This window comes from Mustela erminea, chromosome 17 (genome assembly GCF_009829155.1).
Source record: "Mustela erminea isolate mMusErm1 chromosome 17, mMusErm1.Pri, whole genome shotgun sequence".
Taxonomy (NCBI): domain Eukaryota; kingdom Metazoa; phylum Chordata; class Mammalia; order Carnivora; family Mustelidae; genus Mustela; species Mustela erminea.
In genome coordinates this window covers 37,563,962-37,673,240 of record NC_045630.1, presented here as the reverse complement: position 1 = coordinate 37,673,240, position 109,279 = coordinate 37,563,962, and the positions used below count along the sequence as shown (strand labels likewise).

General features: G+C 39.8%; 5 protein-coding genes across 9 annotated transcripts; 3 read left to right on the top strand and 2 right to left on the bottom strand.

The window, feature by feature from the left end:
- Nucleotides 1–5,052: 5,052 nt before the first annotated feature.
- C4BPB (complement component 4 binding protein beta) lies at nucleotides 5,053–14,584 on the top strand. Its single transcript, XM_032319038.1, has 6 exons — nucleotides 5,053–5,364; nucleotides 6,304–6,474; nucleotides 7,871–8,047; nucleotides 12,441–12,534; nucleotides 13,702–13,828; nucleotides 14,364–14,584. The coding sequence occupies exons 1-6, from the start codon at nucleotides 5,307–5,309 to the stop codon at nucleotides 14,505–14,507; spliced, it is 771 nt and encodes a 256-aa protein (XP_032174929.1). The 5' UTR covers nucleotides 5,053–5,306; the 3' UTR covers nucleotides 14,508–14,584.
- Nucleotides 14,585–19,148: 4,564 nt separating this feature from the next.
- Nucleotides 19,149–75,137, top strand: C4BPA (complement component 4 binding protein alpha). Of its 5 annotated transcripts, none has more exons than XM_032319246.1 (13): nucleotides 19,149–19,361; nucleotides 21,288–21,484; nucleotides 27,490–27,656; nucleotides 28,612–28,794; nucleotides 29,624–29,723; nucleotides 35,288–35,373; nucleotides 35,542–35,736; nucleotides 37,255–37,437; nucleotides 38,120–38,320; nucleotides 69,470–69,655; nucleotides 72,914–73,087; nucleotides 73,999–74,174; nucleotides 74,721–75,137. In XM_032319246.1, the coding sequence occupies exons 3-13, from the start codon at nucleotides 27,497–27,499 to the stop codon at nucleotides 74,892–74,894; spliced, it is 1,818 nt and encodes a 605-aa protein (XP_032175137.1). In that variant the 5' UTR covers nucleotides 19,149–19,361; nucleotides 21,288–21,484; nucleotides 27,490–27,496; the 3' UTR covers nucleotides 74,895–75,137. The 5 variants fall into 5 exon arrangements, with proteins under 5 accessions (XP_032175137.1, XP_032175135.1, XP_032175136.1 ...); XM_032319244.1 differs by lacking the exons at nucleotides 69,470–69,655; nucleotides 72,914–73,087; nucleotides 73,999–74,174; nucleotides 74,721–75,137 and adding exons at nucleotides 43,291–43,476; nucleotides 46,696–46,875; nucleotides 47,781–47,956; nucleotides 48,503–48,909 and having other exon boundaries at nucleotides 21,288–21,462; XM_032319245.1 differs by lacking the exons at nucleotides 69,470–69,655; nucleotides 72,914–73,087; nucleotides 73,999–74,174; nucleotides 74,721–75,137 and adding exons at nucleotides 43,291–43,476; nucleotides 46,702–46,875; nucleotides 47,781–47,956; nucleotides 48,503–48,909.
- LOC116576750 (peptidyl-prolyl cis-trans isomerase-like 1) lies at nucleotides 58,989–60,311 on the bottom strand. The gene has a single exon (XM_032319250.1). It carries the CDS (start codon nucleotides 60,074–60,076, stop codon nucleotides 59,576–59,578), a length of 501 nt encoding a protein of 166 aa, XP_032175141.1. The 5' UTR covers nucleotides 60,077–60,311; the 3' UTR covers nucleotides 58,989–59,575.
- Nucleotides 75,138–78,195: 3,058 nt separating the features above from the next.
- Nucleotides 78,196–97,003, top strand: LOC116576749 (apolipoprotein R-like). The gene is made up of 5 exons (XM_032319249.1): nucleotides 78,196–78,236; nucleotides 88,285–88,422; nucleotides 92,362–92,532; nucleotides 95,593–95,768; nucleotides 96,540–97,003. Exons 2-5 carry the CDS (start codon nucleotides 88,320–88,322, stop codon nucleotides 96,726–96,728), a joined length of 639 nt encoding a protein of 212 aa, XP_032175140.1. The 5' UTR covers nucleotides 78,196–78,236; nucleotides 88,285–88,319; the 3' UTR covers nucleotides 96,729–97,003.
- Nucleotides 97,004–102,843: 5,840 nt separating this feature from the next.
- Nucleotides 102,844–104,233, bottom strand: LOC116575928 (26S proteasome regulatory subunit 4-like; the record flags this gene model as incomplete). Its single annotated transcript, XM_032317556.1, has 1 exon — nucleotides 102,844–104,233. A coding segment is annotated over exon 1 (1,356 nt), but the record flags the coding sequence as incomplete, so codon positions are not given.
- Nucleotides 104,234–109,279: the final 5,046 nt, after the last annotated feature.

Sequence of the window (109,279 nt, the reverse complement as noted above, 5' to 3'; positions counted from 1 at the left end):
TATTTTGTTCTAGTACTGCGGGTTTCTTTCTGCATCTAAACATGGTGTCTGTTGATGATCAGATAATGTTTTTACTTAATTATTTATTCATTCATGTGTGATATTTTTAAGTCCCATGTGAGTGTTTGCATGTGTTTGATCAGAATGTAAGATAATTGGTGTTGTCTGTTTTTTGGTAGAAATTGAGGTAGTTTGAGATTTTAAATGTGATGTCCATAGTATTACCTTAAATTAAATTTCTAAGGTTTAGGTGTCTGTCTTCTGTAAAAGGATGGCAACTATGTTAAGGCACGGCAGATTTCCTTTGAGTACTTTTTTTCCTCATTGATTTATAAGTATCAACCAAGAGATGCATTTCTCTGGAGAGAAGTTTATCTCCTGGATAAATAAAATCATGCTAAAATATGTCAGTAATCTGTATTTCTTTGTAATAAGAAATATAATAAAAGTTATTTTTAATTTAAAGATGTAATTAATTTTTGAAATCACCACAAAATGGGATAACATTTGGTACATTATACACATGCAAAATGTTAACAACATCATGCAAAATGTCTTTGAAACTAACTTCTTGACAATGATTCTCAAAATCTTAGATCATATGTATATTTGCAACTAGTGTTTGAATTGGTGACTCCTGCCTTTATCAAGTTACACTGGCATTTCAAAATGATATCAGTGGGATCATTATTGCCATATACTATTAATTAAATGAATTAACAATGAACTTGTTAATTCATTTAACAAATCTTTAATGATCATCAGTTGGTTGTTACGCGGTAAAACCCAGTCCCTGTTTCCTGTTCTTAGAAAAGATCTCCAAGCACTTTTGCAGGTGTTAGTCTTACCCAGCCATCAAGCCATCATTTGTAGAAGGATAAGCACGTCTGGGCTCATTCTTACTTCACAAATTCGTGAATGAACACCCTTATTAAGTGACTTACCTTGACACTGATGGGAGTTCTTGTCAAAGCCCATACCTCAGAACAAGATAAATGGTAAGAAGTGTAACAGTGAGGGTCCAACAAACATATAACATGCTTTTTTTAAATCTAGCTAGAAACTTCATAAAGATACCAGAATTAGAACGACTCCTTAGAGAGTGCTCCATTGTTGGGTGACGGTCACTATTTGGCTTATTTCTGTAGCCTTAATTATCCCCCCCCATGCCTTCAGCCTCTCCAGGATCTTTCCTGGGCACACTCTGTGAGGAGGCTGGCCTTGCTAGCTTGCCCTGGTCAGTGACAGGCCCCCTGGCACTTCCCGTGGCAGTCCAGCAATGGCCCATCATCATGCTTTACGGTCTTGAAGTACTTCCGCCATCCAACCTACATTCACTGTCTTGAACTCATCTGAGAATTTGACAAAAGCTGAGGCCCCTTTCCCTGACAAAAAGTAGATACGCATCACTTTCACATACAACCCGACCTCAAGGTAGCAAAGCAGGAGTTAGATGATAATGTACACACATATCCCATCTCCCTTTCTTTTGTTCGACATTAAAAAAAAAATCCATCCATTTGATACTAACTTCTTTAAGCAGAGGGGAAGAATTTGTGGGATTCTGAAATGCTTACTTTTTAAAAACCCGACATTGTAGAATACTTAGGAATTTGAGTGGATTGTAACAAGGATAGCTTCACTAACCTCTGGAGCATTAGGGGCAGGAGTGTAGGGAGTGATAATTTCTTTTTCTTAATCTCAAGGCACCTCAAGGCACCTGATGCATCTTTTGTGCTCATTAAGCCAGTGTCACACCATTCCCGTCACCATAGGCAGAGCACCTCACTTCTGAGCTCCCTTCTGAATTCCCAAGGACACCTAGATACCTTCTTGCTGGTATGCTGTACCTTCCCTGCGAAGACTTGGTCAGATTCCAGAGATCAGCTTCTCCTCACAATTAAAGGAAATAATTTCATAAGCACAGGATGCTCTGAGAAGCGGTGTTCCAGAGCTAATAGGGCCTTGCCTCAAAACAGGTATTACCTTCACTGAGCATCCAGGCTACTTTCAGAGAACAGCCTTTTTAGTCATTTGGATTTTCTTCCGTAGTGACCCTTTTACCTTATTTTACATTCAATTTTCATGCCAGAGTGTCTCCTCGTTTGTCCTTTGCCTTTTCAGAATTTGATGGAAAGAGAAATAGTATCTGGGCACAATTTAATAAAGTCTATTAACCATTCTTTTCCAAATTTAAATTCCTGAGTCATTTTACTCAAACCCTGTTAGAGCCTTCTTTTTTTTTTTTTTTTTTTTTTTTTTTTTTTTTTTTTTTTTTGTTTCATGAACAATTAGGGCTTTAAAAAATTTCTATGAGTTTTAGTGTCATAGAATCTGCATAAAGGCTAGTTTTCTGGCCCAAGTTTTTTTTTTTTTTTTTTTTTTGGTGAAGTATTCAGGAAACAACTAATACATTAAAAAAATAATTGGAAAAATATTTTAAACTTTTTCTGAATTGCCTTGACAAAGACCAAAGGGAATCTAATCATAACCTACTAGAGAATTTAAAGTCATCTTTTTCCAATTCTCTTAAAACCTTACACACACACACACACACACACACACACTCAAAGTTTAACTCCCTGTACCTCCTGCCAGCCTAAGCCCAGCAGCCTTCCCGGCTCACTTCCTGTGAGCAAGCAAACCAGTCAGTACAACTTCAGCACTTTCCCTGTTACCTCAGTTCTCCAGAAAATCTGGATTGATCAAATTGCCCTTAATGTCCAAAGGTCTAGAAGGATTTGTGAATTCTCATTTATTAATTTTGCTAAGCCTGGACACTTGTAATAAAATGTATAATCCTAAAATCCCTTATATGTAATTCCCCAATCCAAAAAGCTTGGAAAACAAAGTTTTCTTCCAATTTATTTGACAGGAAAATATGACCTAAACTTCATGAGGATATTTATAGTCTCCATATATCTCACTTAGTGTAAATATTTTTATATTTCATAGAGAAATAAGACAATATTATACATAATACAGTATCTTTCTAAAGCCCTCATCTGAATCTAAAATAAACCATTGAGAGGAAGGATTATTTGCAATTATTTCCTGTAGTAATGCTCTATTTTATTAGGAATTTAGGAATTCATCATTTAGGAATAAACAAATTCCTAATTTTAAGAGTAAGCAAAATTTTCTTTCACTATTTTTAAAATCATTTATTGTACAAACATATATATTAGCTGCTGGAGAATTTATATGCTTCAAGAAATAGACTATGTGGTATGTTAAATAAAATTACTCCAAACCTGACAAGAGAGACAAAAAAGAAATTGCTGAATAAATTTTTCCATGGTTAACAGTATTGTAGACCCTCTCTGGGGTTGTTGATTTCATGGGAGTGTATAATTTTGATTGACTTTCTATTAATTAGGGGTTTTTTTTACAACTCTATAAGACCTGTTCATTTGTAGAAAATGGATAGGAATGCAGATGATTCTTTTCTGAAAACAATGCAAATATTCCTGATAAGGCAAATGCATTTTGTCCTGTAGAGATTCAATAAATTTCTATCAGTTGGAAAAGCTCATTCCAAATATTATAGTTTGTTGCCATGTGTGATATTAAACAGTTTTACATCAGTTAGAGAAGTCACTTCAGAAGGCCTTTGACCTGAATATTTAAATCTGTTCCTCAAATTCTTCTTTGAATTAGTTGTAGCATCTAAATGTTTCTCTGACTAATGAGCTGAATAAAATCTTTGACACATTTTCATCGTATACTTATATGAGTGTCATGTTATTTACCCTTTCGAGAACCACACTTTAAAAGATGCCTGCAGAGGCGCCTGGGTGGCTGAGTTGGTTAAGCGTCTGCCTTCGGCTCAGGTTATGATCCCAGGGTCCTGGGATCGAGTCCCGCATTGAGCTCCTCACTCAGCAGAGAGTCTGTTTCTCCCTCTGCCTGCTGCTCCTCCTGCTTGTACTCTCTCTCTCTGACAAATAAATAAATAAAAATCTTAAAAAAATGAAAGACACTTGTACTATAAGAACTCACATATTTGTTGAGTGAGGTTAAGCTATGGAAAAACCATAAAGGCAGTATATAGTAAGTGATAAATTATTGGTATGGATTTGAGGAGCTCTACTAGAGCTTCTGTATGATTATGTTCTCTTTTATTTGTCCCGCATTGCTCTTATTTACCTAGCAGACAATTCTGCTTTGCATTATGGAGTGCCTGCAAAGGAAATACACATGGGACAGGACCCTCATGCTTGAGTTGTTAACAGTCTTGTGTGGGAAAAAGACATGAACAAATCCTCATAAAGTAATGATAATGGATGGAGAAGAGAAAAATGGTTAAGACCTTACTGGGTCCTTATGCTTTATGTGTATTATGATGCTTTATATTATTTTATTAAAACCTAAAAATTTGGAGGAAATTTACTCCCAATTTTATCACTGGAGCAGGGACAACCAGCTAATTGCTATAATAGTCAGGAAGAAGAAGGTGGGAGCCCCAAAGCAATTTCACATGTTTTAATTCCTGAGACTAAAGCTTTTCCCTCAACTCCCTCTTGGTTCATTTGGTTGACTCTATACTCAGGCTAAACCCTGGCCCCCAAAGATCCGCAGAATGGGAACCTGGGCGCAGACCTGCCAGATATGGACACGTGTTGCTACAGGACTTTGGAGTTTTTTCTCAGGTTTGGACATAATCAGGATCAGCTCCTTGCTGGGAAGCTGTAGATCTGGGAGGTCAGAGATAAGGTGAGGTTAGTTCACTTCCTTGAGCTTGCCAGTTTTCAGAGTTCGGTGCTGCCAGGACACCTGGTATGTGACAAATGAAGGGGAGATGGCCCTCAGAGCTGGGTTTCAGTTGGGAAAGCACTACAGATCGGTCCACCCGCCCCCGCCTGCAAAGCTGGAGGGCGTTGCAGAAGCTGGATTGTAAACACTAGCAAATATTGACAGAACTGAGGGTCATGGCTAAACCCTCTGGTCCAAGTCTGTGGTAGCAGGATAAGCGTGCAGCTCACAGGAACTGGTCAACTAGATTTGCATAACGGAACCCTGGCAATTTCTAAAACCGAGTTTTAAAACTGGCAGCTTGTCAGCCTCTCCCCCGCTTCATGTTTTTGCAGAATCCCTCCCAGCTCTAATTTCCTCATAGCTGTTCAGATTTCCTGCTGTAGCATTTTTTTTTTTTAATTCTTCCAAGGGAGAGAAATCAGGACAACCTCTTTTCTAGGAGGGAGGTGGTTGGTATCCTAAGCTGTGTGAGAAGATCTGCTTTGATCTAAACCAGGTGTTGTCTGGTTTGTGTTCATTCCAGCCTGGGCCAAGCAACTGATCACAAGATGGTTTTTTGGTTTGTGTGCTATCTTGTGGTTGTGTGGCTGATTTCTGCCTCAGACGGTGCGTATGCTTAAGTCTGGTTTATAAGGCACTTGATATCAGGTCTAAGGTTTTAATGAAAGTTTAATCAATGAAATGTATTTCCTTTATTGGAAAATCTCAAATGGCTTGGCCTAATGCAATGTACTCAGAGGGGCTTAGTAAAATATATATATTTTTTAATTTATTTATTTGACAAGGAGTAGGAGAGAGAGTGGTGGGGCATAGCAGAGGGAGAGGGAAAAGCAGGCTCCTCACTGAGCAGGGAGCCTGATGTGGGGCTCGATCCCAGGACCCCAGGATCATGATCTGAGCTGAAGGCAGGGGCTTAATCGGCTGAGCTACCCAGGTGCCACAAGGGCTTAGTAAATATTTAATGATGATTCTGCTTTATGACATGGGTGGTTAACAGTTAACTTTCCTTTTCTGTTCTGGGAGCAAAAAGTACCAGTTTCAAAATATTGAGAGGTCTTATCTGTTAAGACCCTTTGGAAAGAGGATTGTTTCTTTAGAGGTAGATAACTTATGGTTGAAATTATTTTTATTTAAAAGATTTTATTTATTTATGGCTGAGTTTTTTTAATTTAAAGATTTTATTCATTAATTTGAGAGAGAGTGAAAGCAAGAGAGATCACAGAGGGAGAAGGGGAAATAGACTCACCACTGAGAGGAGAGCCTGATGTGGGGATCCATCCCAGGATCCTGGGATCGTGACCTGAGGCGAAGGCAGTTGATTAACTAACTGAGCCACCCAGGCGCCTCACTTATAGCTGAATTTGAGTGAATCCAGTTACCCTTTTGAAAACAAAAAACTTTGGGAATTATTGGGAGGGGAGGGAAGTGGATAGACATAGACATGGAAGAGTAGCCACAATCCAGCAAAAAGGCACTTGGACGGTGGTCTAACAAGGTTTCCTCATGGCACATGACATGTCAAGTGAATCTTTTTCCTTCCAACAGAGAGCTGTCCAGAACTTCCCTTTGTGGAAAATGGCATAATTGTTATAAAGGAGGTAGAAGGACAAATTCTGGGGACTTGCCTTTGTATCAAGGGCTACCACCTGGTAGGAGAGAAAACCTTATTTTGCAATGCCTCTGTGGAGTGGAATGCTCCTGTTCCCACATGTCGCTGTAAGTTTGATTTTCCTGTTTCTTTGTATATCTTGTCATCCTACTGGATTCTTTCACATCCTACTTCCAGTTGGCCATGTTCAAACTGTATAAGAAAAGAATTCTCGGGGCACCTGCTGGGCGCAGTGGGTTAAAGCCTCTGCCTTCGGCTCAGGTCGTGATCCCAGGGTGCTGGTATCAAGCCCTACATCGGCTCTTTGCTCAGTCCCTCTCCCTCTGCAACTCCCTCTGCAACTCTGCCTGCCTGTGCTTGTGCATTCTCTCTCTCTCTCTCCCTCCCACTGTGTAAAATAAGTAAATAAAATCCTTAAAAAAAAAAAGAGAAAATTCTCAATTTCTATGAATCCATTTTTAATGCGCCTGGGTGGAACTTCTCTTAGAAGCTACAGGATCGGCTCTTGCTCAGTACTGATTCCATTAATTGATTAATTGATTGAATTAATAGACACAATCAACCCTGCAGGAAGAAAAGAATTTCTTCCGTATATTAAAACTACCTTTTTTGGGCTACAATTTGTTTAATACTATACTCCTTTAAAATTTTTATGTTATAAAAAAATCTAAACATATACAAAAGAGAGATTAAAATCAACTCATACATACTTACCACTTATCTTCCACAATTACCCACATATAATTAATCTTCTGTCTTCTACAGTTCTGCTTTGCATTATTATTATTTTGAAGTAAATATGTCATGTTGTATTTTATCCATTATATAACTTTTGAACTGGGAAAAATTTATGTTCTCAACGTACAAATGTGGTAACTGAGGTCCAAATGACTTGCTCCAGTTCACAACACTCATTTGTGGTGTCTGTAGAGACAGAGAATCACTAGTTAATATCCTCGTAATTACTACTATTTTTAGGACTAGCTCGGTTTGTTCTCCAGACCAGTATGTTTGTCCTTTATTTATATGACCAAAGTCATATCTCTCTGCATTTTCTCCGGGGTTTTTTGTTTGTTTGTTTCTGTTTTTGTTTTTTTAACCTGAGAAAAGCAAAATGAAACAAAGTAAAACATGACGAGTGATGTGTACCTTTGGCTGGATGGAAGGAAGGGAACCCTTGCCTCAAACATAGAGTGAAGAGTTTTCAGCAGGGCTTGACAGGAGGATAAACACACTATTGATCCTTTCCAGTTCTATGCTTAATTACTTCTCGTAAGTACAAGTGCCAACTCTCACCCTTGTGCATGACCAAGACCTTTCCTGCCACTCTCATGCCAGCCAGCTCTTTTCACATCGAGTGTCGGTAGGATTTGGTACTATGTACTAGTGCAGTTTGCAGTCCCTATTAAAAAGCTCTGCTTTAGTTCTGATTTCTCAGCAAAGCCTGAGAAATTCCTGCCTTTGCAGGTGTCCTTTCAGATCACTTCCCGTTTTCTTCTTCAGTGGGCCACTGTCCTGACCCTGTGCTGGTGAATGGCGAACCCAGTTCCCTGGGTCCTGTCAACGTGAATGACAAAATCACTTTTAAGTGCAATGAAGACTACATTCTTAAGGGCAGCAATTGGAGTCAGTGCCTGGACAACCACACCTGGATGCCCCCCTTGCCTGTCTGCAAAAGCAGTAAGTAGGAGAGAAATAAGTATAAATCCAAAGACACTGAGCAGATAACCTCATTTTCTGTGCCTGGGAAGCTTTGGGAGCTAGGAAGCAGCCAAGAAACAAGTGGGGCTCACAGAGCCAAGCCTCACCTTGAATGATGTGTTCCAGTGAAACAAACAACATCCAAACAATAAACCCTCCCCACCCCCACCTTTAAATTAGGATTCCTGTCCTACTAAGTCCAACATGGGATAGTTTGGGGCATCTGACATTTTAAAAAAAATTTTCATGATAATGACTTAAAGTTCTTATTTGAAGAATGCACAGAAACAGGGGGCAAGGACAGGAACTTATCCACTGCCAAATTACACAAAATAAGAATTGAAAGAAAGTACCTCCTTCTAACACAGTAATTCACGACTCTCAGAGAGACTTAGTTGGATATGTTTGTTGTATGACTTTTACATTTATGCAGACATTTTAAATAAACAAAAGCATACACACATATTGACACATGTATATACGTACAAAAAATGGGAATTTATGTATTTTTAATCGCTTATTTTTGGTGTAACATTACACATGGAAATCTAGTTCAGATCAGTATATGTGGCTCGATCTCCTGCTTTTATTTTTTTTCTATCTCCTGCTTTTAAATAATAATGTGGATGTGCCATAATTTATTCCACATCTCTGTGTTGATGAACATTTATTCTATTTCTGTATTTTTGCTATTATAATGCTTCAGTGAATATTATATAAATGTATACACATACATATATTTTTGGGCCTATGCTATTATTTCTTTAGTCTGGATTCCTAGAATGATTGGTGGGTCACAGGATATATTTATTTGTCAAATATACTTAGAAGATCCAAGAAATTCTACTAAAAATGTTATTCTTGGACACTAAATAATATTGAAAAATCAATAGTATTACTTTCTAATAATTATGAGATGAATACTGAAATGTAAAATAATTTCACTCATGAGACCTATATGAAAATTTACTGAAGGACCTAAAATAATACTTAAATAAAAGAAAAGATATGCCATGACCCTGGGTGGATGGACTGGAATTACAATGTAACTCTGAGCAGAATTTTAAATTTAAAAATATAAAACAAAAAATTAAGTTTATTTGGAAAGGTACATATCTAACATTAAAGATTTATCAACACCATTCGCCAGAGTAGTACCTTTTTTTTTTCCCCAAGGATGAACCAATATTGACATATCATGATCACCCCAAATCCACAGTTACCTAAGTATTCACTCTTGGTGTTGTACATTCAGTGGGTCTGGACATATGCTTAATGGCATATAGCTACCATTATAATATCATACAGAGTGTTTTTGCAGCCCTAAAAATTTTCTGTGTTCCATTTATTCATCTCTCTACCTTCCCTACCTCTCAACCACTGACCTTTTTAATTATAATAATGTTCAGTTAGCCAGCATTTGGTACATCATTAGTTTTTGATGTAGTGTTCAACGGTTCATTAGTTGTGTATGAGACCCAGTGCCCATCACCCAATGTGCCCTCCTTAATATCTGTCACCTGGTTAGTTCTGAAGGACATCTTGGCTGCTTCCAAAGTTTGGCAATTATGGATAAAGCTGCTATACATATCAGGTGCCGGTTTTTGTGGGGACATAAGTTTTCAACACCTTTGGATAAATCCCAAAGAGTGCAGTTGTTGGGTCTTAAGATATTTAGCTTTGTGAGAAACCGTCATACTGTCTTCCAGAGTGCTTATATCATCGTGTTTTCCCACCAGCAATGGAGGAGAGGTCTTGTTGCTCCACATCCTCATCAGCATTTGGTGTGATCAGTGTTCCAGATTTTGGCCATTCTCATAGTTGTGTAGTGGTATCTCATTGTTGTTTTAATTTATATTTCTTGATGATGTACACTCATTTTCCATCTGTATAGATCGTCTTTGGTGAGGTGTCTGTTAAGGTCTTTGGCCCGTTTTTTAATCAGGTGGTTTTCTTCTTGTTGAGTTTTAAGAGTTCTTTGTATACTTTGGATAACAGTCCTTTATAAGATTTGTCTTCAGCAAATATTTTCTCCCAGCCTATGGCTGGTCATCTCATTCTCTTCATATGTCCTTCATAGCACAGAAGTTTTAAATTTTAATGAATTCCAGTTGATTAACTGTTTCATGGATGGTGACTTTACAGCTGTATCTAAAATGTTGTCCCTCCCTATACCCAAGGTTGTCTAGGTTTTCTCCTACATTACCTTCTAGGTGTTTCATAGTTCTGTATTTTACATTCAACCCTATGATCCATTTTGAGTTAATTTTTGTGAAGGATATAGCAGATAGGCAGTTTAAAAACATGAACTATCATTAGCCTCTTTTAGGGAGTTTGTGGTTACTTTAAACATGCATATATAGGACACACAGTTAAATTACATGCACATACCATCAACATTAGCTTGAACAAGTTTAAAGTATTTATTTCCACCAGCCTTTTCTGTTTTACTCTTTAAATTCAATACTTCCTATCCTCACACGGAAATGCAGAGTCTCTGTCTTTTTGCGTCAGTTCATTGCCCAATTTTAGGGGATGCTCCTGAGGTCCCTGATTAAAGCAGATTTTTTTCTGTTTAGATGCAAGATCTATATCATCTTCTTCAGTTCAAAACAGCATGCTTAAAAGCCACCAGAAAAGCTGTATAAACTGGAGATCCTTAATCAATTCATTAAAATTCTTTTTCCTTTCCTCTATACAGCTTTTGAACTCAGTTTTTGATCTTTTTGTTAACTCAATTAATTAACATATATGTATTGTTTCAGGGGTACAGGTCTGTGATTCGTCAGTTTTATATAATACCCAGTGCTCATTACAACACATATCCTCCCCAATGTCCATCACCCATTTACCCCATTTACCCCCTCCCCCAAGCCCCCTCCCACCCAGGAACCCTCAATTTGTTTCCTATGATTAAGAGTCTCTTATGGTTTGTCTCCCTCTCTGGTTTGGTCTTGTTCTATTTTTTCTCTCTTCTCCTATGATCCTATTTTTTTTCTTAAATTCTACGTATCAGTGAGATCATATGAAAATTGTCTTTCTCTGATAGACTTATTTCACTTAGGGTAATACCCTCTAGTTCCATCCCTGTAGTTGCAAATGGCAAGATTTCATTTTCTTAGATGGCTGTGTAATATTCCATTGTATATATATATATTCACATCTTCATTATCCATTCATCTGTCAATGGACATCTAGGCTCTTTAAAAGTTATTAACTGGGTGGCTCAGTTGGTTAAGCAGCTGCCTTCAGCTCGGGTCATGATCCCAGCGTTCTGGGATCGAGTCCCATATTGGGCTCCTTGCTGAGCCCAGGGAGCCTGCTTCTCCCTCTGCCTCTGCCTGCCTCTCTGTCTACCTGTGCTCCCTCTTGCTCCTCTCTCTCTGACAAATAAAGAAATAAAATTTAAAAAAAGCTATCAAAAGTTATTAACTGCTTGAAGAAAACACCTGTGCTGTAGAAGAATACAAAGAAAACATTTAATTACCTAAAAATCTACTACTCAGATATAACAGAATACTTTGATATGTAATCTTCAGGTTTTTTCTTCTGTTCATATATGATTATGCATGAGTGTATTTTAAAAAATAGTATTATATGCTGCTATTATAATTACATTTCCATTAGTATGTATTATTATAATGCAAAGTATTATATACTATGTACTGTACTAATACATGTTCTTTTATGCTTGCTGGTTTTTGCTCAACTATTTGTTTTGAAGGTATTTATGTTTCCATAAGTATTCACCTACATAATCATTCTTAACTTACCCTTTACTCCTGATCCCTGTGTTTAGACTCAATGCTAGAGCTCATAGGGACTTTGGAGATAATATTATTTAAGCTGCTCATCTTATAGCTTAGAAGAAAGCCAAGAAGGATGAAATAATGGTTAGTGGAAGAGCCAGAACTGAAATTCACAACATCTACTACTTTGTTCAGCTCTCTTTATAGACTCCTCTTGTTTGCTCCCCACTGTGTTCTCTCTGTTTCTGAAGCTCTCATATTGCACAATTTTGTCCCATGAGAATGCCAGTGTCCTCTTGAACTCAGACCATTTATCTCCTGTCTCAGGGAGTTACTTCTCCTACGTCTACCTCTGGTTTAATTTTTTGATTCTTGTCCCCTGACAGTCTCTGCAACGTAAACTTCCTTTCCTCAAGCTCATGCCAATCAGAAAGCTCTCTCAAACTGTTAATAACTCAGAGGATAAGCAGGGGAAGGGGGTTTTTCCCATGGATAAATGCGATTTGACTAGAAGGAAATGAACAGAGAGAGTGTCCCCAGATCCCACATGGATGGTTATACTTAGAGGGTGCTGTTAATTGAGTACAACTCATGACTGTCACTCTTGTACTCTTGTTTCTCAGGATACTGTGGCCCTCCTGGGAATCTAGCTCATGGCTATTTTGAAGGAAGAGATTTCAACTCAGGATCTACCATTACTTATCACTGTGAAGACAAGTAAGTATATGCTGCAGCTGTTCAAATGCAAGAACTTGCGCATTGACCCATAGCATTGTTTTGGGGAATGACCCAGTCCATCTCACCTAATGCCCCTATGTTCTACTGCCTCAGCAATCTGAGCTCATTCTGATTTTTAGAGCTGCTTTAGCTCACTACCAGCTCTCCCCAAGCTCTAGAGGATAGACTGATCCCCTTATTTATCCTAGAAAAGATACTTAAAATGTAGGGTTTTCTAAAGAATCTTGGAATAAAAGCTCAAAGAAATATAGGCCATATGGAACTGCAGAAAGAGAATGATTTGTTATTCCAGCCTGCCCCCCAACAGATTTGTTTATATATATTTGAGTATATATATTCCTTTAAAAAAAATAAAAGGAGAATGATTTAATACATCCTAATTGAAGTCTAACCTTAATTTAGACTACCTAATCACCCACCTTACAGATCTACTCTTTCCTTGGCTTCATTCCGTCTTCCTACCTCAGTGTCATGTCTCCACATTAGCATTTCAGTCTCGTTATATACTTCTAGTGGGCTTTGCAGTCAGCTCTCGTGTTTTTCTGATTAAAAGCTGTAGCTCCTTTGTAAGATTTATTTGAGGGTTATCTCTAGCTTTCCACTCCTCTTTAGAGGGTGGATGGCAGATGCTTTTTTACATTATTGAATGATGACGTGCTTCCTCCTTCTCCCTCCCCACCCAACAACTGTGTGAAAACACATATTCAGAACTTCTCACTTCTCCATGTTTTATGGGTTGCATTGCCACTTGCGCCCTCTCTACCCCCAAGGAGAATGGTTTTAGTTGATTACTGTTTGGTATACTGAAATCACTTAGCATGCATTAAGGCTCAAGGAAGTGGATTCTATCACAGTAGGAAATACTGAAATACAACTACACAGAACCAGCGTTGGTTGCCCATTTTAGAAAGTGTTGTTGCCATTCTTTTTTTTATTTTATTTTATTTATTTATTTGACAGACAGAGATCATAAGTAGGCAGAGAGACAGGCAGAGAGAGAGGGGAAGCAGACTCCCTGTTGAGCAGAGAGCCTGATGTAGGGATCGATCCCAGGACCCTGGAATCATGACCTGAGCCGAAGGCAGAGGCCTGAACCCACTGAGGCACCCAGGTGCCCCTATTGTTGCCATTCTGACTTCTGTTCAGGTACCATTTAGTGGGCACGCGGGACCAACAGTGCGTTGACGGGGAGTGGAGCAGTGCACTTCCCATCTGTGAATTGATCCAGGAAGCTCCCAAGCCAATTCCACAGACTGCTTTTGAGAAGGCACTTGTAAGTAGCATGCTGTCATCTGTCTTGTTCACAGTGGTATCTCCAGGGCCTGGCATCACTCCTGGTGCATGCTCAGTCTATATCTGAAGGGTTGCTACAAGGAGGCTCATAAACTGTTGACTCACATTTTTACATACCTGAGTTCTCATTCACCACCATCATCAGCAACACCTCTACCACCTTGTTGGTAGAAGTTAAGGACTTGTGGACTTTATAGAGCAAGCTTTCTAAGCTCGTGTCTTAGACTTACACATATTGCTGTGAAAAGTCTCTGAAATTCTTCTAGATTCCACCATGGATCAGGTCATTTTCATTGAGATGCCTCTTTTCATTTATACTTATTGCTGAGATAATAATAAGTATATAAAAGCCAGATGATTTAAAGGATTTATCACGTTGAAGACCCAGATTTGTATTTAAGCTGGCCGGATTCTCAGCCCCCAGTCAGGGACCTAAGCACTACTCATTAGCTTCAGACTATACAGCTGGATCTCAGTTCTTAGGTTATAACTTACTTTTTTTTTCTTTTCTTCAGTTTGCCTTTCAGGAGAATAAAGAACTTTGCAAAGCCATAGAGAACTTTGTGCAAAGACTGAAGGAAAATGACTTAACAATGGAGGAACTGAAATGCTCTCTGGAAAACAAAAAAGCTGAGTTAGAGGCAAAAATGTTGTCCTGATGTCGTAACTGAGCAGACTGGGTAATCTGGGTAATAGAAATGCACCTAGGAATAAATTTTCTCTTGGTTCTAAAACTAGTTTTGGAGTTTTCTCTCATTAGACTGAAACTCAACTTCATAGAAATCAACTGTAGTTGCATAAACCACCGTGTGTGTGTGTGTGTGTGTGTGTGTGTGTGTGTGCGCGCTCGTGTGTATGTGTGTGTTTCTCAGAATGTGGAAATACCAAGTGTGGCCATTGTCTGTTTAAGACCAGAATTAGCACATCAATGGGGAATGGAGGGTCTAATTTCCTGTCTGTAAGGAGAATGGGAAGCTCAGATCTCAGCTAAGGGGATGCCTCATATTTTAATGAGAGATGAATGGTGAAGCAAAACATAACCTCAGATTAACCAAGACCTATGAAGCAAAAATTAACCTCTCATTTTGAGAAAATAGATTCACAACAGTTACATCCTTGAAATGACCTGTTGAGACAAAAATAGAATTAGGACTTAAACTCTCTTTGAGTTTCCCCTCTATCTTGTTTATGAAACCCAAATTTCTAAATCTTCCACAGTAATATTGCTTACCACCTCTGGATGAAAACTATTCTTGCCTGGTAAATTTGAGATGGTGAAATATAAGTGAATATATTTTCTTTTTGTCTTTTTAGAAGGCAGAAGAAGCCAGAATCCTGAGGTAGGATAGGTTTTCCTATCATGATGTCATACTGAGACGATATGACAAACTTCTGTCTCTCACTCTGATCCCTACCAAAAGACATAGGAAATCTGGATGAAATACAAACAAAATACAAAAGAGAGCTTGAAATAATGGAATGTACCTAGATGAAATTATGAAGGAGAATAGAAATAGGAATAAGAAACTCTCAAGTAACCCACATTCTATTAATAGACACAGGACAGGTATATGTACATCATTAATTGAGGGCAGTTAGAACGAAATAAACAACTTTCACAGAACAGTGAGCGGGGGGAGTTCAGCTTCAAGAAGGAGACCCTCTGTCTGGAAGAGGAGGAGGCAGGAAAATCATTAAGAAGAGTCACAGTTCTTGGGCTTTTAAAAGTGAGTAGGATTGAGAGACAAAGATTAGAGAAGATGTTGCAAGTGGAAAGATTTGAGAAATGTAGTAAGAGCATCATAAAGAGCCATAAGCTTTTGAACCAAGTAAATCCATTCCTTAGCTTCATCTAACTTGAGCAAAATGATTTCTAATTTGAAGATATTCATTCTATTATTGTATATATTGTCCATACTGGGAGACCTTGTGAACATTTGAAATGTCCAATTTTAGGAATGTTTTTAGTAAATTATGGCCCATCAAATGTAATGCAACCTCTTATTGTAATTACCAACAGAAAATTTAAAAAAAATCCTAAGTACAAGTAGAATACAGAATAATAAGAACTTATGATCGCATTTCTATAAAACCTTTCTTCTTGTAAAGGAGGACGAGGCAGTAACAGGCACAGAGAAAAACAGGTATCTTACGATGGTGAAACTCCAGGTGTTTATGGTCTTAAAGTTCTTTACATTTTTTTTTTAAGATTTTACTTATTTATTTGAGAGAGAGAGAGAAAAAGAGCATATGAGCAGGGGCAGAGGAGAGGGAGAAGTCAACTCCTCTGCTGATCAGGGAACCTGATGTGGGGCCCGACTGGGATCGTGACCTGAATGGAAGGCAGATGCTTAACCAACTGAGCCACCCAGTTTCCCCAAGTCCTTTAATGTTTTAAATTGAGTTTGTAATAGTAAGTTTTAAAAAACGTGTTGGGCAGAGAGGCAGGAAAGATGGAGCCCACTTAGGGAATGGCAGATGGCCGGGTTTGGCCCAGATAAAGCATGGGAAGTGATGAGAGACAAGTGTAGACAGATACATTAAAGCCAGTTGGTGGAGCCTTTTAAAGGGCATATTAGAGAATTTAAACTTTATTTGGTAAACAGTGAATGGAGATCAAGAAAAGAAGTGAAAATGACAGAATACAGATTTTGCTCACAACAGCATGTAGTATGGGTAGAAGTAGGAAAGAATAGAGAGAGAGAAACCATATAGGAGCTGTTGCAGTAGTCCATGTAGGAGACAGTGATGACTGAAATTGGATGATGGCAGCAGAAACAGAGAAAGAGAGAGAATATCAGACCCAAGAGACTTGGGAAAATCAAATAAAAACAATTTATCAACTCATTGAACATTGGAGGATGAGGGAGAAAAAGGGTTTAAAGATGAGTTTGAAATTCCATTCCTGGAAGCCTGGATTATTGTAGGGGTCAGAAGGGGAAGCTTCTGGGCAGAAAACGAGAAGTTCCCCTTTGGATGTGTGGCATGTAATATACTTGTAGGATGTCTGATGGGCAACAAAAAAACATTAAGTCCGCATTTCAGAGAGTAATCAGAGATAACAAGGTGGTTATGGAGTGGTTTTCTTATAAGGAATAGTTCAAGCCATGAGAGTGGTTACAATAATTTTAAGGATAATGGAGAGAAAAATTTTTGAAAAGAAGAATCTGGGACATATCTATAGGAAGGGATGAGAAAGAATAAGAAGACATAAGAACAACTAAGAAAGAGCATTTCATGAAAGAGGGGATTCAACGAAGTTCAGGGTAATGGAAGCCAAAAGAGAGGGGTTTCAGAAAGGAGATCATTAGCAGTGTTTGGGGCTGCCGAGAAATCACGTGATGAGTTCAAGAAATCTTGGATTTGGAGATAAGGACTGGCCTGAAAGAGGTGTGTCCCTAAGGGAGGAGGAAGCCAGACTGGAAGGCCATAATAGGAGCGGCTGGGAGAGTTTAATGAGAAAGAGTAGGCAGGAAACACAGGAAACCTAAGAAGTTAAACATCTTAGAACAGAAATGGAATTTGAGGTTTTGGAAAGGTTTGGGGAACACTTCAGGATGAAAGATGCATTGAAAATAAGAAAACAAACAGATCTCTTCTGAAGGGAAGAGTCGACTAAAAGAGACGGGTACCCCGGTGGTTCAATCAGTTACTGCCACTTACCGAGGGTGCAGGAGAGAAGAATGAGGCACCAAGTCCGCTGTAAGGCAGAGGGAGCGGAGCGGAGGTCGACAGTACAGAAGACTGTCACCCAAACAACTCCTTAGTCTCATATTTACTGGAAAGTAGCTAACAACCAACAAAGGAGCCAAACTAAGTTACACATTGACCACGAGTCTTGTAGATACATGAGAAGAAAGGCCAAATATGTCTGGTCACGTAGTATGTAACTTAGAGTTGAATGAGCCCATTCAAAGGGATGGTTTGATTAACTGCGGGTGATCTCTGGAGAAGGGGAGTTGACAGAGAAATGAAGCAAGCAGCGTTCTACCCTGAGACGGCTGGGCGTTCCCAGCTGCTCAGCTTTAAGGACCCATATCATCCTCTCCCCCAGAGTCCTGTTGTTAGTACATGTTTTTCTTAAGGCTATATTTAAGCATGCTTGGTGACCAGTATAATATCTCATGGGTTATATTTTAAGCAGTATGTTGTTCTGAGGGATGGTTACAAGTGAAGGGTCTGCCTTGGGCTCAGGTCATGATCCCAGGGTCCTGCTCAGCAGGGTTATCTACTTCTTCTCCCACTGCCCCTCCTCCCACTCATGCACGTGCTCTCTCTCTCTCTCTCAAACAAATAAAATCTTAAAAAAAAAAAAAGAGTGGTTAAGAGAGAAAATGTGAGGTGGATAGAAGCTGCTGTAGAATGATTATTTAGTGGGAGTAGGAGGCAAGGTCACTTGCTGAGAAGAAGCCCATTTGGTGACCTAGAGAGAAAAATTTGCAACAGTCCCTATGGAAAGTAAAGAAAAGCCCTCCAATAGATGGGGAAATGGTATTTTGAAGACAAAACTTTAAAGGTGGTGTTTCCTTCAACTTAGCTCTCAAGACTTGACACAATTCAGAATCCTCCTCTACATTCATTCTTGTCAAATTGGCAAATCAGTCTCACCTTTTGATTTGGCTCATGTTTTCTTTACCTCTTATAGCCTTCTCATTTTCATCTACTCATTTTTCCACTTTTCATTCAGAGGAAATGAAATCCTGATTCTCTGTCAAAGCCTCTGTGGTGTTCTACGCCACTCTTTTCTGAGACCTTTATGAGACTTTTGGTGTTTATGACAGAAAAAGTGAAATTTTCAGGAAAAACTGCCCTTTAATAGCTGTGTCCCATCAGTTAACATGTATCGAGTATGGATTATGTTCCAGGCAACTGGGCCCATAGCAGGAAGTCAGCAAACTTGTTAAATTCCCCACCACTGTACTGTCTTGGGGTGGAATGAAGACCAGTACAGGGAAAAGTCACCAGTCAGGGAGCTCCAGGAAGGCCTGCTGGACCTAACATCCTAGAAAGTGCGTCAAGGTGGGCTAATCTCAACCCTACGGTATCCAAGTTTTCTAGGCTAAGTGGGTTGCATCATATAGGTCTGTTCTGAATTTAGGAAAACAAAAAAAGAATTCTGGCATCAAATTCATACTACCATTCCACTTAGGGGAAACGGTTGGCAGAGAAGAGAAAAAACGATTGCAACATGTTATCAGGAAGCAGGGTTAGTGCCCAGGAAGGGGATTAGGTTAAAACCAGTGCTTTATTTCCATTGTTAATCATTCACTGGGCCAATAAAAAGTTTCTGCCTATCCTTTAGAACTTAGCCCATCTGTGACCAGCCAGCCACATGGCTGGAATTCAGGGACTTCTTGGTGGTGCAATGACTAGCTAGCTTCAGGGTACTCGGGAAACTCTCATCTGGGGAAGAACTGAAACTATTACAGATCCAGGCAATTTTTTTTCCCCCTTGAGAAACGACCACAGGGACCACGATTGAGTCTTCTATTTCTTCCTCAACTACCTGCCAGGTCAGTGGGTTATTTGGGGTGCCTTGGGGAAAAGGCTGGTAGTTTGGCCCTTTAAGGAGGGCAAGAAAGACAAACCCTGGGGGTATTTTCAGCAGAAATCTTTTCAGGAGTCCTGCATTAGGGTGTTGTATAATTTGAAAAGTATTTTTAGTCCTTCTAAGCCTCAATTTTTTGTTATAAATGGGCAAATAATTATGCATACAAATAAACTGAAGCAGAAAGGAAGTAGAAGGTCACTCTTGTTATTGTATCTTAAAGTCGGGTGTGTTGGTTCAATGATTCCTTACCATCTCTCCGCACAGGGGAGTTGAGGCAGGAGGTAAATCAGAATGTCCAAAGGGGTTTGCAGAGGACCCGGTTTTTATAGTCTGCATCCTAAAAATTGATACAGGGCCCTTTGGAGATTTTATTAACCCCTCCCCATCTTCTCCACCATCCACAGCAAAGATCTTTTTTTTTTTTTTTAAAGATTTTATTTATTTATTTGAGAGAGAGACAGTGAGAGAGAGCATGAGCAAGGAGAAGGTCAGAGGGAGAAGCAGACTCCCCGAGGAGGTGGGAGCCTGATGTGGGACTCGATCCCAGGACTCCGGGATCATGACCTGAGCCAAAGGCAGTTGTCCAACCAACTGAGCCACCCAGTTGTCCCAGCAAAGATCTTTTGATTTGATAATAAGAAGGATGTTGGTCAGCCTCCAGTTACTTTCTGAAGCTAGAAGCCTTGACTGTTCTCACCTCCTTTTTCTTCCCCACTTTTCTGAATCAGACAACACTGATTACCCTTCCTTCTGGAGATTTCCTTCTTCCTTGGTGGGGCAGGACACAGTACTATTGTTCTTATTTCAATTCCTCAGCCACTCTTAGCTGAGTCCTGTTCTATCCCTAAAATAGAGGAGTACAGAGAGAATGACAGAGCATCCAGAATGAGCAGAAGCATCAGGGAAAGTTTGAATTAAGTGTAGTGATACACTTGGATATAATATGAGTACACAAGGAAGACGCTGATAGATACAGAGATTTTAGGAAGGAGGTGCAAGTGTGGAAGCAAGTTCTTTCTGGAATCTGAAAGCGATGTGATTGAGTGTGTAGCTGCAAGAAAGGAGTTGAAACTGGAGAAGAATATCACCCTTTCAAGAGGCATGCAAGCAGAGCTCAGACAAAATAAATACATGGACTTAAAAAGTAATCTCTAATGGAAGGAGAAATTTGGGGGCTGAGAATTCTCCCAGCACCTCTCAAATTGTACTGCACTGTGCATGCCAACAGTATTTATGTTTAGAGACCCGTCACCAGTTCAAGACCATAGCTCTTGAATTGGTCTCACCTCTATAGGAATTTAAAAGGTGACGATGTCATTGAAATATGAGGGCATTTACTAGGGAAGTCTTAGTTTTTTAGTGGGCAGCTAATAGCATTCTAGATTTTATAGGAAAGATGATCTAAGTTTACTGTCATCATTTGAGAGAATGAGAACCTGAGGCCCAAGGAGCTCACATGGCTTCTTCAAGATCATAGGATTGGACTGTAGTGAAATGGGGCTCAAATTTGGGTCTTCTTAATCCACAGGTCCTAGCCTCCATCCCCATCCTCTGTAGTCTGCTGAATCCTGTGAAGGTTCTGCTGGAGGACCACAAGGAGTAGTGATGGTGAACTTCAGATGCTCCCCAGGTCTCACTGAGCCACCACATAGCCTGAGAACTAGGGAGGGAAGTGGGATCACTGCATCATTTATCTCGTCTACATTAATGAAGCACTTCATAGACATTATTCCATTTGGTCCTCAGGAAGGCAGTTAGTCATTCGCACTCTGAAGATAAAACTATATTGAGTTTTACTTATTTCACATTTAATGGGTAACTGTTACACACCAGTTATAGTATCAGGTCAGCACTAGAAAGTTGAATAAACATCTTCTTTGTCTTCAAGGGTCCACAGTCTGTTTTAGGAGGCAAACGTGAGCAGAAACAATACCATTACAATTAAGGCCTCAGCAAAATATTAGGGGAGCTTAGAAGAGGCTGATATTTCTCAGTGGAGTTGGACAATTCTTCATTAAGGAGGTGATATTTGATCTGGACAGTGAATCAAGAGAAGGTTGGAGGTAAAAGCTTCTGTCACAAGAGGTATTATATGCAAATTCTTGCAAGTGTTTTAAAAAAAAATCCAGAATGGGGTACCTGGATGGCTCAGTTAGTTGTGTCTGCTTTCAGCTCAGGTCATGATCCCTGGGTCTTGGGCTCACTGCTCTACAGGGAGTCTGCTTATCCCTCTTCCTCAGACTCTCCCCACCATTCTTGTGCATACTCTCACTTTCTCTCTCTCTCTCTGTCAAATAAATAAATCTTAAAAAAAAAATCCAGGATCTATTTTGAAAACCTCCATGAAGTTGAACTACAGTGTTTTAAGTGAGTAGAAGCAGAGGGAGGGTTGGGAGAGGTAAAGAAATCTAGCAAATTTGGAACCATTGGAATTTTTAAGTAAATTCCTTTTTAGGAATATGACAGTGCCATATTAGAAGCTGGCTTATGGATGTATAAAGGCGTTTTAGTACTCTAGGGTGGGTGAAGGGAATTATGAGAACATAAACCCAGACTATGGAAGTGAGGTGGAGGAGAGAGAGACAGATTCCAGTGTTGCTGTGGCAATGTGACAGGACTCAGAGACTAAATATGGGAGGGGGCAAGAGAGAGGAGGCTAGGATGAATGAAGTTTCTAGTCTGGAAGGCTGAATAGAGATGATTACCTGAGCTGAGACAAAAAACATAGAGGTCAAGGGTGCTGGAGCGAAGATAGTGGGTTTCATTTGGGATATGTTGGATTCAAGGTGCGTTGGAGATACAAAGGAAGCAGTTGGAAAACTGATCTGAACTTTGGGAACTATATCTTACACTTGAAAAAAAGAAAAAAAGGATTTTTGCTTAAATAAGAAATCTAACAATCAGTTGCCAGGGGCTTGAGGTTAGGGGAAATAGAGAGATCTTGGTCAAAGTATATAAAATTTTATCTGTAAGATGAAGAAGTTCCAAGGATCTAATGTAGAACATGGTGACTATATTGGTAACACCGTACTGTATAATTAAAATTTGCTAAGAGAGTAGATAAGTCTTCACACTAAGAAGAAAAGGATAAATATTTGAACTAATGATGTGTTCATCAACAAGATGGGTGGTGGGGGAGAGGGCAGTCCTTTCACAAATAGTACCTATGTAAATCACCATGATATACACTTTAAATATCTTGCAATTCAGTCACTTACACCTCGATAAGGCTGATATTAAAAAAAAGAAAAAGAGCGTGTCTGGGTGGCTCTGTTGGTTAAACGACTGCCTTCAGCTCAGGTCATGATCATGGGATCCTGGGATCGAGTTCTGCATCAGGCTCCCTGCTCCCTGCGCCCCTACCCCTATTTGTACTTGCCTTCTCACTTGTTCTCTGTCAGATAAATAAAAAAATAAAATCTTAAAAAGAAAAAAAAAAACGAAAAATAAATCTAACAGCATCCAACTCCTGATTTCTGCTCAGATCATGATCTCACTGTCATGGGATTGAGCCCTGAGTCGAATCTGCTTGAGTTTCTCTTTCTCCCTCTCCTTCTGCCCCATAAATAAATAAATAAACAATAAAGTATTTTTAAAAAGAGAGAGAAATCCAACAGAGTGAAAAGTTTGAGTTTCCTTTCAGGGTTAAAAATGAAAAGTATAAGAATTCATTTATGGATTTGCAAAGAAAACTCACAGGTATTTATCACACTCAATATTAGAAATGTACGTTTTGTGTTATCCTGGGCAAAAAATAATTTGTGAAGATAACCGATTACAATTATAGATGTTTCCAGAGTTAAAGGTTTTGTTCAAGTGGCAGAGCAATGATCTCTAAAGTCCAGAAATAACATTTGCAAGGTCACCTTTAAGATTCAGATTCCTGCCTTTGTGAAGCTATAGGGGAAGACAAAATAGTTTCTCCTTATTTTGCTGATATTTCTTTCCCTGACTTTTAGAAATATTCACAATTTTAAGGCTCAGCACTGGAATTCCACTTGTTAGTGACCAGAGCAAGGAGGTCGGCTTAACGACTCAAAATTTATGTATGGGACTGAATAGGGCAGACAAAGATTTTTATTAGGAACTGAGTTTATGAAATGTGTAAGTTTTTATACACTTTATAAGAAGACAGTTGGGCCCAAAGGTCTGTGAGTGATTAATGGGTAGAGGTCAAAGTCATGGGAGTAGGTAAGATCCTCTTTGGAAGACAGGGAAAAACTAGGGGAAGAAGAATGCCCAGGACAGGCCTTTGTGTGCATGAGAGTCTCTGTTCGGGGTGTGGGTCTCACCATCACCAAAGTCCACAGTGAAGACCTAACCAATGGTTCCTGGTCCAAGTCCAGTGGTTGTTCCTCTGCCCTGGGTTTTAATTGAAGTACCTTGGTGTTGCAGCCAAATATCATTGTAATTATAAATCACCATTTTAATTTTATTTTTATTTATGAGAGAAAAAGAGGGAAAGAAGGGGAAGGAGCAGAAGGAGAGGGATAAACAGACTCTGCACTAAGTACAGAGCCCATCTTGGGGCTTGATCCGAGGACCCTGAGATCTTGACCTGAGCCAAAAATCAAGAGTCAGACGTTTCTGTCCCCATCATTATTATGATGATGTTTTGACTCCAGGAATTCTGGTCTTGTCAAGGTCACAGCCAACTCCAATCCCATCCTTCTTTTCTCTGACATTTCTCTCGAATATTTTCTATGTGCCACTGTGCACCAAGTCCAGCTACCTCTCAGAAAGTCTGTGACACATGTATAGTTATCATTCCTTCTTTATAAAACAGGAAATTGAAGCTTAGAGGAGTGGAGTATCCTGCCCCGGGGACACACAGTTCCCATCTGAGGGAGACAGGATTCAATCCACATAGCCTGGATCTGACTTCAGAGCCCATGCTCCGGGGTCTGGCAGCATTCTGTCCTCCTGTGCTCCCTAGCACTGTGTCTGTGGCCCCAGAGTAAAGTTGAGTGATATGAATTCCTCAGCCCCGTGTAGGGTCTGTATATATGGTGACCTTTATCTCCTGTCCTAAACTATGAAAGGAGGAGACTAGTTTTTGTTCTTTCCTTCCCTCCTGACTGTCCTCTGTTGAATGGTTGAGCATATGATGACTTCAGCTTAAGGATAGGGAAGAGCCTAGAGTAAAATCACTAGGCTCTATTCTCCTTAAGAACTTTAAAATCAGTGAAAATCTGACCTCGACAAAACAAAAGCTCTAAGAGTAGATACGGATGTGGAGCAGTATTATTCCTCTTTAAAACATTTTATCACTAGATGCTTTTGAATGTAATGTCAACAAACATTTCTTGAGTGCTTTAACTGTGTGAGGTGCAGGGCCAGGTACCGGGTACCAGGTACCTGGTGGGGCAGAGGCAAGTAAGAACCCACCTCTGACTTTGAGGACCCTGAGGTCTAGTGTTGAAGACAGAGGTTAAATGTCAGTTTTAAGCCACAGCTGAATCAAAGTTAGAAACATCGAGCTGTAATTAGAATATGAAGACTGGCCTGGAGACAAGGAAGGAACGTCGGAGAAAGGACTGGCAGAACTAGTAGGAATCAAAGAGGGAAGAAGGATAAGAGGGCAAGTGATAATGGGCAGGGATGCATTATAGGAAAATGTTTGGGACCATCAGGGATCCAGATTGTTCGGGTCAGCCAAAGCATGGGGTCAACCAAGCACCAAATGACAGAAAAGCTCCTTGCTAGAAGCCAGTGAGGGAATGCCAATTCCTAAAGGATCAGTTTGCTGAAATCAATTTGCTAAGTTTGTCGAATGGTCAATTACTGAACAACATTTTGAATATTCATTTTGAATATACTCAATGATTGTAAATGTCTTCTTTTTGAACACAGCTAATGAATATGTTCTTTGTAGCAGTATTTTAAGTATTTCTACTCAATTTCTTAAAAAGTCAAGATTTAATCTTATGGCTCTGTTTTTATATATATATACTCGGGAATATTTTCTGGAGTATATCCAATATACATATTTTTATTATGAACATAATAACTGCAACAATTCATATGGGGAATTTCTTTATACTATACTATCACTTTATACTATACTATCAGTCTCCTGAGATTTTGTAGTCAAATTCTATTTTGCCAATATATTGGTATTTTTATTTTACTTTATTTTATTTTTTAAAAATTAAAAACAATTTCCGGCTTATTTTTAAAAATTTTTAAAATACATATTGATTTTTTAGCCTTTTTCTTCAATTTCACTGAAATTGATGAAAAAAACTGATGCTATGAACTCATCAAAAATTAAAGAAACTCATTTCCATAGTTTTTACAGGTCATAACAGTTTTCACTGGAACGGAGAAATTTATCGTATTTTGCAAATTTCATGGATGATTTAGTGGATTGGTTTTCACTATGTGGAACTAACTTACTCCCACTAGTGTCCTGTCTCATCCAGATTGTCTGGGCAAGAGAAGAGTCTAGAGATCTGGAGTGGAAGGAGGGGCAAGCAAAAAAGAAAGTGGGTATGTAAGGGCCCCAGTGCTGGTCTCCTTCACGCATCTTTAGACCACCTCAGTGTATTCAGTACAAATTCTGTAAACATACTTTAGTAAGCCAATGCATTTGGTAAGTGGATCATCTCGTTGAATTTATTTATTTATTTATTTATTTATTTATTTAGGCAGAATTGTCCTAGTGGCCCTGTCTGGAACTCAGGGGCCAAGCTATCTATCAGGTGGAATGGTCCACAACTGATGATGGGTGGAAGAATGGCTTCATCAGAACTGAGTTTTGGGAAGATAGGATCAAATGAGTCATTACTCAGTTAGGAAGTTAGGCCTCTCCATGTAGTGTGAAGGGTCATTATAAACTTGTCTCTTTCTGTAATGTGGGACAGAAACATCTTTGAGGTAAATATTGAGTGCACTACCAGATATGTGCATAGTACGAATTAAGAACACCTGGGGCATATAGAATCATCTGGATCTAACAGGTATCCGAATAAAAGATAAAACTCAGTATTTCTTTGGAGTTAACTTCATATATTCCTTTGAGGACAAGGACTATTTCTAATGTAAATTTAAGATTTAAGATATATTGTTTTCCCCAAAGCGAACAGTAGTGGTGGTGAAGAGAAAAGTGTTTTTCATTATTTTGCTTTAAAAAGTCTTCAAATAGTCTGATCAAATATGAAAGTATAATTTGTCACATACATTTTTCTTTTTCTTTATACAGCTATATGTATATCTATACATATAGATATACATATCTCTCCATAAACTATTCATTTAAAATTGCAAATTTCTTCATGCTTTATTGCCTCTGTTGACAATTGTCATAAGGAACTCTCAATACGACACAGATCTGACTCCTTTTCTCTATTTCATCATTTTCCTGCCTTTCAGTATAATTTTGTCTTACATTTGTTCCCTCTTCTCCAACTCCTTTGCCATTTCCGTGGTCAGACCATTTCTGTGGCTCACCTGGCCAACTGCAGTAGTCTTCTTCTTCAACCTTCCTGTTTCTTCTCTTTGTTTACTTCAGTCTCTCAGGTACACACCTGCCACAGTGATTTTTTTAAAAGCACAAGCACTAGGTGTTCAATGCAACTAATTAAATCCTTGAACACTACTTCAAAAACTAATGATGTACTACTATATGTTGGTTAACTGGACATCATCATCATCATCATCATCATATATAAATAAAAATTAAAGCACAATAATGAATCACTCCTTAGCTTTAAAGTAAGAAAGGGGGAAACAAAATCCAAAATGAAAAACAGTGGTTCTTTATTCCCCAAAGAGCAGCGTCTATCAATTCCTATTTTTAGTATATGTGCTGCCGAAGCGAGCACCAGCATCTATCAATTCCTAAACCTGACCCTTATATCCCATTTGGACACTTCTATAAGCTGTCCCTTCTTAACAACCCCTTCCCCATCTCTCCTTTGAATGGAGGCTAACACTCCCTGTGTCACGTTTTAACATTTGTGTGCATGTGCTTTCTTCTACTGTAGGTCATAATTTCCTTGAAGATGTGGACCGCATAGTACTTACTGTAGTGCTTTATGATGACTAGGAATTTAATGACTGCTTATTAAGTTGAAGTCTTTTGCAGAAAAAAAAATGTGGGAGAATCATCAGGGCATGCACTCCAGAGCTCTAAATGGGATCCTTCATAGAAAAGAGAAAATGGCAGCCCAGCCCTTCTTTAGGCTGTGGAGAGCCCCTGATCCAACTTTGTTCCAAATGATCTTGGTTGCTGCTCTAATGGCTCCTGTTCTTGGTGAGTACTAGAGAAGTAAGTTCAGATTGGTGACAGACATTTAAGATCATCCACTCATTCTCTCTTAACACCAACAGATGATTCAACTTTTAGCAGAAAGCCACTTTCAGCAACAAGAGTTGGTTTGATCAGGAATTTGGAATTCAGAATTAAAGGGGATTTGGAATTATTTGGGATTTAGGGGGAATTGGTTTTATTCATAGAAGAGACAGTTTTATACCCACCTCCCCCTAGCATTTCTTCTCCAGGAATTTTCCAAAACAGTTGGTCTCCCAACCATGATTTGAAACAAGTTGGTGTGATCTATCAGCCCGACTGAACAATTTTCACTGCCTCTGGATCTATCCAGAATAGAGAGGAGAAATAAGTAAAGACTTCTCCTAGGGTTCCTGAAAGGCAAATCTCCGATTTAATTCTTGCAAGGAAAGCAGGATTAACATCTTTATGTTTCAAGGACTCCATGCTTCTTCGTTTGCATCATTCAAAATCCAACATGTACATAAAGGTGCAAATTAAGAATGTGGTTCTTACCCACCTCTCAGCCACCTGGTTTTCCTTCATAAGCAGTTTAATATAATGGTATTATTCAGGAAAGACTGTTTCTGTTGAGGAAATTTGTAGGAATTGTTGACTTTGCTCAGATATCACTGAGTCAGCAGATATGAGGACTCTGAAAGAAGTATGAAATCACATCTACCATCTTTTAGATAAATTATCTCATAAATACTAGAGAAGGGATGAAAAATTTCTGCCTTTTATCATTATCATTAATCAGCAAATGTGTATTACTGATCACTCACTAGATTCGTTGAACTATGAGGACAATAAGAGTTATTATTTTTCTTAATTGGAAAAGAAAAGAATGGTCCTTTATCTAAAAATCATACTACTGAAACATTAAGATGCTGTGTTTTGAGCTCTAACTTCTGGCGCTCTTTGTTATTTTGGTGACCAGGAGGTTGTGATAGCCCACCGAATTTAGACTTTGCTTCTCTAACAACTGTGGTGAATGAGACATACTTCAGAAGTGGAACTGTCCTGAGGTACACCTGCCGTCCTGGCTATGGCAGGGTTAATATTCTAAACCCGACTATTACCTGTCGGCATGACAAATGGGACTACTACGAATTCTGTGTCAGTAAGTATGAACATTTATTTTTCTTATTTACGCTTTTCACTTCTTTACAAAGATGTCTCAGGAATTATATTTTCTCAATGCAAATGAGAATCTTTGGTCACTAAGAAACCATCCAGTTGTCAAGTCACTCATTTCAATGTACATACATGTGCTACTTTTAGAAAAGCACAAATAAACAAATAAAACAGAAATTATGAACTGCCCAGTTGCAGTGAAAAAGAAGCTTATCCTTTACACTGTAATTTGCTTAACACTTCTTTCCAAAGTGAACTACAAATTCAATTTTAATATTTTGAAAACAAGACCCATTCTTTACAAAGTTATAAAAAGTTTGGTAGCTACAGAGAGGTAATGTGGTTTCCAAAGAAACCTCAACCAAAGTATCCACTGTGTTTGGAAGAAGGTTATGTGATTCACTTATAGTGGAGAGTAAATCCTGTAATGTTCTTACAATAGTAAGGGTATCTACACTTTCTGTTGTCCTTTTGGTGACCAAGGACATGCATTTTTAAGTGGCTGACATACAAAGTATGTGCCACAGATCCAGAATGGAGCACAGCTCCCTGATCAATAACTATCCATAGACTCCATTACCATAGTGATTTAACTGAGTGTTTTCCTCTAAGGGTGAAATGTACTGAAAAATATGAGATCAAACTTTGTATTCATTTATCCTCCAAAGTAAAAATTTAGTGAGTCAGGATCAGAAATAAATTTGGATCTCAACCTCAGGATCTTTCTGGAGGCATAGGTCAAAGCTAATCAGTCTTCTAATGCCTTATCTCTGAGTGTTTGGAATCACTCATTATCATTTTAATTTTTCTGTCAGAGAAACGATGCAGACACCCAGGAGAATTAGAAAATGGGAAGGTGATAGCGGAGACAGAGCTCGTCTTTGGATCACACTTAAAATTCGTTTGTTCAGAAGGGTGAGTGTGAAGCAATGTATAAACAGTTGTTTTAAATTAATTTTTAATAAATAGCTGATATATTTCAAAAGTAAAAATGATGTAAAACCATATACACTGAGAATTTTCACTTCTACCCTCTTGCCATCCACCCCATTTCTTTCATGTCCTTAAAAACAGGCATCCACTTTAATGGGTTTCTTATGTATCTTTCTAGTGTTTACTTTTATAAACACAAGCTAAAAATTAGTATATATTTTTATTTTACACCTTTCCAATAACAAATGTAGCTTCGAGTCTTGCTTTATTTTTACTCGTCAATATATACAGAACATAGTTTCACGTTTGTGCATAGAAGTTTCTCAGTGATTTGCCTTCACGAGGTCACACAATATAATTGTGTCATGTATCATGGATTAACAGTCTCTTGATGGATCCATAGGTGTTTCTAATGTTTTGCCATTCTGAAGAGTGCTTTGATCAACCACTTTGTGCATATATAATTTCATACAAATGCAGTTATATCTGTAGGGTGGATTTCCAGAGTGAGATTTCTGGGTCAGAGTATACATATTTGAAAATTTGAAAGATACTGCCTAATTCTCTCATTAGAGGTTATAATGTTTTGCAGAGTATGTAAACACCTGTCTTTTCATAGACTTCCCAACTGTGTTGTCAATCGTTTGAAAATGTGAAATTTTTGAAAATTTTCCAAATTAAGATGTAAACATGAAATCTTACTGTAGTTTCAATGTATATTTCTCTTATCATGAGTGATATTGAGTGTATTTTTATGTGTTCAAGAGATATTTGTATTGATTTGTGAACTATTTGGCATACCCTTTGCCTGTTTTTAAGAATTAATTTCTTGAAATTTCTAATCTTAATTTCTAGGATAGATACCTACACACATGAACATACACATACACAAACACGATATATACACATGACCCTATGCATACTAGGATATAGATCTTGTTTCTTTTTTATTTAGTAATTTAAAAAAATTTTTTATAAACATATAATGTATTTTTAACCCCAGGGGTACAGGTCTGTGAATCGCCAGGTTTACACACTTCACAGCACTCACCATAGCACATACTCTCCCCAATGTCCATAACCCCACCACCATCTCCTGACACCCCTCCCCCCAGAAACCCTCAGTTTGTTTTGTGGGATTGTCTCTTATGGTTTGTCTCCCTCCCAAGCCTATCTTTTTCATAAATGTTTCATTTATTCTTTTCCTACCAGCCAACCCCACCACATTGCAGCTCCACTTCCTCATATCAGGGAGATCATATGATGGTTGTCTTTCTCTGATTGACTTATTTTTCTAAGCATAATATCCTCCACGTCATCGCAGATGGCAAGGTTTCATTTCTTTTGATGGCTGTATTGTATTCCATTGTATATATATACCACATCTTCTTTACCCATTCATCTGTTGATGGACATCTAGGTTCTTTCCATAGTTTGGCTATTGTGGACATGGCTGTTATAAACATTCGGGTACACGTGCCCCTTCAGATCACTACGTTTTATCTTTAGGGTAAATACCCAGTAGTGCAATTGCTGGGTCATAAGGTAGCTCTATTTTCAACTTTTTGAGGAACCTCCATGCTGTTTTCCAGAGTGGCAGCACCAGCTTGCATTCCCACCAACAGTGTAGGAGGGTTCCCCTTTCTCCACATCCTCGCCAGCATCTGTCATTTCCTGACTTGTTAATTTTAGTCATTCTGACTGGTGTGAGGTGGTATCTCATTGTGGTTTTGATTTGTATTTCCCTGATGCCGAGTGATGTGGAGCATTTTTTTCATGTGTCTGTTGGCCTTCTGGATGTCTTCTTTGCAGAAATGTCTGTTCATGTCCTCTGCCCATTTCTTGATTAGATTATTTATTCTTGGGTGTTGAGTTTGCTAAGTTCTTTATGGATTTTGGATACTAGCCCTTTATCTGATATGTCGTTTGCAAATATCTTCTCCCATTCTGTCAGTTGTCTTTTGGTTTTGTTAACTGTTTCCTTTGCTGTGCAAAAGCTTTTGATCTTGATGAAATCCCAATAGTTCATTTTTGCCCTTGCTTCCCTTGCCTTTGGCGATGTTCCTAGGAAGAAGTTGCTGTGGCTGAGGTCAAAGAGCTTGCTGTCTGTGTTCTCCTCAAGGATTTTGATGGATTCCTTTCTCACATTGAGGATCTTCATCCATTTTGAGTCTATTTTCGTGTGTGGTGTAAGGAAATGGTCCAATATCATTTTTCTGCATGTGGCTGTCCAATTTTGCAAACACAATTTGTTGAAGAGACTGTCTTTTTTCCATTGGACATTTTTTCCTGCTTTGTCGAAGATTAGTTGACCATAGAGTTGAGAGTCTATTTCTGGGCTCTCTATTCTGTTCCACTGATCTATGTGTCTTTTTTTGTGCCAGTACCATGCTGTCTTGATGATGACAGCTTTGTAATAGAGCTCGAAGTCCGGAATTGTGATGCCACCAACTTTGGCTTTCTTTCCCAACATTCCTCTGGCTATTCGAGGTCTTTTCTTGTTCCATATAAATTTTAGGATTATTTGTTCCATTTCTTTGAAAAAAAATGGATGAGATTTTGATAGAGATTGCATTAAATGTATAGATTGCTTTAGGTAGACATTTTAGATAGACATAGACATTTTCACAGTATTTGTTTTTCCAGTCTAGGAGAATAAACATTTTTTTGTTTCTTTGTGTCTTCCTCAATTTCTTTCATGAGTACTTTATAGTTTTTGAGTATAGATTCTTTGCCTCTTTGGTTAGGTTTATTTCTAGGTATCTTATGGTTTTGGGTGCAATTGTAAATGGGATCAACTCCTTAGTTTCTCTTCCTTCTGTCTTGTTGTTGGTGTAAAGAAATGCAACTTATTTCTGTGCATTGATTTTATATCCTGACACTTTACTGAATTCCTGTACAAGTTCTAGCAGTTTCAGAGTAGAGTCTTTTGGGTTTTCCACATATAGTATCATATCATCTGCAAAGAGTGATAGTTTGACTTCTTCTTTGCTAGATCTTGTTTCTGATAGGAGCTGCAACTTTCCCTCCGGTATATATTTTTTTTTTTTGACTTGGCTATTGATTCACTTTTTTTTTTCTTAAGGAAAAATTGTTTTCATGCTTCATATTTATCAAACTCTCTTTTTAAAATGGCTTCTGGATTTTAGGTTTTCATTTAAAAGCCCTTCTCTAAAACCCCTTGTCCTCCATGATAAGAGGAGAAGGGAGTTGGGGTAAATTGGAAGGGGAGGTGAATCATGAGAGACTATGGACTCTGAAAAACAATCTGAGGGGTTTGAAGTGGTGGGGGTGTGGGAGGTTGGGGTACCAGGTGGTGGGTATTATAGAGGGCATGGATTGCATGGAGCACTGGGTGTGGTGAAAAAATAATGAGTACTGTTTTTCTGAAAACAAATAAATTGAAAAAATTTTTTAAAAATGCATAAAAAAAGCCCTTCTCTAATACAAAATTTTAAACTATTTGCCTAGATTTCTTCTGCTACTTTTATGTTTTCATATTTTTTGGTGCCAAAAGCTTTGATCCATTTGGAGGCAATATACAATATACAGTACAAGATATATATCCTAGCCTATATTTTCCTGTATGACTTTCCTGTTATTCCAAAAGTCCTTTAGTTTGCTGATTTAAGAGTGCTTTGTAACACTGTATTAAATTCTCATATATATCTTGTATGTATCTGCATATGTTTCTACTTAATGCTGTTGTTTTGCCTACATAGTCATGTACACATTTCACAGTGATGTACTACCAAGGTTTTATAAGATATTTCAATAGCCTTATGAGTAGTCCTGCCTTATTGTTTTTTTTTTTAATTTTTCTTGACAATACTTGTTTATTTTTCTATATAAAGTTTAAATTTAGGCATATTTAAAAATCAGTACTGGATTAGTGTTTAACTTAACTTTTGAAGAAACTTTCCCCCAAACTTTTCCTTTACCCTCTTAGGGTCTCTGATTGGGTTTGAGAATTAAGTTGACATAAGGCTAGCAGGGGAAGAGCGTACATATTTAGTTTTAGATGTCCATGGGAGCCTTCACAGGAAAATGAAGACCCAAAAAGTGGTTAAGCCTCAGTGTTTATATACCAGGTTGAAGAAAAAGTAGCAACTGTGGAAAAGTAACCTCTGGAAGTAACCTATGGAAGGTTGCAGGTAGATAAGGGTCATTTTGACAAGGTCTGTTTGTACAGATCTCTCCTGGCTTCACCTCCCCATCTCTCATGATAAGTTTGTTCTTTTCCTCCTGTTATGGGGAAAGCATCTTTCACATAAGAGTTTTATCTCCTGCTCTCAGGAAGAAAAGGAGAGTTCAGAGTGCCTTCCTTTGTCTATTTCAAGTGCTTTAACTCAAAATAATCCTTGGTAATTTTACTCTTAGTTGTTTTGATACAGACCATTTACTCCACCATTTTGTTGCTATGTGATGCTCTTTTAAAATTTAGCTTAAGTGGACCCCTCGGTGGCTAAGTGGGTTAAGCCTCTGCCTTCGGCTCAGGTCATGATCTTGGGGTCCTGGGATCAAAACCGGCATGGGGCTTTCTGCTCAGCTGGGAGCCTGCTTCTTCCTATCTCTCTGTCTGCCTCTCTGCCTACTTGAGATCTCTCTGTCTGTCAAATAAATAAATAAAATCTTTCAATAAAATAAAATAAATCAAAGTGTATATTATTATTTCTGCAATACCTATTTGAAATACATTATAAAATAGCTATTTTGTTCTGTTTTGTGTTCCTTCTTCAGGTTCCCCAACCAAGTATGTGTTGATTCCTCTTTGCTTGTCCCCTGTGTTTAACATTTTCCCCTAGTACTGTTATTTCCTTTTGTTTGATTTTCGCACATGTAATCCTCATTATTCCTTACGGTGTATGACTCGTGAGATGTGAAGTGAGAAGATTCAGAAGGGAAGTGCTGTTGGAATGTTGAAAGTGTTTCTACTGGAGTAATCGGAAACCATATTTTTCCCTTGGTTTCCTGGGTAGCTTAGAAAACATATTTTCAAGAAATTCCAAAATAAGTAAATACTTAATTCTCAATGTCTTTTATCTTATTAAAAGATTCATTATTCTTTGAGTTAGTATTAAATAAGTCCCAGGGGCTCTAGTTTGCCAAAGGTAACATTTCCATTAGTGTTCAACCACAGTGTACATTTATTCCTTGATGATAGTACCATTTTAAGACATACTAACAATGCTTTTTTCCACTACTATAGTACACTGAGGGGAGTAAGACAAACTGAAGGAAGCTTAGAACTCTCAAGAGCCATAAAAAATAGGGATTCTGAATGGGGGAGTTAGTGGCATATTGGAGAGGGTAAGCACCCAGAAGTCAGAAGGGGTCTGCATGTCAGAGGGCCTGAGAGGTTGGGTTGTGTCTAGAGACTGAAGTCTTACACACTGGGAAGTGTTATTTGGAAAACATTATTTCTTCATTTTTACAATTGAGTAACCAGTTTATTTGTTTAGATCCCTTTATCCAACTTAATTTAAGGTAAGAAGAATTTCATTAAACTCTTTATTAAACTCTTCATTAAACTCTATTTCATTCAGATATATTTTAATTGGCAAAACCACTAGTTATTGTGAGATCCAAGATAGAGGAGTTGGTTGGAGTGATCCTCTCCCACAATGTATAAGTAAGTAAAGACTTCTTCTGGCTTGACTGCAAATCTAAACCATGTTAGAATATAAAACTCTTGCGCATCTTCGCTGCTTCTCATACCCTCCATTAGAATTTGTAACATGAATGCTCGATTTGCAAAGGTACCTTCCCTGATGATTTCTTCTTCTTCACTCCATCCCAGTTGCTAAATGTAAGCCTCCTCCAGACATCAGCAATGGGAAGCACAATGGCGCAGATGAAGATTTCTACACATATGGCTCTTCTGTCACCTACAGATGTGACCCCAACTTCTCAATGATAGGAAAACCCTCCATATCTTGCACAGTGGAAAATAAGACAGTAGGTGTCTGGAGCCCAAGTCCTCCTACTTGTAAAAGTAAGTCACAGTGATGAATTTTGGCCTGAATAGTTTGCTTACAAGAAAAAAGTAGGTGACTTTGCTGGGGGAAAGGGAATGCTTCTGAGACTAATCATTGTAACCAAACAGTCATTTATCTGCTCCAATATGGTATTTATGTTTGATGTACCAGCGTGCCGTAACAAACAGCAACCAAGATCTCACTGGGCTCTGCAAAGTAAAAGTTGATTTTCATTCATACCAAGTTGGCTCCATGTCCAGGGGACTCTCTAGGCTGGCTATAGTCTAGGGGTAAATTCAGCAACAAGTCTAGCAATCCAAATTGCTTTGCTCTTGTGATACTTCTGCATTAAAATGTGCTTTCAAAATCTCTTCAGTAGGAGAAGAGAGAAAAGTAAATTATGCCCTGGCTTTTTAAAAGAGCTGTGGTCCAAAGTGACCACATATCAGTTTACAGCCTTTTGTCCCAAACTAGTAATCTGTAGACTCTATCTTAAGGGAACTGAGGAATATTGTGTTTTGTTTGTTTAGGGAGAGGAAGTGGAAATATTGGTTAGCATTTACAATGTTCACTGCAAGTGCCTACAGGACAAAGCAAACAAACAAAAAAATCAGAAAATCTACTGAGTATTCTTACTTGGCTAATCTGAGGCTCCTTCCTTTGGGACTAAGTGTCTACATAGTATCATTTAATATTCTCACTCCCCACAGAACACAGTCAAATCAGGGGGTGATAAAGCGTGATCCAGCGAGCAATTCAAAATGTCAGGAGTCCAGACAGCAAGAGGTGGAAATAGCAGAGTTTGAGGACAGAAATTTAGCAGAGCCAGATTACGAAGGACCTCATGTGTCCCACTAAGAAGTTCAGAGTGAAGGTGAAAGGGAAACTTTGAAAGGCTTCAGATGGGAAATAAATATGTTGCATTTCAGAGAGACAAGTCGGGCCACAGAAGAGACAACAAAAGAAGGAGGACAAAACTCAACCTATAGGCACCTGTTGTAACTATCCAGCCATGTGGTGAAGGTAGCTTCAGCCATAGCCATGAGTCATCAAGGTGGCAGGGCTGACATGGGGGCAAGATGACTGACTGCTGTGGGGTTGGGGTGCCCAGGGCAGTTTGTTCTGTGTTTGTGAGAGCACAGATCTCTGATGCCTGACTGCCTCTTCCTCATGACAGTCATATCATCACCACTGGTCGCTGACCCACACTGAAATCATGCAGAAAAGTAGGCCACTGTCAGGGAAGGATTATGAGGTCGTTAGGGATGTGTTTCTTTTGGGTTATAGATGGCTGGCTTTTCTTGAGTAAGCTGGGGTTATTCACAATCATATCATAACAGAACTGATAGGATAAGACCTCATTTTACTGAGGCTTGTAATAGTTGCAATTATATTCACTTTAAAATGTTTTCCTTGTGGACATATACTGTATTAGGCTTTTGTACCATAGTTGAATCTGCATTAGCAATAGGAAGTGATATCCTTATTGCCATTTCTCTTTTGTGACCCACTTGTCTTTTCTTGTGATTCTTTAGAAATCGTCTGTGTTAAGCCAACTGTTAAAAATGGAATAGTGATCACTGGATTTAGAACCATCTATACTTATAAAAACTCCATGCAATTTGACTGTGAGAGAGGTTTTATTCTCAATGGAAGCAGTTTAATCCATTGTGGAGAAAATGGTGACTGGGATCCCCCTCCTCCCATCTGTGAGCTCAGTAAGTATGGACCATGCAGGAAGTTCAATGTTTGGCATCTAAATTACCCAGAAATGTTGGTGGAGGTATATTTGTATGCCTAAACCCACTAGAACCAGAGTAAACATTTAAATTTGATCAATAATTGTCTTTATTTTTTCTAATTGTTGGGAAAAAGAAAGATTACAGCACGCTGGGTAAGGTCTTAGATAATCCCCAAAGGTTGCCATATACATATGTGCAGGTTGTGGACACTTCAACCCTAAAGGGAGACGTTAACATTGTAGACATTGTGGATTAGTGTATTTATTTCAACAATTTTCTCACAGTAGGAAACTTGTTTTGTTCTAACAAAATCATTACATTATGGTAATTGATTGAAAGATTCATAGTAAAGTGTCCTGGGGGATTGGGAGAGTCAGAAATGCCTTTTTCCAATTTCCACAAAAAAAAAATTATATAAACTAACCATGATTCTGACACTCTGAAACTATAAACTCACATGGATCATGAAAACTTCTGCTAATAGTAATAATGATAACTTGGTGGTTTGTTTTCTGAAGTGGCTGATGCCTCAGCCATGGCAAGACAGTCCCTGGCTGAATGAACGCGTGGGATCCTCTGGTAGGACAGGATTGTTGGTGATCACCGTTGCATCTCTAGTAGTAGTGACTTTCCCCGCTTGTTCTTCTTTTATGAACAGATAGTTGTACTGACTTACCAGACATCCCAAATGCCTCCTGGGAAAGATATAACAACCATGTGCCAACAAAAGAGCAAATGTATAATATTGGAACTGTGTTGAGGTACACGTGCTCTGCCGGCTATAAACCTGCTTCGGATGGGCCTACAACTGTGACTTGTCAGAGAAATTTGACTTGGACCCCACATACAGGATGTAAGGGTGAGTCCCTGCTTTTTAAGTCTTTTTGTAGATTAGATGCCCACCCTGGGCTAGGCTTTCTTTCTTTCTTTCTTTCTTTCTTTCTTTCTTTCTTTCTTTCTTTCTTTCTTTCTTTTTTTCCCCTTAAAATTAATGCAATTTTATCTTTCAAGATACATTTAGGATTATAATAATTCAACAGAGGAGTGAAGTATTATTGTCAGAAGGGGTCATGAAAGTCTTGAGGGAGCTGAGAAACTGTAACTATAACTTTCCTTATCCCATTTCAAAATCAAATGAGATGCAGACACGGAGGGAAAGCGGAAGTGAAGCGTTGAGCAGACTGAGCATTAGCTTCCCCACTGGTGAAGAAGCATGGAGAATAGGGTTCAACATTTACCAGAGTCAGACTTCCATCACAGCCCTTTCCACTGTCAGCTTTGGGGTGCTTACTAGAAGGAAAGGCTGTAAGACAGTCATTAAGTCAGCCAGGTGCAAAGTGGCTATGTCTTTGAGCTGAGGGGCTGTGGGCTACAGGAGCTGGGTCTTGTGACCTACCCCTAGAAGACAGACCCTGACTCCTGACCCCTGACCCAGTACTCTGGCCCATCAGAGGGGAAAAAAAAAGAACTTTTTGCCATCTCAAGATGTCTTTTCTCTTTGAGAGAACATGAGGAACTGAGAGACAGGTGGACATAATTATATGGGTTTCAATGGAATTGACAACAGAGGGAGACAATACTTCCTTCCGCACATCAGAATCTTGCCATTTTAGAGGTAAAGACATAGAGGCCCAGGATATAGGGAGCTTTATTCTACAGGTTGGAATTTGAAAAATGTGTAAAATGAACAAGTAATGAAAAATGATAGTTTAGATCAACTTACTGAAGATCATTTCACATTAGGACTTCAAGTTTAATTTTACTTATTTAGTCTCATTTGGGGGCAATAAAATGAAAAGTTTTAACAAAATTACTGAATTAAAATATATTTAATAATGATTGCCACCACTTAAGTAACAAAGTATTAATAAATACAAGATTTTCATAAAAACACACACATAGATCAATGGAACAGAATAGAGACCCCAGATATGGACCCTAAACTCTACGGTCAACTAATCCCCAAAAAAGCAGGAGAAAATATCCAGTGGAAAAAAGACAGTCTCTTCAATAAATGGTGCTGGAAAAATTGGACAGCTACATACAGAAGAATGAAACTCGACCATTCTCTTACACCATACACAAAGATAAACTCAAAATGAATAAAAGATATCAATGTGAGACATCAAAATCCTAGAGGAGAACATAGGCACTAACCTCTTCAACATCAGCCACAGCAATTTCTTTCAAGACATGTCTCCAGAAGCAAAGGAAATAAAAGCAAAAATGAAATTTGGGGGACTTCATCAAGATAAAAAGCTTCTGCACAGCAAAGGAAACAGTGAACAAAACAAAGAGGCAACCCACAGAATGGGAGAAGATACTTGCAAATGACACTACAGACAAAGGGCTGATACCCAAGATCTGTGAAGAACTCCTCAAACTCAACACCCAAAAAACAAATAATCAAGTCAAAAAATGGGCAGAAAACATGAACAGACACTTTTCCAAAGAAGACGTATAAATGGCTAACAGACACATGAAAAAGTGCTCATCATCATTAGCCATCAGGGAAACTCAAATCAAAACTACATTGAGATACCACCTTACACTAGTTAGAATGGCAAAAATTGACAAGGCAAGAAACAAAATACGTCAGAGAAGTTGTGGAGAAAGGGGAACTCTCTTACACTGTTGGTGGGAATGCAAGTTGGTGCAGCCACTTTGGAGAACAGTGTAGAGGTTCTTCAAAAAATTAAAAATAGAGCTACCCTATGACTCAGCAATTGCACTACTGGGTATTTACCCCAAAGATACAGATGTAGTGAAAAGAAGGGCCATCTGCACCCCAATGTTCATGGCAGCAATGTCCACAATAACCAAATTGTGCAAAAGGCCAAGATGCCTTTCAACAGATGAATGGATAAATAAGATGTGGTCCAAATACACAGTGGAATATTACTCAGCCATCAGAAAGGATGAATACCCAACTTTTGCATCAACATGGATGGGACTGGAGGAGATTATGCTAAGTGAAATAAGTCAAGCAGAGAAAGTCAATTATCATATAGTTTCACTTATTTGTGGAATATAAGAAACAGCCTGAAGGACTTCAGGAGAAGGAAGGGGAAAATGAAGGGGAGGAAATCAGAGTGGGAGAGGAACCATGAGAGACGTGGACTCTGAGAAACAAACTGAGGGTTTTAGAGGGGAAGGTGATGGGAGGTTGGCTGAGCCTGGTGACGGGTATTAAGGAGGGCATGGGTTACGCAAACAATGAATCATGGAACACTATTTCAAAAACTAATGATGAACGTTAGTGTGGTGACTAACATAACATTACTATGGTGACTCTCATAATATTAAAAATTTAAAAATATAAAAAATGGAAACTTGATTTTCATGTAATAAAAAAAACACACACGTAAAAAATAAATAATAAATAGATAGATAGATAAACGCCTTTGAGGATTCTCCTTTCATGTGTCTGTTGGCTACCTGTATGTTTTCTTTAGAAAAAAGTCTATTCAAGTACTCTGCCTGTTCTTTAATCAGATTATTCAATTATTCAATTTTTCAGTGTTGAGTTTGATAAGTTCTTTATATATTTTGGATATTCACTCTTTACAGATATTTCCCCCCATTCAGTAGGTTGTTTTTCTGTTTTGTTGATGGTTTTCTTCACTGTGCAAAAGTGTTTCAGTTTGGTGTAATCCTAATAGTTTAATTTTGCTTTTGCTTCCCTTGCCTGAGACAACAGATCCATAAAGATGTTGCTGATTTTAATGTCCAAGAGATTACTGCCTATGTTTTCTTTTAGGAGTTTTATGGTTTCGGGTCTCACATTTAAGTTTTTAGTCCATTTTGAGTGTGTGTGTGTGTGTGTGTGTGGTGTAAGAAAGTGATCCAGTTACATTCTTTTGCACGTAGCTGTCTAGTTTCCCCAACACCATTTATTGAAAAGACTGTGTTTTCCCCATTGTATATTCTTGCTTCCTTTGCCATAGGTTACTTGACTATATGAGCACGGCTTTATATTTGGGCTCCCTGTTCTCTTCTATTGCTCTATGTATCTATTTTTGTGCTAGTACCATACCGTTTTAATTACTATAGCTTTGTAGTACTTCTTAAAATCCAGGACTGTGATACTTTCAGCTTTGTTCTTTCTAAGGATTTTTGTTTGTTTGTTTGTTTGTTTGGCGATCAGAGGTCCTTGTGGTTCCATATAAGTTTTAGGATTATTTATTCTAGTTCTGTGAAAAAATGCTTTTGGTATTTTGATAGGGATTGCATTAAATGTGTAGATTATTTTGGGTACTACAGACATTTTAATAATGGTAATTCTTCCAATCTATTAGCATTGTACATCTCTCTCTCTTTTTTTTTTTTTTGGTGTCATCTTCAATTTCTTTCATCAATATCTTATAGTTTTCAAAGTAGAGGTCTTTCACTTCCTTGGTTAAATTTATTCCTAGGTATTTTATTCTTCTTGATACAATTGTAAATTGGGTTCTTTTCTTAATTTCTTTTTCTGCTACCTCATTGTTAGTATATAAAAACACAATAGATTTCTATATGTTAATTTTATACCTTGTAGCAGTTCTGACTTTATTAGTCCTAACGATTTTTTGGTAGAGTCTTTAGGGTTTTCTATATATAGCATCATGTCATCTGCAAATAATGACAGTTTTACTTCTTTCTTACCAGTTTGAATCCTTTTTATTTCTTTTTCTTGTCTGATTGCTACAGCTGGGAATTCTAGTACTATGTTGAATAAAAATGGCAAGAGTGGACATCTTTGTCTTGTTTCTGATCTTAGAGGAAAATATTTCAGTTTTTAACCATTAAGTATGATGCTAGCTATGGGTTTTTCATATTGTGGCCTTTGTCATGTTAAGATATATTTCTTCTACACCCACTTTGTTGAGACATTTTGTCATGAACGAGTGTCATATTTTGTCAAACGCTTTTTCTGCCTTTGAAGTGCTCATATGTTTTTAAAATTTTTTCCTCTTGTTAATCTGATTTGCAAATATTGAACCATACTTCCATCCCTGGTATGTATCCCACTTGACCATACTGAATGGTCCTTTTATTTTATTTTATTTTATTTTTTTGAATGGTCCTTTTAATGTATTGTTATGTTCGATTAGCTAATATTTGCTAATTATTTTTAATTCGTTAAAAATAATTAATTATTTATTTTTGCATCTTTGTTCATGAGGAATATTGCCTGCAGTTTTCTTTGTGTGGTGTCTTTTTCTGGTTTTGGTATCAAGGTAGTACTGACTTTGAAGAACGAATTTGGAGGTTTTCTTTCCTATTCTACTTCTGGAACAATTTGAGAGGAATAAGTATTAACTCTTCTTTAAATGTTTGGTAGAATTCACCTGTGAATAGTGAAACCATTTTGCCCTGGACTTTTGTTTTTTGGGAATTTAAAATCTTACTTTAAAATTATATTTATGTTACTCACTATAGGGGCCCTGGATATAAACTTTTAAGGACATTTTTCCTCCTGTGACTGAGGAACTGTAAGGTATTAGAGAGGTTAATAATGATGTAACCCTAATGAAATCATAAGCAATGACTGTTACTTGTCATTGCTTTTGAATACTTCTGAAAATTTGCATTTATGTGTGCAAGTTTCATCCAGTGTCTCATTTTGGAAGCTCCTAATGAAATTTTTTAATTAAGGGAAATGATTAGGTTGGAGTACTTTAGCAATCAGGGACAGGGAGAGCAGACCCAGAGGGCCTCAGGTACCCTTTTCTGTTCCCCCAATCTCTCTTCAGTGGTGAAATCTTGAAAAGCAGAAAGGAGTTATTATCTAAGAGAGTCTCAGTGCAGTGATTTTACTAACCATTTGTCTCACTTTTTATTTTTTAGAGGTGTGTTGCCCAGTACCAGAGCTGGAGAATGGCAAAATCATTTCACAACGCACTAGCTCTGTGAATAGCTGTGCTTATTTCTATGAAGATGTAGTTTATTATGAGTGTTATAACAAACACCAGTCTGATGCTAGATGCCTAAAAGATGGCACGTGGTATCCCAAAACACCAACATGTGATGAGAGTAAGAGCTTATGGAATTTTATGTTATTTTTTCTTTACCTTTTTTAAATCTACATTCAGGTTGGTTTACACATAGTGTATTATTAGTTTTGGGGTAGAATTTAGTGATTCATCACTTGCATGTAACACCCAGTCCTGGTTATATCAAGTGTCCTCCTCAGTGCCCATCACCCAATTACTTCATCCCCCACACCACTCCCCTCCAGCAACTCTCAGTTGGTTCCATGTTTCTGCATACCAAAGTGATGGAATTATTAAGGGAAGGATTAAAATTAGGAAGAATTTGTATACCCTGCATGATTTTTGGAGTGGATAGATTTGTTAAAAATCATTGCCCACCTCCCAATCCAACTTTCTTTTTCCTCCTCATTGTTTATTCCCTTTCTCTTGACCTTCCTGCTTTTCTTTTCTGAATCAGTAAAAATAGGCCACATCTAATATGATAGATCAGTTGACCTTTTCAATTATTGCCTTCTGTTTCTTGGTGTTTATTGTCTTGTCTTCTCTTCTGTCTGTTCATATGCCTTAATCTGCATTTCAAGAACCACCCAAATCTGTTTGAACCCATCTTTCTAAACTTGCTTCCTTTCCTCCACAAACTTCCTTCCTTCTGCTGTCTCTAAGTTCTCCTTCAGACTCTCCCCCAGTGTGAAATGCCTACCTCTCCCTCACCAAGAGCATTTAGGTGCTCAACAAAATCCTACATCTCCCACTGTTTTTCCATGGCCCTGTCTACTGATGGTCAAGAACAATGATCCCTGCTGGATGATGATGTTTCTTCTTGCCTTGTGTGTGAGAAGGAGCCCTAAAGGGGTTCACATTGCTGTGTTCCAGAAGATCTTCTAAAGTAATTTTGTGAAGTCTCATCACTATAAAATATTATCTCTCAACTGGCACTTCAACTGTGCCTTTACTTTACCAGGCCATTCCAATGTCTGAACAGATTTACAGGTTCGGGATGATGCAGTCTGTAATGTGACTAGTACATTCTATGGCCACGGTCTCAGTACCACGCCTCTTTTGCTGTGAGTGGGTTTTCTAGTTGCACATAGTGTAATTCATTTCCAATTATTAAACTATAATGTTCAGATAAAAGTGTTGACTGAAGTCCCACCAACAGAAAGGGCAAACTCATACCTTGAACACCTGTGTATTTCTATCAAAAGACATACTTGTCCCTTCTAGGTAGAAGGGATGCAATAAAGTCACCTTCTACCAAGTGGCTTTGTAGTAATCTCAAGGGATGGTATCATATTAAAGACTAAAAGTTGTGGCTGGCAGTATGAAGATTCAGTGACAGCCTTGGTAAGTGGCAGTCCATGTTGTTGTGCCCATGCTTCTTCTTCATCCATACCACCCCTTTGCTCCTCTTCCTCTTGTGACAGCACTGGAAAGGCCAATGGCAGAAAATGGCTGACTTTAAGTTGCTGAGATATTGTTTAATTGTTTAATGCCTGCCCCACCGGGGATGCTCTGCTGGTGTTAACATGCAAAATAAAAACTTTGCATTTCCTGTCGTTCCCATATATCAGGTCACCTACTTCTACCTACCCCAGATCTCCTTGGGCCTAATCTTCCAATCTTTGCCAAACAAGCCATTCATTCTGGGCCATTCCAGGCTCATTTCATCTATCTTTAGCCCACTTCTTTTTCCAACAAAGTGAATGAGCAGATCATCTAAGATTTTTCCTTATTACTGTCTTTCCATGATCAGCCTCTAAAGCAGCTTCTGTCCGTTTAGCTTACACATACCCAAAATACACATCTGTGAGTAGGCTTGGCTTCTCTCTCTTCTGTCAGTTGGTTATAATGGAGACTCCACATAGCCATGACTGTGAGCTCAAGAGGCACTTGTGCAACAGTGGATGGGCATAAGGAGGACCTAGGCTTCCTATGTGGGTAGGCTGCTTGTGCCATCTGGTCCTTGCAAATGCTCAATCCCAGATGACGACTTCCATTTTATAATGAATTATTTGTTGTCTGCTTGGCCTTATAACTTGGTTCTGATTGACCAAAATCATGATTTTGGCACATGCTCACTTCATGACCGAGTATCAGGCACAGCTTCTATCAGGACCAAACAACATATCAAGAGTTATATCTGAAACAGCACATTGCATGGCCTTGCTTCAGGATCTCAAGGGTATATGCTATGATGGTCCCATTGATATTTGCATGCTTTCTGACTATAACCACTTTCAATGTACAAGGCTCTGCTGCATCTTAAGTTAAAAGCAAGAGGACAATTACACTGCAACTGCCTCAATAGAACAAAAGATGTTTTTAGTGTTCTAGGCATCTAGGAATTTACAAGGGTTTAGGAGGTCTGCACAAAGAACCCAGATTATCTATCTATCTATATCTATCTCAACATGCTAGTTTCTTCTTACTCTATCAGTATAATTAGCATAATGCCATTGATCTTCTGGATCAATGTGGATGTTCAGATAATATAGTATCCTCAGACTCTATTATGACAGGGGTAAGGGAGTTATCATACCCTATGGCTGAAACTACAAATACATGTTTTGATCCTTCTGTGTGTATGCAAACTGTCTCTGACCCTCTTTTTGGATAGAGATGAAAAGAAGGCATCTGCTAAACCAGTGGTCATCATTTCCCTGAAAATACAAAAATCTACTCTAGCAAAAAGATATCACATCTGAATGAGAACGAAAATGTTGTTGAGTTTTGAGTAGTCGACTATAATTCCCCAGAATCCTAACTTCTCTTGTAGACTGGGGAAGTAAATGGTAATAGAATGGGGAGGCAGCTTCAGTTCCTTAAGAGTGGTACCAACCGCCCCCCATTTCCCCTGCCACCTTGGTATATGATATGTTTTGTAAAACGCTGTGTTCGCTTGAAGGAAGATGGGGATAAGCAAGATCAATGGGCTTCTACTTGACTTCTTGGATATGACAGGTCTTACTCCAAAAGGTAGGAACTCAACGTGGGGACTGAACAAAGTATTAATTTTAACCATTCCCATTATCCGTTTGAAGATATTAGATGACCACCAGGTGGTCTAATGATGGGGCCAGGATGGTTCCTCAGCCTGAGGCTTAGAAGAGGGCAACTCAGGTCTTGGGTTGGGCTAAGTGTTCCCCTGAGCAGAGAAGATGACAGGACAGAATGGAGCCTCCTACAAAACACACAAATTATGGAATGAGCTATTTTTTACATTCGACAAGCTCACGCTTTCTCACTTTTATCTCTCAAGGTCAAGACTGTGATTTCCCTCCTGAGGTTGCCCACGGATATTACGAAGAAACGAAAAGATTGCGGGTATTCATACAAAATGAAGTGATATATAGATGTAACAAAGGATACACTCTGGTTGGAGAGGCCAAACTCTCCTGCAGTTCTTCACTCTGGACCCCTGAAGCCCCTCAGTGTAAAGGTAACTCTAGCTCCCTTTTCAGTCGGGTGGGTGGAAGGGTCACAAAAGCATGGAAGCGTTTGATTTAATTTGATTTGATTTATTTGAAATCGTGACTATGTTCAGGAGGCAAACAGTACAAAGGGAATACATAAACATCAATTTCCCTTCCTCTTTCTCCCAGTCACAAAATTCAGCCCCTATGCCCACTTTCCTGTATATTCCCAGAAAAATTCTGCACATGACCCATTTCATCTATGGCCTGTGACAAAATTTTTATGCAAGCTAGCATGAATGTGGGCTCTCTAGGGCTAATTGCAAACATCATGAAGTGGCAAAGACTTCCATCACAGCATTGTGCAAGGCCCACGGGCTCCTACTTTGTTGTGGGGACAGGACAAGCCAAGATCAGGTCTGACTTTTACAGGCACACAGGTTAATAGCACATTGCCATCAGCAACTCCAGGGATGATTGGCCACCATAGTCTCCATTCCACACAGAGGCCAATCGACAGGAGGGAACATTTCATAGCTCTTGTCTTGCTGGGATCGAGAGATGAGGGATACTTGCTTTGATAGCTGAGGACCAGGGGTCACATGACTTTTTTCATATCTTATCATGTTCTTGGAAAGTATGAAGACCTGGGGCAAGTTTCTTAACCTGTCTGTATCTCAACTTTCTCCCAGAAAAATGGGAGTGATAACAGTCCTTACCTCCAGAGCTGAATCACATAAAATGTTCAGCCTGAGTCTGATATATCAGTGTGGCCAATGCTCAACCAAAATGCTAAAAAATAGTACTGTTACCGAAACCAAAGATAAAACAATTCACAGCACCTGTGAGAGTTAATTCTTATAATCCTAACCTGTTGTCATGTCTTTTTCCTTAGATTTATATATTGCTTAAAACTGTGTTTCCATTGTAGCTCTGTGTCCAAAACCAGAAATAGCTCATGCAAAGCTGTCTGTGATTAAGTATCAATATCTTCAATCTTCAAATGTCACCATCCAGTGTGACTCTGGCTATGAATTGGTTGGTCCCCAAAGTGTCACATGCTTAGAGAGCAGAACCTGGTACCCTGAGTTGCCCAAGTGCGAGTGGGTAAGTGACATGATTCAAGAAAAGCTCCTGTGGTAGCCAATCCTAAAATAGGGGCCTCCCTCTAAACACTGTCCCAGCCCCCAGTGGTGAGATCTGACTTGTCTACAGTCAGTTCTGAGTCCTTCAGAGGAACTTTTTTCTTTTTTGAACACTGTGGTTCAGTAGGAGTGGCACGCTTTCCTCTCTCACTGGAGGAGAAAGAAAAACGAAGCCCCTTAGGGAGAAGAGGGTCTCAGGTACCTGGGACTTTTTCTAGACTATATAATATACTGTGTTCCATTTCTGGATGGTCTCAGAAACATCTGGACGTCTCTGTCCTCACAGAAGCCCCCTACGAAGCTGTCTCAGAACTGATCCCTATCCCTCCAGGAAGGACCATGTTGGGAGCCAAGATGTTTTCTGGTTTTCCTGCTCACCAGGCAGTTCTGGGCTTGGTCTTGGCTCTGAGCGATAGTCCTGTCATTGCCAAGAGTCATTCCTCAACCCTGCTCCTTCTTGATTTGAAGAGAAGCCACTCAACCACACCCATCCTCTACTCTCTTTCAGGTGATCCCCGAAGGCTGTGAACATGTCCTCAAAGGCAAGAAGATCATGCAGTGTCTCCCCAATCCAGCAGATGTGAAAATGGCCATGGAGCTGTATAAGTTGTCTTTGGAGATCGAACTACTGGAACTACAGAGAGACAAGGAAAAGAAATATACTATGGAGTCACCAGTGTAATTTCTCCCAAAAGAGGAAGAAAAATGCACCGCCTTCAATACAATAGAGATCCCTTTAGGTTACCAGCTCCCTTTGCACCATCATTTATGGTAGTAAATGTCTAGAAAGGATAATTTGTTCACATTTAGTGCTTTGTGACTGTAGAGTTATTGATGATCTTGTAGCTGATGGTTTTCCTTTTCTGGACACAGAGTGCACACTTTGTTTCAAGTAAAAAAATTATGTGTCAGAAACAATTTTGCCTTTGTGGTCATCTGTCCTTAACGAGGTCCCTAAACACACCCATTCCAGAAAGTTAATACATTTCCTGAGTGTAAGGGTCTTGGACTTGGGCTCACAGTCAAGCATTTCCCAGGTCGCCTCACTGCACACTTGCACACGTGCTAATCCCTCAACTCCTCAGTATTTAGAGTCAATGTCAACACACCTCATGTTCCAAGTCCATTCTCCCCATTTGAAGGGAGTCCTGCCCTTTACGAACCCCTGTGCCCTTGCCCTCTGCCTCACTAATGCTACGTCTCGACGTCTGCCTGACAGGAAAGGGATTCGTGTTTGTGTCTAGATCTCCTTCTTCCATTTTGAGAAAAACTCTGACAGACTGATGCACGAGGTCCACATGGCGGCTGCCTGTGTGTTTCCAAGTCTTCCCTTGTCATTAGCAAGAAAAGTGACATGGCCTGAGCAGGTGCCCCACCCATGAGGAGAAACCCCCATTCATCACCCGTACATCTTGGGGTACCCTGGACGCTGCGGTTCCTTCTACTCGCCACGTCGTCCAAGGGTTGCCTCCTCTGAAATCTCTCATTTGTGTCCCAGCCCTTTTGCTTGTCTCTTCCCTCTTTGTTCATAGGCCTCTGTGGGGGAGCACGGGCCGCTTTTGTTCTTATTTCCCCAAATATACTCTGCACAGGCCCTGGGGGCTCAGAGGCTTTCACTGAACTTTAGAGGCAATAGAAACTCAGAGAATCTGACCCAACACAGAGGGTGTGTGCCGGCAGTCCTGAAAACCATTTGCCTGCTCCCGCTTCTAGGAAATCTGTAGATTTTAATTGTGATTTCCCCTTTGACGAGGATTTGTGGGTCACTGGTTTCCTTGGAAGGTGGCCTCAGAAAGCGGTGTTTAGCGAGTGGATCGTGAGATGACCAGATGAGAAAGGGAGGACCGCTGAAGGAAGGAGACTGACTGGGGTGATTATTGTCTTTGGTGATGGGGGCCCAGGGAGGCTGACTGTGCTCCGAGAGTGTGGGGGACACAATCCTGAGTAGTCTTTCCGGGGGTGAGGATCTGGAACATCTTTCCACCAATTCCCTCCTCTCATGGGTGAAGAGACCCCAACAGAGGACTTGGGGACACACCCTGTGGACCACTGAACACGCTCTGGAGGTGGGGCTTAAGGTCAGGTGCAGAGAGGCTGGTAGAGGAGGGCACTATGGAGGGTCCCGCAACAGCCTCCTATGTAGGGATACGGGCAGAGCACAGCTGGCCTGGGCCACACTTCCCTTTTCTCTGTTGCTCTCTTCGGACGTCTGTTCTGGCCTGTCTCTCTCTCTTTTCTCTCTCTACTCAAAACTCTCATTTCTCTTCATCAGACCCCTATAACATTTGATTTTGTCATCCCAAACAGAATTGTTATTTTTAGCGTGAGCGGTTCATTTCTTTATCTGCCATTGAGCTTTCACTTTTTATCGGAATTCTCACATATCGAATATTTGCCGCCCTGCCTACAAAACAGGTATAAACCACCAAGAAGTCCACAAGCTACTATCACAAACATGGGTTCCTCGCCTTTGGTTTGTGGGGTGTGAGGATGTGTCATGAGCCCCAGGAGTCTCCCAGACACTCTGCAGATAGAATTGCCACATGATCTGCTGGCGCCATTTAAATATCTGTGTATTATAACTATTATTTCCACAGGATGCACCAAAAATATGATCTACAAAAGTGGAAGCTATTGTTAACCATGCTCATGAGCTGAAATGGCTTAAAAAGACTTTATCAGAAGATTTTATGACAGAAGAACTTGGTCGATCTGTTGCTCGTTAGGGAGTTTGAGTAGAGGAAGGAAGGGAGCCTGGATATTTTATACCAAAAATGTAAAATGAAATTTAGAGCATGTGGAAATACAACTGCGCTGCCTTCTGAGACAGGAGCAGATGGATCATTTCAAAGAAATTCAGCTGTCAGCGTGGTCTGGTGTTCCCAGGAGCTTTATAACCGCAGGCAGAGAAAACCCAAACAGTTCACGTCCCGGTTTCGCCACCGGGCCTCTGCTTTGGTTCGTCTAACATCAGCGGGCCTGGACGAGGTGATGCTGACCATTTCCCTGGGGTGAAAAGTGGATGAATGTTCGACAATTCCTCTTTCAGACATGGGCTCTCCTTTCTTCACCAACAAATGTGTCTCTGCCTCCATCCCTCTCCTTTGCCTCCAAACCGACTCAGGAAAATTTTCCTTCATTAAGCAAAAATTTTACAAACAGGACTTTGCTTGCTTATATTCTGTTAAAGTTGTTTGAATTCATTTTCTAGTTCATTATTATTTACATCACATGACTTGACTTTACTCCTTTACTGTAGTACATGTTTTCTCAGACATACAATAAAACCGAATTCGTATCTGGTTCTGTAGGGTTTCCCCGCATACTGCATGCAATTATCCTCACTACCGAGTCCACTGAATCTTATATAATTAGGTAGTTGATGTTTTAAATGCATTATATACATTCAAGTTCTTGGTATATATTTTTGTATCTGTGTTTAATAATGTTTTACCAATACAAACAGCTTGGTTTGGATATTGGGGTGGGCTGGGAAAGAAAAAAATTTCCCCATTTCTTTTTTTTTTAAATATTTGTTTATTTATTTATTTGACAGAGTGAGACAGCAAGAGAAGGAGCACAAGCAGGGAGAGTGGGAGAGGAAGAAGCATAATTCTTGCAGAGCAGGGAGCCCAGTCCCAGGACCCTGGGATCATGACTTGAGCCAAAGGCAGATGCTTAATGACTGAGCCACCCAGGTGCCCCAGTTTTTCCCAGTTTCATAAGGGAAATTAGTATCTGTGCTATCTGAAAAGTCACGTTCCACATCATGTTATTAGTGGATTATAATTGAATTGCTAACTAAGTATGCTTCTATTTTCATATTACTAATGTGTTCACATGAAGAATTATCTACCTCAAGCTTCATTCTTTATCTGTACAGAAGACATGGCAGAAGCTTTTAAATGTCAGCCCTTCATGGTTCCTTCCTTAACATTTTCCCTGAGCACATCAGAGCAGGGCAGAGACTTATTATCACACAGATATGAATTATTTCTTCATTTTTTAATATATTCTTTCATTTAAATCCCTTTAAAATGATCTAAAATAAATGCATATATATGCAAACAAATATTGAAACAGTAAAAGTGGGCATAAATAATTCCAAGACTTTTTTCCCTATTTCTCTATAATCATTTTATATTTAAGTTTTATCTTTAAAATTTTAATTTTTGTGTATAATTCTATAAATTATAAACCAAATTAGAAGTGCAGCTGTTTCTTGATGTATCAACTCTACTTATCTTTAAAATTAATTTTATTTTTATTTTTATTTTATTTATTTTTATTTTTTTTAAAGATTTTATTTATTTATTTGACAGAGAGAGATCACAAGTAGGCAGAGAGGCAGGCAGAGAGAGAGAGAGGAGGAAGCAGACTCCCTGCTGAGCAGAGAGCCTGACGCGGGACTCGATCCCAGGACCCTGAGATCATGACCTGAGCCGAAGGCAGCGGCTTAACCCACTGAGCCACCCAGGTGCCCTAAAATTAATTTTAAATATACATACATTTAACAAAATCATTTACTAACCAGACCCACACAATTCCTTTTCCCCAGTCCCAGAGAAACACAGTTACTTCTTAAAACATTTTTTTTCCTGATATTTATCACCATGTTTTTAGAAATTGTATTTTTTTCCACTTTTTAAATAAATTATCCATTAATCTATTGATTATAGCCAAAGATTCAATCATCTGGTTTTTTTCATTCTTTTTTCCAATATGGTTATTGCCCAACTTTAGTTAAATTAGTAATATAATGTTTGCATGAAATGATCACTGCACTGGACCAAGTAGTGTTCTGTGAACATATTTCTTTTCCTTATAACTGCCTTATATTACTCTGGTGTTGATGGTGTTCTTTTCAGTGATGTTGTTTGCCTCCTTAGTTAACCTTGTTTCTATTTCCAATTCCTCCTAAGTGCTCCAAGAGATTTTTCGGCCCACCAATATTGTCTGAATGTTCAGGGACAACAGAACCGTATCAGCTCACTTTTTTGTCCCCATGGATCATTCTCCCAAAGTTCATTCTCTCACTTGGTTTTAGTTTGGGTTCTACCAGAAGCGCAGCCTGAAACAAGAACTAAAGTTAAAAGGTTTGTTTAGGAATGGCAGGAAACACCAGGAGATGAGTACGGCAGTGAGGTAGGGAAGGGAAGGCAACAGTAAGGGGTGTGTGATCCAGGCAATTAGGATGACCAGAGCCTAATTCCAGGGAAACTGGTAAAGATGTTGAACCTCACTCAGAGAAAGTAATCGCCATAAGGTGAGGGAGTTGGGGTATTGATACACTAGTTTCCATCAGTCGTTAATTAAGATCTGCTTCTGAAGGGCTTGATCCCAGGATGCTGGGATCATGACCTGAGCCAAAGGCAGAGGCTTTCACCCACTGAGCCACCCAGGTGCCCCTTCATGAGCCCTTTCAATCTATAGACTCATGTTCTTCTGTTCTGAGAAATTTTCTTATGTAATTTCTTTAATAATGTTTCTTCACGGAAATCAAATTAACCTGATATCATATCTCCTTGTTGATTATGTACCTTTGTTATGCATTTTGTCTTCATTCCTACCTTCAACCCTACACACATTTTCTGGAAAATTTCTCTGGCTTTACATTCCATCCCTTTTGTTGAATTTTTTAAAATTTCTTTTAAGACCATTTTATGATGCTTTCCAAAAGATTTTTATTTTTTTCTCTTTTCAAAAAAAAAAAAAGTAGATTCATCCTCCATGGAGCTATTTGTAATACGAAAGTATTCTTTGCAACTTAGTTAATGATCATCACAGTCAGTTGTTCTTTTTTTCAGAGCGAAGCCCAAATTCTCTAAGGTTCTATATATATGAATAAAGTTTGCTGACAGTGGCTTACTAGCAGTGTGATGGTACAGTTGGGGATTTAAACTGTAGTTATAACAACAACTGTTAATTGTTTTCCTACCTATATTAACCCCCCTTTATCACTTCTACCATTTTAATTATCAGCAGGCACATAGCTCCTCAGCTAGAGAGGCTCCTTTGGAGTGACGTCCTAATGGGTGTAACTTCCCAGTCATTTTCCTGCTTGCTCTCTGCTTCTTGTTTCCTCAGGGTTGAAATGCTGACAGGGTGCTGGTGAGCAACCTCCACCATGTTGAGGAGGACAGCGCCCCAAGGGATGTAGACAACAATAAGCAGGAAGGAACCTGGTTCTGGTACTGGGCAGAGCTGCTGACCATCCTAAATGCTCTTATGCCTCTTCTTTCATGAAAAAAAAAGTCAAATTCTACCTGGTTGGAGTCACTAAGGTTTTAGGAGTCCTGTCTTCTGACAAGCATGGGGTGGGAATCAGGGTCTTCTTTGTTGCTGTCTAGTTTCTCTAGAGAAAGATCCTCTGGTCTTCTGCTCGCTTATTTACAACTTGAATTTCTACCATGTCAGATGAGGAGACTATTCCTTTTACATTCTCTCTGAATTCTTATTTCTCCCTCTGTTCATAGGCTATTTCCACAACCCCATTACTTGTGCCCCATAAACACAGAGACTGATTCTTTCCTGAAATAATACCCCAACCCTAAAGGTAGATCATTTGCATTTGTCTCCTTGTTTTAGGTGAAATTTTTACCTTCCATTATGACTGATTTGTCTTCCCTCAGAGTTTGCCCACAGTGGTGCTGAATAATTCCACCAGGAGTGAAAACTGTATGAAGTTATGTGAAATGTTAATTTGGTGCTGGAATTTAATTTAGCTTCAGAAAAGTCAGTTACAAAACCCCTGCTGCCACATATTTTCTGACTACAGGAACATAAATTAAATTAACTGATTTATTTCTTTCCTAGTTTTAATAACCACCAAAGAAAGAAATTGGTAAGCTAGAGTCTCTACCACAAAAAACTTAACTAGAGACTGTAACAATCATCTTGCCATTCTGCAATAATGAGAGCTAAAAAGGGGGATGCATTTTTTGCTAAAATTCCTTTGAATCCAGGAGCTACGCTTCCCAGTCATGTCACACTGATAATGAACCCATTTGAAAATCTAAAAAAGATATGATGAATTCTCTTCATTAAGAATCTTTTGGGACGCCTGGGTGGCTCAGTTGGTTAAGCAGCTGCCTTCGGCTCAGGTCATGATCCCAGCGTCCTGGGATCGAGTCCCACATCGGGCTCCTTGCTCAGCAGGGAGCCTGCTTCTCCCTCTGCCTCTGCCTGCCATTCTGTCTGCCTGTGCTCGCTCTCTCCCCCTCTCTCTCTCTGATAAATAAATAAAATCTTTAAAAAAAAAAAAAGAAAGAATCTTTTAAAAATTTAAGTACTCTAAGTGGATTGATGTACTTTTGAAAGTTTTATTTCTAAAATGTAATTTTTTTACTTGAAACTTTAGATGTTATGTAGCTCAACACCTTGTAGAAGCTTTACTGTTGTAAGTTTTAAATTATATTTATTTTTTAGGTACACCAAAATATGCATGTATCAGTGGATCCAGTTAGGAGCTAGAAACCACACAATGACTTTTTAAAATAAAGAATTATTAAACTTTGATAAAAGGTTAACTATAGGAGATATATATATATATATATATATATATATATATATATATATGAAAAATACCTTTATGTGGTACTCTAGGGCTGTGGGAGGGCACTTAAGGAAGAATCAACTTCAAAAGAGTACCCCTTCCCAATGTTCTATTTGCAACCCACTAGATGCCAGAAGTTCTGAAGTCCAACATCCGGCTCCTTTTTCATGGACGGATTTTTAAAAAAAATACATAGATACAACATGTTTCCTTACAGTCCCCTAATTCAGAGCTGTAAGTGATAAATCCACACTCAAAAATGTACATCCGCTTAGTTTGTGGCTGCAAAGTACAATGTGAAAATACTCACCAGAATGAGAAACTGATGGAGATTTCTCAGGAACACAGACTATTTGGCCCTTTGAACCTGAAGTTCTTTAATTACTAGCTTGTTTGAACGTGACTGGTTCAACATTTTCCTATAACTCTGATTTGCTTTACCATCAGTGTTTAACACTTCTTTCAACAACTCCTTTAACAACTACCTGTATGTGTCCTGTGACACACGATACAGAAGGAAGGGCAAAGAAAGAGGAAGTCAGACATAAGGAGACTGATACCTGCTCAGGTGCCCCCATTCTGAGAAGCCTTCTATGTGACCATGTATGGTGCCTGCAGGTGTAAAAAGTTTATAGATAACCCATTCACTGATTATCAGGATTCCTAATTATCACATAAACAGGAAAGAGCAGATGAAATTTTTCTGCCTTTTTGTCATTATTGTTGTTATTGTCATCAGTCAACAAACATGCATTATTAAGATTCCTCAATGGGTTCATTGAACAGTGGAATAAAAGACTTTTGATGGAAGAGGAAAATCATGGTCTATCTCTGTTCTAAAAGCCTTATGCTGAAGCATTGCTATCATTGTGTCCCAAGCTCTACAACTTGATGCTCATTGTCATTTTAATGTCCAAGCGATTGTCCTCCACCTGATTTACCATTTGCTTCTCCAATAAACAAGGTGTATGAGACAGACTTCAAATCTGGAACTGCCCTGTCAGCCATCCTGGTTTTAGTAGAATCAGTTCAAGTTGAGTACTTGTAATGCTCCAGAGGCTCATAGGACCATAGTGTTTTTTGTGTCAGGATCAACATTTATTTTTCTCACTTGTACTTTTGTGGTATTTGGGGATGTTCTCTTAGGAACTTAATGAATCCTTCAACTCCAAAGAAAATCTTTGATCAAAAAAGTCTTCAAAATCATTATCACCTATACTCTTTAGAAGAAGGCAGTTAGGAATTCACACTGAGATATTGTTCTAACAGTAAGGATATTGAATATATTTCCCCTTTTCTTGTTTCCCTGTGAGCAAGGGCATACATTTTTGAGAACTTACATTGGTATGAATAACTGGTCCATGTATCACACCCTTTATTATCACACCGATCTAACTGCATGAAAAAAATCTAAGCACATTTTTTTTCTCTCATCTTAAAATGTATCAGACAAATGGGATAAATGTTTGCACTTATTTTTCCTCAGAGTAAAATTCATGAAGTCAGGATCAGAAATAAGCATTGAAAAAAAAATCTCTGGGTTCATCTAGAAGTAGTAATTCAAACTCTCCACCAGATTTTCCTTCTCATGTTATATTTTATAAGTAATTTTAATCACTAGTCATCATTTTAATTTTCCTCCTAGAGATCCAGGAGATATAATCAGTGGGAAACTGGAAGTGAAAGGCAGATTTTCTTTCTGGTTCAACTATAGAATTCAAGTGTTCAGAGGGGTAAGTATAAGGCAACCCAGAAGAATACTATTCTTTTCAATTTTTATGAGTAGATTAATGCACTCATATGTTTCAAAAATAAAAATGAAGTAAAAAGGTATGCGAATGCCTGCAATTAACTTCCTTGGTTTTTTGTTTGTTTGCTTGTTTGTTTGTTGTTGTTTGTACCTCGAAAGAATATAAGTCAGGAAATTCAAAATGTGTTTATACTGTTATCTTTGCCTGGATGACTTTACTCCACATTCCAACATATCTAAAACCTCCTAGCTTTTCTTTACAGAAGAGGGCACAAAAGTCATCAAATTCTTAAAGTAAGCATACTTCTGTAACTAGAAACTAGATGGGGGTGCGTGGGGAAAGAACACTGTCAAATTTGCCAAAGCCCTGGGCTGTCCCGTCCCAACTAGTTACTAAACAACCGCTCTCCCACTGCGAAGAATTCCACTATCCTCACTTTTAACAACATGGATTGGTTTTAAGTTATTTGACTTTATTGAAATGGAATCGTACATGATGCATTCTTACTTCCATGTTTTTTTAATTTTTTTTTTGCTAACCATAATATTTGTGCAATTTGTCCACGTTGTCTACAGTTGACATTCATTCATTTTAATTTCTAAGTATTCCATCGTTGTAAGAATCTACCACAATTCGCTTACCCACTCTACTGTTAAAAAACATTGTATTATTTTCTATTTGTTTTTGGCTATGAACATTTTTGCACATGTCTTTTGCTAAGCATGTCTATTTTTTTTAATGATTTTATTGTTAAGTAATCTCTACACCCAACATGGGGCTTGAACTCACAACCCTGGGATCAAGAGTTGCATGCTCTACAGACCGAGCCAGCCAGGTGTCCCTGAGCACATCTTGTTTTGATGAACAAAAACCTAAGAATAGAATTGCTGGATCATAAGAAGGACATATGGGTCTGTTCAGCAGTTTTCCACTGTGGTTGTGCTGCATGATATTGTCCCATCCTAACTGTACAGAACATGCAAATTCTTTACAATTCTTGCTATGATTTATTTATTTGAGAAATTCTGTTGGGTGTGCAGTGGTATCACATAGTGCTTTTAAAAATATTTTTTTTAAAATTTTATTTTATTATGGGGCGCCTGGGTGGCTCAGTGGGTTAAAGCCTGTGCCTTCAGCTCAGGTCATGATCCCAGGGTCCTGGGATCGAGCCCTGCATTGGGCTCTCTGCTCAGCAGGGAGCCTGCTTGCCCCCTCTCTCTGCCTGTCTCTCTGCCTACTTGCGATCTCTATCAAATAAATAAATAAAATAATTTAATTTTTTTTTTGCAACGTCAACCATCAGTGGCATTTTATTTTGTAAGTTTCTATGTATTCCATAGACATTCACTTCCTTTCTCTTACCACTCTCCCAACTCGTTAAAAAAAAAAAAATCAGAAAGACTTAAAAAACTTAACATAAAAAATCCTTATCTAGTTTCTCTAGTCTTAGGTTAAAAAAACTTCAGTGGGGCCTCCCCTTTATGACAATACTGCTTTTTAAAGAGAATTCATAGTCTGTCCTTAAGCTTGCTACAAACTTCTACTCCTTCCTGGGGAAAAATGGTCAATGTTTCTGCTGCCTTTTAATAAATTCCTTTCTTGATTATTACACATTATCATTCCCCACTTGAAACCTTCTTAGAAACTTGATTGTTAGATGCATTTTTCATTTGGCAAAAATTCATGTGGCTTTGCGTGGGATGTCTCAGTGTCAGAAACAGCAGTGTTGACGTTCTGGTTTTGAGAGGGAAAATATATATAGAGATGCATACATTCCCGGAAGAACAAATGTAGGAGACTGAAATAGGGTGTGCACAGAGTTAAGAAGGCTGATAGACACTACTTGGTTTTGAATCCTGTGGCTGTCAGCCACCAAAGCCTGCGGTGTAGGCCAGAATAGAAATCCCTGCAGGAAGAAGTTTGGTTCGGCACTATGGAATGACAGAGTCGGTTTCCTCTTGTTCCAAGTGCATCAGCACAGACACGCCCAAGGAGGAGCAGTATATGCTCATCTGCAACGAGCGGTTCACTGTAAGTGATCACTTATGAGCATTTCTGCAAACCCTCTGTCAAACCTAGGCACTGGGGAAAGAGAAAAGGAGCATCCTCTTAAAATATACTTCCAGCTCTAACTCACCCAAGACCCCAGGTCTCCTTAGCTTTGTGATTTGCAAGGCCAAAATGAAGTTTAAGTACATGTCACTCTAGGTCATCCAGAAGCTGGTTCACTGGGGCCATCCCGGAAGATCCAGGAGTGCCCTGGAGAGCAGCAAGCCTACCCAGAAGGGTACGCCTTAACGATCTTCACGTCGTCCACAGGGCGGTCCTGGGAGTTTGTTTCCACCATTCCTACTCGATTCACCATTCCTATACCTTGGCAGACGCAGCCAAAAATGGTGTGCTTGCCATCAAGCCACTGGGTAGGGGCAAGCGTCACGAAAAACTGGTTGCGGTTGGTGTCTGGCCCTGCATTGGCCATGGCGAGGATTCCAGCCCCCGTGAATTTCAAGTCTGGGTGAAGTTCATCCTCAAACTGCTTGCCATAGATAGATGCACCACCTCGACCTGTTCCTGTTGGGTCACCTCCCTGGATCATGAAGTCTTTGATGATCCTGTGGAACTTTGTGCCATTGTAGTAACCTCGACGTGCCAACTCAGCAAAATTCTTACAGGTCTTCGGAGCATGCTTCCAGTACAACTCCAGCACAATGATCCCCATGCTGGTCTCCAAGTATACGTTGGGCGGCTGCCAGGAGTCTGGGGGTATCGCCGCCATAGCGCAGCCGACGGAATCTTGCAGCAAAGCTACTTCCGGTGTTGGTTCCCGGGGACCCTGCGCTACTGCGCGCACTTCCGGTCTCCGTCGTTCAACCTTTGCAATACCAAGATTTGGGGGACTGAGACAAGGATGAAGAAGGATCCCCCTTCCAAGGCCGGGAAGCTGGGATGCAAGACGAGAAGAAGCTGATGGCAAGGACGGAGAAAAGTGCAAGCTCCATCGTAGAGGTGGTCTCTAGGTTCTAAAATTTATTTATTTATTTATTTGAGAGAGAGAAAGAGCATGAGCAGGGGTGTTGGGGGCCGCTGAGGCCCTGATAGATAGCCAAGCCTCTCAGGGTTATTGCCTGTTTGCACAGCTCCTGCCATTTCTGCTGACCTGATATCTCTCCCTTAGACTAGATACCCCTGACCCACTATCCTGGGCTAGACACTTGGTGGCATAAAAACCGCAGGGCAACGACTCCACACGTAAAAGCCTGGAAAAATCATCAGTTATCTCCGGACTCCATGCAACAAAGACTAGATAACTTCAAAGAAAAACATCATATTCCTGCCTTCTCCGGACCCCAAGGACCTACTCATATCTTGTAATCAGACCACAAAGTCCTTGCCTATATTATGGCCACATCGGAATATAGTGTGCCTTATATATAAAATTTTCCTTTTGTACTACTAAAGGTTAAGAACAATGATTAGCGCTACCCTTCCTCTATATATAACTACTCATTACTAATCTGGGTTTGTTCCCTTTTATTCCATTAGTCACTGTAAAAAAATCTTCTGTACTGATGTAACCCTAGACACTGCCTATATAAGAAGCGTATTTATCAAATAAACGGCAGATGCCTGATTGCAAAAGTCAAACTGTTGAGCAGCTCTCTCATCCCTCTCGTAACACCGTCCATCCTTTGGGGACCCCTGGACCTGGGGAGGCTGGACCCTGGTACAGGGGTAAAGGCAAAGAAAGAGGGAGATGCAGACTCCCCGCAGAGCAGGGAGCCTGATGTGGGGCTCAATCCTAGGACCTCAGAATCATGACCTGAGCTGAAGGCAGACGCTTGGCCAACTGAGCCTCCCAGGTGCCCCTCACATCATGCTTTTAATTTGCACTACCCTCATGATTAATGAGGTTAAATAACTTTTCATAAATTTGTTGACCATTTGGATATTTATTTATTTATATTTTTAATTAACATATGATGTATTATTTGTTTTGGGGGTACAGGTCTGTGAATCATCAGTCTTAAACAATTCACAGCACTCACCGTAGCACATCCCCTTCTCAGTGTGCAACACCCAGCCACCCCATTCCTCCCACCCTTATCCACTCTGGATATTTTTTTAATGTGCCATGCTAGTTTAAGTCTTTTCCTATTGGATGGTCTAGCTAGTTCTAATTAGTTGTAAGAGTTTTTGACATAATCTGGAAAAAACATCCTTTGTGAGTTATGCATTGTGAACCCCTTTTTCTTGCTCGGTAGTTTGCCTTTTTTTTTTTTTTTTTTTTTTTTTTTTTACTTTCGTAAGATGTCTATGGTAAACATAAATTCCTCATTTTAAGGGGGTACAATTTATCAAGTTTTTTCATTTGATTCATGGTTTGAGTGTTTAAGGGAAATCTCTTTCATTTCGTTTAGTGGTTTTTTAATTTGTTTTTGCAGGGTGTTTTGTTGTTTTTTTTTTGTTTTTTTGTTTCATGTTTTGTTTTGGGGTTTTTGTTTGTTTGTTTCATGTTTAAGAAATCTGGCCTGGGGCCTTGGTTCCTCTCTTTATCCCTTGCCTGGTGGACTTTCTCTCTCTCTCCATTGCTTGGAGGCTCTTGTGGCCAAGCCCACTGAGTGGGTCCCCCATATGGTCAGACATAGGGCACATCCCAGACAATGTGTGGGCTCATCCCTGAGGCTGGCCCAGCTCAGGCAGGCATCCAAAGCTGAATGCTTAGCCCCTTGGGTCTCAATTTAGGCTGCTTGAACTACTGTTATAGCCAAATCATTTTCTAGAATTTAGTTGTTCTGACCCCAGTAATCAACATTCTTTGAGGGTCTGCTGTGTGCCAGGGGCGAAGGGTACAGCAGGGAATAGACACAAACTCAGATTTTATTTTAGTTCCTCTTGATAAAACGAAGCAACCATGTGGTGCATTTATTTACTTTCCTTTCTCTCCAGGAAGGAAATGAAATTGGCCCAGGGCAGGAGCCAAACACTAAACATTAATTTTACAGATAAAATGCCCAAATAATGATTCTATTGTAAAGAAAGGGAGAGTCCTGTGTTAGGGATGGAGTGGGATGGCCTGGAGGGAAGGGCCACTGGAATAATCAGTGTCCCCAATACCAAAGAATATTTTTTTTTCCAGAGATCATCCTTACCGTGTAAAATGGGATTTCATAGTACAGAGATTCTCCTCCTTAATGTCTGCTTGTATTTGAAAATATTCTATCAGGTTGTGACTTTGGAAACTTATCAAAACATGGTAATAAGTGGAAACTATGCCACTGACTTCCATGATGCCCAGCCTTTCATTTTTTCAGTCCTGGTGAGGCAGCAGAAGCAGAAGCAAACCAAGTGCTGAGCCAGCCAGTCCAGCCACTTGGCACTTGAAAAGTCCCCACAAAGGAAAGCAAGAGAGAATAACCTTATACAGATGGCAAGAGATGGGCAACAAGGCAGGCAGGGTTCAGAACTTTGTAGGAATTCTTGAAAGGCAAGAGTTAAATTCAACAGAAGAAGAGAGACTCTGGTGAGGATGACGATTTTGGAATTTACAACGTTTAGAGACCAAATCTTCATGAAACAATTTTGGAATGGATAATACTGGGCAGAAGTTAAGATCAGAGTAAATGCTGGCTTTGTTTATTGCCTACATAGCTTTTAGAGAATAAACCTGTTGTGCCAGAAATATATAAATAAATAAAGAGGAAAAGAAGAGAAGAAATCTATGCCTGACCCAAGGTCACAAATATATTTGCCCATTTTTTCTTTGAGGAGACTCGTGGTTTTACGTTCACAGTGATATCCGTGACCATGACAAAGTGGTCATGGTGTGAAGCAGAGAACCAAGATTCATTTTCTTCCATGCAGATAACCAACTATATGGCACCTTTCACTAAAAGGAGCTTCCTTTCCCCTATTTCTCTGTAGCAGTTTGTCATAAACCAATTGATGATGTATATTTGGGGCTTGTTACGTGACTCTCTGTTGTCAACTTTGGGTCTGTTTGGTTATCTCACTCAAATGCCGCCATATCTTCTTTGTTCCCTCCTCTTATCCCCACTCCATCTATCTTCTCCATCTTGGAGATGACTTTCCATCTTTTACATTCCATTTGAATTTTAGAATCAGTTTATCCGTTTTCATCAAAATGCTACTGAGTTTTATTATGACGCATTATATCTGTCATCAGGGATGACAGGGATTGACATCTATACAACACGATGAAGAAGGATTTTTGTCTCCTGTTGGAGGAATTGGTCTGGGCCTTTTTCCACCACAGGAGAAGCAGAAGGTTCCAGGCAAGCTGTTCTAAATAATGAGTTCAGGGTCCTGCATAAGAAACGTTTGTAGGCCCATCTCATTAAATGGACATTCGCTTGGCATTGTTGGTTTGCAACACTCCTGGGAGCTTCCCAGCTGTAATTTGAAGCCAATCCCTCTATTTGGAGGGCAGGGAGAGACAGAAGAGAGAGAGGCAGGCTACTCCAGGTTGGTAGGTGGCCAGTGTAATAGGCAAAGGAAACTTACCTGTGAGGCTTGTCTTGGGCGGTGAGAAGACAAATGGATGCCTGTACCTGCCCATCTATAAAGAGGCCTAAGCTGGGCTCAGTCACATACACTGTGTAGGTGTTCTCAATACCACATCACTGTCTCAAAGATACGTCCTTGAAGCAGGCTGGGGAGTGAGAAAGAGACCGTGAAACACACATTCCAAGGGCAAAGGAGGAGTCAGGAGCCTTTGAGTGCCCAAGTCCAGCTCATAGGCCAACTAGTGGTCTCATCTTTTTTTTTTTTTTAATTTATTTTTTATTTATTTTCAGCATAACAGTATTCATTATTTTTGCACCACACCCAGTGCTCCATGCAATCCGTGCCCTCTGTAATACCCACCACCTGGTACCCCAACCTCCTACCCTCTGCCCCTTCAAAACCCTCAGATTGTTTTTCAGAATCCATAGTCTCTCATGGTTCACCTCCCCTTCCAATTTACCCAAACTCCCTTCTCCTCTCTAACTCCCCATGTCCTCCATGCTATTTGTTATGTTCCACAAATAAGTGAAACCATATGATAATTGACTCTCTCTGCTTGACTTATTTCACTCAGCATAATCTCTTCCAGTCCCATCCATGTTGTTACAAAAGTTGGGTATTCATCCTTTCTGATGGAGGCATAATACTCCATAGTGTATATGGACCACATCTTCCTTATCCATTCGTCCATCGAAGGGCATCCTGGTTCCTTCCACAGTTTGGCGACCGTGGCCATTGCTGCTATAAACATTGGGGTACAGATGGCCCTTCTTTTCACTACATCTGTATCTTTGGGGTAAATACCCAGTAGTGCAATTGCAGGGTCATAGGGAAGTTCTATTTTTAATTTCTTGAGGAATGTCCACACTGTTCTCCAAAGAGGCTGCACCAACTTGCATTCCCACCAATAGTGTAAGAGGGTTCCCCTTTCTCCACATCCCCTCCAACACACGTTGTTTCCTGTCTTGCTAATGTTGGCCATTCTAACTGGTGTAAGGTGATATCTCAATGTGGTTTTAAGTTGAATCTCCCTGGGGGCTAGTGATGATGAACATTTTTTTCATGTGTCTGATAGCCATTTGTATGTCTTCATTGGAGAAGTGTCTGTTCACATCTTCTGACCATTTTTTGATATGATTGTCTGTTTTGTGTGTGTTGAGTTTGAGGAGTTCTTTATATAAATGGTGCTGGGAAAACTGGACAGCTATATGTAGAAGAATGAAACTCGACCATTCTCTTACACCGTACACAAAGATAAACTCAAAATGGATAAAAGACCTCAACGTGAGACAGGAATCCATCAGAATCCTAGAGGAGAACATAGGCAGTAATCTCTTCGATATTAGCCACAGCAACTTCTTTCAAGATATGTCTCCAAACGCAAAGGAAACAAAAGCGAAAATGAACTTTTGGGATTTCATCAAAATCAAAACCTTCTGCACAGCAAAGGAAACAGTCAACAAAACAAAGAGGCAACCCACGGAATGGGAGAAGATACTTGCAAATGACAGTACAGACAAAAGGTTGGTCTCATCTTTTTGATGACATTCCCTAAAAGACCTAATGGAAAGAGCTTGGTATCTGAGTCAGATTTGGGCTCAGAATCCGACATGGCTGCTGATGAGAAATGTTTGGGGAGGTATACTCAGTCTTTCTCAACTAATTCCCTCATCTGTAAAATGTAATACCAATGTTAGACTTTTGTTTGAGGAAATTAAATGCAATTAGAGTTAGAGTTTTGTTTGAAGAAATTTAATACAACGATTTATGTAAAAGTTAGGAAAATGGTCAATAAGCAGAAGGACTTTTTAGAAAAGAAATCTTCTGTTAAACTATTTAAATGACCTATTTTATCTGACATACTCAGATTGTATTTTAGTTCCTCTTGATAAAATGAAACAACCATGTGGAACGTTTATTTACTTTCCTTTCTCTCTAGGAAGGAAATGAAATTGTGTTGTCATCAGTATTCTAGGGGGATCCACTCACTTATTTCTGGGCAATGTTCCTCTTTATTTTTGAGAGCTAAGCACTTTGGCTGTTAAATGCTTCATACTGCTGTCACTAGAGTTCAGCTGTGTGGTGTGGGTCATTTTCAGACATTTTCCAGTATTCACTATCCTCTATGGGTGAATATCAGTGTATCTTCAAGCAACAAATATCTATGGCTGGTCCAAGAGGGAAAACACGAAGGTCAGGTTGGTGTCTTTATCTATGCCCTTTGCAGAGACTAAAAGAAATAATCTGAGTGGAAGACAGGATAGTTATTAAGGGACCAGTTTTAGCCCAGATAGTTATTAATCAATGAAGTCTTGACATTGACAAAGATGCCTTCTACAATTTATAATTTAGTGCCTTTGCCGGAAATATAATGCTGGGCTCAAGGTCCTTCACTCTGATCCAGTGCCACTGAAAAATCCTTGAATATGTCACGAGCCCTTGTCCCTTTAGGATGCTTGACCCTCTACCATCTAATTTTCCATGCACACTCTATCTGTGCTGTAAACATCCCTCTGGGAAATTTCCCTTTACTCTCCAACTGGTATAATCCCAAAGTCAGTTAATTTGGTATCACTGATACTCAAGAAAACTAAATACTGGCAGAATAATTGTGTTGGGACTATTTTTGGTCTTTTCACAATATAGACTTGCATGCTTTCTCTATTCCAGTTAGGCTGTGACGTGTTTGGAAAGAAAATTTAATTACACGTCTTTTTTATTCCTGCCTTCTTACTGGGAACTCACCCTAGTGAATGAAGACAGGACATCCCTGGAACATGGCAGAGAACATAACTCAGCACTGTGCTCTGATCCCAGAAGAAACTGCCACACACACACACTGTACCATATTCCTACTTTTTCTCGAGTACTCAAAGAGAAATGATGTCTGTATGTGGACAAGAAGCTAACAAGTGCCCCCACAACAGTGAGAAGTTCTGAGGGTTATAATTGTAAATACAGAATTCCAGAGAGCTTTCATGTCGAGTTCATGTCATACTCCCAGGACTTGGAGCTTAATTGGAGAGCCTCATTAGACCCTGCCCCTCCCCTTTAGTGACTCGAATCTATGGCATTACCAAGACTTAGTTCCTTGGTTCAGATCTCGATTTATTACTGACTTAGAACCTCTCTTCAGCCTGATTCAGGGCATCTGAGGACACAGAGTCCCAGTGCACTGTCTCTGAGACGCCCCACCATGTCCCCCACGGTGCAGAGAATTTTCCCTGCACTGCTCTTCCTTGGGCTCCTGTTTCTACTGCAGTGCCCGTCCATTTTGTGCGGTGAGTACACAAGTGGCAGGGAAGAGGGGAGAGTTTAAACCAAGGTATGGGAAAGAATTTCTGGTTAAGAATTAGTTAAATATAACCAAATGGTGAAAATTCAGTACAATTTTGGAGAAGTACAACGGGGTATTTATTAAGAAATATATTTACATTAAAAAAGGAAATATATTTAAATCATTTTAGTCCTTCCCATAAAGGATATAATGGCTCAGAAATCAGAATATTACAAACCCATGAGGAGCTGATCTAGTCACAAAAAATCCTTTTTGTCTTTATATTAATGTATTATATTTAAATGGATGATTTCCAATTTTCAAAGAATTAATTGTTCCATAGGGTTCATGATTTTTCTATTGCTTTAATAACTGAGTAGAATTTTTTGCCATCTGGAAAGCAAAATTTTATATTATTATAAATAATGAGTGAATTTATCAGAGTAAGATTACAAAGCATGTATAAACTGAAAACATTAAGTCTAAGGTATTATATTGCAAGTCAAGGAATAATTGTCCCATTGAAAGGGTTTGCAAGGACCTGCAGGCCACTAAGTTAGTGTGATTATGAATGCAGACAAGAGTACTTCTTTCCATTTATAAGTGCAAATATGCCAATGAAAGTAACATTTCTTATTCATCTGCTGATGTGATTTCTTCCGTAAAAGAAAGACTTTCTAAGACTTTGACATAGAGCATTTTGCTCAGAATGGCAAAATCACTCGACAGAGAAGAGCTTTTTCCCAAGAGCTCTTTTTCAGTGGAGATTTATGTATCCTACTCTTGCGATGTTGGCTATTTCCCCAACTTCCGATGATACAAGGATTCCATGGCAAGTAGAGAGAATGCGGAGGTCCAAGGGGCCATCTTGTAATCCTTCATTATGATTAATTTTTGGGGTCCCAGAATGATCCCAACCTCTTCAGGCTTTATGAGTGCTCTTAATACCACAGAGTGACTTCAAAGTTGGTTTTCTTTTCTTTTCTTTCTTTATTTATTTGAGAAAGAGAGAGAGTGAGCACGAGAGGGGGAGGGTTACATGGAGAAGCAGACCTCCTGCTGGGCAGGGAGCCCAAAGCAGGAGTCAGTCCTGGGACTCCAAGATCGTAACCTAAGACTGAGGTAGTCACTTAACCAACTGAGTCACCCAGGTGCCCCAGAGTTGTTTTTCTAAGGGGAATACTAAAGTTTTTATTACTTTGGAAGTTTTCTACATCATAATGATAGTTATTTGAAGTAAAGTTTTAATGTTAGGTTAAAAAAAATCAAATATCCTGGGTGATTCTCCTCCATTGGGAATTGAAATGGCTGTTATTCTTTCAAAGCTTAACTGCACGGCAATACTCTCATTGTCTTCCCAGAGCTCCATTATCTCCTCTTCCTTTATGAATCAGGGAGGGTAGATTATGTCCAAGTCATAGAGACTTGTCACAATTCCTTCAGGTTTTTCTCTATTTATCCCCTTCTCTTCCATTCCTTCAAAAGCCCACCTTACTTCTGCTCCATGTTCAGGATAAGATACACTCTTATCCCGAGTTTACCTCAGGAGGTTACCTCTTCTTCATCCTTAGTAACAACGAGCTGCTGCCCCTAAGCCCTTGCTCACATCATCACTCCAACACAAAATGCCTGCCTGTATCTCATCTATCAAAGGTGCTTTTATCCAAACCTTAAGATAGACTTCCATAACCACCCATTGACTTATTTTGCTAAGCATGATACGCTCTAGTTCCATCCACGTTGGCTAAGAGGGTAGGAGAAGAATAAATGAAACAAGATGGGATTGTGAGGGAGACAAACCATAAGTGACTCTTAATCTCACAAAACAAACTGAGGGTTGCTGGGGGGAGAGGGGTTGGGAGAAGGGGGGTGGGGTTATGGACATTGGGGAGGGTATGTGCTATGGTGAGTGCTGTGAAGTGTGTAAACCTGGAGATTCACAGACCTGTACCCCTGGGGATAAAAATATATGTTTATAAAAAATAAAAAAATTTTTAAAAAATAGAGAAAAAATAAAAAGAAAATATACAATTCTAAACTATCATTATTTGATTCCAGTCCCAGTGAGACCATATGGAGACAGACTTTTTGTCATTGCTTCAGAGTACTTCTGAAAATCTACATTTTCATGCAAGTTTCACCAAACTTCTTAGTTTGAGGGCTCCTAATGAAATTATTTAGTTGGAGGTAATGACTGGGCTGGAGGACTTTAGCAATCAGGAGCGGGGAGACCAGACCCAGAGTATCCTTCTCCCCCCCCCCCCCCGCCCAGTGGTGAAATCTTTGAAAAGCAGAAATGAGTTATTATCTAAGAGAGTCTCAGTGCAGTGATTTTACTAACCATTTGTCTCACTTTTTATTTTTTAGAGGTGTGTTGCCCAGTACCAGAGCTGGAGAATGGTGAAATCATTTCACAACGCACTAGCTCTGTGAATAGCTGTGCTTATTTCTATGAAGATGTAGTTTATTATGAGTGTTATAAGAAACAGCAGTTTGAAGCTAGATGCCAAGAAGATGGCATGTGGTATCCCAAAACACCAAAATGTGATGAGCGTAAGAGCTTATGGAATTTTATGTTATTTTTTCTTTTCCTTTTTTAAATCTACATTCAGGTTGGTTTACACATAGTGTATTATTAGTTTTGGGGTAGAATTTAGTGATTCATCACTTGCATGTAACACCCAGTCCTGGTTATATCAAGTGTCCTCCTCAGTGCCCATCACCCAATTACCTCATCCCCCCACACCACTCCCCTCCAGCAACCCTCAGTTGGTTCCACGTTTCTGCGTACAAAAGTGATGGAGATTACTGAGGGAAGGTTTCAAATTAGGAAGAATTTGTACACCCTGCATGATTTTTGGAGTGGATAGATTTGTTAAAAATCATTGCCCACCTCCCAATCCAACTTTCTTTTTCCTTCTCATTGTTTATTCCCATTCTCTTGACCTTCCTGCTTTTCTTTTCTGAATCAGTAAAAATAGGCCACATCTAATATAATAGATCAGCTGACCTTTTCAATTATTGCCTTCTGTTTCTTGGTGTTTATTGTCTTGTCTTCTCTTCTGTCTGTTCGTATGCCTTAATCTGCATTTCTAGAACCACCCAAATCTGTTTGAACCCATCTTTCTAAACTTGCTTCCTTTCCTCCACAAACTTCCTTCCTTCCTTCTGCTGTCTCTAAGTTCTCCTTCAGACTCTCCCCCAGTGTGAAATGCCTACCTCTCCCTCACCAAGAGCATTTAGGTACTAAACAAAATCCTACATCTCCCACTGTTTTTCCATGGCCCTGTCTACTGATGGTCAAGAACAATGATCCCTGCTGGACGATGATGTTTCTTCTTGCCTTGTGTGTGAGAAGGAGCCCTAAAGGGGTTCACATTGCTGTGTTCCAGAAGATCTTCTAAAGTAATTTTGTGAAGTCTCATCACTATAAAATATTATCTCTCAACTGGCACTTCAACTGTGCCTTTACTTTATCAGGCCATTCCAATGTCTGAACAGATTTACAGGTTCGGGATGATGCAGTCTGTAATGTGACTAGTACATTCTATGGCCACGGTCTCAGTACCACGCCTCTTTTGCTGTGAGTGGGTTTTCTAGTTGCACATAGTGTAATTCATTTCCAATTATTAAACAATATAATGTTCAGATAAAAGTGTGGACTGAAGTCCCACAAACAGAAAAGGCAAACTCATACCTGGAGCACTTGTGTATTTCTATCAAAAGGGACACTTGTCCCTTCTAGGTAGAAGGGATGCAATATAGTCAACTTACTACCAAGTGGCTTTGTAGTTATCTCAAGGGATGGTATCATATTAAAGACTTATTATTAAAGACTTAACGTTGTGGCTTGCAGTATGAAGATTCAGTGACAGCCTTGGTAAGTGGCAGTCCATGTTGTTGTGCCCATGCTTCTTCTTCATCCATACCACCCCTTTGCTCCTCTTCCTCTTGTGAGAGCACTGGAAAGGCCAATGGCAGAAAATGGCTGACTTTAAGTTGCTGAGATATTGTTTAATTGTTTAATGCCTGCCCTACTGGGGATGCTCTGCTGGTGTTAACATGCAAAATAAAAACTTTGCATTTCCTGTCGTTCCCATATATCAGGTCACCTACTTCTACCTACCCCAGATCTCCCTGGGCCTAATCTTCCAATCTTTGCCCTTAAAGGCACTGCTAAACAAGCCATTCATTCTGGGCCATTCCAGGCTCATTTCATCTATCTTTAGCCCACTTCTTTTTCCAACAAAGTGAATGAGCAGATCATCTAAGATTTTTCATTATTACTGTCTTTCCATGATCAGCCTCTAAAGCAGCTTCTGTCTGTTTAGCTTACACATACCCAAAATACACATCTGTGAGTAGGCTTGGCTTCTCTCTTTTCTGTCAGTTGGTTATAATGGAGACTCCACATAGCCATGACTGTGAGCTCAAGAGGCACTTGTGCAACAGTGGATTGGCATAAGGAGGACCTAGGCTTCCTATGTGGGTAGGCTGCTTGTGCCATCTGGTCCTTGCAAATGCTCAATCCCAGATGACGACTTCCATTTTATAATGAATTATTTGTTGTCTGCTTGGCCTTATAACTTGGTTCTGATTGACCAAAATCATGATTTTGGCACATGCTCACATCAGGCACAGTTTCTATCAGGACCAAACAACATGTCAAGAGTTATATCTTAAACAGCACATTGCATGGCCTTGCTTCAGGATCTCAAGGGTATATGCTATGATGGTCCCATTGATATTTGCATGCTTTCTGACTATAACCACTTTCAATGTACGAGGCTCTGCTGCATCTTAAGTTAAAAGCAAGAGGACAATTACACTGCAACTGCCTCAATAGAACAAAAGATGTTCTTAGTGTTCTAGGCACTTAGGAATTTACAAGGATTTAGGAGGTCTGCACCAGGAACCCAGATGGATTATCTATCTATCTATCTATCTATATTTATCTCAACATGCTGGTTTCTTCTTGCTCTTTCAGTATAATTAACATAATGCCATTGATATTCTGGATCAATGTGGATGTTCAGATAATATAGTATCATCAGACTCTATTATGACAGGGGCAAGGGAGTTATCATACACGATGGCTGCAACTACAAATACATGATTTGATTCTTCTGTGTGTATGCAAACTGTCTCTGACCCTCTTTTTGGATAGGGATGGAAAGAAGGCATCTGCTAAACCAGTGGTCATCATCTCCCTGAAACTACAAAAATCTACTCTAGCAAAGATATCACATCTGAAATGAGAACAAAAATGTTGTTGAGTTTTGAATAGTCGACTATAATTCCCCAGAATCCTAACTTCTCTTGTAGACTGGGGAAGTAAATAGTAATAGAATGGGGAGGCAGCTTCAGTTCTTTAAGAGTGGCACCAATTCCCCCATTTCCCCTGCCACCTTGGTATATGATATGTTTTGTAATATGCTGTCTTTGCTTGAGGGGGGATGGGGATGAGCAAGATCAATGGCTTCTACTTGACTTCTTCGATATGACAGGTCTTACCCCAAAAGCCTGGGGTTCAACGTGGGGGTTGAACAAAGTATTAATTTTAGCCATTCCCATTATCCATTTGAAGATATGAGATGACCACCAGGTGGTCTAATGATGGGGCCAGGATGGTTCCTCAGCCTGAGGCTTACAGGAGTGCAGCCCAGGTCTTGGGTTGGGCTAAGTGTTCCCCTGAGCAGAGAAGATGACAGGACAAAATGGAGCCTCCTACAAAACACACAAATTATGGAATGAGCTATTTTTTACATTCGACAAGCTCACGCTTTCTCACTTTTATCTCTCACCGTCAAGACTGTGATTTCCCTCCTGAGGTTGCCCACGGATATTACGAAGAAACGAAAAGATTGCGGGTATTCATACAAAATGAAGTGATATATAGATGTGACAAAGGATACACTCTGGTTGGAGAGGCCAAACTCTCCTGCAGTTCTTCACACTGGACCCCTAAAGCCCCTCAGTGTAAAGGTAACTCCAGCTCCCTTTTCAGTCAGGTGGGTGGAAGGGTCACAAAAGCATGGAAGCATTTGATTTGATTTGATTTGATTTATTTGAAATTGTGACTATGTTCAGGACACAAACAGTACAAAGGGAATACATAAACATCAACCTCCCTTCCTCTTTCCCCCAGTCACAAATATTCAGCCCCTATGCCCACTTTCCTGTATATTTCCAGAAAAATCCTGCACATGACCCATTTCATCTATGGCCTGTGGCAAAATTTTCATGCAAGCTTGCTCTAGCACGAATGTGGGCTCTCATGGGCTAATTGCAAACATCACGAAGTGGTAAAGACTTCCATCACAGCCTCGTGCAAGGCCTCACGGGCTCCTGCTGTGTTGTGGGGACAGGACAGGTAAAGGTCATGTCTGACTTTTACAGGCACACAGGTTAATAGCATATTGCCATCAGCAACTCCAGGGATGATTGGCCACCATAGTCCATTACACACAGAGGCCATTCGGTAGGAGGGAACATTTCATAGCTCATGTCTTGCTGGGATCGAGAGATAAGGGATACTTACTTTGATAGCTGAGGACTGGGGGTCACATGCTTTTTAAAATATCCTATCATGTTCTTGAAAAGTATGAAGACCTTGGGCAAGGTTCTTAACCTGTCTGTATCTCAACTTTCTCCCAGAAAATGGGAGTGATAACAGTCCTTACCTCACAGAGCTGAATCACATAAAATGTTCAGCCTGAGTCTGATATATCAGTGTGGCCAATGCTCAACCAAAATGCTAACAAATATTACTGTTACCGAAACCAAAGATAAAACAATTCACAGCACCTGTGATAGTTAATTCTTATAATCCTAACCTGTTGTCATGTCTTTTTCTTTAGATTTACATATTGCTTAAAACTGTGTTTTCGTTGTAGCTCTGTGTCCAAAACCAGAAATAGCCCATGCAAAGCTGTCTGTGGATAAGTATCAATATCTTCAATCTTCAAATGTCACCATCCAGTGTGACTCTGGCTATGAATTGGTTGGTCCCCAAAGTGTCACATGCTTAGAGAGCAGAACCTGGTACCCTGAGTTGCCCAAGTGCGAGTGGGTAAGTGACATGATTCAAGAAAAGCTCCTGTGGTAGCCAATCCTAAAATAGGGGCCTCCCTCTAAACACTGTCCCAGCCCCCAGTGGTGAGATCTGACTTGTCTACAGTCAGTTCTGAGTCCTTCAGAGGAACTTTTTTCTTTTTTGAACACTGTGGTTCAGTAGGAGTGGCAAGCTTTCCTCTCTCACTGGAGGAGAAAGAAAAACGAAGCCCCTTAGGGAGAAGAGGGTCTCAGGTACCTGGGACTTTTTCTAGACTATATAATATACTGTGTTCCATTTCTGGATGGTTTCAGAAACATCTGGACGTCTCTGTCCTCACAGAAGCCCCCTACGAAGCTGTCTCAGAACAGATCCCTGTCCCTCCAGGAAGGACCATGTTGGGAGCCAAGATGTTTTCTGGTTTTCCTGCTCACCAGGCAGTTCTGGGCTTGGTCTTGGCTCTGAGCTATAGTCCTGTCATTGCCAAGAGTCACTCCTCAACCCTGCTCCTTCTTGATTTGAAGAGAAGCCACTCAACCACACTCATCCTCTACTCTGTTTCAGGTGATCCCCGAAGGCTGTGAACATGTCCACAAAGGCAGAAAGATCGTTCAGTGTCTCCTCAACCCAGCGGATGTGAAAATGGCCATGGAGCTGTATAAGTTGTCTTTGGAGATCGAACTACTGGAACTACAGAGAGACAAGGAAAAGAAATATACTATGGAGACAACACTGTAATTTCCCCTAAAGGAGAGAGAAAAATGTGCCACCTTCAATACAATACAGATCACTTCAGGTCATCAGCTCTACTATCCCCTTTGCACCATCGTTTATGGTAGTAAATGTCTAGAAAGGATAATTTGTTCACATTTAGTGCTTTGTGACTGTAGAGTTTGATGATCTTGTAGCTGATGGTTTTCCTTTTTTGGACACAAAGTGCAAATTTTTTTTTCAAGTAAAGAAATTATGTATCAGAAATGATTTTGCCTTTGTGGTCAGTAGGGCTCTGTCCTTAATGAGGTCCCTAAACACACCCATTCCAGAAAGTTAATACACTTCCTGAGTGTAAGGGTCTTGGACTTGGGCTCACAGCCAAGCATTTCCCGGGTTGCCTCACTGCACACTTGCACACGTGCTAATCCCTCAACTCCTCAGTATTTAGAGTCAATGTCAACACACCCCATGTTCCTAGTTTGTTCTCCCCATTTGAAGGGAGTCCTGCCCTTTACAAACCCCTGTGCCCTTGCCCTCTGCCTCACTAATGCTACGTCTCGACGTCTGCCTGACAAGAAAGGGATTCGTGTTTGTGTCTAGATCTCCTTCTTCCATTTTGAGAAAAACTCTGACAGACTGATGCACGAGGCCCACCCGGCGGTCACCTGTGCGTCCCCAGGTCCTCCCTGGTCCTTAACAAGAAAAGTGACATGGCCTGAGCAGGTGCCCCACCCATGAGGAGAAACCCCCATTCATCACCCGTACATCTTGGGGTACCCTGGACACTGCGGTTCCTTCTACTTGCCACATCGTCCAAGGGTTGCCTCCTCTGAAATCTCTCATTTGTGTCCCAGCCCTTTTGCTTGTCTCTTCCCTCTTTGTTCATAGGCCTCTGTGGCGGAGCACGGGCCGCTTTTGTTCTTATTTCCCCAAATATACTCTGCACAGGCCCTGGGGGCTCAGAGGCTTTCACTGAACTTTAGAGGCAACAGAAACTTAGAGAATCCGACCCAACACAGAGGTCTCTGCTGACCGTCCTGAAAGCTATTTGCCTGCTCCTGATTGTAGGAAATCTGTAGATTTTAATTGGGATTTCCTCTTCGACAAGGATTTGTGGGTCACTGGTTTCCTTGGAGGATGGCCCCGGAAAGCAGTGTTTAGCGAGTGGATAGTGAGAAGGGAGGACCGCTGAAGGAAGGAGATTGACTGGGGTGATTATTGTGCTTGGTGACGGGTCTCAGGGAGGCTGACTGTGCTCCGAGAGCGTGGGGGACACATTCTGCGTAGTCCTTCCAGAGGTGAGGACGTGGGGCATCTTTCCACCGATTCTGTCCTTCCATGGGTGAAGCCTGGCTCCAGCAGCTTTGGCAGCCAACCCTGTAGCCCCACTGAACATGCTCTGGAGGCAGGGCTCAAGGTCAGGTGCAGAGTGCCTGGTAGAGGAGGATACCCTGGGGGGCCAGCAGCATCCTCCTGTGTCGGGACCGGGGCAGATCACAGCTGGCCTGGGTCGTACTTTCCTCTTCTCTGTGGCTCTCCTTCGACCTCTCTTCTGGCCTGTCCATCTTTCTCTACTCAGAACTCCCCCTTCATCAGACCCTTGCATTATTTGGTATTAGTTGGCTCCAACAGAATTCTTTTCATTTTCTTAGAGAGTCATTTGACTTTCCACCTACGACTAGACTCCTGGCTTATAGATGGCTTTTGTTATGTGCAGTCTCACCAAATATTTACTACACCTGCCTGAAAAACAACTTGATTACAATTTATAAATAAGTTAAAAATCCATTATGGCAAATGTCCAGTTTTCCCTATTGGTTTAGGGTGTGAGGATGCACCATGAGCCCCAGGGCTGCCTCAGGCATTTTCTCAGGGGTAGAGCATCAGCTACTGGTCATTTAAATTAGTGGGCATTTAATTTTTTATTTTATTTTATTATCTATTTATTTTGACAGAGAGAGAGCACAAGAAGGAGAGATGGGCAGAAAGAGAAGTGGGGTCCCAGCTGAGCAGGTATCCCAATATGGGGCTCATGACCTGAGCTGAAGGCAGACATTTAACCTACTGAGCCATCCAGGCACCTCTCGTGTGCATCTTAAATATTATTTTCCACTTTATTTACTGAAACTATGATCCATGAACATAGAGAAGCCTGCTAAGTTTCTAGGTGAGACTGAAAGACACAGAAAAGCCTTATCAGAAGAATTTATAAGGAGGAATTTGTTCAGTCAGATGCTCACTGATGCTTTGAGGATGAGCAAGGGAAAGAGCCTGAATAATTTTATACCACACATTAAAAATAGATTTTAGGACATACAGAAAAATAGTTGCCTTTGCCTTATCAGGAGATGGGCAGATGTATTACAGAGAAACAAAAATGAAAACAAAACTGGATTCTCAACATGGTCTCCTGTTAGCAGGAGCTTTATAACTGTAAACAAAGAAATCCCAAACAGATGGCCATTCTGTTCTATTCTATTCTATTCTATTCTATTTCATTTCATTTTTGTTTTACACATCACTCTTTATTTTGATAGCCTCACTGGAAGTTCCCACTAACAAAAGTAGTTGCCCATATTATATGTCAGGCACGGATTTAAGTCCCTTATACATAGTTTTCTCACTTAATCCTTGTAATGATCCTAAGAGGTTAGAATAATTAGTTCCCTGAAACCAGTGAAGGAACCAGAAAAGCTCAGGGGGTTAATGAGATGCACGATGGAGGGTGGGAAGGACATTGATGCGAGAATCCGAGAATCCATTTCTTCCCCAGGAGTCCACTCACAGTTCATGCCTTTCCTTCTAGCTCTAGAACTGTCTGGACACAGACAAACTGACGTGAATCGTTGCATTCATCCCCATCAGCCTCGCTGAGGAGCCCCGGTGCAGCAGGGGCTCTTTGTCTTCCAGCATGAATCTGGTTGGGTACGTGGGGAATCTACTCATCATCCCAGCCGTCCTCTTGGTCCCTCCGCTCCACAGCCTCATGTACTTCTTCCTTGGCAACACGTCTCTTCTTGATATATATATTTTTTACCCCCACCACCATCCCCAAGATGCTGGGGAACCCCCTGGATGGGCACACCAACAGATGCCCATTCTATGTACCAAGCTTCCTGCCATGGTGCTTCCTATGAACTTCCAAGGTCTGCATGGTCCGGAAAAGAGGATGTCAATGTTCCTTAGGGTGAGGTATGGGTAACTATCTGCTTCATGGACTTGCTTTCGTGGATCTTCCCTCACCTCCTCCCCCTAGTGAAAGTGTCAACACCCTCCTCATCTCCCTCTTGTTGCCACCAAGCCTCACTCAGAAGTCTTCGATCATTAAACAACAATTTTTAAACACACCACTTCTCCTTTTCTTTGGTAAGTGCCATTTGAATTAGTTTTATATCTTAAACAAGGTCGTCCACTCTTCACTTACATTAGAATAAACATTTGGATGGGGGATAGAATGGAAACCTAATTTACATTTTGTATTGTATCATATTGCATTCTGCTTGCAAAAACTCATTCTTGAGTTCAGTGAGTGTTAGATAATTAGATAATTGATATTTTAAATGCATTATTCACTCAGAATACTTGTTGAATTGTTCCATATGTGCTCAAACTGTTTTTACGAATATTTGAGAAATTGAGCAGAGCAGTGAGATAGAGGAGGGAAGGCAGCCAATAAGGGATGCATTGTCAAGCCACAGACCTCTGTGGGTGACTTGAACCCATAGGACACTATGAAGGATGTCAAAGACATACCAGAGAGTTATCTTACTCAAAGAGCAAGGGAGCTGGGGTACTGATACACTAACTTCTACGGATATTCAGGATATTAAGGTCTGCAACTGGGAAGTGTTAGTTACCTAGTATTTTTGATCTGCTGTCATGTTGTCAGAATAACCTTCAGCAGTTTTTGAAAAAGCCTGGGCAAACAAAGCTGATACTGACCATCTCGAAGTTGTCCTAGAGTGTGCAGTAGAGCCCAGATGATATCAACAGGAACTTGGCAGTGTCTGCTTCACACTTCAGTATGAGTGGGGGTTCTCACGCTCTCACATCTGTACACTGGTTTTCCTGCTTTGCTTTTGCTTCTTGGCTTCACGTTCTCCACTTTTTGGTTTATTTCCTCTATTTCTTAGAGAACATCCTCAATGAGCTGCCTAGGAAATGATTATCTAGAAAGCAAAACGTGAGCTTCTGTATATTTGAAACTGTCTTTTAGAAATTTTCTTGAGTATAGTTTTCTCTGTAATTTTCTCATCTCTATTTTTTTCTTTTTCTTTATGGATATTCTACTGGTCACATGTTGGACCTCGTTGTCAATCTTATAACTTTCTTGTATTTTTGTTTGTTTGTTTCCTATGCCATCATCTCTGTTTTGACCCTCCTGCATGTTCTTTGGGAATATTTCCTTGCTTTTGTATTTTAATTGTCTTATACATTTTACAAAATCTTCACAGCATTTTTTATAAAAAGTGTTCTGTTCTTTATGGATATAGTGACTATTCACATACAGAATATTAATAATAGTTTCTTTGGAATTTCTAGTCTCTGGAAACGTCTGCTGTTGATGATTCTAGGCTACATGTTTATTTGTTTTTGTTTTTATTTTTGTTTTAGGATTTTATTTATTTATTTGACAGAAAGAGAGAGAGAACACAAGCAGAAGGAGTGGCAAGAAGAGGGAGAGGGAAAAGCCCAACACAGGGCTCCCGGGACGCTGGGATCATGACCTGAGCTGAAGGCAGATGTTTAACACACTGAGCCACCCAGGTGTCCTTTATACGTTCATTCTTAAGGACAAGACCCACAGAAACTAATCTAAGTTATATGTATTTGGGGAGACTAATCAGTAAGCTATTTTTTCTTTTGGGGAGCTACAGAGGGGCTGCTAATTGTTTCCGGGTATCCATTTTCAGGATTTACTTCCTTTAAGTAATAGAACTGCACTCACCCCTTTAAATATCAGCAGGGCACATGTGGAGCAACTGCCTAATGGGTGCAACTTCCTACTCAACTTTCTTAAAAAGGAAGCTGCTTACCTTCACTTCCTCTTTCACACTGAAATGCTGACAGGGTGCTGGCCAGCCAGTTTCCACTGTGGTGAAGAGGGCAACGCCCCGGGGGATGTTAGAGGGGCAAAGAGGGAAGGGACCCTATCCCTGGATGACCTCATTGGGCAGAGCAGATAACCAACCCGAATATGTCTCTACTTCGGAATTGTAGCATAAGAGAGATATAAACTTCTGCCTCTGTTTTAGCAATCTACTGATAGCCCTACACATTCAGAGGATTTCCCAAATAGCAGTGTTTGTCGGTGTCTTCTCTATTGCTGTTCAGTTTCTTCTGAAGAAGATTCTCCAGTTTCCTGACTGCTTCTTTACTAATTCGAATGTTTACCATGCAAAATGAGACTACTGCCTCTCTTCTTCTCCCTAAACCCCTCGGCCTTTTCCTAATGCAACATTCACCCTGTCAGCATTGATAACCTTTACTTTCCTTCTTGAAATGACTTCTTCCATCCCTAGAAAGTTGGGGAGAGGGCAGTTGGTAGATCAGAGATTTCAGATAAAAATTTATGTATAAAAAAGAGAATAGGGGCGCTTGGGTCTCTCAGTGGGTTAAGCCTCTGCCTTCAGCTCAGGTCATGATCCCAGGGTCCTGGGATTGAGCCCCACATCAGGCTCTCTGCTCAGCGGAGAGCCTGCTTCCTCCTCTCTCTCTGCCTGCCTCTCTGCCTGCTTGTGATTTCTCTCTCTCTCTGTCAAATAAATAAATAAAATTTTTTAAAAAGAGAGAGAAAGAATATATATGAATGGTAACTATGGATTGAGCTGCCATTTTCTTTTCTAAGATTTATTTACTTATTTTAGAGAGACAAGAGAGAGTGTGCATATGACAGGGAGGGGATACAGAGAGGGAGAAAGAATCTCAAGCAGACTCCATGCTGAGTTAGCAGCTTGACCCTGGGGCTGGATTTCAGGACGCCGAGATCCATGATATCAGACCCGATGAAATCAATAGTCAGATGCTTAATGACTGAGCCACCCAGGTGCCCTAAGCTGCTGTTTTCTAATGACGGATGCAAATGGTCAGAAAAGGAACACCGTCTTCCAAAAATTTCTGATTCACAAATAGTCCTGTAAAGAGCTCTTAATCCTGTACTTGCATCATTTTAACAGATCAGCAACTGATGCCTATATTTTTAGGCTTAAAAATAAGATCATCATCCATTATGAATATTTACACTTAAATGATGCAAATTTATATAAATGAAAATTTTTCTTGCTTAAGAGTTTTCTTAAGGAGTTTTTTTTCCCTTTATGTTTAGCTCAGGAACCAGGAGAAACACAATAATTTAAAAAAATTAGAATATAGCAGCTTATAGTAGATATGCATCATTTAAACTTGCTAAAATACAAATAAAAATTAAGACCAAGAGAGGTAGAAGTTAATTTTCTAAAATTTAATTTATATAGTAATTTATTTTTTATTTTCAGTCAAACTAAAATGGATCAAATATTTACATTGGTAAAACCAAATCTTAGTTCTACAGAAGCTTTTTTTCTGTTATGAAAATAGACTGGAATACATAGAGAAATAAATAAATACTGTCTCTTTTAAACTAGTATTTCCCAAATTGTCTAGTTTTACATTTATACCTATGATACATTTTGAGTTAATTTTTGCACATGGTAAAGGGTGAGAGTTGTCAAAGTTTTTCTTTCTTTCTTTTCTTTTCTTTTTGTTGAAAAGACTGTCTTTTTTCCACTTAATTACCTTGGCACCTCTGTCTAAAATGAACCGTTTGTGTGTTAGTGTATTTCTGGACTTTATTTTTTCCATGGATCCGTAAGTCCATTCCTATGCCAATACCACAATGTGTTGATCATGTAGTTTCATAACAAGTCAGGAAATCAGGAAGTATGAGTCTTTTAAATTTTATTCTGCAAAATTTGTTTTGGCTATTTTAGGGCCTTGGCTTATTCATATACCTCTTAGGAATAGCTCATCAGTTTCCACAAAACATCTGCCGGGATTTGGTTTGGAATGCTTTGAATCTGTAGGTCAATTTGAGGAGAACGGATATCTTAATAATATTGAGTCTTTCAATTCAATTCATGAACACAATACATCACTCCATTTAATCGGGCTTTCTCTGCTTTCTTTCATGAATGCTTTGGAGTTTCCAGCTACCAGGCACCATATAGAGTTGTGTCATTTTAAAAACTTTTCATTTTGAAATAATTATGGATTCACAGAAAATCACAAGGTCCAATGTGCCATTGACCTAGTTTCTCCTGATGGTTATATCTTAGAGAACTAGAATGATATTGATAATAGCAGGACATTGACATTAGCTCAATGTGTGTGGAAACTCTACACTATTTACATATTCTTTTTATTCTTTCATCATAAGGATTCTCCTTGAACTACCCCTCTATATTTATATTCACACCCTTCTCCTGGCCCACCATTCCCATGAGGATAACCACTAATTTCTTCTCCATTACTATCATTTTGTCACTTTGACAAAGTTTTACAGAATGGAAATCATACAGTATGTGATCTTTTGAAAACGGTTTTTGCCACCTAGCAAATTGCCCTTGAGATAGTAGTACTTTCTACATTTTGATTTCCAAGTTTTTATTGCTATTGCTAGTACATAGAAATACAACTGAGTTTTTTTTTTACAATTTTTTATTTTTTATAAACATATATTTTTATCCCCAGGGGTACAGGTCTGTGAATCACCAGGTTTACACACTTCACAGCACTCACCAAAGCACATAGCCTCCCCAATGTCCATAACCCCACCCCCCTTCTCCCAAACCCCTCCCCCCAGCAGCCCTCAGTTTGTTTTGTGAGATTAAGAGTCACTTATGGTTTGTCTCCCTCCCAATCCCATCTTGTTTCATTGATTCTTCTCCTACCCACTTAAGCCCCCATGCTGCATCCTCATATCAGGGAGATCATATGATAGTTGTCTTTCTCTGCTTGACTTATTTCGCTAAGCATGATACGCTCTAGTTCCATCCACGTTGTCGCAAATGGCAAGATTTCATTTCTTTTGATGGCTGCATAGTATTCCATTGTGTATATATACCACATCTTCTTTATCCATTCATCTGTTGATGGATATCTAGGTTCTTTCCATAGTTTGATTACTGTGGACATTGCTGCTATAAACATTCGGGTGCATGTGCCCCTTCGGATCACTACGTTTGTATCTTTAGGGTAAATACCCAGTAGTGCAATTGCTGGGTCATAGGGCAGTTCTATTTTCAACATTTTGAGGAACCTCCATGCTGTTTTCCAGAGTGGTTGCACCAGCTTGCATTCCCACCAACAGTGTAGGAGGGTTCCCCTTTCTCCGCATCCTCGCCAGCATCTGTCATTTCCTGACTTGTTGATTTTAGCACAACTGAGTTTTATATATTGGCCATCTGTTGTGACCTTATGAAATTCTTTCATAGGTACGAGAAGGTTTTCTATACATTCTATGGCATTTACCAAATAAACAATCATGTCTGAAAATAAACACAATTTTGTTTATGCCTTTCTAAACTGAGTGCCCTTTATTTATCTGTCTTACCTTACTGCACTAGCTAGGACCTCCAATATATTGCTGAATACGAATGATGAGGGTAGATATCCTTGCTTTGATTCCTAATCTTGAGGGAAAATCATGCAGTGTTTCAGTATTAATATCATTTGTAGATCTTTTTACATGGGTTTTCTTACTTTGATAGTTCTTATTTCAAAGGTCAGAGAACTAATGTAAAGGTCCTACAAACTGCCACAAACTGTGTACACTTGAGAGCCACAGAAATGACTGCTTTGTGGGTCCATGAACTCAATGAATCATGGTGAGATAAACATGAACTAGGGATCATTTTATTGCCTGGCTCCTGTAGCTTCTATTTTAACTGGGGTTGTGGTGGTTCATTTTGTTCCCAGGCATCACAGACAGCTCAGATCCAACACGTCTCTAGAGGTCCTAGTGCACATTCACTAAAGCAAATCACCAAAGTTTCCTTTGGTAAAGGATTGGAGAAATATTACTGTATATACTTGCTATCATGTTACATGTACTTCTGCAAAGGAATCTGTCTTTAAGTTTGAGAATGGGTGAGAAAATTGCCAAGTTAAAAAAAAGCATAATTGGGCAAAAGATCATGACTTTCATAGGAGCAGTTTATCTCAGTCTTTGGATCACTCGTTCTTGAACTTTTTTTATTACGTATCATGCAATGCCTATGTTGGCCAATCCTTACCCTCAGGAACACCATATTCTATTAACCTCTTCAGAGATTTCTATAGGTCAGGAAGTTCTCTCCCCTGGCTGCCTCCCAACCTTGCAACCGTATATGCCTCACCATTAAAGAGGCACTCATTTTGAGGGTTCATACCTGCACAACCCTGAGAATGAGTGTCTTCCTTGATTTTGCATCCCAGGCATATTCTTACATAACTCAGTCATGGCCCTCCGCTACTTTTTACCCAGTCCACTTCTGGAGGTAGAGTGCTGTTACTTAGCCTTGCTATCCTGGGGTTCTCCAATCCCCACTCCTATTAGACAGTCACATTTGATAATATCTACTGCCAAAAATGCAACCTACAGTTAGCTAGCCAGAATAGAGTTTCTCTATAATCTTGGTCCTTGTTGCTGGGATGTTCCTTATTGTCCTGGTAAATGGTCATCCTCAGGGTTCTCATGAAGAAAATAGCAGGTAGGTCTTCTGGTTTTAATAAAATAAATAATTCTTTTATTTTTATTTGAGAGAGAGAGAGAGCACGAGCAGGGGAGAGAGCCAAGGGAGAAGTAGACTGCCCACAGAGCAGGGAGCCCAGTGCAGGGCTGGATCCCAGAACCTTGGGATTATGACTTGAGCCAAAAGCAGACACTTAACCAACTGAGCTACCTAGGTGCCCCTAAAATAAAGGATTCTAACATGTCTACCTCTTTGAGTCTTTAATCATTTCCTACTTAGTCTGCCTTAGCAGTTCTGGCATCTTTATACCATTTTGGACCATCATTTTCCCTGAGCTTCCAAAAGCATCCCAGAAGCACACGAGAGCTGATTCCCAGGGCACTTGAGTTGTTACCTTGTGTCATGGAACAGTGTCCCTAGCCTGACAAACTCTCCCTTGTCCAGTTTTATGGTCCCCTCCAAGGCATACTCTCCCAGAAGCTCCTACATGCTAAGTCTTGCAGATCCTGCATATGATTCCTCTCTTCTCTTAGTAGGTTCAGCATGTCCTTAGACAGTTCATACTGAGGTTTGATTTCAGCTCTTGGCCTGGAGGTGAGATGGGGCAGATCTTGAGGAAAGCAGTTATGACCTTAGAAGTTACCCAGTGTATTTGATTCCTCTGCTGGTCTTCAAGCAGCAGGGGCACTATCTTATAACAAGGGAAACTGGGCCAATTCTATAAGCTCTTTGGGTTTAGTTAAATCTGGAATTTGAAGTTCTGTAGTGCATCTACCTGCATATCCTAACGCCAAGTCTAAGGGTGTCCCTCCCTCCATTAGGGTCCTGACTTTAAGTAGAGACTTGCCAAGACTAAGAATTTATTTTTTTCTGAAGTTTTACTATTGTTTTATGATTAAATCCTGACCCTGGTCCTTAGCTAGCTGACATAAGAGTTTCTTTAAATATTAATGGGGGCAGAGAGGAGCTCCTGGACTTCACAGTTGGATTTGAATTGTGATTGAGTGCCTTGAACTTTTACTTTCAGCTAAGAGGTTGCTGAGCTTGCATCAATAGTCCTCAGCCACCCAATTTCACAGTCCTATTTCCACGCAACTCTCAAATGTTAGAGGTATTTCACTGGCCAATGTGTTTTTCTCCATCTACGCTTCATGACAGCTTACCAGGTGAAAATGTTCATAGTTGCAATGCTACAGTAAGCCACGGCTACTGATACTTCACCCCTCCCCAGTGAGGGAATCTTGATTGTCATTTGGCTAGTGGGTGATCCAATTCTAGAATCTCGTTCTTAGAGTTTGCTTCCTAGATCCACTTGTGGTATAAACTGTCTTCAGTCAATGTCTCTAGAAGGGATTCAGACGCATATGAACTTTTGATAGTGTGATTTCGGGGTTGGGGTGGGGAAGGAACTATAAGGGAATGAAACAACAAGACGGAAAAGAACTGAGCAAAAACTGACTGTCAGGTTAAGTGTAACCTTCATCGGATCCACAGTGGGCTCTAGGGCATCAACTGTATCACAGAGTTGTCCAGATTTGAATCAAGGAATCAGGGCTTTGGTATCCCAAGCTCAGCCAGGCATTGGTTGCTCCTGAGGGAGCAGGGTATAACTTTCTATATCAGGAGTCAGGCGGCTCCTATCATCACAGTACATGCTTTGGAGGTCATGGGTCTAAGCCATTAGTTGCAGCTCCATCAGCATCTGGAGGGTGGGTGTACCATTGGGTAAAAGCCAATATACTCCCATATGGCTGAATCAGTGTCCTGACAGGAAATAATTACTGGCCCCCCAAAATACAAATTATTTTGTTTTAAAGAAAGAGCTTGGATTTTAATTATCAGTCTTGGGTCAACATTTGGCTTAACTACTAATTATCTGCGGAGTTTGGGGGACAATTTACTTAATTTATCTGAACCTGTTTCTTGTGCTCGCTTCGGCAGCACATATATCTGAACCTGTTTCCTCATCTGTGCAACAAGGTAGGCAAGAGCCATGTCACAGGAGTTTTTCAGAACTCATTATAATAATTTATGTAAAATTCTGTTACAGACCTTAAAGATTAAAGGCAGGTTAACAAAACATATGGTTAATCATTTAAATTACATGAATCTCTTTATTGTAGTTCCTCTTTTTATTTTTATTTTTTATTTATTTTTTTCAAAGATTTTATTTATTTGACAGAGATCATAAGTAGGCAGAGAGGCAGGCAGGACGGGGTGGGTGGAAGCAGGCTCCCTGCTGAGCAGAGAGCCAGATGCAGGGCTCGATCCCAGGACTCTGAGATCATGACCAGAGCTGAAGGCAGAGGCTTAACCCACTGAGCCATCCAGGTGTCCCCGTGGTTCCTCTTTTTAAAGGAAGCAACTATTCAGTGAATTTACTTGCTTTCTTTTGTTGAATTTTAATTGTGCTTACCTTAATATTCCAAAGAATTTTGCTCAGCTATATTTGGTAACTCTTATTTCTGAGAGAGAAGCATTTTGGCTATTATTGGTATGTAGCAATCATTCCAGTTCAGCTGAGTAGTGAAGATCACTTGAGGACAATTTTCAGAATTTGCTCCTTTGCTTAGACAACCATCTTTGTCTCTTCAAGGAACAGATATTCCCAGTTGGTGGGCAAGATATAGAATTCAGGTTGATAGTTTCATCCATCCCACTTAACTCTTTAAGTTGAAGTTCCCAAAGTTTAAGTTCCTAAATTTAGGAAGTAATCTGGATGAATAACCAGGCAATCCCAGATGGTTATGGGACACTTAGTCTAGAGGTTACCAGTCTAAGAAGAATAACAAATGTGCCTTCTATCCAGCTGTGTTTACTGCTCAGAAGCAAAATGCTAGGTTCTCCAGGGTCCAGAATCATTCAGCTATTCTGAGAGTCATAATAAATCTTCCTTTCTCCTTAATTAATCATCTTCAACCACTTAACTTTCAATGCGTCCTTTTTCTGTATTGCAAACTCAGGCTAGAATAGCTTCTACACTAAAACAGTCAGTTTTACGGAGTGAATCATTTGATGTTTTATGTCCATTAAAAACCCCAGGAATTAGGGAAAAGACGTTTCCCCTGAGATAGTATAATAATTGTAATTGTAATTATAATTGTAATTGTGTAGACTGCATTCTTGAGATTTTCCACACCTAGAGACTCATACTACTCTGTTCTGCCTAGCCTATGTGCTATCTAGAAAGAAATTTAATCTTCAAGCTTAAAAAAAAATCCATTCTTCTATGGGCAAGTTACACCTACTTCTTATCACAGAAACCACTTCTCAAACAGGCACCCTTTGGCAGACATTCTATTTTCTCTCATGCTATGGGTTCAAATTCCTGCAGAACCCACCACACACACCGGGCGTCATGGGCTGCACTCCCCTGCGCTTTTTTGCTCTTGTTTACTCAGAGGAATCATGGATATATCCAGAAAGGAACTCACCACGTGCCCCATCTGAACAGCAAGGGAGTTTTAGGATAACAACAATAACTACACACAGAATCCCAGAGGGCTCTCCTAACAACCTCCAGACTCTTCTCTCCGAGAATGGGGCCTTATCAGCTGACCCCTGTTAGAGCTGTGCTCAGCACCTGGTCTTCTTGTCACTCCCCCTGTCCCTCCCCTTTAGTGACACACAACTGAGACTTTGCCAAGGCTGGTTACACTGGCTTAGGCACCATTTCAGTTGTTACTGAGAATTCTTTTCTTCAGATTAATTCAAGGGTCTGAGAACACTGAGCCCCAGTATGGCACCTCTGAGACCCAAGGCCTCCAAGTTGCAGAGCAGTTTCCCAGCACTGTACGTCTTTGGGGTCTTGACCCTACTGCTGTGCCCTTCTGGCTTGTGTGGTGAGTACAGTAGTTATAGGGAAAGGAGGGTAGTTTCTCTAAGATATGCAGGACAAATACCCAATTAAGAATTAACTGAATATAATCAAATAGTGGGAATTCATAATCTTTTTGAGAGAGTATAATGAACTATGTATTAATAAAAATGAAGAATTTTAGAATAAAAAGGAAATAGTTTTAATTCAGGTAGAAGCTATTATTATATATAGAATAAAAAATGTGTTGATATGCAAAATTCCTCATGAGGCAGCTTTAGCAAAAAATAATCATGAATTTTCAAATTAGTTTCTTATATTTCAATGCTCCAAGATGCATAGAACAAATTTACTTTCCAAATAGGTTAATTATACCATCCATAACCTTAGTTATTTATTGATTAGGAATAATTTCCATCTGAAAAACAAAACTATTTTCTGTTGTCAGATGGAGCTAGAGAGGATAATACTAAGTCAAGTAAGTAGTCAGAGAGAGACAAGTGTCATATGATTTCACTCATATGTGGAATTTAAGAAGCAAAACAATGAAAGAAAGAAAAAAAGAGACAAACCAAGAAAGAGATTCTTCACTATAGAGAACAAACTGATGGTTACAGGAGGGTAGGTGGGCAGCGAGACGGGTGAAGTAGGTGATGGGGATTAAGGAGTGGCCTTCTGGTGATGAGACCAGGTTTTGTATGGACATATTGAATCACTGTGTTGTACACCTGAAACTACTATTGCAATGTATGTTAACTCTACTGGGATTAAAAACTAATGAGAAATAAAAATTCTAAAATACATTTTCTGTTATCAAATACTGAGTAAATTCTCTGAGGTAAAATTATAGAGTACTTTATGAATTGTAAACCATTATATAAATGTAGACATTGTTATTGAAACAGAGGGAAATTTTTGTCAGAATGAGAAACAAAAGTGTCTAAGAGAAGTTACCAGAACCACCTGAAGGCCTGCTGCTGTGGAAATTTATTTGTTGTTCTGTTATTTAAATGGAAATGTCCTTTAACCAAAGTTATATTGTGTTCTTTTCTTAGCTGACATTATTTTTTATCTGAGAGAATTAATTTTCATACCTAAAAATATTTATTAACATATTCTCTGAAACAGCTATCGTGGCATAAAAGTTGAGGATTTGAGATAGTTTAGAAGGAAAAACCCCAACCCTAAAATAATAACTGACTGCTCCTAAGTGAGCTGGCCTGTTGATTTAAAAAGTGGAAGCCATGCTTTCTTCAACACTGAGAGTGGTCAGGGGAAAGCATGGGTTAATTAAGGAAGCAATGTTTAGAAAAAGATTTTTCTCATCAGATGCATGAATGTTAATTTATTATTGAGTGGCAGGATAAAGGACTTCATGCTCAGGAGACTTTTCTCAACTTCATCTCTGAGTTCCCCTCTCACACAGTCTGGGGTGATAGAGGAAGAACTAATCAGATTTGTCATGTCTTTCAATTATTTCTTCATGATCCCATTTCCCTTCTCCTTTTTCCTTCTCTTCCCTCATCTCTTCCCATTTCCCATGGCCCCAACCCTCTGAAATGATACTTAATGTCTGTGTGCTCTGATCTGAAGGTCCTTTCCCTCACTGTAAGGGCTTCTGATGCCAGACTTTTCTCATGGCCCCAGTATTGCTCTGCCTCACCTATCTTACCAACCACTCAACTTCCACCCATCCTTTGAGACCTGTCGCCAGCTTATTCCTGGAGACATTCTCTCCATCCTGCCAGCACCTTCTCCTATAGAACTAATTTCCTGACCTAATCTGGCACTAGAGTGGACTGATACAGAGTTGTAGTACAACTATGTATGTGGCTGATGTGGGAAACAAAGGCAGAAGAAAAATCATTAAGTTCCCTTACTACCTACAGCCCACTGACAAGTCCTTAAGATAGGCAGAGTGAGACTTCTCTAGGGACTCAGCTGCCTTGATGTTGACACTTTGCCATGGGGGAAAAGGTAATCCTAGACTGACCCCCCCCCCCCACGCCCTGATCCTGTAAGCCTACTTTAACATATAAAAATTCTTTTGGACACTTCCTTAATCTCCAAACCTCCCAAGATACATGTTGGCACTCATCCCCTAAGCATATGGGCCACTGATATACATATGAAGAGTCTCATAACTAAGGTTTTATTAGACAGTAATAAATGACATTTCCCAACAATAGCTAGCCCCCTCAAGGTCCTGGAAACCTTGCTTCCATATTCCTTAGAGTCTTATATTATTCCTAACCTCTTCCAACTTGGAAGTATAAAATTAGTCACTCCTCATGACCCCAATGCAGCTCTTTCTGCCCATGGGTTCTGTCCCCATGCTTTCATAAAACCACTTTTTTGCACCAAATACACCATAGGAACTCTTCCTTGGCCATTGACTTCAAACCCTCACGTCTTTCCTACACCAGGGCTACATGTTATCTTTTTAAGTACCTTGCAATTATGCCTCCTTGATATTGCCTGAGAAGCATAGTACAGAACTCTGCATGTGTGTTTGGTCATAAAAATTAAGAGCTATTTTTTTTGTATTTCTGTGGAGGGGCCTAATCTGCAGTTTAAGAAATGCTATATGGAAGCTGTTGACTCATGCACAGGTGAATTCCTTTTCCTTGATACTAAAGCAGAACTTATTTTGGGATTATTGTTCTTATGCCTTCTGGATCCTTCAGAGTTAAAGCTTTGGGAGAAGCAGAGATAAGGGAAATAGTGCTTGACCTGAGCTGATTTTTTGCATCAAGAGTGTTTCAAGCTTGCTTTCTCTCTTGTGTTTTGTTGTTGTTGGTTGTTGCTGTTTTTTGATGGGTCCTTCCTCATCACTGAGAAACTAATTTCAATTCCCTGGTCTGCTAGATCCCAGGATCCATCTCTGATTCTGGATGATCTCTTTCTCTTTCCTATCTCCTAAAGACCTAGGGACTCCTAGGGATTTATTTTCACCGAAGCTTTCTTCCAGCCTCAGGAGGTCCTTTTGCACAGGTCTGAAGAGAACACCACCAGGCCTGTCTTTTTCATGCATCCTGTTTCCAACTCACTGGAAGTATTCACTCATCCTTTGTTCCACATAATGTCAGGAGTACGGGCCAATCTCAAAGCAGCAGAAATATGTCCTTCACCCTCACCAACAGAGCCACTAGACAGCCCCTGTTTGCATTTTGGATTTCCCAGGCAGGAGCTCAATACTAGGCCACTGTGTCTAATATCCCTGCAAAGTGAAAAGGGATATATTGGCCTTTCTCAGTGAGCTCCTTAGAGCCCCTCTGTCAGTCTGAAGGAGAAATGCACCCACATATTTGCCTCACCTGGGACTAATTTGAATTTAAAAGTTAGATTCCTAACCTTTTAGTGCCTTTGATTTGGGCGAAGGAGATAGGAGTTTTCTAAGGGATTCTGAGCTGCCTACTTCATCAGTTCTGGGATGTTACTTGACTGTGCAAGAATACTGTTCTTCAACCAAAACTTCCATTTTATGGCCTTCAGGTATATATTGATGCCTCTATAAAGTAAGCATCCAATGATCACTACAGACTGCAGAAAATAGCAGGATTCCAGAAAGTACCAGTTGATTTTGATACACACCTGAGCTTAATCCCTGAGGTTGATTCATGTTACTGACACCTCCTAGCTGTGACCTTATGTGCAACATCTGACCCCTCTAAGGTTAAGTTTCCTTTTCTCTAGAATGGGAGTGATGATCGTACTGCCTCGAAGAGTTATTGTGAGGATTAATTGATTTAACATATCTAAAACGATTAACAAACACAGTGCCTAGCAAGTAGCTAAGTTCTCAGTAAACCATTCCTATTGATTCTGTTAAGGCATTGAAATATACCTCTGCAGTGTAATTTAATTACTTCATTCAACAAAATAAGAAGAGTCCCCCACTCTGAATTGTTAATTAAATTAGACCCTAGCTCATTGTCCCCACCCTTCTCTTTTACCATTCAAGATTGCAGAATATTTCCGAGCATTGCCCATGGATCCCATAAAGACGTGAGTTCATTTTTCTCCTATACTACTGTTGCGAAATATGAATGTGATGAAGGATATGTTCTGGTTGGAGAGTCTAAGATCACCTGCAGGAACTCCCACTGGTCGCTTCCAGCCCCTCAATGTAAAGGTAATTTCAACCTCACTGATGACCTTGATTGGAAATGTAGAGCCTCTGTGATGGTTCTGACTCTAGTCTCTTTCCAGCCAGGAGAAACACTTTAAAAAATTTTGTTGTACTATTTATTCATTTCGTGTAGTTAATGCATGCATATGGTATACTATTTTCAAAGTTTGAACCATTACCTAGCTTCTCAGTCTTGGAAGTAACCGTTGTTACCAGCGTGTATGTTTTCAGAGGTAATCTAGAGGACCACTTTTTGCTTTTTTTTTTAATAAAAGTTTTAATTCAAATGTAACATACTGCAAAACAGTGTACAAATCTTAAGGGTGAAGGTCAACAATTATCAAAATGTGAACCTCCCCTTGAAGCATCTCATGTCTTCCCTCAGTTACTCCCGACTCTCCTCCCCAAAGAAGGTCATTCTACCAACACCATGTGTAGGAGCGCTGAAAATACTGGCTCCATCTTTGGCCCTCCATCTTGTTCATGTACGCTTGATGACTTCTTTTGTGGTTATGTGCTCCAGACCCACAGGAGAGTAACATACCTCAGAAACGCCCACCAAGGCAGGTCGGTGTAGGGGAAGGTCCGTTTTGGCCTCGCATGAATCTGAGATAAAATAGTCCTCCCTCTTTCTGAGGTAGAGATGGCACCACAAGATCTAAATAAAGGTCAGCTGTCAACTAGGTGCACGTGAGCCCCTAGATCTCCCTGCAGTGTCCTGGAATACAGTGTCCCCTCGCTCTAAAAAATCTGTGGACTGAAATCCAGACTTTTTGGAGAAGAGCTGTACAGGGCCTGGGTCCTTGTCGGCCTGACTCTTCCCCTTCCCCCCATCAGTAAGTTACTCTGAAGAAAACTCTGTAAACTGCATGGTGTGGCCCTGCTTTTGTTTTTTGGTCTCAAAATGCCTTTTCAGTTTGGCGGGGGTACCTTATTGTCCCTCTTCTACCTTCCAACACCATGGATAAGTTTTGCCAACTTTTTAACTTTGTATCAAGGAAGTCATGCTTGCTCTCTGTGCCTGGCTTCTTTCTTCATCTATGTCCTTGCACATTTTGATAGTTCATTCATTTTCATGGTTTTATAATATTCTTCTGGATAAATAGACCACATTTTGTATATTTTATAAGAGTTCACATTTTTTGTGTTTCAGGCTATTATGAATAATGCTCTTATGAACACTTGTGTGTAGGTCTCTTGCTACTCATGTGCGAGCATTTGTGTTAGGAATAAGCTCAGGAGTAGAACTGTACTGCAGACTGTACACATCGTCATCTTTTGTAGATGTTGCCAAATTTTGTTCAAAAGTGGTCATAACAGGGGCGCCTGAGTGGCTCAGTGGGTTAAAGCCTCTGCCTTCGGCTCATGTCATGATCCTAGAGTGCTGGGATTGAACCCCACATCGGGCTCTCTGCTCAGCAGGGAACCTGCTTCCTCCTCTCTCTCTGCCTGCCTCTCTGCCTACTTGTGATCTCTGAGTGTCAGATAAATAAATAAAATCTTAAAAAAAAAAAGTGGTCATAACAATAAATTCTGTTTTTACAAGTAGAATATGAGTGTTCTAGTTTTATTTATTTTTTAAGATTTTATTTATTTATTTCACAGAGAGAGATCACAAGTCAGGCAGAGAGAGAGGGGGAAGCAGGATCCCCACTGAGCTGAGAGCCCATTGTGGGGCTCAATTCCAGGACCCTGAGATCATGACCTGAGCTGAAGGCAGAGGCTTTAATCCACTGAACCATCCAGGCAACCCGAATGTTCTAGTTTTGACAAACATTGAGTTCTAAATTCCAATTTATTTCAAATTACTAATATTGTCCTTGATGTTGGAAACTGTTTTGTCTTGTTTCAGAAATATTTGCCTACTGCAAGGCAGTATTCTATGCAACAACAAACATGTTCTCCTATGTTTCTTATAGAGCTTTATTGTTTTACCTTTTACAATGATATCGCCAACCCACTTGAAATTCCTTTGTATGTATGGTAGAAAGTGGGGGTCAATGTTTGGTTTTCCCCAGTGGACAATCAACTAATTGTGTACCACTTACCAAATGGGCTGTAGTTCCCACTGCTTCCTTTGGCACAATTGGAGTGCCCATGTATGTATGGTTCTGTTTCTACACAAAGATAGCAATCTTTAATTTGAGACTGTCAGCGAGGGTTTAGCAACATGTTAGTAAGCACCTGCTTCATTTTAAATGACTGCAGTTATGGATAAATTCCAAACTCCTTGAGGTGTCTGACATCTCCATTAGAGCCACATGCATACCATTCATCTTCTCATGATGAAGTTGCCCTAATAAAAGATTTCTGGTTGACCACCAAGATTAGGTGTGCCTTTTTATAATCATAGTTGCTATCAACTCAAGAGGTTAATTTCCCACCATTAACTCCATTTAACACAGGAAGACGTTAAGGGTATGTGAATAAAAATTATATACTTAGGATCATAGAAAGAGTGAGGTTTTGAAATATAGCAGTTTTAAAAACTTGGATTCTAGGACTATAATCCTTAGGTTAATATTATAATCATGTCACCTAAAAGTTATGCATCCTTAGACAAGTCACATAAACCATCTGTACCTCATATTTTTCTCTAGCCAAATGGAGATAATAATAGCGTTTTATGGAGTGCTGGGGTGGCTCAGTTGTTTAAGCATTCAACTCTTAGTTTCAGCTAGGTCATGATCTCAGGGTCATGAGATCAAGCCTTGTCTCAGGGTCCATGATCAGTGCAGAGTCTGCTTGAAATTCTCTCTCCCTCCCCCCTGACCTTTCCCCTGCTTGTGCTCTTTCTCTAAAATAAATAAATAAACAGATAGATAAATAAATAAATAAAATCTTTGGAAAAAGAATAGTGTTTTCTCTTGAGAATAGTATGAAAAATAACATTACTGTTATTAATGTTATCGTTATGATCATGCAATCAATGGAGGTAGAGAACAACTCTCAGCAAGCAGGTATAATCTATTATCAGTGTTTCTCATCCCCTCAGGACTCTTCACTTTTGTAAGATTTTATTCTGAGAATCACAGCATGATCAAAACTGCGTTTCCATTACAGCTCTGTGTCAGAAACCAGAGATCAAAAATGGAGATCTGTCTGTGGATAAGGACCAGTATGTTGAGCCTGAGAGTGTTACTGTCCAATGTGATGATGGTTATGGTGTGATTGGCTCTCAAAAAATCACCTGCTCAGAGAATGGCATCTGGTTCCCAGCGGTGCCCAAGTGTAAGTGGGTAAGTGCCACACATTTCAGGATGTCCCGTCATGTTCTAAAAATTGTAGCTGGTATCAGAGCCCTGTCAATGAACATTGATGAAATCAGACTTGTATCAGGACCCATGCACGAGTTGTTTAAATCACGTTGGAAATTGGCCTCAAAGCACTTGGTGAACTCTTTTATTATTTTGTTAAGATTTTATTTATTTATTTGACAGAGAGATCACAAACAGGCAGAGAGGCAGACAGAGAGAGGGGGAAGCAGGCTCCCTGTTGAGCAGAGAGCCCGATACGGGGCTCGATCCCAGGACCCCGAGATCATGACCTGAGCTGAAGGCAGAGGCTTTAACCCACTGAGCCACCCAAGCTCCCCACACTTAGTGAGCTCTTTAAAGCGAGTTCTAATTCTCTCATTTTATACTAAGATGAACCAAGCCTCTAGAGAGGAGGGCTCCCTAGATCTAGGTGACCTGGCCCCTGGCCCTGTGTTTTCTACCATATGCACTATGCTTTTGCACAGCCGTCAGAACTGTTCCTTCGCATAAGAACCCCCTGGGTGTCTTCTGCAGCCTTCCTCCTTCCCTGTTTCCACAGTGATCCGCTGCACGTGAGGAGTGCTGGTGTCGCACTGGGCACGCTGCTGACACAGAGTATCTTTGGGTTTCCTCCACCAGTCCTGAGGATGGGCAGGATCCTCTAATTTTCCTGTCATGGCTGAGGCATCCTGAAGACACCCTATACTTTCACAGCTGGAGAGGTCTCTACCTCTATCCTTTTATGTCTTGTAGGAATTCCAGATGGGCTGTGAGCAAGTGTTAGTTGGCAGTAAATTCTTCCAGTGTCTCCCTTACCCAGACGATGTGAAAAAAGCCCTGGAGATCTATAAGTTGTCTCTGGAGATTGGACAACTGAGCAAGAGTGAAGAGAACACCATTTCGAAACCAGCACATCTACCCTCCCCACCTCCGCAAAAATAGAGAATTAGGTACATTTCTCTCATTAACAACTCTACTAATCCTTTCTTGAGTACTGTTTACTGGAAAAAAAAAATACCCGTGTTAGGAGAATCTGTTGATACCCTTAGTGCCACCGATACTGTGGAGCTGTTGATTTGTACCTTTGCTCTGCCTGTGCTTCTGCTGCCCTGGCCATGGTGCGATGACAGAAATAAATAATGACAAAAATCCAGTGTCTTAGGAAGCCGGCTTTCCTTCCTCTCTCTCGGCCTGCCTCTCTGCCTACTTGTGATCTCTGTCTGTCAAATAAATAAATAAAATCTTTAAAAACAAAAATCCAGTGTCTTTGTCTTCACTTTGATGCCTGTATAATGAAAAACTAGGGCCTTATACCAGTCACGTCCTAATGTTTCTTTAATTAACTTCTTTTTCTATTTTACTGTATCACAAGGTGAATGTAGTTCTCGCAAATGTATACTTGTGCCTTGTTTAAGGTGTCTTTACCCTACATCTTCACGTCCTACCTGTCCCTCACTGCCATGGCCAAATATCACATCTTCCTCCAAGTCTCTTGCTTGCTTGCTTGTTTTGTTTTTTTTTTTCTTTTTTAAATGTTTTATTTATTTATTTGACAGAAAGAAAGAGACAGTGAGAGAAAGAACACAAGCAGGAGGAGTAGGAGACGGAGAAGCAGGCCTCCCACCGAGCAGAGAGCCTGATGTGGGGCTTGATCCCAGGACCCTGGAATCAAGACCTGAGCCAGAGGCAGACACTTTACCGACTGAGCCATCCAGGCGCCCCTCCTGCTTTCTTTCTCTATTGGATCACCAGTATTTCTCTGGAACAACTTCTTACTTCCTTACATTTGTTTTTTTGTTTTTTGTTTTTTTTTTAAGATTTTTATTTATTTATTTGACAGAGAGAGATCACAAGTAGGCAGAGAGGCAGGCAGAGAGAGAGAGGAGGAAGCAGGCTCCCTGCTGAGCAGAGAGCCTGATGCGGGACTCGATCCCAGCACCCTGAGATCATGACCTGAGCCGAAGGCAGCAGCTTAACCCACTGAGCCACCCAGGTGCCCCCCTTACATTTGGTTTTGCTCGATATCCCTTCCACCCAATATTAACTACATCAAAAGTCTTTGAAAGCCTAATCTTTGTGTCACCCAACCCTTGAGTATGGCCAAGGCTTCCAATTCTTTTCTTCATATTTCAATTAAAACGACTTTAGTGTCTCTCTTAGACCAGATTCTCCAGAAGCAGACCCTGAGGAAAAGATTCATGTGCAAGTAATTTATTAAAGAAGTGTTCTGGGGCACCTGGGTGGCTCAGTGGGTTAAGCCTCTGCCTTCGGCTCAGGTCATGATCTCAGGGTCCTGGGATCAAGCCCCACATCGGGGTCCCCGCTCAGTGGAGAGCCTGCTTTCCCCCCTCTCTCTGCCTGCCTCTCTGCCTACTTGTGATCCCTCTCTGTCAAATAAATAAATATTAAAACAACAACAACAATAACAAAATAATAATAATAATAAAAAGAAGTGTTCTAAAGAAAAACAGGAAAAGGAGTGTGATGAGAGGGCAGGACAGGGAAGGAGCCCAGGACTGTGATGGGGTCAAGTCCTACAGGAAGTGGCTTAGCCTTGTCCCCAAAGGGAACTTTGGACTCTGAATTTGCTTACATTTTGTCCCAATTCCAGGTAAAGGAACTGGGTGAAAAGCTACCCAGGGGGAGGGACACACAAGTTCCTAGGGCATCCAGCTCTCTCTGGCGGCGGGGGGGGCAAACTGTCTAGCAGCCTGAGAAGACTAGACCAACAGAAGGGAAGGTAGGATTATGAGAAACCAGAACCATGGAAACCGGCCGAGGAACACACAAAAATGGTAGAAGGGACTGAGGGGCTGGGTGGGGCTCCTCAGGGCTTATCCCTCATGTATCCCTCTTATAGCTCTGGATAGACTTGGAAAACTTGTCTTTCTGACAGTCACCTCTTCTTCTAAACCTTCACCTCCTCTGAAGTCTCATTTCTGTTCATGCTGACTTACACTGGCCTCTGCTTCTCCACTACATCTTGATCTATAATAAAGAAAATGGCCACTTCTCTTTGATTTCTTTAAAACAGTCATCATATGAGAAAGCTTCACAGCTGACTTATACTAAAGCTTTGAAGTTAACAGAGGGGTGATATGGCTGGGTACACAAGACAGGAATTCCACAGTGAATGTTCCAGAACTGTGATCTTAAAAGACCATTGCCTTGGGGCGTCTGGGTGACTCAGTGGGTTAAAGCCTCTGCCTTCAGCTCAGGTCATGATCCCAGGGTCCTGGGATTGAGCCCCACATGGGGCTCTCTGCTCAGCAGGAAGCCTGCCTCCCCCCCAATCCCTCTGCCTACTTGTGATCTCTCTCTCTGTCAAATAAATAAAAATAAAAATCTTAAAAAAAAGAAAAAAGAAAAGAAAAAAAAAAGACCATTGCTTTTCCCTGGCACCAGGAATATCTTCTGGCTGACTTTGTTTGCATGACCTTGTCAGTCTCCAGGCTTTTCTGGTCTACCGTTTTCCCTTCTCAAATCTTTCCTTGTCAGACTTCATCTGCTGTTGCTCCCGCTGCCCCAGAAACTCATTTCCCCTCACTTTATTAGAGAAGGCATTTTAACTCATCATCTTTCCCTCGTCTCAGGAATTTTATATCCAAAAATTCATAATTGTACTCAAAAAGCCAAACACCACCCATTACAGATCTAGACACCAAGCCATAGAGAAGATTCAGGAGAATCTCTACAACATGAGTCTTTCCATATTTCCTGCTCTGCAGTTTCTGGAGGGCGGTGTGGAGACACTTTTGCACTGATGTGAATTATGCCACAATTTTTTTATTTGTTAATTCCAGTTAATTACACATAATTATAATTATAGAAGTGATATATATGTATATATGAACAAGAATTCAAGCCTTACAAAGGTATATATAAAAAATGAAAATGAAATTCTTCTCTCCTTCTGCCTAAGTCCTATTGTTTTGAGTTTTTCTACTGGCTAGCTTAATCATTCTGAAGAGGAAGCACACACTATATCATTTGACTTCTTCTCTCTAAAGAATGTATTTTGATTTCCTGCTACACAATGACCAATCTAGCTCTTTTTCCCCACCTCTCTCTCCATCGGTCAGTCTCATGTAATTTTATTTTCTCTTATTGAGGACTTGTGTTTATGGCTTTATTTTTTTTATCTTTATGGCTTTAAATAACTTACTTAAATCTCTACTATTTATGCAACTCTAATTTTTAGTAATTTGCTACTTTCCTAAAGTAATACAAGCAAATAATTTAAAAGAGTCAAATCATCCAAAAAGACTTGTAATGAAAACTCCAATAGTTTGACACACTCAATCCATCCCTTGGCCTTATGCCTCCAAAATAACCACTTTCAACTCTCTAAGGTCTTTCTTAGGATATTTATCTACAGATTTCCAAATGGTATTTTCACCCTTCTTATGTTTATTTATTATTTTTCAACATTATGTATCAACTTACTATCCAGAAAAAATAGAGTTTGCAGTACCATCTTTCCTCAGTGTCTTTGTTTCTTGATTAAATTAACCTTCAGTGTCTACCTCATTATGACTGAGCAAATCCCAATCATTGCTAACAGTGATTACTAACACAGGAAGCCAAGCAACGACTTCTGAATCTATTTCCTTATAAGCGAAGGCTTTAATTTTTATGGCTTGAATATTTTATCTTGCTTTTGGCTTAGTTTCCTGCTCCTGTTGCTGATGCTTGCTACATGCCCCAGTAGATCTGGCAATATATTTCTGAATATGCTGAGACATGTCAGATACGATTTCAGTTCCACTCCTCCCTGTGCCGCTCCCCTCCTGGAGATTTCCTTTCCAGGCCCTCTAGTTAGTGGTTCTGAAATGAATTGTTGTTTACTTTTAAAATCTGAAGTCTTCCCTTGGCTGCGCTTTTCATTAATTTGGCTCCAAGTCTTCATGTATTTTGGCTTATTTCTTCATCTTTTTTAGTGCTAAGAAAAGGTGCCTGGGAAGTAACATCTTTACATGTGTTAAAATATCTTTTTTTTTAAATTTTTTTTTCTACCCTCACAGTTCATTGCTAGATTACTTTTATGTAGAAGTCAGGGTTCTTTCAGAATTCTGAAGGTGTTTCTCCACTGTCCGTCGCCTTCTGGTGCTGTTATGCAACAGTCCATGACACTTCAATCCTTCATACGGTGTTATTGACGGCCCTTCCCACCCCCTCACTGGTTTTAGTGCCTTCTCTTTCTCTCTGTGGTTTTACTGTAGGGTGCTTTTCATGCATTCACATAGGTGCCTTCTGGGATGTTTTTGATCTGGAAACACATGTGCTTCAGAATTTAGAAATTTTTTCCATTATTTTTTGGTTTCATTTTGTCTTGCCTTCTTTGTTTTCTCCCTTCCACCTCCTGCCCCTGGAGCTCGCGTCAGTAAAATACTGTTTTCACCTTGCCTACTCTACCTCCAGTATCTTTTTCTTTGTGTTCTACTTTCTGGGAGATTTTCTTGACTTTGTATCTTAAGACCTTTATTGATGTTGAAAATCTATTATTTCATTTTAATTTCCAATAGGCTGTAGTTGTCTCTCCATGTTCCTTTTAAATGGTATCCTGTTCTTTCCTTACGGATACAAGACCATTTTTTCTGTCTCTGAAAGTATTACATATAGGGTAGAGTTTTTTTATATTCTCTGCTTTCTGCCCCCAAGAAGGAATGAGACCCTAACATATTGGCTAGTGTTTCTGTATGAACGAGCAAGGTTTTTCTAATGGTGAATTTCTCTGTAGCAAGATGGGCAATAAGTTTTAACTACTTGTATGCTTGTTTTATTTTTAAATGAGACACGTCTTTTCTTTGGGGATGCTTAGTGTCTCCTGAAATTTCTGTGATCCCCTCTGGATTGATCTATCAAACTCTCTCTTTTCTCTTGAGTTTCTTTCTTTCTTTCTTTTTCTAGGATTTTATTTATCTGAGAGAGAGAGAGCGTGAGCAGAGGGGAGGCGTAGAGGGAGAGCGAGAAGGAGACCCCCTGCTGAGCAGGGAGCCCAATGTGGGACTTGATCCTAGGACCCTGGGATCATGACCTGAGGTGAAGGCAGACTCTTAATCGACAGAGTCTCCCAGGTGCCCTTGAGTTTCCACTACTTATGTGTATCATGCAAAATAAATAAATGAGTGCTTCTAAGTTTGTATCCAATTGCATTGGACACAACTTCTATCTATATACTATTATTTTTATACTGCTCATTTATAGATCATTGATTTTTTTAAACATCTTTGACCACTACCTACTGAAGACAGAACTAACTTTTGCCATATACACTTACTATTTCATTGTGGGCTTTGTTCACAGTAAGTGTCCAATAATTTCATACAAGAATGTTTGAAGTTCCATGATCTAAGACCTAGTACGAAAGATCAGTTCTCAAAATTTTCTGCTGAATGTAATTCCTTCTATGGGACCAAAAACAAGTGGTCTGTTTCTTTACTGGGTTTAATAGGGAAATCCAGAGCCATGAAAAGGCCAAGAATAGTTAAGATAAACAAAACAAACAAAACAAAGCTGGAAGACTAATACTGGTAGATTTCAAGACTGGTTATAAAACTAGATTAAGACAGTGTGGTGTTGGTACAAATAGAATCAAGTGAATTATGCAGTTGAATAAAAAAAATCAAAAAGTAAATATATCAAGGCAAATATAAATTATATATATTATTTAATATAATATTAAATTGTGACAAACTTGACCCTTCAGTGTGCTGAGAAAGGACTCTTTTCAACACATATTTTCTAGGTCAGTTGGAAAGCTATATGGAAAAATTGTATCTTTTTTTTTTTTTCTTTTGAGAAGGAGCACGCTTTATTGGAGACAGAGCACTTCATGGGACCAACAGGTGAAGGCAGCCTGAAGGGCATCCTACACGCTCAAAAAAGTACACAAGGAGGTTCTGCTAGTAAGAAAGATCAACTGGAACATGGGTTCTTCTGGGCAACTTCCTCAACCTCATCACTTCAAGGGGTCAGAACAACCCTGACCACTTCCTTGAAGGCAGCTGTGGTCTGCTAGAGAGGACAAGAAAAAGAAATATGAACCTCCTGTACCAACTCGCGTTGGTACTATATCCCTATAGTTTCGAGTTGGACTATATCCCTCAGGGGTGCCTTCCTGTTTTTTATAAAGAACATTTTCTTTAGATTTCTTGAAGTCTTCATTTGTTACTTTCATTCTGCGTTCTCTCAAGGCCATCAGACCAGCTTCTGTACAGATTGTCTTGATATCAGCATCCGAGAGGTCATCTTTAGCCATGATCAAGTCGTCCAGGGTCACATCATCGGCCAGCGTCATCCTGCTTGTGTGGATTTGAAAGATGCGCTTCTTAGTCTTCTCATCGGGCAGGGGGAACTCAATCTTCCTATCGATGTGACCTGGTCTGATAAGAGCTGGATCCAAAGTCTCTATTCGGTTTGTGGCCATGATAACTTTCTCGTCACCCCTCGAATCAAATCCATCCAACTGGTTCAGCAGCTCCAGCATTGTTCGCTGAATTTCTCTCTCACCACCAGAATTTGAGTCATACCTTTTTGTTCCAATGGCATCAATTTCATCAATAAACATGATGGATGGTGCGTGTTCTTCCGCAACTCGAAACAATTCCCAAATGAGTTTGGGCCCGTCACCTAAGTACTTCTGAATAAGTTCCAATCCAAACACTCTCAATAAAGTGGCTGAGGTTTGGTTTGCTACTGTTTTGGCTAATAAGGTTTTACCTGGGCCAGGTGGACCATAGAGAATGACCCCCTTCGGGGGCTTTATACCCATCTCTTCATAATACTCAGGATGAGTGAGAGGAAGCTCCACAGATTCCTTAATTTCCTGGATTTGGTTGTCCAACCCCCCAATATCAACATAGGTTTCCTGGGGCACCTTTTCTACCTTCATCACTGTGACCAAGGGATCTGTGTCGTCCATAAACACCCCTATGACGGGATGTACCTTCTGGTTGAGCAGGACGGAGCAGCCCGATTCCAGCAGATCCTTGTCTACAAAGGAAAGAATGCTGAGGTATTGCTCAGAGCCCACAGATGTAGACAGGATGGTGTGATTGTCATCAATGATCTCTTCCAAGGTTCCTACTGACATTGGGTTCCCTCTCAGGTCATCCATCTTAGACCTTTCCTCCTCTTGCTTTTCTTCTAAAGGCTTCATTTGTTCCTGATTTCTAATGAATTCTTCCTCCATGAGAAGATAGTCTTTAATTCTCTCTAACTTCAATAATTTTAACTGGCCCTGAGTATGGGGTGTCACCAGTGGCAGCTTGCTGGCTGCATCTGGTCCCTTTGTTTTCTTCTTCTTTTTCCCCACCTGAGTTGGTACAGGAGGTTCATATTTCTTTTTCTTGTCCTTGTCATCCTTCTTGCCACCTCCAGGGCCATGACCACCGCTCTGACTCTGACCCATCTTGCTTCGGCCGCTAGAACCACCCTGGAAAAATTGTATCTTGATCCTTATCTTACTGCTACCCAAAAGAAATCCAAAGTGCATTATAGATCTACATGTGAAAGGTAACATATAGAAGATGTGATCTTAAGTAGGTAAATACTTCTTATATACAGAAGTATAAAAAGCATTATGAAAAAAGTTATAAATTATCCAATATTAAAATAAGCATGTCTGTTAATTTAAAGACATCATTAAGGTTCTCTAAAGAAGACATAAAAATGGCAAAAAAAAAAAAAAACACATGAAAAGCTACTCAGCATCATTAGTCATTAGGGAAACACAAATCAAAACCACAATGACACCCCACTTCCCACCCTCTAGGATGACTTTCATACTTTGTTGGGAAGAATGGAAAATACTGTAGCTGATAGGAAAAAGGTTTGGCAGTTCCTCAAAAAAATTAGAGTTAGTATATTCCCTTCTAACTGTAAACCCAAGAGAATTGAAAGCATATCTTCATACAAACATAAACATACCAACGTTCATAACAGCATTATTCATAATAATCAAAAAGTGGAAACAACTCATGATGAGTAGATAAAGAAAATGTGATCTATCCATGCACAGGAGTACTATTCAGCCATAAAAAGGAATGAAGTATCAACATCAGCTACAACACAGATGAACCTTGAAAACGTGGTGCTAAGTCAAAGGGGCCAGACACAAAGGTGACGATTCAATTTCTCTGAAATGTCCAAAACAGGTAAATCTACAGAAACAGAAGGGAGATTAGCTGTTACCAGGGACTAGGGGGAGAGAATGAAGAGGAACTACTAAGGGGCCTGGGGTTTCTTCTTGGGGTGAAGAAAATGTTCTGGAATTAAATAGTCTTGATGGTCGCACAACCATATGAATTATACACTTTAAAATAGTGAATTTGTGAAATGTTAATTTTATCTCAAAGAAAAAAACACAAAACAATGAATTGGGCTAAATTGTGTCCCCCATCCCCCATGAAGGGGGATGTATATTCAAGCCTGAGTTACTCTAATACCTCAGAATGAAACTGTATGCAGAGAAAAGGTCTTTGAATAGGTGATTAAGACTGAGTATGGGGTATTAAGACCAAGCATATGGTGTCCTCATTAGAAGAAGAGATTTGGACCCATATACACAGAGCTTGGACATGTGTGCATGCAGACAGAGGACTATATTCTGGAACAGAATTCTCCCTCCGAGCTCTCATAAAAAACCAAACCTGCCCTCTATAATACCCACCACCTGGTACCCCAACCTCCCACACCCCCGCCCCTTGAAAACCCTCAGATTATTATAGAGGGCACGGATTGCATGGAGCACTGGGTGTGGTGCAAAAATAATAAATACTGTAATGCTGAAAATAAATAAAAAATAAAGTTAAAAAATAAAAAAAAGAAAGAAACTAAACCTGCTAACACTTTGATCTCAGACTTCTAGCCTTCAGAACTGTGAGAAAATAAGTCTCTGTTGTATAAGACACCCAGTGTGTGACAGTTTGTTAGGGCAATACTAGCACATTGGTATAGATACCAAAAAGCAAGCCACAGAATGGCAAGTGGTATTTGTACCCATGTCCAACCAAGGGCTTACATCCAAAATATATAAAGAATTCTTACAAATCAATAAGAAAAATATACTAGAATGGAACCCACTAGAGAAATGGAAAAAAGATCTAAGCAGCCTCCACAACAAAGGATATTCTACTGGCCCATAGACATATAAAAAGATGATCAATTTCATTAATGATCAGGGAAATTACAATTAAAACAATAGTGTATGGTTGGGCTACCACTTGGATTATCCTGAGGCCATTAGCCCAAGTGAAATAAGTCAGACAGAGAAACACAAATACTGTATAATCTCTCTTATATGTGGAATCTAATATATATATATAAGCTCATAGATGCAGAGAACAGTTTGATGATTGACAGAGGTAAAGGGTGGGCGTGAGAAATAGGTAAACTGGTTTTTTAAAAGTTTTAAACAAATTGAGTAAATTTTAAAAAATAAAAGTCCTTTAATATGAAAGCATGAACATCATAAACTGATGAAATATTTTCCCATAAATATGCATGTAATCAGCAAAAGAACAGTATTTCAATGTACTACAAGGCGTAAGAATTCCAGAAAACAAATTAACTGTCTAGAAATGCATTTGCTTATTTGACTATGAACTTTAAGTGTAATATAACTTTGCAGAAGTAAAGAAGCTGCAGCCGAATTTTGTTTCTTGGTTTGGATGATTTAAGTGGTTGTTGATTTCCCTAAGATTTAAAGTTGGTAAGGAAACACACACACACACACACACACACACACACACACATCCTCCTCTCAAATACACTAGGGATCAAACTTTTTCATAAGAACTTTCAAGTATAGATAAAGTGGTTGTGTACAGAGAAACAATAAAAGAGCAACTATATAAAACAAAACAAAACAAAACAACCCCCCCCAAAATAAGCCACAGAGCAATTTTAGGATATCCCCAGAAGAACTGCTAAAATGAGAAAACACCAAGTGTTAGCAGAAACATATGGCGACCCCAAATCTGGAAAAAGCTGTTGGTGAAAGTGCAAATTTGTCCAACTGCCTTGGAAAATTCTTTGGTTGCACTTATTAACATTGAACATGAGCCCATTCTGTGATCTAGCATTCCACCCTTACCCACTGCCCTTCAGATGGGCATGCATCTGTTCAACAACACACAAGTGTTACAGTGTTTGTAGCAGCCCTATCTGTAACAGCTCAAAACTAACCACCAAAATGCTCACCTGCAGAAGAGGGGATGAGTCAACTGTGGGACATCACATGATGAAATATACAACAATGGAATGAAAGGTTATATGGATGGATTTCAAAATATAAAATGTTTACAGAAAGATGCCAGACAGAGAATAGCACTTGCTGCTTTATTGAACTTATGTAACGTACAAAAGCAGGCAAAAGTAATCCATGGTGTTTGAAGTCAGAATAGAAATACCTCTGAGGAAGGGGACTTGAGGAGGGCCATGAAGATTCTGATAATGTTTTGGTGTTTCTTCACTGGGGTAGTGATACGTGGGTGTGACTCAGTGTATAAAAACTTAACTAGCTCTATAAGATATTGCACTTTTTTTGCATGGAAAATATATTTCAATAGAAATTAAAGACTGAGAAGAGAGTGGATTTTCCCTACCCTAGTGATCTGGGAAGTAATGGCAGATTTTCCTATTTACTTAGAATATTCTTAATAGTGCATTCTGATACTGGAGAAATTGCCATTTTCCTCACAATGGAGTTCGTATTTTCAAAGTTTATTGGCTGCCACTCTTTGTCACTTTACAGCTACACCTGATATCCAAGGTTACTACACCACCAGTTTTGTGGGAACCCCAAGTCTCAGTATTCAGGAGTTTCATCTGTGCTGTTTTGGCTCCCCCTATTGGCTCATTGATTTTCACTAGTCCCGCGAACAATAGCCAGCATTTAGGTTTTGTTGTTAGTATTCTCCAGATTATTCCACCAGACCAGATTCTTAGGAGCTAAGTGTATAGTTTTTATGCCCTACTGGTAAGTTCTACCTCCCTTTAGACACCTCAAGACCTTAGGAATCTCAAACAATGGATGGTAAAATAATCTGGGTGCACAGTATTATACCACTTCATTGTCTCAACTTTTTTTTTCATGGAGATTTTGACCTACTAGAGGTGACAACTCTGAATCACCCCTACTGTTACCACTGATCTACTCAGTGAGAGCATTTACAGTATTGTTAAGAGGAAGTCTAGATTGATAGGAAGGTCAAATGCTTAATCAAATCACGCGGTTATAGAAAAGATACAGAAATACAGAAGGAAGGCATCAAGATCAAGACATAGGGGAGAGAGGTCAGTTACATTTTCCAAGTCAGGCAGAGGTCAAGTTTCCAGACTTCAAAATCATCACGATGAGTGTACTGTTGAGATCATTTCATCTGAGTAGGATCTCATGAGAATTTCTGAGGATGAGGAACATTCTAGAAATGTTCCTTTCTGAGCACAGCCTTATAACATTGGAACAGTTCTCCCCACCATGGCTGCTTTTATTATTTTTTAAAATATTCTATTTATTTATTTGTCAGAGAGCAAGAGTGAGAAAGTGAGTGAGCACAAGCAGGGGGAGCAGCAGGCAGAGGGAGAAGCAGGCTCCTGGCTGAGCAGGGAGTCCAATCCAAGACTCGATCCCAGGACCCTGGGATCATGACCTGAGCTGAAGGGAGACACTTAACTGACTGAGCCACCCAGGCGTCCCTTCCCAACTTGATTTTAAGTTGAGGCATCTCTTCTCTCTCCAGTTTGGGATTGTTACACATTGCAGGTGGAAAGTCCCTGACTGAGGAAGGGTGGTGTGTTCCGTTGCTTTTCTTTTCTTTTTAAAATTATTATTATTTTTTTATTTTTAATTTTTTTAATAAACATATAATGTGTTTTTATCCCCAGAGGTACAGGTCTGTGACTCGCCAGGCTTACACATTTCACAGCACTCATCACAGCACATACCCTCCCCAATGTCCATGGCTGCTTTTGATAAATGCTGAACCTGCTCATCTGGGCCAGGTGCGTCTCATCAGTATACAACCCGACCGCAGGTATAAAGATGGAGACAGCCTCCTTGGCTAACAACGCCCTCCCTAGTACATTCCTGGATGGGAACAAAGGTTACTTACTGAGACCTCTTGAAATCAAAGGAAGAGGCCATTAGGGCCTATCCTGATATTCTCTGCCGCCAAGTCATTATATTTCTCTTGTACAGTACCATTCTCTCCATGGCTAAAGATCACTGGTTGCTTGACTTCTTCTCTTATTCTAGCCCTCTACATCTCACCAGCCATGTGATTTGGTTGCTTCTTCCTTTGAACTGTTTTATGAAAAATGGAAAAAAAAAACAGAAAACTTATGTTAGGATTATGGGAATTTTTCTATAATATGGATTTATTGATTATTTGTTATTTGCTTATTTGACTCAGGTTTCTTAGTTTCTTTATATATCGAGTAGTTTGGGATTGTATCCTGGACATTGGGAATGGATTCTTCTACATCCC

Excerpts from the sequence above, each read along its gene's own strand:
- C4BPB (XM_032319038.1), top strand. The coding sequence starts at position 5,307 with ATGGTTTTTTGGTTTGTGTGCTATCTTGTGGTTGTGTGGCTGATTTCT. Across the intron at positions 12,535-13,701 it reads ACTTATCACTGTGAAGACAA|GTACCATTTAGTGGGCACGC; the intron begins GTAAGTATATGC and ends ACTTCTGTTCAG. Across the intron at positions 13,829-14,363 it reads CTGCTTTTGAGAAGGCACTT|TTTGCCTTTCAGGAGAATAA; the intron begins GTAAGTAGCATG and ends TCTTTTCTTCAG.
- C4BPA (XM_032319243.1), top strand. The coding sequence starts at position 27,497 with ATGTGGGAGAATCATCAGGGCATGCACTCCAGAGCTCTAAATGGGATC. Across the intron at positions 35,374-35,541 it reads TCCTCTCCCACAATGTATAA|TTGCTAAATGTAAGCCTCCT; the intron begins GTAAGTAAAGAC and ends ACTCCATCCCAG. Across the intron at positions 38,321-43,290 it reads CCCACATACAGGATGTAAGG|AGGTGTGTTGCCCAGTACCA; the intron begins GTGAGTCCCTGC and ends TTTATTTTTTAG.
- LOC116576750 (XM_032319250.1), bottom strand. The coding sequence starts at position 60,076 with ATGGCGGCGATACCCCCAGACTCCTGGCAGCCGCCCAACGTATACTTG.
- LOC116576749 (XM_032319249.1), top strand. The coding sequence starts at position 88,320 with ATGGCACCTCTGAGACCCAAGGCCTCCAAGTTGCAGAGCAGTTTCCCA. Across the intron at positions 88,423-92,361 it reads GTGCCCTTCTGGCTTGTGTG|ATTGCAGAATATTTCCGAGC; the intron begins GTGAGTACAGTA and ends TTACCATTCAAG. Across the intron at positions 92,533-95,592 it reads TCCAGCCCCTCAATGTAAAG|CTCTGTGTCAGAAACCAGAG; the intron begins GTAATTTCAACC and ends TTTCCATTACAG.